At 41.8% G+C, this 144,179-nt stretch overlaps 3 protein-coding genes across 6 annotated transcripts in view; 1 reads left to right on the top strand and 2 right to left on the bottom strand.

The window, feature by feature from the left end:
- The window catches only part of slc2a9l2 (solute carrier family 2 member 9, like 2), a 408,797-nt gene extending 401,674 nt beyond the window's left edge, over positions 1–7,123 (bottom strand). Inside the window, exons 1-2 of the mRNA XM_078213118.1 lie at positions 6,976–7,123; positions 4,272–4,345 (exon numbers count right to left, since the gene is read on the bottom strand). Of these exons, the coding sequence (XP_078069244.1) occupies positions 4,272–4,325 (54 nt within the window). The 5' untranslated portion in view covers positions 4,326–4,345; positions 6,976–7,123. The remainder of the gene's footprint in view (positions 1–4,271; positions 4,346–6,975) is intronic.
- A 26,526-nt stretch (positions 7,124–33,649) lies between these two features.
- LOC144493684 (protein transport protein Sec24B-like) lies at positions 33,650–136,052 on the top strand. 4 transcript variants are annotated; one of them, XM_078213020.1, is made up of 25 exons: positions 33,650–33,731; positions 41,986–42,088; positions 47,854–48,564; positions 55,871–56,041; positions 73,132–73,227; positions 80,863–80,949; positions 85,082–85,242; positions 86,726–86,910; positions 91,432–91,534; positions 94,867–94,993; positions 97,244–97,353; positions 97,553–97,665; positions 98,948–99,066; positions 103,527–103,582; positions 108,582–108,788; positions 113,162–113,285; positions 115,698–115,856; positions 120,483–120,656; positions 124,044–124,154; positions 126,389–126,564; positions 127,126–127,263; positions 128,373–128,477; positions 131,353–131,445; positions 133,146–133,249; positions 134,011–136,052. In XM_078213020.1, exons 3-25 carry the CDS (start codon positions 47,877–47,879, stop codon positions 134,123–134,125), a joined length of 3,522 nt encoding a protein of 1,173 aa, XP_078069146.1. In that variant the 5' UTR covers positions 33,650–33,731; positions 41,986–42,088; positions 47,854–47,876; the 3' UTR covers positions 134,126–136,052. The 4 variants fall into 4 exon arrangements, with proteins under 4 accessions (XP_078069146.1, XP_078069137.1, XP_078069166.1 ...); XM_078213011.1 differs by having other exon boundaries at positions 85,058–85,242; XM_078213040.1 differs by lacking the exon at positions 73,132–73,227.
- Positions 136,053–143,223: 7,171 nt separating this feature from the next.
- On the bottom strand, positions 143,224–143,613 carry LOC144507231 (histone H2A-like). The gene has a single exon (XM_078234233.1). The coding sequence runs from the start codon at positions 143,611–143,613 to the stop codon at positions 143,224–143,226; it is 390 nt and encodes a 129-aa protein (XP_078090359.1).
- Positions 143,614–144,179: the final 566 nt, after the last annotated feature.

The raw sequence follows: 144,179 nt of genomic DNA, 5'->3' as shown, positions 1-144,179 counted from the left end.
ATTTCCAATTTGTGGTCAATAGTTTGTGAACTGCCTATTATATACTGAGCAACTCCATCCCTGATCACAGCCAACATCTCACCCTCGCAGTCTAGCATGGCCATTGGTTTCAACCACAGATTGAACCATCTATAACCATTTCATTATTTCCCTCATCACCTACATATCACCATCACCTTACAAACCCTCTTCATCTCTTGTGGGCATTCTCACCTGCGTCATTTGTAACTACACTTTCAAACTCTTACCGGGCTAGCCTTCGAACTTCCATTAGAAGTTGCTGTTCTGTTCAAGCACCACCTCACCTCTTACTTCATAGAATCATTGAATCCCATCAGTGCAGAAAGAGGCAATTCGGCCCATCAAGCCTGCACCGACTACAATCCCACCCAGCCCCTATCCTCGTAACCCATGTATTTACCCTACTAATCTTCCTGATACTAAGGGGCAATTTAGCTTAGATACCTTTATCTCCAGAAAAATCTTTACCCACTCCCACCATGGTCATTTACTCCTGAGATGGCTTCCATCCTTGCTCCCTCACATCCACAGGGTGAAGACTTGCGTCGCTATAACCACCAATTTACCAACAAGTGTTATTGGAATTTACTGTCCATTTCCAAAGCCACAAATACTATTCCAGGATTATACTGTGATTGACATACAGAGTTAGAAAGTCTTGCAAAAACAAATAGATCAAACTTATTTTTTAACTCAAATGTGGGCAACAGTCTTTAAAGGTGGGATGAGGGCAACTTGCTCCGTCTTCCCCAGAAATCTTGTCACTTCTTGTACCACTTCTCCAAATCCCAATGATGTGCAGGTTAGGTGGACTGGTCATGCTAAGTTGCCCCTTAGTGCCCTAAGATGTGTAGGTCAGTTGGATTAGCCATGGTGAATGTGCGGGGTTACAGAGATAGGGCAGGGGAGAGAGCCTGGGTGAGGTACTCTGTCAAAGAGTCAGTTCAGACTTGATGGGCCAAATGACCTCTTCTGCACTGTAGGGATTCTATGATTCAATGTTCCTCTGCTAACAGGTTATGTTTCCAAGGCTTTTGAAAGACCATTCCTAATTTTCATCCTCCAGTGTGACACTCTTGGTCCAATTCATTTCCTGTAATTTTCCTCTCTCCAACTCCTTTTCCAAGTTTGCAACTGCAAATTTGAATAATTGGGCTAGAATTTCTGTGGTCACACTTGATCTCTCACTGCAGCTTCCTACCTTATCAATTCCTTTCCAAATCCACAAAACAGTAATCAAATCCACACTTAGCATTTTATATTCTAGGGAATGTAATCCCTCCTCATAATATACCTCTTGGAGACCTGTTAATATTCTGGTGATTCTAGACTTTGCTTCTTCTGAGGTCAATGTATCTTTTATGAGGAGCAATGCCCAAAGATTTATACATTGCTCCAGATGTGTTCCAGTCAGCATTTTGTCAAGCTGTGGCAAAACCCATTTTTGCTAGCCTTCTAGTTATGTAGACTAACATTCAATTTGCCTTTCTGATTCATGTTTTATGCCTGGCCATCATTGTTCCCAGTCTTTCACCATTTAAGTAATACTCAGACCTATCTTTTTCTAATCCAAAGCGAATGACCTTAGTCAGCTGTTTTGAAATCCATCTGACACAATGTTGCTCACTCATTTAATCTATCAATGTCTCTTTGTAATATTGTGCTCCCTGCTTACTATGGCGCTAATCTTTGTGCCATCATTGAACTTGGACGTGTGACTTTTGCTGAAAAAAAAGAGATGTCTATCAAAGCTTTTTTTCTTGCACTCACCAGGACAGTTCACAAGAAATTACCAACAGTAATTGGAAGCAACAATTTACACCGCATGGCAAGACAGACAGAAGGAGCATTTCCACACATTGCAACTTTTCCAACTAAACAAAAGTTTGGGGAACGGTCATTCCACAGTTCATTCCTCAGGCAATGCCTTAACCAATCAGAATTGACCTGCCCAGTTTGAATTTGAACAAAGTTGGGCAGTGACTCCACCAATCAGAGTCCACTTGCCAATGAATCAGAACTCTCTTCTCACGCAGTATTGACTGCTATTTGCTTTTATCCTCTTGCGAGTTGTCCTGCTGAGTGTAAGTTTTGATAGTACGTCTCCTTTTTTAAGCAATATATGGCTTTTGATTGTCTTATGTAAATTATTAATAAATAGAGAATAGTTCATGCCCCAGCACAAATTTACAGTGGGACACCACTAGGCATATCCTTGCATTACAAGGATGTACCCAAACTCTGTTTTCTATTGTCTAACTAATCTCCCAAACAGATCAAAAATTTGCCTTTAGTTCCATGGATTTTAATTTTAGCTCGCAATCTCTTATGTTGAAACTTATCAAATGTTTTCTGGAAGCCCATATGAACAAAATCAATAAACATTCCCCTTCCTACTCTTTCTGCAACATCCTTTGTGGATAATCATGGCTCAGTGATACCCTATTAGTACAATGGGGCAAACAGAATAGAAGGTCTGAAGAATGACTTTGCCAGTATAGAGACTGAACTCAGGCTGGTGGCGTGACTAAGCATTCTCTAACCAACTGAGGTAGCTAGCATTCTCCACTTTCTACCACTTTAGTTAATGCCACAAAAAAAATACAATTAGACATGATAGGCAGGAATTTCCAACCTCCCCCACACCCACCTCCTGTGGCATGTTTTGTGGCGATGGAGGCAGCCCACCATTGGACAGCGGTGGGATCTTCCAGTCCTACTGCCGTCAGCAGGGTTTCCATTGTTTGTACCCTTCGCTATCGGGGTACTCATGGCATAGCAAAAATGGCTGGAATTCTCCGGTCTTTCACACTCCACTATCACTGCCAGCGAGAACGCAGAATTTGGTGCTCGGCCAAATCTCTGTTCACTACAGTGGGACAGAAGAATACCAGCTGCGGACGAGATCAGAGAATTCCGGACAATGGCCGAGATTCTCCCATCGAGACCCGCATCTTTTCTGGCGGGTCGTGGTGGGAGATGCGCGTCGCCGGCCATGTTCCGGGATTTGCACATGCGCCGGGAACGCATGCGCATCTCCCAGAGCCGACGAACAGTCGCTGGTCAGACCACGCTGGAAACCGGCGGGAAGGCAGGTAAGTCATTTGAATCTGTTTTAAATGTATTTTAAATATATTTTCAATGTAATTATCAGGAACATACCTGTCCCGATTGAATCTCCCATCCCGCCAGGAGTACTTCATTCCGGCGGTGTTTAGAGCAGCTCCCCATGTTCATGGAAATAGCAGGAGACCCCGCTGGAATGAAAGGGGGGCAATCGGGGCCCCCCCCAGGGGTCAGGCAGCGGGAGTGTGGTGCCTCCTGAGCATGGGCACCCTGGCAGTGCCAGCCTGTGCCTCCTGGCACTGCCCAAGGAGCAAAGTGCCCATGCCCAGGGGCACCTTGGCACGGCCCTTCAGGCATCAGGCAGTGTCGAGGGGACGGGGCCTATTGTGGACGGGACCTAGGGGCAATCAGTGGGGTGGGGGGGGTCCCGCTGCCACTCTACATGGCGGTCGATCTGGGATGGAGGGAGGGCAGTGAGTGGGGTGGCTGGGAGGGGGGGTGGTCTGCCGGGGGGGGCCTGCCTCCAGGGAGGGGTGGGGGGGGGGGTCTGACCCGGGGGGGAGGGGTGGGGGGATTGCCTCTGCTAGGGATTTGGGCTGGTCATTGGGGTGCTCTGGGATGGGGGGGGGGGGGGTTAAGGGCTGGCCCGGGAATTGCTGTGGGGCCGCAACTGGGCCGTGGGGGGGGCTGGAGGGGCAGCACTGCGGGGGTCCCAGGCTGGCCAGCAAACAGGGAGTTTAACAGATCGGGGCCACTGCGCATGCGCAGAGTTCCGGAACTGTCAGACTGTGGCGTGAATAGGCCCCGCCCCTCCCGGGTTTTTAATGAGATTCACGACTGGGACCTCTTCAGTGAACAGAGTGCGGCGATTCGGGTGAGAAGCTGAACTGACAAAACAGTCGGGATTTAGAACAGTTTTCCTGCCAATTCAGCACTTTTGGGAGAATCGCGGCCAATATTTCCAGTTGTAGAAAGTCCAAAAGTAGAGCGCCACAGCGATAAGATAGTCATCCTTGCAATGTCAGCCATGATTCAGTTGGTGGCATTCACACCTCCAATGAAGAAGGTTGTGAGTTCAAGTCCCACTCTCGAGATTTGAGCACTAAAATCTAGGTTGGTGCGTCAGGGCAGAACTGAGGAGCTTTACCAAATTAAAAAACAGAGGGGAAAATAATGAAACTAACTTTTGTTTCCTTATTATCCACGGTCCTTGTTTCAATACCGTCATTGGTTTGCATTGTGCAGGACTGCCGCGTTTCTAGAAAGGAAAGAAAATTAATGATGTTGTATTAATATACAATGAATATCAAACTCACAAAAACAACAGGTGGATTCTTCCCGAAAAAAGCTCTAAAGGGGCAATCTTACTGGCTCGCTGCACTGGTTGATAGGTGCGGCAAGCCGACAAGATTGCATGCGAGGCCAAAACCCCGGTTCACGCTGGGCACAAACCTGTTTCCTGCTGCACGCAATCTGCCGGCAAGAGCAACTCCATGCCTAGAAAGGGTGCAAAGCCGATTTAAATATTAATGTAATGTGTTGCCTTTCCATAACATGCCCCTTCAGAGAGACTGGAAGGGGCATTAGATCAACAGCTCATTGGTCGAAAGAGAGGAGCAGGAGGAGGAATATGCAGACCAGGCTGAAGATCTGAAGGCTTTCAACTCCCAAGGAAGACCCTGTGTGAAACAGTGGTGAGGAAAGATGTCGCAACATGACAAGAAGAAAAGTGAAGAAGACTTGTCCCAGTCCTGTGCTAATTTCAAACTTTTCTCACTTGATGTTTCAACCGAGCAATGACTTTGCAGAGAAGGAGTGACAGCATTACGACACCCTTTGCTTAGGCTTAACTGCCAAATTATGTTGTTCAACAATAAATAACACTAATTCTATATATGTCTGTACAATTATAGCATTATTAGATTCTCATAACTCTTTTAAAAAAGATAAACATATATCTCATACTCGCTATACCAATAGATGCTTCATAATTAGCTTTGATGGGGTAGGATTTTCCAGGCTCACTATCTGCTGAGGTCATCCAGCCCTGTCCAAAGCCAATGGACACTCAATCTCCTGCAGCGGACTCCAGGGTTGGAAAATCCCAGCCATGGGTGCCTCTTATTACCAACAATGGAATCTACTTAGGCTGAGATGGTCATTTCAACTTGTCTGTTGATCCAGAAACTCAGCTAATGTTCTGGGGATCCAGGTTCGAATCCTGCCATGGCAGATGGTGGAATTTGAATTCAATAAAAAATATCTGGAATTAAGAATCTACTGATGATCATGAAACCATTGTCGATTGTCAGAAAAACCCATCTGGTTCACTAATGTCCTTTAGGGAAAGAAATCTGCCATCCTTACCTGGTCTGGCATACATGTGACTCCAGAGCCACAGCAACTGCCCTCAGGCAACTAGCGATGGGCAATAAATGCTGGCCAGCGAGTGACGCCCATGTCCCATGAATGAATTTTTTAAAATTTGAATAGTTTATAAATTTGTTAATTCAAAAGCCAGAGAAGATGACTGAATGCATCATCGGGCTGTATGTTTGTGTTCGTATTGTAACACTTAACTCTTTCCCCAAGACAACCACGTGGAGACAGTAAAATGATAGTCCTCTCAACATTTGTAATGCTTTGGTCTGGATCATGGGGGCTAATTTTAACTCTCATGTGCGTGTGCAGCAAAGCGATCTGATCACGGGCACCGGCGCCCAGTCTCGATCAGTTTTAAAAACTGGGAGCCAGTGGGAAGCAGCCAGCCAGCCAGTAACATCAAGTAGCAGAAGACTCCCAGGAGGGATCTGGGAAACAGTTCACTGGCACTAGGATATAGATAAATGGAGCTGGGAAACTGACGGCAGGGAAAGCTTCCTTGTAGGGTTTGGAGGAGCACACTGTTCTTCCTGACCCACAAGGAGACAAAAAAAACTTCAGGAGGGCGGCACGGTGGCACAGTGGTCAGCAATTCTGCCTCACAGTGCCAGGGGCCTGGGTTTGATTCCCAGCTTGGGTCACTGTCTGTGCGGAGTCTGTACGTTCTCCCTGTGTCTGTATGGGTTTTCTCTGGGTGCTCTGGTTTCCTCCCACAGTCCGAAAAACATGCTGGTTAGGTGCATTGGCCATGCTTAATTCTCCCTCAGTGTATCCGAACAGGCGCCAGAGTGTGGCAACTAGGGGATTTTCACAGTAACTTCATTACAGTGTTAATGTAAGCCTACTTGTGAATAATAAATAAACTTTAAAAACTGAATTACTCCATTGGCTGTACAGTAATTTGGGACATCTGTAGGATGCATTATATAAATGCAAGTTCTTTTTGGTTACAGATTACCCATTCATACCACAGAGTTAGAGGAACCATCTGCAGCAATATTGTGTCATTGCTGTACTGAATAATCTCACATAAACAAATGGGATAAATATCTTAAAACATTTCCTCATTAAGGTATACAATATTTTAAAATGCTGAATGATATTTTGGTCAACAAATGGTTAAAAACCAGTCAGTGTCCCTTGTAAAGTTTAAGGACAGGCATTTCATGATCCTTTTGACATGTTGATCCTGCCCATTGATCTTTGCTCTCCTGCTGTTACCAAATCAACAACGTTAGTTAAGGTCCACGTGAAATATCTGCACATGAACAATCAAACTACAGCAGAAAATTCCCCCATGTTTTCACCTTGAAAAACAGTGCACTTCTTTTTCTTATTCTCACTAAAGGTTTGACATTTCAGAGTTTAATTCGTATTTGGGTTTTGGCTAATCTGTTTTGCCATTAAGGTTCCCTTTGCTCTCAGGAAGTGGATCACTGGCAACTACGAGAGTCACTCGCTAGTACTGACCGCTATTAAGAAATGATTGAAGTTAAGACCACTTACATGCTCAGCCAAAAAGTATTCACTGTTGTGGTTAAAATCCTGGCCACAGAACAATGGGAAATTTCCCTTGTAATCGGAATAAATTAATGCACTGACAAGTTGCTGACAATAGCTCCGTACATTTCACATTGCTGATTAAATATACTCTGTGAGACTTTGGACTTCCAGGATGACAGGTTATATTTGCCTTGTGCTCACAATTTAACCCCTAAGTGGCCTCCTTTATTCACTCCTCAAAACTTTCTTTAAGCAAGCTTTTGGCTATCTTCCCTAATATCTCCTTATTTCGCTCAGGATCTAATCTTGTTAGATGACATGACAGCAAGATACTACAGGTGGCAGAATTCTGAAACCAAAATAGAAACTACTGGAAAAACTGAAAAAGCAGGACCGGCTGCAATTTGAGATGTTTAATTAAACTAAAGATAAAAAATAAATAAGACCTGCTGTTGATTTCCAAATAAAATTTTACTGAGGGAATTGAAAACAAGCATTGTCTTCATGATAACTCCAATCCTCTGCTGCCTGGTTAGTGGGTTGGATTAAACTGTCAAATGGATGATCCATGATTCAAAGATGCCAGACACGCACCCATTGCCAACTTAACAACAATCCTGTGGACAGTGCCGGATTTAGGCATAAGCTAAACAAGCTACAGCTTAGGGACTCATAATCCGCAGGGGCCTCACAAAATTTCAGAAGGTTTACAATGAGGAGGACATTTAAGAGCGGATACCAGAAAAGAAAAAGAAAGCACCAGCTTGAAGAGCAACTCAAAAAATTACCAAAATTACCAAAATCTATGAGAGATCAAGCCAGCCAAATGATAAATATGTAATCAGTAAATGCATTCATTTGAAAATAATTTGTATTTTTCACTTTAAATACCTTGCTATTAAATAATTAAAAGGCATAATTATGTTTTCTATTTTTTTGTGGTGACCCAAGGTCCTGTTTTGGTACGCACCTTTGTGAGACCTTTTGGTGTAACTTTTTAACAAGGGGCCTCCAAGCTTTATATAGCTTAGGGCCTCACCAAGTCTAAATCCGGCACTGCCTGTGGAGTCCGGGTGTCACATGTTCAGGCAGCAAATTGAAAATTGATCTCACATAAAACAAACTATTCCAATCTTTCAAACTCTTTTTCCATGCCATGTTGGGGACTGTATTGTTTGCTTACTGATTACATTCTGTACCCGTAATGATTATGTTTACAACATAATAAATCTGTCAAAATTTACAAAATTATTTTGAGAAAATCACTCAGCGCTACATGTTATGAGCTGGATTTTCCAGGGAGACTCTGTGGAGGGCTGTAAATGGCAGCTGAGACCCAATTCTGGGATTGCTGACTCCATTCCCAGGATTTCTCATTTTCAGGGGTGCTGGTTCAGGTCGTGAGCCCAAACCCTGCACTCCTGACCTGGCCGGCTACATTGTGAGGATAGGTACATCCTAATATTCTACAATTTTCATGAAGTTGGGCCAAGTTTTCAACGAGCCGTGGTTCATGGCACCTCAGAGGTATCATGAACCATAGTCTACATGAGGGAACCCTTGAAAGGCAAGTTCAAAAAGCCCTTCCCATGCCTTCATTTCCAAAATATGCCCTCCACCCACCTCTTATGACTCCTCATGTCCCCATACCAATGTCTGCCCTCCCATTCAATGGGATTGCATTCAGCAGGAATCTCCATTGACAATGGCAGGACAAGAATACCCTGCCACCGGCCAATGATAGGCCTTCTTGTCAGGTTCTGTGGTGAAGCCCATCCTATGTGTGAGTAAAGTCTTTTAAAAAAAGTAACCACTGTGCCACCATGCTGCCCCTTTAACACTGCCATCAACTGGTTGAACCATATGGTCTATTTCTGTATATCTTTACATCCTACGTAAAGAATGTCTGGGCTTTTTCTGAATGTCTATCGTGCTCTGCTGGTTAGGTTTCTTTCCCTGCTACAAATATACAAAGCCGGAATTTGAAAAAAGAATTCTACAACCCCAGTGTAAGATCCCGGCTTCCAGAAATGTACAAATTCCACCGCTTGGTATTCTGCTCACCCAAATACAATCTTGCCTGAAATTTGCACAGTAAGAAGCCTCACAACACCAGGTTAAAGTCCAACAGGTTTATTTGGTACCACGAGCTTTCGGAGCACTGCTCCTTCATCAGGCGAGTGGCAGTTTAAAATTGAATTGAATTGAAAACTGGCCTCAGTATTGATGATCATTAAATTAAAATGAGCTGTTGTAAAAACCCATCTGGTTCACTGATGCTTCAGGGGAGGAAATGTGCCCAGCAAGCCATTCGGTTCAAGGGCAATTAGAGATGGGCAACAAATGCTGCCCTTGCCAGTGATGGCCACACCTCATGAAAGAATACACTAAAAAAATGTACATCCATATAATGGAATGATGGCAACCACAATCTGTATTCATTGAATATCCTTACTGTAAGAACATCCCAGGACGTTTTGTATACAGGTACTTGTGGTGAACCATTGTTGGTTCCCACCAGGTAGTGCTGAGCCATGCTCTGGCCAGTACTATGAGTCTGTAGATATGTTGGGGTTAGGGTTGGGCTGTTCTACCTGTTAATATAGTCCTATGGTACACCCCAGTTGGCTCCGCCTCTTGGGAGAGGTATAAAGGTCACTGCTCTGCCTGGTGACCCTTTAGTCTGTGATCATATACTGTATATAGTAGCTCTGTTATTGTTGGCAATAAAAGCCTTTATTTCCCGAGTACATCCAGCCTCTCGTGTGTTATATCGCGCATCAGTACTTGAACACAGATACCATGCTAGCAAAGGAAGTACGAAATGGGGCAACTACTAGCTCAGTCAAAGATGAAGATGAAGATTTTATGTTTGAGGCATCGGGTGGCGTGCAGATTTCCCGCATCATAGTATATGTGTTCTAAATACAGAGCAGTAGAATTTTCATCAAAGTGGATCTGTGGACAGTGGAGGAGGGAGGCAATTAAGCAATGTTTTGGGGTATTCAAGGCTGGAGTTGATGCAGGCATTTCTGAGGGTTTCAGCAACAGAGAGGCTGAGGTAAGGAAGAAGGCAGGCAACATTGCAAGGTGGATACACCGGAACCTGAAAATACACCAGACCATTCTGTGTTAAGAATTATCATTGTGGAAGTAGTCTACAAATAGTACTTACACTTAAGTACCACCTTTCACATCCCAGGACATCCTAAAGTATTTTACAAGTCAGCGAATCATAGAATCCCTACAGTGCAGGAGGCCATTTGGCAAAAAACTACAAGGGGTTGTGAACTAAGCCTAATCCATCACGCAAACCAGCCTCCCATCCATTGACCCTGTCTACACTTCCCGCTGCCTTGGAAAAGCAGCCAGCATAATTAAGAATCCCACACATCCGGGACAGTCTCTATTCCACCTTCTTCCATCAGGAAAAAGATGCGAAAGTCTGAGAACACGTACGAAAAGCTTCTACCCTGCTGCATTCAGACTTTTGAATGAACCTACCTTGTATTAAATTGATCTTTCTCTACATCCTAACTATGACTCTAACACTATATTCTGCACTCTCTCCTTTCCTTCTCTAGGTACAATATGCTTTGTCTGTATAGCGTGCAAGAAACAATACTTTTCACTGTATACTAATACACGTGACAATAATAAATCAAATCAAATCAAATCATTGAGTCTACACTGAGAACAATCCCACTCAGGCCCTATCCCCGTAACCCCACGTATTTACTCTAACACTAAGGGGCAATTTAGCATGGCCATTCCACATAACCTGCAGTCCTTTGGACTGTGGGAGGATACCGGAGCACCCAGAGGAAACCCATGCAGACACGTGGAGAACGTGCAAACTCCACACAGACAGTGAACCGAGGCCAGAATTGAAACCTGGTCCCTCATGCTGTGAGGCAGCCAAAGAATTACTTTTAAAGTGTCTTTTGTAAGCAAATGCGACAGCCATTTACACATAGCAAGGGCTTATGATCAATAATGAGAAAAGTTAACAGCCGATCTATTTGTTTAGCAGTGTTAGTTGAGAGACAAACGTTGGCCGGGACATCAAGAGACATCCCCTACTCTTCTTGGGCTGGTGCTTTGGCATAATTTACTTTTATCCAAACAAACAAATCCTGGAGTAGGACATAAATTTACAACTTGTGGCTCAAAAGGAAAATTAGTTTCAAAAATAATAAAGCTCTGCAGGGAAGCTATTGAAGAACATAACAACTAAGAAGGAAAACAAAATTATATTCAATTAAAGTTAAATTAAACAGAGCTAATCTGACTAAACCTAGAATAAATAAGTAAATGTTCTCTAAATCACTACAGATGATCTTGAGCCTGCTGTGGCGTAACCTACTGAACCCTTACTCATCCACCCAGGTTTGAGGAGAAAACTAAAATACTTACTGTAATTAAAATGAACTTGCCACTGCAATTCAGAAAATAATTAACTTCGCTGAAAATAAAAGTTTACAGCAACTTATCCGTAACATTGGAGTGACGATGAGCAGTTAAACTTCAGCATCAATTCCACTGTCCATACAGTGCTTATTTGAAAAAGTTAAGGATTGAGCTGAAGAATAGGCATGTGATGTTCACAAGGACTTCGTCAACAATAATTCAGATCACAGGATTTGTTTTAGCGACAGAGATTTCACATGAAATGTTTACGTCTTTATCAGAATGATTTATCCTGATCGTTTCATTCATATAAAAGGCCAGATTGTAACTTTGATAAAGAGATCAAATCAGTTCATTTCCTTCATTAAAGAGTGCAAAGATTTGGGGGAAAATGTTCGTCTTCAGCCTTTCTACCATAGAGATTCGCCCATGCCCAGAGACCATGGGCCTACACTCCATTTTTCATCCAGTAACTTCTATTTAAAATTAAATTTTTAAAAATTTGATCTCCTCTGGTGCTGCTCTCAGTGAGTCAGATTATGTACTATTTTATAGCAATATATCATGTTGGGATTTACAGTGACTGAATAAGTCAAATTTCACTCTTACTGGGTGAAATTCTTGAAATTTTCCTTTGAGGGTGGAGTTCAACAATGATTTCCGTTACTCTTTGAAAATGTGAATTAACTGGCTGTTAGGTTACATTCACACGTGTGTTTAATTTTGATCCCTTTGCAATATGTAAAGTGAAGATATGAGCAAGGTGCAACAACTGAAGGCACCAAGGTATCACTGGGGGCAAGTCCAGCAGATCTACTGGGGTGATGGAGTGGGGATGAGGGGGGTGGGGGGGAGGGGGGGAAGGAAACAGTTGTGGGAGGAGATTGGAATGTGTAATTGTGAGAGGCGATCCTGTTTTTATACCTGCTTCTGTCTTAAACTTCACTCAAAATGTAAAGTAAAATTTATTTATTAGTCACAAGTAGGCTTACATTCACTCTGCAGTGAAGTTACTGTGAAAATCCCCTAGTTGCCACACTCCGGCACCTGTTCGGGTACACTGAGGGAGAATTTAGCATAGCCAATTCACCTAACCTGCACCTTTGGACTGTGGGGGGAAACCGGAGCACCCGGAGGAAACCCACGCAGACACAGGGAGAACGTGCAAACTCAACACAGACAGTGACCCAAGCCGGGAATCAAACCCGGTTCCATGGTGCTGTGAGGTAGCAGTGCTAACCATTGTGCCACCGTGATGAGGGAGGGTGTAAGATAAGTCCTTCCAAGCTGATGTCCATCAATGCAGATTAAACCAAAATGGCATGTTTGATCATAATTCCCATTACTGTGGCCCTAGATCCACCAATCTAATGGTAGGACAGAAAGCAAGGGTAACTTGCTGTGTTAAGAAGTCTCATGCCATCTGCCTTCAATATTCTGTCCACTCCAGGCCTACTTTTTCACAATAACTTGATTGCAGTGATATAACATTCCCCCAGCAGGTTTGCACTCTTTCCCTTGCTTCTTTATCAAACCATGATTTGAAAGTGTGGTGTGCTTGTACTGCTTTAAGAGTAGTTTAACTTGAAGAGCAGCATTTCCATCTTTGACAGAAATTACTCCACCCAACTCCAGTCCCGAGTATGAATTTTCCTGGCCTCTCGGCCTATACCACTCGCTGTTGTTTCACCCAGCAGGTTTTAATTTGCTGACAATGGAATTAGGATAAATTTAGATTTAGGTTTGTTGGGATGGGCAGAAATCTCGTTCTAGTACTTTTATGGTATTCGGTCACAAATGCAGAATCTCAGGGCCCTAGGTCCGGGGCGGGATATGGGATTTAGTTACACTGGGGGTCAGTTTGCAGCTTAGCAATAATGGGACAGTCAGGGTTTTAGAATGACTGGGGAAATGTTCCTGGGTTATAATAGCTCTGAAGAGCATTCCTAGACTGTGATAGGAGTGGAGAATAGTTCTCGGCTGTAATACACTGGAGAATCTCCTGAGGTTGTCCCTCGGGGCTGAGGAAGACTTGCTTCCACTCAGGGTTCAGAGTCCAATGTGTGATCTGCGCGTTCTGCCCACATGTGGGTCAGATGAGTGCTTGAGGGTTGGGAGCTGAGTTATTTGGAAGTTTGTGCAGTCTCTCCAATGCCTCAACTTCTGTACACTCCCAATGAAGTCTCCTGATACGTTTGGTGCTGTCCTGAATGAACCTTCTCCATTTTGGTTGGTCACAAGCCAGGATCTCCATGGGTCGAAGGGCAGGTTTGACCTCCTCAGGAATGCTTTGGGGACATCTCAAAAATGTTTCTGCTGTCCTCCTGTTGCAACTAAGTTCCAAAGAGAGCAGTTGCTTTTGGAGTCTGGTGTCAGGCACAGGGGCAACATATGCACCCAGCGGAGCTGTTTTTGAGTAATTAGCACCATGACGCTGGGCAGGTTAGCACTCTGCTGCTGGACCATCTTTCTTGCCATCGGATTTGGAGGATTTTGCAGAAGGACTGCTGAAGGCTCTTTGAGTGCTTTGAGGTGCTGCCATAGATCTTCCAAAGCATAGAGGAACACAGGGATCACTGCTCCTGGTGAACCATGAGCTTAATCTCGTGTTTGAGATCCTGGTCCTCAAATATTCTTTACCTCAATTGGCAGAAGGCTGAAAGCTGAGCTGATGTCATTGTCTTTGTCTGCCTTCATCGAGAAGAGGCTTCTAAGATACAGGAAATTATCTATATTTTCCAGGATTTCAACGTTGATGTTAATTGACAATGGGGCGGGTTGGGGGGGAGATGGCGGGGAGGTCTTGTGCTGTGGGAGCTGGTTGGAAAAAGACCTTAGATTTCCAGGTACTTAATGGAAGACCCATTTTGTTTAGTGAAAGACCCATTCTCTCATCTGCTGCAGTGAAGGAGTCCACAATGACCTGGAGTTCAGTTTCAGAGTGAGCACACACACACAGACATCATGGGCATGCTGATGCTCAATGACAGAGGTTGGGGTGATTTTGGTTTTGCATTTTGGGCGGTGCAGGTTGAACAATTTCCTGTGTGCTCTGTATATTATCTCCACCCTAGGGGTAATTTGCTGGAGGTGAGGTGCAGTGTTGCAATGAGGAAAATGGAAAAGCCTGCTGGTGCAATACATGGCGTTATTTGACCCCGGTCTTTGCTGAGATAGAGTGTGTGGTGGTTCCCGTGGTGTGATTTGTAACTTGTATCTCATCATGGAGCAAGCACAAGATGATGACAAATTTCTGAGGCCAGCCAAATTTGAGAGTCATCGAATAGAATCCCTACAATACAGAAAGAGACCATTCGGCCCATCGAGTCTGCACCAACCACAATCCTACCCAGGCCCTATTCCCATAACCCCCCTGACATTTATCCTAGCTAGTCCCCCTGACTTTTTAGGGTCAATTTAGCATGGCCAATCCCCCTAACCTGCACATCTTTGAACACTAATGGGCAATTTAACATGGTCAATCCACCTAACCTGCACATCTTTGGACTGTGGGAGGAAACCGGAGCACCCAGAGGAAACCCACGCAGACATGGGGAGAACGTACAGACTCTGCACAGACAGTGACCTGAGTCGGGAATCGAACCCAGGTCCCTGGCACTGTGAAGCAGCAGTGCTAACCACTGTGCCACCATGTTGCCCCCACTTCAGAAGCCTTCACAGTTGATACAGTCAAAGGCTTTGGTGAGGTTGATAAAGGTCACGTACAGCGGTTATACTATGGGATGGCATAGTGGCACAATGGTTAGCACTGCTGTCTCTCGGTGCCAGGGACCCGGGTTCAATTCCGGTCTCGGGTGACTGTGTGGAGTTTTAACATTCTTCCCGTGTCTGTGTGGGTTTCCTCCGGGTGCTCCGATTTCCTCTCAGTCCGAAAGATGTGCTGGTTGGGTACATTGGCCATGCTAAATTCTCCCTCAGTGTACTCGGACAGGCGCCGGAGTGTGGCAACTAGGGGATTTTCACAGTAACTTCAATGCAGAGTTAATGTAAGCCTACTTGTGACAATAATAAATAAATAAACTTAATACACGTTCTTGAGTGAGGAGGATAGGAGTATGAGAGTGAGAACAAGGTGATGAAGCTCTCCAGTGTAGATGTTTGAATGCATTGGACTTCACCGCATGGTTGGCCGTGACACAAGGGTTAAGGCATATATTCTGATAGGTTCTGAGGACTCAGCCACATGCATGTGAGCATATGTCCAAATGTCATCAGGAATGTCTCCAGGTCTCCATCAGGTCTCCATCCAGTTAATACACTTATCTTGTCCACGTATGTCACACTTATGCATCATGGCTTCTCTCAAACTCTTTAATGGAATGTAAATGATGCTAAGTTCAACAGCTATAACATATTGTGATAAGCTCTGCATGAGAAACAATGTGGTCAGGTTTTATTTACACAATGTGGATGAGAAATGTAAGAAATGACCATATTAAAAGCACCCAGGTGACTACTTGGTAACTGCTGTAAAGTTTGCTTAACACCTTTCTGAGTGCTCTGGTGTGGCCTTCTCCCGTCACATGCAGCAGCACTAGAAAGAGGTGTCTGATGTGATATGTCCCTTGCCCTGATGACTTTGAGAGTAGTCCTCTGTACAGCTGATGCCTTGAATGCTCTGCCATGTTGGAAGATTCCTGATTTAGTGCGTCCCTCGCATGAAGTCGGCGCCTTGTATTGTGCCAGTCCACAACACTCAGTCAAGGTCAATTCCTTGCACTGGAAGACCAGTATGTTTGGAGCAGACCAGGTCAAACATTTACCTATGTGGCTTTAGTGGTTGAGGTGGACTGGAGGCTTCAGCATTTTAGGCTGGGGAAGTTGGAAAAGGATCCACTAGAGTTGAAGTCTTAAAGCTGTAAAGGGATTTGTATTATGTTAAAGTTAAGTTAGCTAAGCTAAAATCTCAAAGGATGCTGTGAGTCAAGAGAGCGGGTTGAAGGAACAAAGAAAAGAAGATTTTAAAAGTTCCAATATGCACAGAAAAGAAATACCAACACACATTGAACTTGTGTATCGTGCTATGACTCAAATGATGACATGTTAAGTATCAATTGTTATTGTCCAATAAACCTTGTTAATTTGCATTCTAAAATAGTGATTGTCCTTTTTGTCAATATGATTTTACTCTGGCAAGAACTTTCTTATTCTGGGGTTTAGTATAGACTTCAAATCCCTAGAATAAGCTGGCATTTAACTAGGGTCTGTTCACTTAATATGTTCATTTTTAAGCGTAGTAATCATTATTTTGCAATTTCATAATGTTAATTTGATAGCGATACAGAATTTATCCAAGTGACCTGTTGGACTTTTTCTTACATTACTATCTGGTATTGCGTGCAGTGCATATATCATTTTACAGGGTGTATCAACAACATCCAGTAATTAAATAGTTGCAATATTTTCTTTGGCTGCTCGCACAGCTTCCTGCTCAATTCAAAGTGAAAGTCGGAAAGAAAGTGAAAGTCATGGAGCACATGAAAGTTTATCAGTATTACAGATGCTGGTGGAGCTAAGTTGGCCAGGTCTTTGAATAAGATTAATCAGTTAATATCAGAGTTCCCACCATTAAGTGGAGTTCTTGGTAAAAGTTTAAGTTCAGAGATGTTGCGAGAGCAGAGCCAAGCTCATGGACATAATAATAGGAAGTAGAGAAGATACCCAGACAGAAAGAGAAAGAAACCAGTTAAGTTAACTGAAATCACGTGGGAAGGAAAATGGAAGAAAGAAGAAGCAAGAAGTTAAAAAGGATTTGGAAATTTGAAAGTAGAATCCTACTTCCCATTCAAAGTGAGGTTATTATTATTTTATTTTGTTGAAAAATTGTGCTTTTGTATCACTTGAAGAAGTGCAATGAAGTACAGTTTGTTCAAAAATTATACACACAACACAAGATACATAGATATATATTTCAGGAAATAAGTTATTCTTTTCATTATTCCTTGTCAAATGTTGATACTTTATTAAACATCGGCATTAGAAACATAGAAACATAGAAATTAGATGCAGAAGCAGGCCATTCGGCTCTTCAAGCTTGCACCACCATTCAATATGATCATAGCTGATCAAGCACTTTCAGTATCCCACTCCCGCTTTCTCTCCATACCCCTTGATCCCTATAGCCACAATGGCCACGTCCAGCTCCCTCTTGAACATATCTGACGAACTGGCCCCACAGCTTTCTGTGGTAGAGAATCCCACAGGTTCACAACTCTCTGAGTGAAGAAGTTCTTCTTCATCTCAGTCCTGAATGGCTTACCCCTTATTCTGAGACTGTGACCCCGAGATCTGCACTTCCCCAACATCGGAAACATTCTTCCTGCATCTAGCCTGCTCAGTCCCATCAGGATTTTATATGTTAAGGAAAAAACATTTTTTATATGTAAACTACTCTGGTTATACCAGTCATACTTATATATATATATTAATTGTGATTAAACTAAAAACAAATATGCGACCCAACATGTTAAATTTCAGGTAGGGTTTGTATTGGTTTAGTCTTGGAAGTGCAGCAGAGAGGGAGAGATTCGCGAGAGGAGTGCTGCGGGTAAGCGCTGTTATTTTTAACTTACTTTTTCGCGGGTTTTTTCTTTAAAAATATCTAAACCCGGAAGTGGTCGCGCAGGGAGGTCTGGGAGAGAGAGATTTTTTTTTAAAAAGTTACTCACCTCAGTGAATCGGCCTCATTGCGTCTTGGAAGTGCAGCAGAGAGGGAGAGATTCGCGAGAGGAGTGCTGCGGGTAAGCGCTGTTATTTTTAACTTACTTTTTCGCGGGTTTTTTCTTTAAAAATATCTAAACCCGGAAGTGGTCGCGCAGGGAGGTCTGGGAGAGAGAGATTTTTTTTTTTCCCCAATAAATTGGAACAGAGAGGAATCCCGATACTCTACACTTGTAGAGTATCCCACCCTCCCTCCTCCTCTAACCTAAAAAAAAAGACCCAGTGAGAGCAGGGCTTTGGAGAAAACAGGAGGAGGAAAGGTAAGTTTAAAATTTTCATTCACTTTTTTTTCCCCTGTGTGTTTAAAGGGGCAATTATGAGTGTGAGGCCAGTATGTTGTTCCCAATGTAGGATGTGGGAGGTCCTGGAGGCTCCTAGCCTCCCGGACGACCATATCTGTGCTGGGTGTGTTGAGCTGCGGTTCCTAAGGGACCATGTTAGGGAACTGGAATTGCAGCTCGAGGACCTTCGCCGGGTTAGGGATAGTGAGGAGGTCATTGACAGGAGCTATCAGCAGGTGGTCACACCGGGACCACGGGAGGAGGGTAACTGGGTAACAGTGAGGAAGGAGAAAGCTCAGTTGATGGTGAGCACCCCGGTGGATGTGCCCCTTAATAATAAGTACTCCTGTCTGAGTACTACTGGGGTAGACAGCCCACCTGGGGGAAGCAGCGGTGGCAGTGTCTCTGGAGCTGAGCCTGGCCCAGTAGTGCAAAAGGGTAAGGAAAGGAGGGTAGTGCTAATTGGGGACTCTACGGTGAGGGGGTCAGATAGGCGTTTTTGCGGACACAGACGGGACTCTCGGATGGTGGTTTGTCTCCCTGGTGCAGGGGTCCGGGATGTCTCTGGTCGAGTCCCAGAAATCCTGAAGGGGGAGGGAGAGGAGCCGAAGGTCGTGATGCATATAGGTACTGCTGACATAGGTAGGAAGAGGGAAGGGGTCATGAAAAGAGAATATAGGGAGTTAGGTAGACAGCTGAGAAAGAGGAATGCAAAGGTAGTAATCTCGGGATTGCTGCCTGTGCCGCGGGAGAGTGAGAACAGGAATCGGTGGAGAATGAATGCGTGGCTGAGGGACTGGAGCAAGGGACAAGGATTTGGGTACTTGGATCATTGGGACCTCTTTAGGGGCAGGTGTGACCTGTTTAAAAAAGACGGGTGGCACTTGAATCCCAGGGGGACCAATATCCTGGCGGGAAGGTTGGCTAAGGCTACTGGAGAGACTTTAAACTAGAAAGGTTGGGGGGAGGGAATCGAAATGAGGGGACTGAGAGCGAGGAGGTTAGCTCGCAAATAGATAAGGAATGTAAACAGGGTAAGAGGGAGGTTAGACGAGTGATGGAGAAGGGAAGTGCTCAGGCTGAAGGTCTGAGATGTGTCTATTTTAATGCCAGGAGTGTAGTGAATAAAGTGGATGAGCTTAGAGCGTGGATTGCTGCTTCGAATTGTGATGTGGTGGCCATTACGGAGACTTGGATGTCTCAGGGACAGGACTGGGTGCTTCAGGTGCCGGGTTTTAGATGTTTCAGGAAGGACAGGGAGGGAGGCAAGAGAGGGGGGGGAGTGGCACTGTTGATCAGGGATAGTGTCACGGCTGTAGAGAAGGTGGACGCCATGGAGGGATTGACTACGGAGTCTCTGTGGGTGGAGGTTAGGAACAGGAAGGGGTCGGTAACGTTGCTGGGTGTTTTCTATAGGCCGCCCAATAGTAACAGAGATGTTGAGGAGCAGATGGGGAAACAGATCCTGGAGAGATGTAGGAATAACAGAGTTGTCATGATGGGAGATTTTAATTTCCCAAACATAGATTGGAATATCCCTAGGGCTAGGGGTTTGGATGGAGAGGAGTTTGTTAGGTGTGTCCAGGAGAGTTTCCTGACACAGTATGTGGATAAGCCTACTAGAGGAGAGGCTGTACTTGATCTGGTGCTGGCTAATGAACCTGGACAGGTGGAGGATCTCTCGGTGGGTGAGCATCTTGGGGATAGCGATCATAATTCTATCTCCTTCACGATAGCATTGGAAAGAGATAGGATCAGGCAGGCTAGGAAAGTGTTTCTCTGGAGTAAAGGGAAATACAGTGTCATCAGGGAGGAAATTAGACGGGTAAATTGGAAGGAGGCATTCTTGGGGAAAAGTACCGAAGGAAAGTGGAGGATTTTCAAGGAATGTTTGTCTGGAGCTCTGCATGACAACGTTCCGATGAGACAGGGGGGTGTTGGTAGGGTACGGGAACCGTGGTGCACGAAGGTTGTGATGAACCTGGTGAATAAGAAAAGAGAGGTGTACAGAAGGTTCAGAGAGCTAGGAGGTGTTAAGGATTTAGAGGAGTATACGGGATGTAGGAAGGAGCTTAAGAAGGAAATTAGGAGAGCGAGAAGGGGTCATGAGAAGGCCTTGGCGGGTAAGATTAAGGAGAATCCCAAGGCTTTCTACAAATATGTCAAGAGTAAAAGGATGAGATGTGAAGGCATAGGACCCTTAAAAGGTGAAGGGAGAAAAGTTTGTGCGGAACCGTTAGAAATGGCGGAGCTGCTTAATGAATACTTTACCTCGGTATTCACGGTGGAAAGGGATCTGGGTGGTTGTACTGCTGGTGTGCGGTGGACAGAAAGGATCGAGCATGTGGACATAAAGAAAGAGGATGTGTTGGAACTATTGAATGGCATCAAGGTTGGTAAGTCGCCGGGACCGGATGGGATGTACCCCAGGTTACTGTGGGAGGCGAGGGAGGAGATTGCGGAGCCTTTGGCGATGATCTTTGCATCGTCGATGGAGACGGGAGAGGTTCCGGAGGATTGGAGGATTGCAGATGTGGTCCCTATATTCAAGAAAGGGAACAGGGACAGCCCGGGAAATTACCGACCGGTGAGTCTAACCTCAGTGGTTGGTAAGTTGATGGAGAGGATCCTGAGAGACAGGATTTATGATCATCTAGAGAAGTTTAGTATGATCAAAAGTAGTCAGCACGGCTTTGTCAAGGGCAGGTCGTGCCTTACGAGCCTGGTTGAGTTCTTTGAAAATGTGACCAAACACATTGACGAAGGAAGAGCGGTGGATGTGGTCTATATGGACTTCAGTAAGGCGTTCGATAAGGTCCCCCATGCAAGACTTCTTGAGAAAGTGAGAGGGCATGGGATCCAAGGGGCTGTTGCCTTGTGGATCCAGAACTGGCTTGCCTGCAGAAGGCAGAGAGTGGCTGTGGAGGGGTCTTTCTCTGCATGGAGGTCAGTGACCAGTGGAGTGCCCCAGGGATCTGTTCTGGGACCCTTGCTGTTTGTCATTTTCATAAATGACCTGGATGAGGAAGTGGAGGGATGGGTTGGTAAGTTTGCTGACGACACCAAGGTAGGTGGTGTTGTGGATAGTTTGGAGGGATGTCAGAAGTTGCAGCGAGACATAGATAGAATGCAAGACTGGGCGGAGAAGTGGCAGATGGACTTCAACCCGGATAAGTGTGTGGTGATCCATTTTGGCAGATCCAATGGGATGAAGCAGCAGTATAATATGAAGGGTACCATTCTTAGCAGTGTAGAGGATCAGAAGGACCTTGGGGTCCGGGTCCATAGGACTCTTAAATCGGCCTCGCAGGTGGAGGATGCGGTCAAGAAGGCGTACGGCGTACTGGCCTTCATTAATCGAGGGATTGAGTTTAGGAGTCGGGAGATAATGCTGCAGCTTTATAGGACCCTGGTTAGACCCCACTTGGAGTACTGCGCGCAGTTCTGGTCACCTCATTACAGGAAAGATGTTGAAGCCATTGAAAGGGTGCAGAGGAGATTTACAAGGATGTTGCCTGGATTGGGGGGCATGCCTTATGAGGATAGGTGAGGGAGCTTGGTCTCTTCTCCCTGGAGAGACGAAGGATGAGAGGTGACCTGATAGAGGTTTACAAGATGTTGAGAGGTCTGGATAGGGTAGACTCTCAGAGGCTATTTCCAAGGGCTGAAATGGTTGCTACGAGAGGACACAGGTTTAAGGTGCTGGGGGGTAGGTACAGAGGAGATGTCAGGGGTAAGTTTTTCACTCAGAGGGTGGTGGGTGAGTGGAATCGGCTGACGTCGGTGGTGGTGGAGGCAAACTCGTTGGGGTCTTTTAAGAGACTTCTGGATGAGTACATGGGATTTAATGGGATTGAGGGCTATAGATAGGCCTAGAGGTGGGGATGTGATCGGCGCAACTTGTGGGCCGAAGGGCCTGTTTGTGCTGTGGCTTTCTATGTTCTTATTATATTCTGGGGAATTATGTACATGTACTGGTATACATTCTAATGATGAAACAAGAAAAGCAAATCTTGTGGCATTGGGATGTAATCAACATTTTTTAAAAATAGAGAGTGTATTGTGTAAACTGATCATATTGTGATACTGTCCTCTCTGTTGGGAGGAGTGAATAAAGTGTGCAACAACATGATCGATTAGAGTCTCTTTGTGAGTTATTTCCAAAAGATATATTTGCATGCACCTTCTTGTAGCCCATTATAAACCCACTGTTCTTGTGCATTAACAAGTATTTGTTCCTTGTTGAGTTTCATCCCGAGCAGCTCCATTTGAAGCAGGACCCTGTGCTCCACGGACGGTTCCCAGGGACACACAATGAGACAAACATCAACTGCAGCTGGAGGGTCATCGACTCAGACCAAAAACACAACCACCTGCTAAATGTTCTCTCTCTCTTCCTGTCTGGTGGAAACAAACTCTAACAAAAACTGGCTTTTCCAAAATTATTAAGACTGTACAACCGATTTTCCCAACTAAATGATTCCTCAGCAGATACGTGCTTTTACTTTTCTCTCTCTTAAGGTAGTTACTTTAACTCTGACAACCCTGTCTATACTGGACCCACTAACCTAAAATACTGGATTCTTACGGCAATCCTCAGCCCTGTGACAATTACGTTGTTCATTCACTTAGGTTAATATTGGGCTGTATGACAACTCCTCAGCCCATAACAAATACCCAAAGACTGGCAATCTCTGTTGTAAATGCTAAATTCCTAGCAAGTGCCCTACTCCAAAATCTCTCTTCCATCAAATGGCCTCCCAGCAAGTTTCCTGTGGCAAGTGCTACTAACCCTAGGCAAATGCAAAAACTTCAGTGATGCACCCTGGATTGACTCAGGAAGCCTGACTGGAAAGGAACATATTTTATTTACCGAATGCAAAGTAAAATGACTGCCGTAGTGTAGACACACTAGTCCCTGAGGCTACCATTCAGCAGGCCCAGTGCTGGCATGTGGCTTGGAGGGGAACTGGCAGGTGATACTGTTCCCATGAATCTGCTGTCCTTATCCTTCTAGGTGATAGAGGCTTAAGGACTCTTGATCAGTTACTCAATGAGCCCCACAGTTAGATCAGTCAGTGATTCCTCATGGACCTCATGGCATTATCAAACACGTCTATTTTAATGCCCTTCCTGCAGATATCTTTGCAACATTTAACCCAGGGATGTGCTCCTGGATCAACACAACTAATGCATTCTAACCCAATATAACTTGACCAATGAGAACAATCCTGGTATCTCCACAACAATCTAACCTTAATTTGTTCATCTAACTGAAGGTCCTCAGAACATTCTAAGCCTAATTCCATTCTTCTAGCCGATCAGCTTTGCAGCTTTGGGATTCAATCTAACTGCTAAACTGCATCTTGTTTCTTTGAATAGAGCTCTGCAACATCTGGTCCTCAAGCCAACTTCCTGGCCAATCAGCATTGCAACTTTGGCTCCTCTATTATGAAGCTAGACTTGCTGGAGCCCAAATGTACAAATGTGTCCTAGTTACAATTTCAGTTCCCCCTACCCCCCCCCCCCCCCCCCGCCCCCCCCGCCACCCCCACAAAAGGACCTACACATTCTCAAAGCAACATCACACTATTTGGCACTTAAAGTGATGCCAAGTTTAAGACTTCCTTAATAACACACCCAAAATTCACATATCATCCCAATAATAAGTACAAAGTAAGACTTTCCATTACTAAGCTTCTGGTACAATTACAATACAATTTGATAATGTAATATTTATTAATTACAGAATAATAAGCTTTGATATTTGTTGTCTTATCATGTTTAAACCCATATTTTCTCAGTAACACATATATTGTTTAATCTTTCACAGGATATGGGTGCTGTTCTCTCGGCTAATAGTTTTTACCCATCCCTAATTTCCTTTGACAAGGTGGTGGCAAGTTGCCTTCTTCAATTGCTGCAGTCTATGTGGTGCAGGTACACCCACAATAGTGTTAGGAAGGGAGTTCCAGGATTTTGACCCAGAGACAGTGAAGGAATGGTGATATAGTTCCAAAGTCAAGATGGCATGTAGCTTGGAGGACAGCTGGCAGGTTGTATTCTTCCCATGCATCTGCTGTCCTTATCCTCCGAGGTGGTAGAGGCTTAAGGACTCTTGATGAGGTGCTGCGATGCATCTTGTAGCATGAGTGCCTCATGACTGCCTGGCTCACCCTAACAAGGCATCACCATGTCACTGCTGTGACTGTGCCTCAGTGACAGAGGGAGTGGATACTTAAGTTGGTGGATGGGGTGCCAATCAAACTGGTTGCTTTGCCTTGGGTGAGCATCTTGAGTGTTGTTGAAACTGCACTCATGCAGGCCAGTGGGCAATATTCCATCATGCCCACTCTGCCTTGTAGATGTTGTACAAGCTTTAGGGAGCCAGGAGATGAGTTACTCACCGCACAGAACATTGGTCCTAAAGTGTGGTACCCAGATTTGAACACAAATACTCCAGTTGACACTGCACCAGTGTTTTGTAAAGGTGCACCATAACTTCCTTACCTTTGTACTCTATGCCTTTTATCACTGCCCGCTAACTGCTCCTCCACTGACACTTGATTCAGTTGGCTCATCTCATTCCCAAGAATTGGATCCAGCAGTGGATCATTGGATCTGGGAACATACAGATGTAGAAAATTCTCTTGAACATGTTTTGAAATAAAGCATGCTGCTGTTATTATCCCAGTGTATATTCGGGTAATTAAAGCCCCCCATAATAAGGTGAGAGGGGAGAGATACAAAAGGGTCCAGAGGGGCAATTTGTTCACTCAGAAGGTGGTGAGTGTGAGGAACGAGCTGCCAGAGGCAGTAGTAGAGGTGGGTACAATTATGTCTTTTAAAAAGCATTTAGACAGGTACATGGGTAAGATGGGTGTAGAGGGATATGGGCCAAATGCGGGCAATTGGGACTAGCTTAGTGGTAAAAACTGGGTGGCATGGACGAGTTAGGTCGAAGAGCCTGTTTCCATGCTGTAAACCTCTATGACCTCTAACTACTTTATACTTTTTGCAGCTTTTTGCAGCTCTCTGTAATTTCCTTGCAAATTTACTGCTCTATATCTTTCCTGCTAGTTGGTGGCTTATAGAATACAGCCAGTAGTGTAAGAGTTCCTCTTGCTTCTTAACTCTAACTGAATACGAACATACAAATTAGGAACAGGGCCCTCTGAATCTGCTCCATCATTCAATAAGATCATGGCTGATCTGATTGTAACCTCATCTCCACATCCCCACTTTCCCTGATAGCCTTCCTCCCATTAGCTTATCAAGAATCTATTTACCTCTGCCTTAAAAAAAACTTTCAAAGACTCTGCTTCCTTTTGAAAAAGAGTTCCAAACACTCTGAGAGAATTTTGGGTGGCTCCTTATTTTTAAAAAGTGTTCCCAGTACTAGATTCTCCCACAAGAGGAAACATCCTCTCCACATTGACCCTGTCAAGACCTCTCAGGATCTTATCCACTTCTAGCATGTCACCTCTTACTCTTCTAAACACCAGCAGATACAAGCATAGTCTGTCCAGCCTTTCCTCATAAGACAACCCATCCAATCCAGATATTAGTCTACTAAACCTTTTCTGAACTGCTTCCAATATATTTACATATTTCCTTAAATAAGGAGACCAATACTGTACATCAGACCAGAAACAATACAATACTGCACAAAACCGGACAGAGTCTCGTCAGTGCCCTGTACAACTGAACCTCCCTACTTTTTGATTCAATTCCCTTTGTAACAAACAATACCATTCTATTAGCTTTCCTGATTACTGGCTGTTTCTGGATATGAGCCTATTGTGATTCATGCACTAGGACACCCAGATCTCTCTGCACCTCAGAGCTCTGTAATCTCTTTAGACAACAAGCTTCTTTTCTATGTTTTTGCCAAAATGGACAATTTCTCATCATTATACACCATTTGCCATATCTTTCTACTCTCAACCTGTTTATGTCCCTTTGTAACTTTTTTTTGTCCTTTTCACACCTTATTATCTATCCTACCTATTTTTTGTCGTCAGCAAATTTAACAAACATGCCTCCATCCAGATCATTTATGTAAATTGTAAAAATGTTGAGACCCAAGTACTGATCCCTGTGGCACACCACTCACCACATCCTGTCAACCACAAAGAGACCCATTTATGCCAACTCTCTGTTTCCGGTTAGCTAGCCAGTCATCAATCCATGCCAGTATGTTACCCCTAAACATGAGGTTTTATTTTCTGCAATAACGTTTGATGTGGCATCTTATCAAATGCCTTCTGGAAAACTAAATACTCTCGGGGGGTGATGACCTAGTGGTATTATCGCTAGACTATTAATTCAGAAACTCTGCTAATGTTCTGGGGAGATGGGTTCGAATCCCACCACGGCAGATGTTGGAATTTGAATTCAATAAAAAAATCTGGAATTAAGAATCTATCAATGACCATGAAACCATTGTCGATTCCCGGAAAAAAACCATCTGGTTCACTGGTGTCTTTCAGGGAAGGAAATCTGCCATCCTCACCTGGTTTGGCCTACATGTGACTCCAGAGCCACAGCAATGTGTGGTTGACTCTCAACTGCCCTCTGGGCAAATAGGGATAGGCAATAAATGCTGATACCATCAGCTTTCGGAGCGCTGCTCCTTCGTCAGATGGTGTGGAAATGTACATTTCCACTCCATCTGACGAAGGAGCAGTGCTCCGAAAGCTAATGGTATTTGCTACCAAATAAACCTGTTGGACTTTAACCTGGTGTTGTTAAAACTCTTACTGTGTTCACCCCAGTCCAACGCCGGCATCTCCACATCAATAAATGCTGGCCAGGCAGCAATGCCCATGTCCCACGAATGAATAAAAAAAAGTACCTCCACCTTGTCCACAGCATGTTACTTCTTTTAAGAATTCTAATAATTTAATCATACATGATTCCCTTCCCCCCACCTTCCCTAGCAACCCTATCATTCCTGAACAGTTTGTATCCGGGAATATTTAGCACCCTGCCTATTTTTCAATCAGGTCTTTATCACTATCAGATCGTTCCCTGATTATTTTCTATTCACTCTCCTAGTGCTCACTCTTTGTCTCCTGAGGCTTCTTTTTCACTCCCACTGACTTCCTGCTTCTATCAGTTGGTCTCCATCATCATTTCTCTCAGGCTTTCTCTTTAACTGCCCCTGATTCACCATCACTGCTTTTACCTCTTTCCCCTCGGGTCCCCTGACTGTCTGACAATTCTGCATTCTGCTGGCATTCATTCACAGTTTAGGATACTTTTCACACTTCCTTTTCCAGTTATCATGACAATTTGTCATGAACTTCATTTTTGAAGTTCATTCTTACATACATATTATTGTTAAAAAATGTCTGGTTATTGAAAAAGAGAGAAGCAAAAGCTTATTTCAACTCTTACAGAGCATAAACTCTGGCATTGTTAGGCTGCATGGTCTACTCCTATGTTGCTCTTTAGTACTTTGCAGCAGGATCTGATTAAAACCACAACAACCAGATTTCTACATTCTGTGGACACTGTTGGAGCAAAAGGCAGCAAAACAGTTTAATATCTGTGCTTCATTATAATAAGAAGTTTAACAACACCAGGTTAAAGTCCAACAGGTTTATTTGGTAGCAAAAGCTTTTGCTACCAAATAAACCTGTTGGACTTTAACCCGGTGTTGTTAAACTTCTTACTGTGTTTACCCCAGTCCAACGCCGGCATCTCCACATCTTCATTATAATAGCAGAGTCACATCTGAACATTCTGCTTTCCTATTAATAAAACTGTCCCAGTCGCTTAGCATCTTCAAATTATGGAACTGGAAGTAAGCGTTCTTTGTTATGGTGAGAATATGAAGTTGGGAGATCAGTGCAGCCGAAATTACATTTATTTAGAAATGATAAAATATAGAAAGGTGTTCCAAAACATCTTGTGGAAAAGTAATGAAAAAGGACACTTAGTGAAAGAAGTTGACATAAGGAGACATGACTGGAGGGATCTTAGAGAAGGACAGGCAGGTGGAGAGTTGGAGGGGTTTAAGGAAATCATTTCATGTCCTGAAGCCCACGCAGCTGAAGGCATGCTTGACACCCGGTACAAAGTGTGGTTGAGATGCACAGGAACAATGAAATTGAGAATTGAGCTCAGGCTCTATTGCTGGAAATGATTACAGAGATTGGAAGCAATGATACCAGCAAAGATTCAAACATGAGAATGAGAATTTATGAACCAGGGTAGACCGTGGGAACAGGATTATATGATTATGTGGAAGATAAAACCCAAAGGGTGGAATTTTCCAGCCACGCTCGCCCCAGTACCGGAAAATCCCACTCAAGGTCAACAGACTTTTGCATGGTCCATCCCCTCCCACCGGCTATGATTCCCGTGGCAGAGGAAAATTCCCCCCCAGAGAGTTTTAGATCGGCTGAGGCCTATGGAGGGTCTAGGGTGGGAGGCTGGACTGGGCGCCATTGGTAGAGTTGAGTCTGGAGATGACAAAGTATTGATTAGGGTTTCAGCAGCAAATGGGCTGAGGAAGAGGCAGGTGATATTATGGAGCTGGAAGGCGGTGATCTTTCTTAGGGTGAGGCCATGAAGTTGAGAGATCTGTGCAGGGTAAAGTATGGAGACAAAATGGCAGTTTGGTTGACCATGAGACATTGGCTATAGATTATAAAGGAGTTGATAGCTAAAGTGCAAAGCTTTTTTTTGTGCTGGTGCTGAAGACAATTACTTTGGTCTGAACAATGTTAGGCTGATCTAAGGCTGTAGGTCAGGCTGGTAGCCAGGAGGTGGTGAAGAAGTAGTGCTGTACATTGCGCTGTACATGCAGATACTAACCCTATCTTTTTGGGGTGTCCCTGCCAGTGGGATTTTCCCGTTCTGCTGACAGCAAACAATAGGAAAACCTGTTAAAAGCACCGGGACCAAAAATCCTGCACTGGCCTACGGTGGGCCACCTTCACCACCACAAAATACACCGCTGGGAAGAGGAAAATCCCACCCATTTGCCAGAATTCTACTGTCCAGCCCGCCACAGAATTGGAGCGGGTGAGGGGCAGACAATGGAAATGTCCGTTGACCGCGGGAGGGAATTTCTGGTCTCGCTCGAGCAAGGCCATTGAAATCCCGCCCATAGTGTCTGCGCATGAATTTGCCAAGAGGCAGCAGGTAAGCAAAAGAGGCTAAAGTCAAATCCTTGGGGGATTCCAGAGGTAACGATGCCAGACACTTAGGACAGCCATTGCTGGAGATCCTCTCATCAAGGTCCAATAGATAAGTGTCAACTGTGAAACCAATAAAGAGGCAGTTCCACCAAGCTGGATAAAAGTGGAAAGGCACTGCTACAGCATGATGTGGTTGAATATATCAAAGGTTGACGTGAGGTCAAGGACAATGAGGAAGGATAACACAACACAGTTGTTAAATAATTTCCTTCTCTGGTTTAGGGCACTTTCTGTGCTGAAAGTGCCAGAAACTTATGTGAACTAGGTTTAAGCAGGAAATAAGCAGACGTGAGGACTGGTGGGATTCTTGCCAGGTCTCCAAACTCCTCCATCATTAAACCACTAATCCCCATCGCTCCCCCCACCCCACAACCCCAGATTCTATGATTAAATCCAAGCCCAACTAGGATTGGAGGATTGGGCCTTCTACCTGGGGGGCAGAAATTGGACACCCTCCTTACGGAATCAGAACCCCCAACCTTCCTCCGCTACCCCTGCCCCTCCCAGGGGTCATTGATTGGTTTCCGCCTGGAACTGGGCCAGCTCTCAGGTTTGTGGATCATGTCTAACTGGTCCTGTGGGCAAATGCAGAGTGCTGACCTCCTGACTGGAGTCAAGCCCATCAATCAGGTTCACTTCTGGGGGGAATGATATGCTAATGCCAACATCTTAGGGCCAAAAGAAGCAGGTGGTGGAGGTTTCATTCCCCACCATGCACAAAAACTCAGACTTTGAAGTTTTCCATCTGAAACTTTATACCCACCACCTGTATAAATGGTCCCAATGAATATCATTGAATCATAGAATATCTACAGTGCAGAAAGAAGCCATTCGGCCCCATTGAGTCTGCACTATCAACAATCCCACCCAGGCCTATCCTATCCCCGCAATACCACATATTTACCCTGCTAATCCCTCTCACACTAAGGGGGAATTTAGCATAGCCAATCCACCTAACCCACACATCTTTGGACTGTGGGAGGAAACCGGGGCACCCGGAGAAAACCCACGCAGACACGAGAAGAACGTGCAAACTCCACACAGACAGTGACCGAGGCCAGAATTGAACCTGGGTCCCTGGCGCAGTGAGGCAGCAGTGCTAACCACTGTGGCCTTAGTATCTCAAGCATAACATGCATGCATATATGTACACTGAAAGCAATAACAAACTTAAACCAACATACACTTGTTGAAAATATATTAGTTAAAATGAAAATTCTTTCAATCTCGAAGATGACAGTGAGTTGAACTGTTTTTAGCCCTGTGAACAAAACAGAGGCTGGTGCTAACAATTAAAAAAAACAACATACAAATACTATTTTTCAAAGGAGATTTTTAAGCAAATTAAATGCGGTAACACATCGAACACTCATGTTCAGAAAACATCCATATATTGCACACATACATGCACACATTTCCACAAAGATTCTGGGCGGGATTTTACAGTCTCGCTTGACCCGAAACTGGAAATCCCACCCAAGGTCAATGGGATCTTCCCATTGTCCGCCCCTCACCCACTTCAATTCTCGCGGCGGGTAGGGCGGGTCGAATTCCAGCATCAGTCACTTATTGACACAAGTCCCTTTCTGAATCAGTCAAAAAACCGACTTCTTAATTCCGGCCTTTTTCAACAATTTTGTTTGAGTTTGCCATTGTTAACCATAGAATAGAATCATAGGGCGGAATTATCCCAAAAATATTCTAAGTGTCATAAAAGTCTGAAAACGGGAGTGTTCCACACTTTATTTTTGGCATGTTTGGCACTACAGTCTTCCCACAGTCTGTCAGTTTTTTTGACAGCTGGAAGATTTGTACTGATGGATGGTATCCATCTTCAGCTGCTTCATTAATTACCTTCACTTCATCATAAAGTCAGAAGTGGGGATACTCGCTGATTGCACATGTTCAGTAGCATTGACAACTCTTCAGGTAATGAAGCAGTCCATATCCATATGCAGCAAGGCATGGATAACATTCAAGCTTAGGCTGGTAAGTTGTTAGTAACATTCATGCCACACATGTGCTAGGCATTAGCCAAGGGAGAATCTAACAATCCCCTTGACATTCAACAGCATTAACATCACTGAATCCCTCACCATCAGCACAGGGGTTACCATTGACCAGAAACTGAACTGGCCACGCTATATAAATACTCTGGTTATAAGAGCAGGTGGAGATTGGAAATTCTGTGGTGAGTAACTCGCCTCCTGACTCCCTTAACACTGCCCATCATCAACAATACACAATTCAGGAGTGTGATGGGATATTCTCCACTTGCCTGGACGAGTGCAGCTCCAACAACACTCAAGAAACTTGGCACCATCTAGGACAAAGAAGTTTGCTTGATTGGCACACCATCCACCACACCAAACATTCACTCCCTCCACCACGGCCGCACAGTGGTAGCAGCCTATACCATCTACAAGATGCACTGCAGCAACTCACCAAATCTCCATTGATTGCACTTTCAAAACCCATAGCGTCTACCATCTAGAAGGACAAGTGCAACAGACAAATGGGAACACCTCCGCCTGCAAGTTGCCTTAAGTAACACACCACCCTGACTTGGAACTATGTCACCATTCCTTCACTGTCGTGGGATGAAAATCCTGGAATTCCCTCCGTAACAGTACCACTTGGACTGCAGCAGTCCAAGAAGATGGCTCACCAGCATTTTCAATGGGCCAAATGGCCTCCTTCTGCACTCTAGGAATTCTATGGATTCTATGTTCTCAAGGGGTATTATGGATTGGCAACAATTGTTGACTTTCCAAATTATGCTCATATATAAATAATAATAAAAATCTCATACATGTTCCTTCACTTGCCTAGATTCCCTCTGTGAATCTTCTGAACTGACCAAAATCCCCAAATTCTAGTCTATTAGCATATCCCCGCCCCCAAGAAAGGAACTAACTGGGGAAATCCAGTCATAGGGATGGCATATTAAATGTCCAGGCACAGATACCAAATCACAATGAGATTGTTTCTTCAAATTTAACGGTGGGAAAAGCAGACGGAGTACAGGAAAGAGATATAGAATCTGGTGAAATGGTGCGATGACAATAATCTCTCTTTCTCTCTCTCAATGTCCGTTAAAGGAAGGAGATAGCCTTCGACTTCAGGAAACGTAGTGGAGGACATGCCCCTGTCTACATCAAAAGTGATGAAGTGGTGATGGTCGAGAGCTTCAAGTTTCTAGGTGTTCAGATCACCAACAAACTGTCTTGGCCCCTCCACGCCAATGCTATAGGTAAGAAAGCCTACCAACACCTCTACTTTCTCAGAAGGAAATTCGGCATGTTCACTACGACTCTCACCAATTTCTATAAGTGCACCATAGAAAGCATCCTTTCCAGTTGCATCACAGCTTGGTATGGCTCCTGCTCTGACCAAGACTGCAAGAAACTACAAAGCGTGGTGAACGTAGCCCAGTCCATCACACAAACCAGCCTCCCATCCATTGACTATGTCTATGCTTCTCGTTGCATCGGGAAAGCAGCCAGCATAATCAAGGACCTCATGCAACCTGGACATTCTCTCTTCCACCTTCTTCCATTGAGAAAAAGGTACAACAGTCTGAAAACACATACCAACCAACACAAGAACAGCTTTTTCTCTACTGCCATCAGACTTTTGAATGGTCCTATAACATATTAAGCTGATTTTTCTCTTCACCCTATTGGTAACTGCAACACTATATTCCCTAGCCTTTCCTTCTCCCCTATGTACTCTATGGACAGGATGCTTTGTCTGTAAAGCACGCAAGAAACAATACTTTTCACTGTACCCCGATACAATGACAATAATAAACCAATTCAAACTGTATTTGTCTGCTCAATTGCAACACAAGACTCTCAAATAAGAAACTAAGCGTATTAAATAAATATTAGTGAAACATATCTCTGGATCTGCTTTTTTGGTTACCTTCAATGTCTGAAATAAGCAAAATAAGTTGCTTCAAGGTAAAGAAAGATGCCAAATTGCTGGTTTGCAAAGGTGCAGATATGTGTGCAGCCACTATGTGGTGCTGTTGAGCAGGGTTAGTTAGTGCGTTGCGTGTAGGGAATGGTAACTGCTGCAGGAGTGTAGCCTGGAAATTCTGTGAAAAAAGGTATTTCCTCAGATATACTGCCTCTTGGAAGAATCATCAAATGCATTAGAGGCCTGTGGGTTTATTTTAATTTGTAGGGCAGCTTGTCGCAGGTTCCTGCCCCGCATTAGTGCTCAGGAGCAATTTGCGAAAGTACTTCAGCAGAGAGCTGACTCTGACTGGGCTGCTGCTTAAATGGAGACTCGGTGGACATTTTGAGGCCTTGGGCACAGCAGGAATGAATGTTACCTTTAAACTGAAACTATCCCCCCTCCAAGCCAAGTACTGCTTTTCATAGTATTTCTGGCGTTTTCTCTATCAAATCTGAACTTTGCCTGTTGCACTCTCGGCCTCTGAGGAGAGTATTTTAAAAACCTACTCCAGCCACACTGCATTGTGTCTGGAAGACTCTTTAAATTTAAGCTGGTGGGAAGTGCTGGGCCTATACTGCAACTTACTTTTTTTTTTACATAGATCTAAGTATTGGCGATATTTAAATAATGCCCCCAACTGCTCCTAAAGTTTTTTTATGAACTTGTTTAATTCTATTTTGATTTTAAAATGCAAAAACTAGGCCATGTTGATTTGAAGAGCAGTTTTGATGCAATTCATTCAAAGAACTGTAATTTTGTTTATGTACTGAACTATTGGTGAATTATATACTTTTAAAATTTGTTTAAAACCACATTAAGCTGCTGTGCAGTCATGGCCAACATCTGGTCGGTTTATTAATCAAAGACACAACCTTGTTGAGTTTTTGTGTAGAAGAGTGGGACTAATAGAACAAATATAGACAAGGTTGCATATGTGAGATAGATGCTCAGTGCGAGCTAGAATCTCTTCAAACTTATATTTAACTTTTTTTGTGGTTTAACCACTTTCTGTTTCTGCCTATTATGTTACTAATTATGGTAATGGTTCCAATGTCCTTTAGTCTCTTGGTGTTGTCTTATTTTCTCTCTCGTTGTCATGCCGCAGGTATTTATATCTTTGAATTGTGAAATTAATTTTGGCAACACGAGCAGCGATGTGCAAGGAATACATCAGTGTGTGCTAGGGACAGTGATATTTTCAGACGTGAAATGTAAAATCAGTTTTCGCTGCTCTGAAAGTTACTGAAAGGATTAAAAATAAAAGGTAGAATAAATGATAGAGAACAGCGAAATGCCTTTGTTATTTTAAGCCGATGGGGTACTTTAAGTCCTGAGAGAAATTGAGTATTCTATACAATTAGAATTTCTTTAATTTGATTGTGCTGCTATATATGTACAGAAACACATTCATTTTGAGCACTCAAACTCTTAAGCTATATGAGCTGTTGCCTGCCTTTCCCTATTATTGATTAGCTACTAGTTGGAATATCAGTGCCTGATGCTATTATCATGAAGTACCAAAGAAACTTTGTTTAAAAATTCAGTTTAGTTCAATGGCAAGCTACTGATGTCAGGCCAGCATCTTCAGGATGCACACACACAAGTTTATTCTCCAGTTAATTCGTAATGGAAGAGCGCAGGCATAAATTAAAAGGATTTTTGTTTCGCGAAATCTTGCTCAGAATTTCAACAGGCGTTCTAGGTACTTTTAAAATTGAACCTTGAGGGTGGTTTGACAACTGTGAAAGGTAATTTGCATTTATATAGTGTCTTTCACATCCTTGGGGCATCTCAAAGCACCTTATCAGTGAATTACTTTTCAATGTAGGACTACCAGTGGTGAAGGGGAGGGGAGTTGGAATTGTAGATGAGGCCAGAGTCAGAGGAGCATAGTGTTCAGGGTTGAAGGGTCAGGCTGAAGGTGGTTCCAGAGCTAGGAAGGGGTGAGACAACGAGAGAGAATAAAAAATTTAAACACAAGGATGAGAGTTTTAAATATATAACCTTATATATTTGGGGAACCAAGGAAAGACAGTGGCATAGTGATAATGTCACTGGACTAGTAATCCTTAGGCTTATCTGAAACCAAAAGAGAAAATGCTGGAAAATCTCAGGTCTGTCAGCAACTGTAAAGAGAGAAAAGAGCTGACATTTAGAGTCCAGATGACCCTTTGTCAAAGCGACTGATGTTGCCAGACCTGCTGAGATTTTTCAGCATTTTCTCTTTTGGTTTCAGATTCCAGCATCCGCAGTAATTTGCTTTTATCCTGAGGCTCACCTTGTTCACTAAAGAAATCTGCCATACTTATCTGGTCTGGCCTACATACGATACCAGACCCACAGCAACAACCTTCTGAAATGATGTGGCAAACCACTTGGTTAAGGGCATTTAGGGATGGACAACAAATGTTGGCTCTGCCAGAGATGCCCACATCCCCATGAAATAAATAAAACAGGAACCAGTGTAGGTCAGTAAAGATAGTAAAGTGAAATTTGAGCAAACTTGCATGGTAGAATCTAGGCAACCAAATTTAACATCAGCTGCGGTTTGCAGAGTGCGCAGGATATGAGGTTTATTGGGTAAATATTGTGGAATTTGGAGTTGATAACTGCACCGCGATAAAGGTTTCAGTGGCAGATGGGCTGAGGCATGATGAATCATAGAATTCCTAAGAAGGCAGGTGATGTTATGAAGCTGGCAGTAGGTAGACATCATTGTGATGAGAGTGTATGAGGTAGGAAGTTCAGTTGGGGTTCAATAGGACATCAGAGTTGAGAAGTCTGGTTCAGCCTGGAAAGATAACAGGGAGGAGGATTGAATTGGTGTTTTTTTTCCAATCCAATTCAGTCCAATCAAGTCCAATTCAGAGTCTCAACAAGTGAGACATTCCAGATCCAAGCTGACAAGACAGGGCTCTCACCTCCTGTCTTGGGCTTGATCTACAGGATCCAAGCTGATTGGAGTCGGCATTGCATTTCCTCCAAGGCTTGATCTCATTTGCCTCTTAGCCAAAAGGCCGAGATGCCGCTTTAAAAAATTGCTTCAAATAAAGCTAAAATGTAACCTAATGACTTCAACCAAGTATAGCATGTCGATACTACACGAACGTTTGTGATTGTAATCAAGGATAATGGCCTGGATTTTACAAGTAGCTGTGAAATAATGGTGCTCGTTGCTGACCTTAAAGAAAGTTGCCCACTGGATCTAGCAATGCCTGGTGTGACTTTCATCTTCCCAATATCTTTTTCAATTTGGCACCAAGTATGGAGGGTATGCAGCCAATCACTTTGAAGTATTCTCTCAGCAAGATAAATGATTGACATACATGTGAGGTTAAGATGGAAGATGAAATATCAAACTTTTAATTTAAAAATTAAAAAGCTTGGAGTCCACTTCAGAATAGAAAATTTTGTTGTTACACAAATATGCAATTAGATTTCCAGCCTCAGAGAGATTCTGCAGTAGCGGTTATGACTTAGTTCACACTTGGTACAACAACATACAACTTGTGTAGCACTTCTAATGTAATAAAATGCCCCAAAGTGCTTTACAGGAGTGCTATTAAACAAAATAAGACGCCACGCTCCATAAGGAAATATTAAGTCAAAAGCTTGGTCAAAGAGGTAGGTTTTTAAGGAGTTTCTTAAATGCTCAGGAGATTTGGAATAGTGGAGAACAAATATATTGGAAGGTTCTGTGGCTGGGGGAGATTGAGATAAGGCGGGTGAGGCCATGGAGGGATTTGAAAACAAGGATGAAATTTTAAAATCAGAACGTGTTGCTTGACTGGGAGTCACTGGGTCACTAAGCAGAGGGGTGATGGGGGAAAGGGAGTTGCTGCGATTTAAGACACAGGCAGAGTTTTGGATGCCTTCAAGTTATGGAGGGTGGAATGTGGGAGAGCAGCCAGAAGCGCACTGCAATAGTCCAGTCTAGAGGTAATGAAGGCGTGGATGAGCTGAGACATGATTGAAGTCCAGTTTTGTTACAGAAATAGACAGTTTAATGATATCACAAGTATTAGATCAGATGCTCATCTCGGGATCAAAATGCCACTGAAATTGCAAACAGACTGGTTTAATCCCGAAAGAGGGATAGAGTCAGTAGCTAGAGAACGGAGTTTGGAGCAGGGACTGAAAAACAATGGCTTCAGTCTTTCCAGTATTTAATTGGAGGAAATTTCCGCTCATCATTACAGGATATAGGATAAGAAATCTTGATAGTTTAGAAACAGTGGAGAAGTTGATAGAGTGATGGTGAGATTGGGTATCGTCAGCGTATGTGTGAAAACTAACTTTGTGCCTTTGGATGATGTCACCGAGAGGCAACATGTAGATGAGAAATAAGGGAGGGGTGGTGTGATGATAGACCCTTGGGGGACACTGGATGCAGGAACAGGAAGAGGTCATTGCTGATGATTCTTTGGCTAAGGTTAGATAAGAATGGAACTGGGTGAGTGCAGTCCCACCCGACTGGATGGCAGTGGAAGGGTGTTGGTGGAGGGTGTTGTGGTATAATTGCCCTTTGCCTCAGACATAATGGGTGGCATTTGGAATTTTAAATCGAGCTGTGATGGGCAGAAAACTGATTTTGAGGGATCCGAGCATAGAGTCCTGGGAAAAGGGGGAATTTGGGAGGTGCCAACACATTCAAGGACTTTGGAGAGGAAAAAGAGGTTTGAGGTGGGACAGGAGATTGGAAGGATGGTGGGATGAAGGGTTGGGCTTTTGAAGAGGTGGGTGATGACACTGCATTTACAAGGCATAACCTTTTCAGAAGTTTTTTAAAGAGCGCTATTACAGCATAAAGGGAGAAGTACATGTGTGGATTCCAGATGTTACTGTCAGTACTCCTGCAAATCTCAGCCAGTAGCTTTGGTATTAATATTATTCAGTTTAGGACAATTGCACCCTATCTAAGACTGGATGTCTTAAGAAATATGACAACATGGAGTTAGAGGACAGGTTGAGAGAGGGCTGGAGCTTTCTGTTATGGTCAATCATGTGAAAGCTGACCACATGTCTGGAAATTATGTCACCAGTATGTATCCGAAGAATAAAAGGGAAACAAGAATCCCCTGGGGGATTCTGGAGAAAGCAGTGCTGGGCAGGTAAGAGTTGCAGGATGGAAATACGTTTTCTATGCATGCATAGAAAAGAGTGGAACCGTACAAAGGCAATCCAACAAGCTGAACAGTGAAAGAGTATGTTTACAGGGGCATAGTTAACCGAGTCCAGTTGCAGAGAGGTATTGAATGATGAGGGTTACTAGACCCTGCTCCCTGTTGCAGAGAATGCTACAGCTGTTTTGGCAATGTCCCCTTCCAGACCATTGTCTCTGCCATGTCTTCCTTTTTTCCACCCAAGGATTCCCTTTCACTGTGGTTGACAAGGCCCTCATCCCATTTCTGTCCCATTTCCTGCTCTCATCCTTTGCCCTCCCTCCCAGAATAGAATTCTCCTTAATCTCTCTCACTCCACACTCGACAAATCATCCTCTGCCCTTTCCAATACCTCCAACACAATGCCCTTGCTGCATAAACCTTCCCCTCTCAGCATTCCAAAGGGATCTTTCCCTCCACGTCATTGAAACCCCAACACCCTTCCCACGAAAGCACAGAAGATGCAACATGTACCCTTTCACCTCCTTCCTTCCGCCTGTCAGGGACCTCAAGCACTTGCTCTGAGTGAAACAGTGATTTCATTGTCCTTTCAATTCAGCGTACTGTATTCATTGCTCATGATCTGATTTCCTCAATGTTGAGATTAAACCCAGGTTGGCTGATTGTTCTGCTGAGCAGTATTATTTAGTATGCTGGCTTTTACCCTGAGCTTCTGGCTACCTGTGATTTAATGATTCTGCTGGTGCCATTTACACCTCCTCAAGGCCAGTCTTTGGTTTCTTTAGTTGACCCGTTCCAGTTTGCTTTGCACCATCATCCCTTTTTTCATTTACTCCTGCCTTTCCACCCTTTCATGATCTTCCCTTCCTTTCATCCCCTTTGTCCTCCCTTTTTGCTGCATCGATAGTTGTTTCTCCGAGAATTTAGAAGAATGTGAGGTGACCTCATTGAAACATAAAACGTGAAAGAGATTGACGGAGAAGATGGTGGGAAAATGTTCCCCCCAGGCAGAAAAATCTTGACCTCGGGGTCCCAGTCTCTGGATGAGAGGTCAGCACAGGTAGTGAATCTTTGGGATTTTGTACCTTGGAGTATTGTGGATGCTGAGCTATCGAGTGTAAGTCAGAGATTGATAGGGTTGAATGATCGAATTTTTCTCACCTTGCTTAAGTTCTTATGAACTGTCAAATTTCTCCCTGCACCATTCTGTAAGAAGGTCATCTAGCTAAACTATTAATTTTGTTTCTCTCTCCATACCACAGATGGCCTGACCCTGCTGAGTGTTTCCAACATTTTTGTTTTTATGTCACTTGTGACTTTGGTTGGGACCTTTCTGATTGATTTGAAAGTTTCAAAGAGGGAATTGCAGGACCAGCAATATAAATACTGCAGCTACAAGAGCAGGTCAGAGGCTGGAAATTCAGCAGCGAGTAACTCACCTTCTGACTTCCTAAAGCCTGTCCACCATCTACAGGAGTGTAATGGAATACTCTCCCCCTTGCCTGGATAAGTGCAGCTCCAAAAACACTCAGACACTCGACACTATCCAAGTCAAAGCAGTCTGCATCATCGGCACCCCATCCACAACCATTCACTCACTCTGCAATGCCCTAATTCTGCTACATGTTGTGGGTTTTGGCACAAAAAGGAAAGATGTGGTTTGCACACGTAGATTCAAAATAACAAGAACAATGTTTATGCAGTTGCTTTGAAGAGAGAGAGAGTAGAATTTTAGAAACAGCTGAGCCAGGATTTGCAGTGTGTATCCACACTCCGTTCCATTGCATCTTTTTAATTCCATTTCTTCACACTGCTAATTTCAGAAGCTTCTGCCCTGTTCTATGTGCCATTACCACTCATTGCTTGATCTATAACTGAAGCATATTTGGCGGAAGGGGCACTGTGGCAAATGTTAAAATTAGTGAGTTGGAGCTTCAGTGTTCAATGTTTTATGCGAGCTTTCTCCTGTGTATTCTCTGTGTGCTATTTTCACAATATCTACCCCAGCTTCACATGTAGACACCGAACAGAAGGGGAAAAAAGGGCTGGGGGTGAAAATGAGCTTCTTTTGCACTGGTGCCTCTTCTGGTGTTAAACTGTACACAGCCACCAAGAGGGCTCAGAATCCGTCTCGGCTTCATTTTTTTGGCTGAAGAAGGTGCCAGTGAGATGAGGCTTCATGCGTAAAAGATAAGTGACAAAAAAAATTTCAAGAACTGCAACTCATTGTAATTTTTTTAAAGATAAACCACAGGAAACTATATTTCTGCCCCTTTCAGCGAGCAAGTCTTGCAACTTTAGGAAAAGAAAGAACTTTAAATTATTTGAGGTGTGAATATTTTTACTGCGCAACCTGACCAGTCAGATGTTTCCCACTGTTTGCGTACTTGATTTCTGAAACAATCTACTCCTCTCCCAGTGAAGGCATCCACATCGTACTGGGAGCTCTGTACACCAATGACTGGTTGCTGTTCACTTGTGAGCCGTGGCAGTATATAGGTGGATTGTTTCATAGCCTGTTTCCAATCTCTCATAACATTAAAATAGGGCTGGCACGATAGCACTGTGGTTAGCACTGCTGCCTCACAGCGCCAGGGACCCGGGTTCATTCCCGGCTTCGGTCACTGTCTGTGCGGAGTCTGCACGTTCTCCCCGTGTCTGCGTGGGTTTCCTCCGGGTTCTCCAGTTTCTTCCCACAGTCTGAAAGACATGCTGGTTGGATGCATTGGCCATGTTAAATTCTCCCTCAGTGTACATGAGTGTGGCGACTAGGGGATTTTCACAGTAACTTCATTGCAGTATTAATGTAAGCCTACTTGTGACACTAATAAATAACCTAAAACTAGCAGACAGTATAAATGTTTTTCATTAATTCCACATGAAAAGATATATAAATTGTGGAAGATCTGGCCACTCATTACACATGACAGTGATTGGAATGATAAAATAGAAAAACAAATTATAATCTAGAGTGCGAAAAAAACATTTTCAGTATTTGTTTCTGTTTAAAGATAAACTTGCAAGTATGATTTTTGTGACTCCTTAGAGTATGTGTTTGAATATATGCAGTGTTACACAAACAGCACTTGTTTGATTTTGATATCGCTAAGCTGTGTTTGCCAACTGTTTCCCAGTTCATGCTGCTGAGGAATGCTGAGCAGGGTGCCTGTCATTTCCTAATGTGCACAGCTAGTGAGATGAGCTCTGCATCATCAGTGCAATCTTGGGATGTTACTCCTGTGTCGTATCTTTAACGTGTTCTGTCCTATTTTTGTTCAGGTGACTCCAGTACCAATCCTGAACCCCCTCACACGGGTGGAGAGTTACCTCGTCGCAGACGTGTGCAGAGATATATGACCACTTGAAGGATTCTCATTTGGAAGTGAGTTATTGTTTAGGTCTGACATCTAAACAAGAAGATACACAAATTGTGCCTCAGTAATATAAAGTTTTAAAGTAATCTAAAACATAATCAAAACAATTTAGAGTTTACAATCGTAAGGACTAAATCTCAACAGATTTATAGTTTTTGATTCAAAGCCAACTCGTAGTGATTACTTGATAAATTTATTCTGAAGTCAAACCCATGTTCAGTGCGCGGTATATGCTGATTTGACTGATGCCAACCAGAATAACAGCTCATTGCTACAACTGGTCTCAGCAGCCCAGGGTTAGTGAAGGAAACACTGTCCGGAGTTCATCCACCTGATCAAGGTGAGCAATGAGAGAAATGTATGTGGGTAAATGCAGGCAGGCTGCAGCAGTCCCATGGTTGAATAACCTGCTGACATTCTAAGTCGCGCCTCACCCTTGAATGTGATTATACAAGACAAGTGTACTCAGGCAAGCATCCAGCACTTCAGAAAAGGAGAAAGTTGTTGAGGGAAAGAAAATGGCTGCATCTTGTCACAATATATTGTTCACCACCTTGAATATATGAGCGATGGCCAGGATAATAGAATAAAGTCCCGGCCACCAAATCTGATTTGAGGTTGTACATGCATGTTTTGATTCTTTATCAATGAGCTCAGCTAGTGTTTGTGAGATGACTCACATTGAAATGAGTAGCATCTGCTTCCACTAAACTAACCAAATTATGGTGTGGTTTGTGGCTATAAGATTCAAAATCCTCCACTTAGCATTTACAATATAGGAAATGGACAAATGAGTAATTGGAATCCTGTTTGCTGTTGTAGGCATCATAAATTATTTCAAGATAGCATAATTAAATTGTGCCTTATAGATGGATTTCCAAAGTTAAGATTCTGGCCATGACTTATGACTTGGCTTTTCCTGCCACTGTAAAAGGCAGGGTGACACATAACTGTCATGGCATCCAGATTTGTCCATTTGCTCTGTCTTCCACAGGTTGCAAAGCAGTTTAATAATCACTTTATACCATTTTTGCTCAGTTAAAGCACTTATGCCCCTTAAGTCAGCTGAATTTAAATTTAAGCTCTACTCTATGGCATCGTCCCAGGCTGATTACTTCAGTGCAATACTGAGAGAGTGCTGAATTGTCAGAAGTGCCATCTTTCAATTGGGATGTTAAACAGAAAGCTCTGTTTGCCCATTCAGGTGGATGTAAAGGATCCTTTTTCAATAATTAAAGGAGAACATAGAGTTCTGGTGCCTTCACCGACATCCCTTCTACAACCAGTATCACCAAAAAGGGGGGCTGGATTAACAAGACATGCATCACACTAGTAGTTTGGGGGACCTTATGTGCAAATTGGACTACCACAGTTTTCATACATATCAATAACTGAAAGGCTTTGCTGAGGATGTGATAAATCACCGTGCAAGTCCTTTCACACTGTGGCTCCTCACTGAGTTTAGAAATTGCTGAATGTTAATGCTAAATCTAGCCCCAAGACTAAAGATAAGTTTATTTCAGGATAAAACTTCTCTTGTCAGGCTAGTCTTCAGTGTCTGGGCATTGAATTGGCTGAAATAACTGTTCATTTCCACTCCACTTGAATTTAAAAACTCAGTGTCTTTATACCAGCAATACAGATGGTGAGAACTGGGAAGGAAAAGTAAGAAAAAGATTTTAAATATTTTCCAAGTGTAAAAATCACTTGAAATAACTTAATTTAGACAGGAAAAAACAATACAAAATAGGACAGAAAGAGGCAATGGTAAAGGAGGCATGGAGAGAAATAGGGGTGAAAATCAAGCATAACTAACATGTTTAAACTGGATTTTTCATCCCAATTATGTTTCTAATGTTTTGTTCTCTAAGGTTGATATTATAAACCATTTTAGTATTTTCTTGATGTGTTTCAACTTGAATTCTGGTTCATAAAGTAAAAAAATTGCAAAACTCTCTCCGTAAAGGGAAGATGATCATCTATCTCCCTGGATTAAGGTATAAATAGATTTTACAAACAACCCAAGTACCAGCTGCTGTATATGCTCATATACACTTGGCTTTGTGCATATGCACACACACTGGTTACCGTTCTGTATCTCTTGAAACCAGCTCTTGTGGCTGATGAAATAGTCTTTGACTACGAGTCATCAGACACAGCACAATGAGGCAGGGGGATTGTGGTATACACTTTTGATTTGAAACCTCCCTCTGTGACTATCCAACTAGACTGTGATTTAAAAATATCATTGAGAGCCTGAACTCAAGTCTGGAGCAACGGCAGTCAAGAATACATACAAATGAAGCAAAAAGACCTCTGACCATACTGAAATCCTGAAACAGTTTTTAAAAAATTGCTCAGCATTTATGACAGGAAAAGGCAGGTTCATGTTTTGGATGCAGGTACAACCTATTTTTGAAACTTGCAGCTCTAACAAAGCGAGCTGAGAAATATTAACCTTCCTTTCCTGTCAGTACTGCCTGACCTGCTCTGTAGTTCTAATATTTCTGTTTTAATTTTAGTAAAACATTACATTCAGCTTCCACAGTGCTGTGATATTTTAAGTGACATCTCTTTTTCCTGGTTTCAAACCTGGCTTTTCCTCTCTCCAGCTGAGCTGTCTTCAATGTCCAGTCCGTGGTAGGTGTCGGGGTTGGAATCAGGAATAGAGTTTCTCTCTCGGATGTGATTGGGGGTAACAGATTACTCAAGAATTGGAGTCACAAGCGATTTAGTTTGAAGTGGTTTATTGAGAAGGGACAATTCAGATACAACACATAATCAGAACGGACATAATCAACATGCATCCTGTGAAAGTTGAGAAGGTTTACTGATTCAGATTGGATGTACTGGATGGCCTGGTCTCTGTTGCCCGTCCAAACAATCACTTCCTCAACTTTAGAAGGATCAGGGTGCAGATTTGTCATAAATTTCTGCTTGTTACTTGAACAGATCATGTTTGCTTATTGCAGTATCACAATCTCATGCCACATGTGCCTTGTATTATGAGTCATTCTTGGACTTTCAGGTGATATTGAATGAGTGGGGGGAGGGATGTGTAGACGGGCAGGCAGTGTCTGCCTCAAGATCTTTTTTATCTCCCCTTACATGGTGATGCCTCAGCTAGTGGCTGTTTTTCTTCAGTTCTTAGGTAAAGCATACAAACACCTTCAAGAGAAAATTATCAATTTATTACTCTCATCTATGCCTTCATTTCACTAGAATGTACATTAATATCAGATTGATATATTCCATTGAGCTCCAGTCTGGTGATTTTTTTTTCCAATTCCATTTATTGGTGTGATTTCCTAGTCTCCATATCTTTTATCTTAAGTAGCATCCCATTGATTTGCATTCTGTCTCATTCATAAGCCCTGGAGAATTTTTATTGTACAATATAATATTTTCATAATATCTTTAAAACTAAGATAAACATTCCCACTTGATTCCAGGAATGAATAAGTTTTGCTAGTCTGTTCCCTATTTTAGACATTCTTTTATTTCTCAAAAATAACTGGTTAAATTGTGTCTGATGTTTCATTATTTCAAAATGACCCTAAATTCAAATAGCATTATTCCTGATTTGTCAGCTTTTGCCAATGTCCAATTTTATTTCTGTGCAAAATTTCCTTCCCGACACACAGGACCTACCCAGATTTTGTTTCAATAGTTCCTTTTAAGTTTTTGACAAATTTTCCCTTGGGTGCTTTGAATAGCAACTCATTGATTTATTTTATCGACTCCAATCTCCGAAACGGTGTCCAGGCTTGGTGGTTTTACATTAAATACAAATATGCAGACATTTAGTTTGGAGATAGCTTTCATATCTCCCCTACTTGAACACCTTGTGCCTCAGAAGATAACAAATGGGCTGATTGGGTTAAGGGCAAGTTTTTGAAGTGGAAATCATTACCATGCTGTAACATTTGACATCTGTGGATAAATTCTGAAAATCTTAGTGCAGCAAGAGATCCAGCAGCTTTATCAGTGTTCATCCTGATCTGAAAGTCATTATTGCTTAAAAGAAAAACTAAAAATCCAATATGGTTCGACCCAAGAACCCAATAAATTAATTTGTCCATTCACATTTCTCACTTTTAAAATTTTAATAATGCCTAATATATAAATTTACACTCTGCAAAATAAAAGTTGTTGTGTGGTGAATTAAATAAAATAAAGCAGCTATCAGAGGAAAAGGTTAATTACTCTGCTTGCAGGAAGACAGAGTGGAACATTCTTGGATGCAGGCAATTCTGCTACCTTAAATAATTTTAAATAATTGAAAAATAATCCAATTGTGTTTTCGTTTTTAACAAGTCATTATTTTCCAATTTTTTAAAACTTACAAACCTTCAGAAGCAGACCACACATCTTTAATTTAAATGGTATAAAGCAATAATGGTTTTTTAAACTCTAGTCGAATTAAAACTGTGTTTTGAAAAGTTCAAATTGAATTTCTACCGGACACCCAATATAACACCAAGACTTCAAGGCTGAAGTTTATCTTTTATGAAACAAGCTCTTCAGTGCCTTTCACAATTGCACAAGTAAATTTTTAAAAATCAACTTTTTAACTTAAAATGTAATTTGTTCTTCAGTCCCACTTTTGGATGTACAATCTTATGTTGAAATGAACACACTTGACAATCACGTGCACACTTTCATACTTTCATGAATCTTGTAAACTTCTGCAAATTCTCTCATTTTCACACGAGCTGAAATCCCAGCATACGTTAAGGTTTACTTTCATTCAGTAATTTAAACGTCCCATTTCATTTGGCACACAAGCTGCCAGCATTTTGGATCAAACAGCAGACCTTTTGGCTTCTTCCTGAAACAGATGGGAAGGTCTGTTGACCTCGGGCGGGATTTTGCGGTTTCGGGGCGAGCGAGGCCGTGAAATCTTGCCCCTGATGTTTGTGAACAGCGTCCTGCTTCAAAATGATTCTACAGTGACTCAAACATATGGTATACTCTCAGCTGGATTGACTGGTCCCTGATCAGATACATGGATCTATCACGTGAGAGAGCAAATGTGACCTCAGTCTAACATTTCATCCAAAATGTGATACTTCCGACAGTCCAGTACCACCACAGTTTGCACAAGGACGTCAGCTGAGGTAGATCAGTCAGAAAGTTTTGGATTTGAGTGTGCTATCACTGAGTGATGGCAGACAAATCATAGAAAGCATAGAAATCATAGAAACCTTACAGTACAGAAAGAGGCCATTCGGCCCATCGAGTCTGCACCGACCACAATCCCACCCAGGCCCTACCCCCATATCCCTACATATTTTACCCGCTAATCCCTCTAATCTACACATCCCAGGACACTAAGGGGCAATTTTAGCATGGCCAATCAACCTAACCCGCACATCTTTGGACTGTGGGAGGAAACCGGAGCACCCGGAGGAAACCCACGCAGACACGAGGAGAATGTGCAAACTCCACACAGACAGTGACCCAAGCCGGGAATCGAACCCAGGTCCCTGGAGCTGTGAAGCAGCAGTGCTAACCACTGTGCTACCGTGCCGCCCAAATGACTTCAAACAACTTAAGTTTGTGATATGTGGTTAAAGAATAGGAGTTGTAACTGAAGTTAGAAAGAGAAGTGCCATTTTAAAACTCTCATCACTGGATGTAATGCTGTACAAATATAACACAATTAAAACAGTTTGGAAAGATATATGTGTCTTTGGTTTTTCACAAATAACTATTTGTAACTGATCATTTCATAACTATTTGCTATAGTTATATTTCTTTTTCTTTTCAGGCCCTACACAGAATTAGTTGTCTATGCAGCAACCTCTCTCTACTGGACATGGAGCACCTCTGCAGAACAGCAGTACTGCTCCAGAACGTCACCAGCAAATGCCCAATAAAGCATCACTTGCACCCATGGCTGGACAGTACAACTTTGCCTATTACCAGAACAACTACCAGGCACCCGTCCACAATATCATCAGACCTCCTCTATGTCCTACATCATTGGGTACTCCTCAAGGACCTGGTCAGATGTACACCACACTACCCTTGGGTCCTAATCTGATCTCTGCCAGACCTCAGTTAGATCCTACGTTTGTAAGTGCTCCTCCACAAGGTGGTTATGTTCCAAGTGGTGGACACTATCCAGGTCAAGTTCCCTACAATGTACCTTCTCAAAGTACTACTCAGGGTATTCCCCCTCATTCTTCTTATCCTGGCTTCTCTTATCATCCTGCTATGCCTGCTTTCAACACCCATTACAATGCTCCTTTAACCTCACAGACTGTTCATCCTGCTACCAGTCAGCCTTTAGTTGGTGTCTTACCCAGTCATGTGAAACCATTGCCAGAAACTGTACAGAGACTCTCACAAGCATCTTTTCAACCTTATCCTGCTGGAAATACTGCTGCATCATGGCACCCATTACCTGGAGCATCAATGCCAGCACCAACCAATCCTACAGCTGCTGTTTCCTCTGCAAATAGCCAAACCAGTGCAGGTATGGGATATTTTCTAGGTTTTTCTTTCCAAAGGAGGGAATGAGAAATACATGCTACATTTTTGTTATGACTCTAACAAACAGCCCTATGTGTATACTTCATTTTCAGCCTTTGTTGATGAATCTATCTAATAATCCCTAAAATTTACAGGAATTCTGGAGTTACTCAAGCATTTCCTACCAACAGAAAAGTTTAAAAATGATACGTGTTGCATTCTTCAGACAATTTACATGTTTTTAAAAATTTGTCTCAGTAATTACAGTGATACTGATTTATATCCTGTTAAACCATGGTAGCACAGTGGTTAGCACTGCTGCTTCACAGCTCCAGGGACCTGGGTTCGAATCCCGGCTCGGGTCGCTTTCTGTGTGGAGTTTGCACATTCTCCTCGTGTCTGCGTGGGTTTCCTCCGGGTGCTCCGGTTTCCTCCCACAGTCCAAAGATGTGCGGGTTAGGTTGATTGGCCATGCTAAAAATTGCCCTTAGTGTCCTGAGATGCGTAGGTTAGAGGGATTAGCGGGTAAATATGTAGGGATATGGGGGTAGGGCCTGGGTGGGATTGTGGTCGGTGCAGACTCGATGGGCCGAATGGCCTCTTCCTGCACTGTAGGGATTCTATGATTCTAAACCAGAGCAACTTTGGACTAAGTTGTTAAAAACATTCTAAATTGCATTGCAAAATCTAGGATGATGAACCCCTGTGTAGAATTAATGACAGGACTATCTTCTACTTTGCTGCGCCCTTTTCTTAAAAAAAAAGTTCAGTGCCACATCCAGCCCCTCTGATACAGCCAATGCTACGTGATACTCCTGTGGCTGACAACCTAACCGGAAATGACACCCATCATCAAGGAAGACCAAAAGCAGGAGACTATAGGCCAGTTACATAACAGTACCATCTGTAATTGGGAAAATACTGCAATCCGTTATTAAGGAGGTATCGCAGAATGCGTACAGTGTAGAAGGAGGCCAATCGGTCCATTGAGTCTGTACCAACCCTCCAACAGCACAGCTTACCCAGGCCCTATTCCAATAATCCCACGTATTTACTCCACTGATCCCCTAACCTTCACATCATGGGACACTAACACAATTTAGCAAGGCAAATCCAACTAACCTGCACATTTTTGGACTGTGGGAGGAAACCAGAGGAAACCCACGCAGGTAGAACATACAAACTCCACACAGGCTGGAATTGAACGCAGGTCCCTGGCGCTGTGGGGCAGCAATGCTAACCACCGTGCCAGCCAGGAGTGGGACTTCTAGAAAAACCATAACACAATCAGTTAGAGTCAACTTGGTTTTGTGAAAGGAAAATCATCTTTAATTCATTAGCGTTCTTTGAGGATAAAGCAGGGGAACCAGTAGATTTCCACAAAGCACTTGATAAGGTACTACATAAAAGGTTATTATACATGATAAGAGCTTGTGGTGTTGGGAGTGATATATTAGCAAAGAGGATCGACTAACAGAAAACAGTGTTGGGATTTTCTGGCTGCCAAGGTGTGGACTGCCAAGAGATTCAGTGCTGGGCCTCAACTATATTAAGGACTTGGATGAAGATGCTAATTGTTTTGTAGCCACATTTGCTGAAGATAGGAAGTCAAGTTGCAAGGAGGACACCGCCTGCAAAGAGATACAGATGGGTTAAGTGAAAATTGGTTAAGTAAAAAAAAAGCCAGATGGATTATAAAGTGGGAACTTGTCCTCTTTAGTGGGAAGGGTAGAAAAGCAGAATATTATTTAAATGAAGAGACTGCAGAATGCTGCAGCACAGAGGGATCTGGGTTTCCTTGAACATGAATCAAAAAATGTCAGTGTGCAGGTACAACACGTATTTGGAAAGACAAATGGAATGTTGGCCTTTATTGCAAGAGGGGTGGAATTTAGAGGTAGGGAAGTCTTGGTACACCAGGACAGGTGTGTGGGTACACCGGGAGTACTGCTTTGGTTTTGGTCTCCTTATTTAAAAATAATATACTTGCACTGGAAGCAGTTTGGAGAAAGTGGACTAGTTTGATCCCTGGGATGAAGGGGTTGTGTTATGGGGAAAGGTTGAACAGATTGGGCTGATACTCATTGGAGTTTAGAAGAATGGGAAGATTTTATAGAAACAGGTATGATTCTGAGGGGGCTTAAGGAATGTGGGTAATCTTTTAAAAATGAGGAGTCTCCCATTTAAGACTCAGTGGATGAGGAATCCATCAGAGTCAGCATGGTATATGAAGGATAAATCGTGTTTGATTAATTTCCTGGAGTTCCTCGAAGATGTAACAAGCAAAGTGGATAATGGGGGTCCTGTTGATGTAGTGTATCTGGACTTCCGGAAGATATTTGATAAGATGCCACATGAAAGGTTAATCCCACAAGATTGGGGTAAACTTGGATAGAGGATTGGCTAATCAACAGAAAGCAGAGAGTGGGGATAAATGGATCTTTTTCTGGTTGACACAGGGTTCGGTCCTTGGGCTCCAACTATTTACAATCTATATTAATGACTTGGATGCAGGGATAGAATGTGTTGTAGACAAATTTGCAGTTGACACTAAAATAGATGGGAAAGCAATGAGGAAATATGAAATTTACAGATGGATATGTGCAAGTTAGGTGAGTGGACCAAAATTTAACAGATGGAATTTAATATGGATAAGTGTGAGGTTATCCATTTTGGTCAGAGAAGTAAAAAGGCAACTTATTGGCTAAATGGAGAGAAACTTCAAAATGCTTTGGGTGCGGAAGGATCTGGGTGTCTTTATGTATGAATTGCACCAAGTTAAAATGCACGTGCAGCAGATGATAAGGAAGACAAATGGAATTTTGGCATTTATTGCTAATGGAATGGAGTGTAAAAGTGGGGAAGTGCTGTTGCAGCTGTACAGGGCATTGGTGACACCACATCTGGAGTACAACATACAGTTTTGATCCCCTTACTTGAGGAAGGATGTAAATGCATTTGAGGAATTTCAGAGAAGGTTCATTAGATTGGTTCCAGGATGAAGGACTTGTCTTATGAAGAGAGATTGAAGAGTTTAGGCCTATACTCGCTGGAGTTTCAAAGAATGAGGTATATAGATGCTAAAGTGGATTGACAGAGTAGACATAGAGTGGATGTTTCCCCTTGTTGGACATTGTAGAATGAGAAATGGTAGTTTTAGTCTGAGGTTGCAGATTTAAAACAGAAATGAGAAGGAATTACTTCATTCAAAGGGTCGTGAATCTGTGGAATTCTCTACCCCAGAGTGCAGTGGATGCCGGAACACTGAACAAATTTGAGGAATATTAGGGTTCTGGACCAAAACCTCAAGTTACATTAGGAAGCCTAACTAGACCCCAACAACTTTTTTCTTCTTGGCATAATTGTGAGGATAGGATATCTCTCTCCAGGAGTGATTCCACTGACAAAGTATGGATCTTTTACAGCAAAACAAACTTTATTTAATAACAGTTTAAATGTAACTCAGACAAATGAAGTTGCTTAACCATTAACAATTGAACAATATTTAAAAATGAAAGGAAGCAACTTTACTTTCCAGCTTATCTAGCTCCAGTTCCAAATAAATCCCATTCGTGCAGACTTGTAATAAATTGTGTTAACAGTCTTGAAGCTTTGAGAGTTTTTGTGGAGAGAGAGTTCTCAGGAAAAGCCTACACATACCTCTGACTTTAGCAGACCTCTCACTGCAACTGCTTAGTTTTTACCTGCTACACACCTAGCTTCTCCCATTACTACATCAGCACCTGATGGATAACTCACGACCCTTTCAGTCAAACTAATCGAAAGCTCCAGGGTGAATCTCCATCTATAAACTAAATCCATTAGCGCTATCCTAAATAAACACTACATGGCTAAAATGGGTAATTATCCTGCTCTCCCAACATCTGAGCTGCAAGCCTTCCACACATAGCGACTGCCTGTAGAATAAAGCTGAATTTTTAAATATTTCCCTTAAACATAAATATATATAATTGCACTACTATCATCACAGGAGATATAGTTTTTTGATTAGTAGTGGGACGAGAGGTTATGGAGAGTGGGCAGGAAGGTGGAGATGAGGCTGAGATGATCGTTTTGAATGGCAGAGCAGGCTCAAGGGGCTGAATTGTCACCTACTGAATCTTAGAATAATAGAATCCCTACAGTGCGGAAGGAGGCCATTCAGCTGAACGATCCTGCACCAACAACAATCCCACCCAGGCCCTATCCCTGTAATCCCACGTATTTACCCTGTTAGACCCCCTGACACTAAGGGTCAATTTAGCATGACCAATTCACCTAACCTGCACACCTTTGGACTGTGGGAGGAAACTGGAACACTTGGAGGAAACCCACACAGATGCTGGGAGAACATGCAAACTCCACACAGTCACCCAAGGCTGGAATCTAACCTGGGACCCACTGTGCCACCATGCCACCCCTGCTCCTAGTTCTTGTGTTCTGATGAATTTCTTCTCTCGTTAATCTTTGGAATTTACTTCCGCAGTGAACCTTGGAGGCTGGGTAATTAAATACATTCAAGGCTGAATTAGACAAATTTTTGAACTACAAGGGAGCCAAGGGTTATGGAGGGGCATGTGGGAAAATGGAGTGAAGGTCACAAATCAGATTAGCCAGGGTCTTTTTGAATGGTGGAGCAGGCTCAAAGGGCCAAATGGCCGACTCCTGCTCCTGTTTCTTATCAAGTGGCAAGTGCTATTTCTCCTTGACTTAACACTCTTTGTTTTACTATCACCTGTGTCTACACTCTCCACTGCTAGGTGTCAGATACCAGGGTAGCAGACAACTGAAATGGGTGGGCAACTGAGGATTTAATGTCCTAATAAACCAAAATAATTTCATATTTTTTACTTTGACCACAAGTAGAGTTTAAAGAAAAAAGCATGAAAGGTTGGTGATTCGATATTTTTAAAAATCTGGTACTATTTGCATAGTTTCAACAATTAACGTAACATTAATTGTCTCAAAAATTAAACTTTTTAATAGAGTCATAGAGGTTTACAGCATGGAAACAGGCCCTTCGGCCCAACTTGTCCATGCCGCCCTTTTTTAAAAAACCCCTAAGCTAGTCCCAATTGCCCGCGTTTGGCCCATATCCCTCTATACCCATCTTACCCATACAACTGTCTAAATGCTTTTGAAAAGACAAAATTGTACCTAGCTCTACTACTACCTCTGGCAGCTTGTTCCACCCTCTGTATGAAAAAATTGCCCCTCTGGACACTTTTGTATTTCTCCCCTTTCACCTTAAACCTATGCCCTCTAGTTTTTTACTCCCGTACCTTTGAGAAAATATATTGACTATCTAGCTGATCTGTGCCCCTCATTATTTTATAGACCTCTATAAGATCGCCCCTCAGCCTTCTACACTCCAGAGAAAAATGTCTCAGTCTATCCAGTCTCTCCTTATAACTCAAACCATCAAGTCTCTGTAGCATCCTAGTAAATCTTTTCTGCACTTTTTCTGGTTTAATAATATCCCCTCTATAATAGGGTGACCAGAACTGTAGACAATATTCCAAGTGTGGCCTTACCAATGTCTTGTACAACTTCAACAAGACGTCCCAAGTCCTGTGTTCAATGTTCTGACCAATGAAACCAAGCATGCTGAATGCCTTCTTCACCACACTGTCCACCTGTGACTCCACTTTCAAGGGGCTATGAACCTGTACTCCTAGATCTCTTTGCTCTGTAACTCTTCCTCAATGCCCTACCATTAACTGAGTAAGTCCTGCCTTGGTTCAGTCTATCAAAATGCATCACCTCGCATTCATCTAAATTAAACTCTATCTGCCATTCGTCCGCCCACTGGCCCAATTGATCAAGATCCCATTGCAATCCGACATAACCTTCTTCACTGTCCACTATGCCACCAATCTTGGTGTCATTTGCAAACTTGCAAACCATGCCTCCTATATTCTCATCCAAATCATTAATATAAATGACAAATAACAATGGACCCCACACTGATCCCTGAGGCACACCACTGGTCTCGGGTCTCCAGTTTGAAAAACAACCCTCTTCAACCACCCTCTGTCTTCTGTCATCAAGCCAATTTTGTATCCATTTAGATACCTCACCCTGGATCCCGTGAGATTTAACCTTATGTAATAACCTACTATGCGGTACCTTGTCAATGGCTTTGCTATAGTCCATGTAGACAACATCAACTGCACTGCCCTCACCTACCTTCTTGGTTACACCTTCAAAAAACTCAATCATAGAAATGAACTGCTCTTATAATAATGAAAGGACTACACCGTCTGTGGATTGACTATTGGAATTAGACTGGTTGAGGAGAACCAGTGGACATGCATCAGGAACATAACGTACATAAGAATAGAGCTCGGTCAGATTCAGCAGGAATTTTTGGAAGGGGTCTGGAACAAGACCTGGGCTCATGTGGTTATTGTGGGTTTGCAGTTGTTCAACAATGACTTGGAGGATTCCTCGGCTGAGGCTAATCTCACTGCATCTCGGCGATGTTAGATGATATTCCTCATGCAGCCTGTAGTCTCCTGGACCTAATTTCCATCACCTTCCTAACTTCCCAGAGTTGCCTTTTCCCCTTGAATGAGCTTAGTTTTTAAGTTATTTTCTATTTGCCTCACAGGAGATCACATGGCTGCCAGTAAAGGGGGAGGGGGGCTGCTCTTCTGTTTTGGTATTTTAAATATATTTATACTTTACAGTAATTGAGAGCAATTAGTTAGCTGAGCAATGTCACAGGCTTGAATGACATTTTTAAAAAACACTTGTTTTTAACTTATAGAATCGTAGAATCATAGAATCCCTATAGTGCAGAAGGAGGCTATTCCGCCCATCGAGCCTGCACCAACAGCAATCCTACTCGGGCCCTATCCCCGAAACCCCACATATTTACCTTAATCTCTCTAACATACACACCCCAGGACACTAAGGGGCAATTTAGCATGGCCAATCGACCTAACCTGCACATCTTTGGACTGTGGGAGGAAACCGGAGCACCGGTTCTCCTGGCACTCTTCTCTGCTTCAGCAAGGTGAGAGCAATTTCTGACTGCTCCCTGTCCCGAACCATCCCCACCCAACTCAAAAAACCCACCATTACTATTGAAATGAGGCTGAATCCCACAAGGGCTGCTCGAGTTGAGGGTGTATGGAGAGGAGCAGTGTGCCATATTAGAGGTTGAGGCCATTCTTTGCTTGTTCCTATGATCCATGGTCTGCAGGAATTCTGAAACATGCTATTTAGATATTTATTATCATGTATTTAATATGTACAGTCAAGTCACGCACATTGTTTACAGTCAAGCTTTGTTCTGCCTTTAGGTCCACCTCTTTCAATGCCACATAATATCAACCAAAGTTACCTACCTGACAGAGCGAAAGTAGCAACACTTCCAGTTGTAGGAGCACCTCTTGTAAGACGGCAACCACCATTAGCCGATCCATCAGTATCGACCTCTGCATCACCAGCATCTGCTTCAGGGGCACAGGAAGGTAAATATTGCTCTATCGTGACTTATTTGCATCTCTTCTAGTCTATTCCCCACCCTTCACCTCAAAAACCCGTTAAAGGTGATCAATTTACACGATTTTTAAAGTCCATGATTAAAATAACTAATTTACTAAAATTACTGTAGTTTATTTAAGGTGATCAATCGCCAAGCAAAGAAGACTGTGGTTAGCTGATGCAATGAAGTGGGCAGGTTACCACTTCAGGCATTTGCACAATCCACCTGGTCAGAGACCACGAAATGCATCGGCCATCAGCCTCCAAAGCAAAGAACCGAGAGAGAGAGAAAAAGAGTAATGGGAATCTTAGCTTTGGTGGTCTTAATTTGTTTGAGAGAAATGAAGGGTTTATTGCCTCTTTTTGTTCGATCGAAGAGATGTTTGTTTTGCCACTGGTGGGTCAGCAAGTGTTGCAGTCAAGAATCACCAAAGTGTCTCCTCTTCATTTCTTTTTGACAGCTGTCTTTTAATATTAAGTTTACCATCTTAATCTTTAAACCTGCTGCAAACTGCAGGAAATATCATCCTTTCTTCGGAAAATATTAACTTTAAGATGCTGAAGAGTCAGAAAGTATCAATGATATTACTGATATTTGGGAATAGGTTTATTGGAATATTATGCTGATACCCATATACACTTTGAATTCAATCCTAAACAAAACATTTTCATATTTTTATTCCTGCTCTGACTTCTTAACCATTTGTTTCCTATTTTCTCTCTTTTCTATGTTAATCTGTTACCTTACATTTTCTTTCTTAATATCTAGGTACTAAATTTAACTTTTTCCCTTTCTATTCTGGAACTGGGACACAAGACAATTTTGATCTTGCTGAAAGTTGCTTGTAGTGTCCTTATTTTTTAAAATTCTTTCATGGGATGTGGATGTCATTGGCTCGGCCAACATTTGTTTCCCATCCCTTAATGCTTTTGAGAAAGTGATGGTGTGCCACCTTCTTCAACTGCTGCAGTCCATGTGGTGTAGGTACACCCCTAGTGCTGTTAGGAAGGAGTTCCAGGTTTTTGACCCAGTGAGAGTGAAGAAATTGGGGTGTAATTCCAAGTCAGGGTCATGTGTGGCTTAGAGGGGAACTTGCAGGGGGTGTTCCCTTGTATCTTCTGCCCTTGTCCTTTGTCGTGGGTTTGTGAAAAAAGGTTGGGAAGGGATGATTCTTTACACGGGTGAAGAGTGGCTTTTTTCCAAGCAAGAAGAGGGTCAACGGCTGAATTGAAAAGGAAAGGAACAGTACCTCGAGGAAAATAATTATATCAGGTAGCATTGGAGTCCGGAAAGAAAATTTAGTGAGAATGGAGTCAAACATTGGACAAGACAAATTCAAAGAAAGCATGAGAAGAGATAGGAGAAAGACATGACAAAAATCAAGGGGTGAGGGAATGAAACGGGTAACTGAACAGATGGTTCCAACCTTCATTACAAAGGCTTCATGAATTCCTTATACTTATTGGAGCTGAGGGTGTAGGGGACAGGAGAGGTATAAGGAAATATTTTAATGTAGAGGAAAAAATAGCCAGTGGTTATATTTGCACTCCAGCATTATCCTAGCCTAATGAGCAGTTCTGACAAGGGAGTATAAAGCCTGAAAGTGCTTGACCCAGTCCAGTCGTGTGCCAGTTATGCTCAAGTCTGGTGGAAGTGAAGTTGAAGAGGTGAAACTTCTGCTCCCTGCACCAACAACTTGACTCCTCCTATCAAAGACATGGGTCAGGTTCCATATGTATGCTGGTGACATGCAGCTCCACCTCTCCGGCACCTCTCTTGACCTAATCACACTTGTCCTACCCACAGCGTGAATGTTATTTCCCTGCATCCTGACATCTAGCCCTCGCTGAGCCACATTTTTCTCCAGCTAAATGTTAAGATCGTAACCATCATCTTCGATCCCTGCCAAACCTTGTACCTTTGGTACCAATTGAACCGCTCCTGGTCATTGTCATCGACTGAAATAGCCTTCAGAGTCTGTGTGACACCGACTACTTTTCCAACTGACAAGTCGTCTGTAGTACAAAGCCTACCTGCTTTCACCTCCATAATATTCCTACCTCTGCCCGTCTACTGTTGAAATCCTTAGCCATGCATTTATCATCTGCAGATTCACTATTCCATTGCTCATTCACCCTCTTGAAACTGAACACATCCAAAACTGCAGTCTCTGCATCCTATCTCTAACTTTATCCAGCTCTACATGCTCTCCATTCCTCCTCCGCTGACCTTTTATGGCATCCAACTCTCCTTTTTCCCACCATTAGCAGTCATGAATTTGGCTGTCAGGGCCCTTTTTCATGAATCCCCTCCTACTTTCCACATCCTTCTCTTCCTTTCAGCCCCTCCTTAGAACTCACCTAGTTGACCAAGTGTTTTTTCTGTATTTGGCTTTGATTTTTGTCTCATTATGTCCCTGCTAAATTGCCTCAGAACATTTTACCTGGTTAGAGACAGCATGTAAATACAAGTTGTTGATTTCTGTTGTTGAGTTGAGGAATTAAATTATAAATAACACAAGGAAGGCAATGAGAAGACTCTCATTCTCTAATTTTTAAAAGTAAGTTCTGCCACAAAATTATATAAAGGGCGAAGGCTGGCATGTGGTGTACCCGAATCTACCCACAGACACGCCATTTTGCCAGCTGCAGGAAAGTGGCAGACCAGCTGAGCCACTTAAATGGCCAATAAGAGCCACTTTCCACCTCCTTGGGCATTTTTCCCATATCAGGAGAGCCCATCACTTGGTGTCCTCCCAGAATATTTCAATGTGGGTGGTCCCTCCATTTTAGATGTTCATTGGAGCCCCCCCCCCTCCCCCCCCCCCACCCACCCCGGCAGTGGCTGTTCCTGTGGCAAAGGTGCTGCCAGCTACCCACCTGACTGGCCCTGAATCTTCCAGTTCCCACTTAAATGTCTTGAGGATGCATGCCCATCAATGTGCCCTCATCCTGTAGGTGCATCCCAACAGTGGCCACTGTCACCTGATTAAGCCAGAAGCTTCTAATTGGCGACTGCTGGTAAGCTAAAGCAGATCGGCCTCTTTGCACCCACCCCCTCACATCTGGAGATCTGCAAGTTGTAATCTCCACATCTTTAAACCGCTCCATGATGGAACCAATAGGTGGTGTCCCTCAATAACTCAGCTGAAATCAGAGGAGGCTACAATATTTGAAAAACCTGAGTAGCAGGACAGAACTATAAACCTGAGTAAATATTAATTGAATGTCAATTCTGAAATATTATTAGATATTGTAAACAATATATTTTTCATTTATTTATGGAATGTGCACGTTGCTGGTTAGGCCAGCATTTATAGCCCACCCTTAGTTGCCCTTGAGAAGGTGGTGGTGAGCTTTCTTCCTGAACAACTACAGTCCCTGAGGTGTATCCGCAATGCTGCTAGGGAGGGCATTCCAGGAATTTGACGCACTGACAGTTAAGGAACATTGATTTATTTCTAATTCAGGATGGTGAGTAACTTGCAGGTGGTGGCGTTCCCAGGTATCTGTTGCCCTTGTTCTTCTAGATGGTGGTGGTCATGGTTTTGGAAGGTGCTGCCTAAGAAGCCTTAGTGCATTCCTGCATTGCATCTTGTAGATAGTACACACAGCCACCACTATTAGTTGGTAGTGGAGAGATTGACTGTTTGTGGATGGCATACCAATCAAGCGGGCTACTTTGTCCTGGATGGTACCGAGCTTGTGTTTTGTTGGAGCTGCTCTCAATCAGGCAAGTGAGAGCACTTCATCACTTTTCTGACTTGTGCCTTGTAGATGGTGGACAGGCTTTGGGGTGTCAGGAGGTGAACTACTGCAAGATTCCTAGACTCTGACCTGCTCTTTGTAGCCACACTATTTATATGGCTTGTCCAGTTCTGTTTCTGGTCAATTTTAACCGCCAGGATGTTGATAATGAGGGATTCAGCGATTGTAATGCTATTGAATGTCAAGGGATGATGGTTAGATCCTTTCTTGTTAGAGATGGTCATTGCCTGGCACTTGTATGACGCAAATGTTCCTTAGCATTTGTCAGCCCAAGCCTCGCTATTATTCAGATCTTGCTGCATTTGTACACTGATTGTTTCAGTATCTGAGGAGTCACTAATGGTGCTGAACATTGTGCAAACATCAACGAACATCTCCATTCCCATGATGGAAGAAAGGTCACTAATGTACATGATGACAAAAGTGAGAAAGTGATGAATTTGGCAATGAACTGCATCTGCCACTAAGAAGTTTAGGCAATTTAGATGAATGTTGACTGAATATCTACAAGTGAATAACCTATTTAAATTTGTCTCCCTTTCAAAGCTTCCATTCTTTCTGTTCTTCTTGTGTTTTAATATTTTGTCTTTCCTATGTTGTTCTAATTTAACAAACGACTTGTAAGGTTACTTGGCTCAGCTGGTGCTTACTATAGCAGTTAGTGTGCTGTATACCAGCTGAAAGTAGAATCTACATCTGTGTTACACCCTGAAGTACAGCTCCAAATTAGAGACAACCCAGAATGTATTTGCGTTTTTTTGACGTTGTGTAGAAAATCTGGGGAGGCTTACAAAAAAATGAATGTTATATAAACTGCTTCCTTGCTTTTTCTCTATTCTGATCCTTTGTATGCATTTTCTTTCTCATTGACCTTTTTTCTTTTGATCTTTGCATTCGTATTTCAACTCTTGGTTTATTCTTGCCCATTCATGCATTCCTTTTGGGCCAGTAGAGTAGTTGTTGCTTTCTATTTAACGTTGTCCTTTCCATCCAAATGCACAATTACTTCACAGTACTGCTTCAGCAGGCAGCATCTAAGCAATTCAATGTTCTCTAAAAATTCAATCATACAAGATAATAAAACACATTATCATTTCTGTATTTCACCTTGTGGACATCTCCCATTCTCTCTCTTCAGTATTATTTCTTTTTCCATAACTTCGCTTTTACTGAAAGGACACCATTTTGTTTCAAGAGTACAAGTAAATAGTTTGAGGCACTTTAAATCCAGACCAACTGGTTGGGGAGTGGGCGGGTAATTGGCATTTAATTTTCTTTAAACATGTTGTCACCTACACATACCCTTTCTCCTTGTTGCACTGTAAGGTCATTAATACCATATTTTCTCTTTCAAGACTGCATTTGTTGGCTTTGTTTTTAAGTGCAATTTTTTTTTGTTTTGGATTGGTCCATTGCTTTTTATACACGTCAGGGGAAGGAAAGTGGGAGGGGAGAGGGAATAATTTTCCAGCGCACCCAGGTGATGGTTTATTAATTCATACTTTTAGATGAAACCAGGAAGCAGGTGTGTGAGCGATGGAGAGGTAGGTGTGTACTGTGGGAAGAAAATCAGGATGGGGGCCACCCTGGGGTACAGAGGATCCCACCTGAAGGGCCAGTTTTAAATCAGTGCTGGTAGTCTTGTAAAAATCATGTAGTTCCGAGCTTCACCACTTGTATACTGGTAAGATGTAAACGGATGATTTTTCTAAATTTCTGAAAGGAGTGTGTTGAGCTGCAGTCGTTTTGTGGGAGTGCCTCTGCTGCAGTGTATAGTTCAAATATTAAATGGAGCGTAATTGCATAATTTGGTGAATTAGGTTATCATGATAATTTGTATGCTATACTTATGTCTACATCCCAAAGATGAGCTATAATTCTTTTGAATTGTAGAAGGGAAACCATATTGCATTTGTGTGTTGTGGGTTGCTCAGTAAGAGTAGCGTATAACATCAGTGCAATATCAGTTTTACATTATTGGTAAACCAGCTAGAGTTTTAAATATGGACTGCAAAATCCATTACTTCATAGCTTTCATTTTGGTTGAGAATTTCCATGACCTATATAACCACTGGCAGAACATAGTTAATAAACAACTTTTGGTTTGTTCATGTTCTCAACTGATAGAGAGTCTCAACAGACGCTCTCTTTTCAAGCTATGTGCTTTTTCAGGACCGCTTGTCAGTGTATATGTTTTAAAATTCATTTGCTGAAAAAAAGAACAAACCGAATTCTGTTTTGGGAATTGTTCCAAAATGTATTGGAACAGGGCAGTGGAGAGACAAACCTCCACTGGGAACCAATTATTAGGGAATAGTAGTTAGCCATCCCTTGGTGTTTCTTTTTCACAGCCCCAGGGATTTCATCTGAGTTCTTTTAATTTTAGCCATCACCACTGTAATCAACCCTACGAGGCCAGTTTTCTCAGATTTTCATTTGGTAATGTATTTCATAGCCAAACTTAAAATCTAACATCAGTAAATGCAAACAGATTTACGTTATAAGACAGAATGAAATGTTGATTATTGATTTTGACAGTTTGGTGGCAATGTTCAATATTGGTCCTTTTTTTGGCTTCAAAAATGTCCAATTCATCTAAAGTAGGTTTTGCATATTGATATTCTGTCCTTCATCAAACAAACATTCATAACCACTTTCTGCTTGGAGGATTGGGAACTGTAAATTGCACCTAACTGTTAAAAATGATTTCCCTGCCCTTTTTATGTTTTTTAATACTCTGCTCAAGGGAATTAGAATAAACAAAATGTGAAAATGCCACGAAATGTTGTCAGCTTTCTGCAGAGGACTGAAAAAGAAATCCTCTCGGCTTCACGCAATTAGAAAGTATGTAAGAAATGTATGTTCTTTTTGTTGACCAAGTACAGTTACAGACTGTGCTTGCAAAATTGTGAGATCATTTAATTCCTTTTTCTTCTCCCACCCCAATCCCACCATTAATGGAGATATGCCATATCCATTAGTTCAAGCTAAGCTGTAGTGTTGCCGATATAAGAGAATTGAGAGTGTTTCAGGTGGTCTGATTGGCAGTAGCAAAAATACTCTGACTGTCCCTTGCTTTTGGCCTTGTTGCAGCTTTCAGTGTTAATTTCCATCAGTATATTGTGAACTAGTGTTTGTGTGGAATTTGAAGTTGAGATTTTTTTTCTAGTTTTAAACTTGAAGGAAAATATGGTTGTGAATCGGAGTTTCATGATGCCTTTATCAACTCCAGACTCAGTTTTGTTCATATCTTCTCTGATTCTAACTTCCATAACTCATTCTGAAAGCTTTGGACTCCCTCCTCATCCTTATAGTCCCTTCACTCCAACATTGCCTTCTGCACTAGCAACTTGACTTCGTGATTCATTCCCTTGCCTTAAAATCTCAGCTCGCCTTAAAATCTCAGCTCGCCTTAACTAAGCAGTCTGATCCTGTCTTGCATGTCCACATATACCCTCCACTTCTCCAACTTCCATTTGCTGCTTCTTCATCGTTCCCTGCTTTTCGCAATCAGTGGCCAGATTTAATCTTAACAAAATTACCCATTTGCAGCTCTTTCTTTGCATCTCTCCGCCTTACCACTTCTGCCTTTTGTTTTAAAGTTTATTTATTAGTGTCACAAGTAGGCTTACATTAACACTGCAATGAAGTTACTATGAAAATCCCCTTGTCGTCACACGCCGGCGCCTGTTTGGGTACACTGAGGGAGAATTTAGCATGACCAATGCACCTAAGTAGCATGCCTTTCGGACTGTGGGAGGAAACTGGAGCATCCGGAGGAAACCCATGCCGACACAGGGAAAGCATGCAGACTCCGCACAGACAGTGACTCAAGCCAGGAATCAATCTCACAGGTCCCTCGTGCTGTTAGCCATGTTAACCACTGTGCCACCGTAGGTAAAACCATGTCTGTTTGAATATTATTCCTACAGCCCTCGCTATCAACCCCTCTATTTTTGTTTCCTTTATTCCACCATGGCCCCATCTTTCCATTTGGTCTCCACAGTTTTTCTCTGTCCTTTAAAGCGCTCTGAATTTTATAGCTGTTTGTTTCTCTCTGCAAAAAAAGTAAAGGTTATTTATTTAAAGTTTTTTTTTATTAGTCACAAGTAAGGCTTAACATTAACACTGCAATGAAGTTACTGTGAAATTCTCCTCGTCGCCACAGTCTGGCGCCTGTTCAGGTCAGTGCAGCTAACCAACACGTCTTTCAGAACGTGGGAGGAAACCCACGCAGACACGGGGAGAACGTGCAAACTCCACACAGATAGTGACCCAAGCCAGGAATCGAATCCGGCACTGTGAAGCAGCAGTGCTAACCGCTGTGCTGCTGTGCCACCCTACTGTGCTACCGTACCGTCCTGGTAGAATTCTTGTATGTAGAATACAGGTTGTTTAGATTTCACTTTTTTTACAAGTATGTGTAATTTTCTTTACTGCTATCCATGAGTCATTGCGTTAATTAGCTAATGCTGTACTTGTCAATTAGAACTCTTAGTTTTAGATATTAAAAGGATTTTACAATTCAAATATAAGAAAATAACATTTTTATACAATGATATGGAAATGAAAATATGGATTAAATGTCGTTTAGTTTTGCTTCAAGTTACAATAATGCTGTTTTAGTACAATCTCGGGGCAATCTTAGACATAGAATGACAGAACACAATGGGAGGGACCATTTGGCCCATCTTATGCTGACTCTTGAAAGAACTATCCACTTAATCCCCAAAACCTGCTGTTCCCATACGCCTGTATTTTTTCCCCCTTCAAATATTCATCCAATTCCCATTTGGAAGTTACTATTGAATCTGCTTCCGCCACCCTTCTAGACAGTGCGTTCTAAATTAAAACAAAGTAATTTTTTTTTAAATCCTCATATCGCCTCTAGTTATTTTGCTGGCTATGATGCCATTGGAAACACTTTCTCCTCTATTTACTCATCCAGCAATCTAGAAGGCACTTATCAGAAACTAGCTAAGATCAACAAGATGACAATATGGTGAAATGATTTGATATTTATGCAATCTGAATAAATAACAAATTTATCAGTGCAACGTTTTATCAGACATCAATGTGCAACTACGAAGCCCTACGTTTTTTTTTTGCACCTGCCATGTGTTGCAACCCGTGTTATTGAAATCAAGTCAATGTGACCGAGTGCTGTATGGCCTGTAGGTAACTGTGATTGATATGTGACACCAGGTAGCTTGGAGCTCCCCACCTCTAAACAGTAAGGGAAGTCGAGACTCCATTGATCTCGGCTACTTCCTTCTCTGTGCTTGTCAGCTGCAATATTTTTGGAGGGTCCATTCCATTTATCTTTGGTCGTCTCTTTCAAGGAGGGAAAGAATAGCCCACTGTCTGAACATAATGGCAAGTGTTCATCCAATGGATAGAGGGCGAATGAGGCAGAGGCATGGCATTGCTTTCAGATGAGGGTGAGTGTGAGTAGTGGACGCACAAATGGGGCTGTGAAAGAGTAAGCAGAAAGAGAAGGAGGGGGTGTATCAGGAAGGTAAGCAAGGGTGAGGAGTATTGTGTTAGAGTAGACTTGACAAAACAGAATGAGGAGGTGGGGGTCATGCGGATATATTGACTCTGCATTTTCTGACCTGATTAGGACATTAAAAGAAATTCTGTACTCAATCCAGCAGTGTGTTACCAAACCCCTGCCACGACTGACCACGTCGACTACCTTCAGCCCCACTTTCTTGGTTTCCATTGCAGACTTATTTCTCCCATTTGTAAATGGATAGAGTATATCTTTCCAACTCCTTGCAGCCATCAGGAACACATCCAGGGAGGTGTCACTGAAGTGAGGGATAGCTTTGCACTGGCTCTCTCCATTCTGGTACTTCCTTCTCTCTGGTTCCCAACTTCAAACTCCTTCAAATTGCAGGTATACTGCTGGAGTTGAGGTAATGCCATGTGGGTTTACATTGCACTTGGTGCCACAGACTGAACAAGAAATCGGAGGCAAAATTATAATAAAGTTGCTGAGTTTAAAAAGTAATTGCCAGGTGTGCTGCATTCACTCTGGATTTCCTGAGCACTAATGGACCCCTTACCCCAGTGAGTTGCAGAATTAAAATTGGGGCCGATGTGTCCATTGCCCTTGTATAATTATTAATAAATTGTAAAAGTCGATACTTATTTTCATAATGCATAAAAACATTAGCTCAAGTTAGTGAAATTCAGATTTTTCTTTTTTTTGAGACTGATGGCAGTGAATAATTTGTTTAACAGTGAGTACTTTGGACCTCTTTTGTCGGAGTGTTGTTGAATCAACCAGTAAACATCTGGCAGTGTATCTAGGATGCTGCAGTAATCTATTAGCCCTTTATAATCAGTTCCCGAAGTTACCATGGGTGTTTTTTTAAATATTCAGCTAAACAACAGAATGGATTTAAAAATGAAAATAGGAGCTTATAATCCTAATTCCTTGTTACTCTAAAGGAAAGATCATTGATCCTCACGCGCGCACAATTTCAACTTCCAAAGGATAGAGTCATAGGGGTTTACAGCATGGAAACAGGCCCTTCGGCCCAACTTGTCCATGCCACCCTTTTTTTTTAAAACCCCTAAGCCAATCCCAATTGCCCGCATTTGGCCCATATCCCTCTATACCCATCGTACCCATGTAACTATCTAAATGCTTTTTAAAAGACAAAATTGTATCCACCTCTACTACATCCTCTGGCAGCTTGTTCCAGACACTCACCACCCTTTGTGTGAAAAAATTGCCCCTCTGGACCCTTTTGTATCTCTCCCCCTCTCACCTTAAACCTATCTCCTCTAGTTTTAGACTCCCCTGCCTTTGGGAAAAGATGTTGACTATCTAGCTGACCTGTGCCCCTCATTATTTTATAGACCTCTATAAGATCATCCCTCAGCCTCCTACGCTCCAGAGAAAAAAAGTCCCAGTCTATCCAGCCTCTCTTTATAACTCAATCCATCAAGTCCCGGTAGCATCCTAGTAAATCTTTTCTGCACTCTTTCTACTTTAATAATATTCTTTCTATATTAGGGTGACCAGAATTGCACACAGAATTCCAAGTGTGGCCTTACCAATGTCTTGTACAACTTCAACAAGACATTCCAACTCCTGTATTCAATGTTCTGACTGATGAAACCAAGCATGCCAAATGCCGCCTTCATCACTCTGTCATCTCAGTGGTCCATGTGTTTTGTGACCACTTTCATTTGTACAAATTTGGTTCATTACATACGTTTCCTATGTTTTTGTATTATGAAACTAGTGAACTGCAAATCTGTAGAGTTACCAGACCTCCTTGAGATCAAAAATAAGGACAAAATATTCAAACTGTTAGAAATGCAATTAGTTAAAGGGACATTGTTTAGAAATACCTGATATAAATTACGCCATGATGTGGAGTTGCTGGCGTTGGACTGGGGTAGGCACAGTAAGTAGTCTCACAACACCAGGGTTAAAGTCCAACAGGTTTATTTGGTAACACGAGCTTTCGGAGCGTTGCCCCTCACCTGATGAAGGGGCAACGCTCCGAAAGCTCGTGCTACCAAATAAACCTGTTGGACTTTAACCTGGTGTTGTGAGACTACTTAATATAAATTATGCAGCATGGGGGCAGATTGTGAGTTTGCATCACTTTTAGTAATGAAATTTAAGGAGGTAACACATTCATCATGCAGTAGTTTTTGTATGAGCGATGCATACATTGTTGAAACACTTTTGGAAAGATAATTGTAAACTTCTATATAATGCCACATTGGGTCCAGTGTTGTTATTGTTAATCACTTTGGCTGTATGAAGTCTAATCATAATTACTCATTTCCGTAGAGGGACACCTAGCCTTTAAAATTGGAAATAGAAATATTCTTGATGGTAAATATGTTCTGGTTCCTCTGTTCTCAAATTTTCTTCTATTAAATGCTATTTGAATTTGTGGGCTGGAGGATATTGCGACTGCTTTTCAATGTTGCATACAAATTCTGTTATAAATTTTAGATTTATCGATTCAATACCCTTGATATTGCAGACATCTGCTATAAAATGTGCACACAATTGTTTCCAGTGACAACTGAGGAACAGTTTGTTTACAGATATGGTTGACTTGAAGAGGGTTCTATCCAGTAATGCTAAAGTTCAGTTGCAAATATGGCGTAAAAGCATTAATTCTGCATACATTACCGTAGAGATTCTGCGTGTGGTGAGGACTCCCTGCATGATAAATTAAGTAGAATTGAAATACTAAACAAAAAATACAGTTTTGTAGCGATTCTTCATTGTAGTATATCAACATACTGAATGAGCTTTGGATTATCATGGGGAAAAATTATGAGGACACATGATTTTCGAGCTCGTTTCTTTCAATGTTTCAGACGTTGAAATGGAGGATACCCGTGCAACTTCTAAATGAAGTGCACTTTCCATTTGGTTGTTGATGATTCTTGTGCACGTTGTCAAATAATGTTTGTGGGATTTTCCTTTTTTCTCTCTCGTGGATTATGAGGAATTTAGCAGCAGCTAGGCCACTGCCTTCTACCTTCTATATTGTAAGGCCATTTTGGAGCTTCCATCCTTTACCAGTTATCTTATTTATGAAAATAGTTGTTCTTTGTTCTTGGATTTATTGTAGTTTTAATGGTTTGAGCTTATAGTGTTGAATAAAAATATTACGTTCTGCAGTCAGTTACATTTGCTGAAAAACATGATTGGTGATCTCAGTTTGTGCCAGATATGACGTGAATTGGCAAGCCTTTTGACAGCACAAAATATTCCACAGGTAACATCCTCAAAAGTAGGAGAAGTTAGCTGGTTGTACATTATTACTGGTCACATTGGGCAGGATTGAGAGTTGGATTAGTGAAGGTTAGGTTGTTTGACATTCTACTTAGGTGGTGATCCTTGCGTTGAAAGGCAATGAGTTCTGTTGGTGCTTTACGGGTTGTTACACTACACTGATCCATTGACACCAGTAAGTTTGCAGCTTCATAGTCCTTTGGGGCTGTCCACACACCATTCTTTAGCACTCGTAGTGCAGCAGTGGAAAAGAAGCACATAGTGAATTCTGTTTTCGCACCAGTTGTTTTGCTGCAACAGTAGTGGATATTTGCAGGCTGCTGTGTTACTGATTAAACTATTGGAATGCACATATGTTGGTGCTCTCTGCGAGTGGACAGGTGTTAAAAGTTCTAAAGAGACCTGGATCACATGAGGAGCTATGCAGTACTGATATTACATCTTCACAGAATATCCTCAACTTTGTTTAGCTTGGCTTAAGCTCTGTTACTTTCATAAGCACTGACCCTTCGAGTTTAGAAGAGACCGTTGAGTGGAATAGAGCTCCATAAAGTTAGACATGGAACTAATTGTGAACACATCATCTCATCTTTCCAACCCTATTGACTTGTTAAAATCATAGCTTTTGAGTTATATGCATCCCCTATCCAACTTTCTCCTGATCCAAATTTGTTGAATATTTCTTGACTTTATTCTTATGGATCGCGATGAGGGGAATTCAGCAGAGGCTAAATCAGCAACGTCCACTAACAATCAGGGAATTTGCAGTGTTATTTCTGATGAAAATCTGGAGCTGCAATCCTTGCTGCCTGTTGCCAACTGAGGCCTGTATTTCAGGTGTAGTAAAAAGGTGGCACAGTTTACAGTATCAAACAATTGATGGTGCAGAAGATAGTCATTTGGCCCACTGTGTCCACACTGGTTCTCCGATTGAGCACTCGCCTTGTTCCATTTTCCCGTCTTCTCCCTGTAACCCTGCATGTTCTTCCTTTTCAGATAATTGTCTAATTCCCTTTTAAATGCACATTTCAAATGAACCTGCCCTCACCATACTGTCAGGCAATGCATTCCAAATCCTAACCACTAGCTGCGTGAAAAAGTGTTTCCTCGTATCACTTTTACTTCTTTTAGTAATGACTTCAAATCTTGTTCTCGATCCTTTCACAAGTGGGAACAATTACTCCTCATCTACTCTGTCCAGATCCCTCATGATTTTCATAGAATCCTATAGTGCAGAAGGAGGCCATTCGGCCCATCGAGTCTGCACCGACCACAATCCCAGGCCCTACCCCGACAAACCCATGCATTTACCCTGCTAGTCCCCACAGAATTGTGCTGCCCACAATTTCTAATTCATCGACCAGATCTCCTCTCAGCCTTCTTTTCTCCAAGGAAAACGGTCTTAACTTCTCCAATGTATCATCACAACTGATGTTCCTCATTGCAACATTCCTCTTGTGAATCTTTTCTGCAACCTTTCTAATGCCTTCACATCATCCTAAAATGTGGCACCCAGACTGATTGCAATGCTCTAGCTGAGATTGAACTGGTGAAATACAAGTTCAACATAAAGCTCCGTGCTCTTGTACACAATGCCTCTAGTTATGAAGCCCAGTATAGTGTATGCTTCATTAACCATGCTCTCAGCCTGTCCTGCCACCTTCAATGATTTATGTACATGAACTGATTGCAAACCATTCGCACCCAGAAAAACAGCCCAAATACTAAATTATTTGTTGAACAAACATTTCAGATAATGTCCTAGTTTCGCATCAGCTGGCAGGATTGCCATTTTATGAGTGTGCTACAAGCTATAGAGTTTGCTAAATTTTGATTTGATTTGATTTATTATTGTCACATGTATTAGCATTCAGTGAAAAGTATTGTTTCTTGCGTGCTATACAGACAAAGCATACCGTTCATAGAGAAGGAAACGAGAGAGTGCAGAATGTAGTGTCACAGTCATAGCTGGGGTGTAGAGAAAGATCAACTTAATGCTAGCTAATTCCATTCAAAAGTCTGACAAAAATGGAAAACTTTCCTATCCCTGGATGAAAACAAGTTGACTTCCTTAATGGCACGTTGTAATCAACAACAACAAAGTAAGAGTGATCTAAGTGCTAATACTGTGCTGATCTCTTCATAATACATAGCTTGATGTAGGATCTTGGCATCCTAATATACTCCTGTGCTTGGTAGCATATTATTGGACCTTCCTGTAGTCATCTGTGCTGCTAAGATGTCTGAGTGTAGATGGATATTAGATAAGCAGGTTGTTAGATAAGCATTTTGCTTGTGGCATGCAAAAACTGTTTACAGAACTTGAAGACTAGCCTCGTATTTCTCCAAGAAGCAAACATATCTGTCTATGGACAATGCATAAGGACACAGTATGTTGAACTTGCAGGGGCCCTGGCAGACATATTTAAAATGTCAGTATTCACGGGGAAGGTGCCGGATGATTGGAGGGTGGCTCATGTTCCGTTGTTTAAAAAAGGTTCCAAAAGAAATCCGGGAAATTATAGGCCAGTAAGTTTGACGTCGGTGGTGGGAAAGTTATTGGAAGGTGTGATAAGGGATAGGATCTACAAATATTTGGATAGACAGGGACTTATTAGGGAGAGTCAACATGGCTTTGTGCGTGGTAGGTCATGTTTGACCAATCTATTAGAGTTTTTCGAAGAGGTTACCAGGAAAGTGGATGAAGAGAAGGCGGTGGATGTTGTCTACCTGGATTTCAGCAAGGCCTTTGACAAGGTCCCTCATGGGAGGTTAGTTAGGAAGGTTCAGTCGCAAGGTATACATGGGGAGGTAGTAAATTGGATTAGACACTGGTTCAATGGAAGAAGCCAGAGAGTGGTTGTGGAGGATTGCTTCTCTGAGTGGAGGCCTGTGACTAGTGGTGTGCCGCAGGGATCGGTGTTGGGTCCATTGTTGTTTGTCATCTATATCAATGATCTGGATGATAATGTGGTAAATTGGATCCGCAAGTTTGCTGATGATACAAAGATTGGAGGTGTAGTGGACAGTGAGGAAGGTTTTCAAAGCTTGCAGAGGGATTTGGACCAACTAGAAAAATGGCAAATGGAATTTAATGCAGACAAGTGTGAGATATTGCACTTTGGAAGGACAAACCAAAGAAGAACGTACAGGGTAAATGGTAGGACTCTGAAGAGTGCAGTTGAACAGAGGGATCTGGGAATACAGGTACAGAATTCCCTAAAAGTGACGTCACAGGTGGACAGGGTCGTAAAGAGTGCCTTTGGTACATTGGCCTTTATAAATCGGAGTATCGAGTATAAAAGTTGGAGTGTTATGGTAAGGTTATATAAGGCATTGGTGAGGCCGAATTTGGAGTATTGTGTACAGTTTTGGTCACCTAGTTACAGGAAGGATGTAAATAAGATTGAAAGAGTGCAGAGAAGGTTCACAAGGATGTTGCCGGGACTTGAGAAGCTGAGTTACAGAGAGAGATTAAGTAGGTTGGGACTTTATTCCCTGGAACGTAGAAGATTGAGGGGAGATTTGATAGAGGTGTATAAGATTTTGATGGGTATAGATAGAGTGAATGCAAGCAGGCTTTTTCCGCTGAGGCTAGGGGAGAAAAAAACCAGAGGGCATGGGTTAAGGGTGAAAGGAGAAAAGTTTAAAGGGAATATTAGGGGGGCTTCTTCACGCAGAGAGTGGTGGGAGTGTGGAATGAGCTGCCGGATAAAGTGGTAAATGCGGGGTCACTTTTAACATTTAAGAAAAACTTGGACGGGTTCATGGATGAGAGGGGTGTGGAGGGATATGGTCCAAGTGCAGGTCAGTGGGACTAGGCGAAAAATGGTTTGGCACAGACAAGAAGGGCCAAAAGGCCTGTTTCTGAGCTGTAATGTTCTATGGTTCTATGGTTTGCAGTTTATGGTCTTAAGGAGGCACACAATTTTCAAACATTGAGTTATTAAGACTACATAGGCAAGATTAGAATTGTTCATCAAGGTCACATGATGAATCGGTCAATTTGTCACTTGTGAGGAGCAACCACCTTTCACTCTGGTGTCAGAGATTGCTTTTAATCCTGCTGTTCGGTGTTCACCCTTGTAAAATTCCAGTTGTTAAAGTTGCCATAAATATAGTGTCTTTGTTAATCGTCCTTTTGTAAACTAAGATTACCTCTGCAATACCTTGTGGCTATCGATGAAGCTGATCCTATAAGTGGGTAACTATGCATTTCTTCCACAAAGATGTTTCTTGGGTACAATTGATTGGAAAATAATTACGAACCAAAACTGATACTTTTCTCTTTTCTCCCTTCTCCCTTACCCATTACCCTTTACTCCCTTACATTTGACGGACTGCTTTTATGTTTTGATTGCACTTTTTGTTGGGTTGTGTGAACTGGTCATTCATTAACTACTTGTTTTGTATCCTATTAACTTGCTCATCTGTCTTGTACTTTAATTGAATGATTTGCACTGAGTGATTCTTATTCTTTGCTCTGCTTAATTTTTATCTTGTTTTGTGCTTTCCACTTTACAGGCATGCACTATGGATATGTTGCTAATAATCAAGTTAATTCAGCACCGAGTCCCTTGTCATCAACTTCAGATGATGAGGATGATGATGATGAAGCAGGTGTGCTTTATGTTTTAACAGATGTCCTATATGTTGCACGTGCTGAATTCATTTGCTCTAAATCATTGACTAATTTTAATGCAAAAGCCACATTCTCTTTATGACTAGAGGGAACAAAATTTTCTACATTGAATAAATAATAATGACCAAGTACAGTTTATTAAGGTACAAAATGCATGAGTATCAAAGTGTAGTTCTGAGGGGAGTGGGTTTATCAGGCATTAAATCAAGGCTGCATAATCACTGAGCGGTTTATATAATATGAACTGATTTATTTATCTGATAAATACTGATTTTTCGTGCAAGCTCAATATTTTTTGGAATGAGAATGATTTGTATGGAAGTAATTTTTCCAAGAGCGAACTTGTATTTCTAAAGCACCTTACTGCACCTCAATACATCCCAGAGTGCTTTATGTAAAATTCGTTAGTTTAAAGGACCACTATTACCAAGTAGGTGACATGTGGCAGCCCATTTTGTGCACAACTATGTTCCACAGTAGTGTTAAGTTGAATGAGAAGCTAACCTGTTTTGCTGCTGTTGACTGTTATTACCTAAAATAACAAGAGAACTCTCCTTTGAATAAAGTGATGCGAGCTTTAACATTCATTTGAACAAGGAGGAGTGGCCTTGGGTTAATGTCTCAACTAAAGCATGGCATTACTGCCAATGTGGCATTCCTTAAGTACTGCACTAAAATGCTACATTAGGTTATTTGTTCAGTTACTGAACTGGATCCTGAACCCGCATGGCATGGAGTGACAGGAACCTATGGGTAGGTTAGGAGATTATGCTGTATTTAACAGTGGCTACTTAGGCACAGTTATAGACTGGCTAAGATTTTTTAAAAATGGAGAAATAAAAACCAGGACTGGCCACCACACAAGTTAGTTAAAGATAGAGAGCAATGAGGCAGATTCTGTTCTGGGGAAAAAGAACTTGTGCGATAAGTGTCTTGAGCTAGGGTAATGAAAGTAATCCAAATTAAATCCTAAACCATTGACAGTCAAACCATGAGCAATTATAGACCAACATTTTCTTTTGGACATGAATGCCTAATTTACTGTACTTGTCATATATATTTATCCACTCTGAATCAATTAAATTCAAAATCCGCAATGTTTTTTATAAACTGATCCTCAGTTGGTGGCCACAACTTGCAGTCTCTCCAGATTTAACTTTACTGTAAATGATTTATAGCGTCATTATTGAATCTCCAGTTCCATATTAGTAAACTCCTTTACTTTTTATCTTGCATTCTTTATTTCGCATGTTACAGTAATGTTGTTACCCATGGGGACAACTGGAAAAGCATTTTCACTGTTCAGTTGGACTTGATGCCCAGTGAATACAGCAGTAAAAAAGTGACTTTACAATCATTATGTTCACTAAGCGATAAAAATAAAGGGAGTTTACACCATCACTACTGCCATGCCTTGTTGCGATCGTAGACTGAGTGACTGGAGCCACGCTGATGCTGTCCTCAGTGCAGAGCTTTGCAATCCTGCTTTGAACACAGTCTTGATCAGTTACAATTTGTGATGCTTTTACATCACAACTTAAAATAAAAATCAAAATTAGCTACAATTTTTTTAAAAAGTAGACCTCAAGTGAAATGAACTGCTGCGTAAAATGTTAAATTTGATTTGTGTCTGTTCAAGTATTTTTGATTTCTGTGTGATGGGTGAGAAAGCAGTTTTATCGCTGGAACTGATCCTTGTCGATATCTTGATTTCTGCTCGCTATATTTAACATTATGACCAGAGTAGTCTATGACCTGAAGAAATCAAATAAGATTTTATGCTTGTTTGCATTTTCTTAAATGAAAGCCTTCTTTCCTTCTCTTTTCCTTCGCCAATAGTATCCTGTGCCCTGCTGGAGACAGTGACTCATGCTGAGCCTGATGGTATTTCACCCAAGAGGGCCAGGCGTTTTCTGTGACAATGAATTTCCCCAGACAATGAATCTCGAGGGCAATTTGATATCTGTGCGTGCTCAGCTTTAAATAGAGTCCATTACATAACGATGGAAGCCCATCTGATTTTTTTTCTCTACTTCGTTATGGAAGACTAAGAACTATTATAGTTCTCCCATATGATATTTGCTGTAATTGCCAAACAGCATTACTTGTCAGGGATTGAACCTGGTTATTTCCTGGACTGTATTGCCTGTTATGAAAGGATGCCAAGTCAGATAGGCTTATTTCTTCTCATTTTCCAGCTGTTTCCCAAGGTGTAAAAAAACTTAGACTGGTATCTATTAAGTTTTAAGATGGTCAGTAGTTTGAAAGGCCATTAAACCAAAGGCTATATTCAATGAGGCTGTATTTCTGGAGCCCCATCTTGCTAGATGGAAATGTGGATTGGAAAATTGAGCTGCAGTTTCTCAACAACCCATTTTTGTCTTAAAGTCTTGTTTCCAGAGCACAACCTCACTTAACTTGTCCATGTATTGTACCAGCTGTCCACAAGACCGTCAGGTTTTCTTTGTTATGTTTGTCTGTATATGTTGGCAATAGGAGCATCTTGAAAATTGGAGATGTTGCTGAGCGTTAAAGTTTACGTTCACTTGAGCCACTTAGACAGGTGGTCAAAGTCACTGGTTCCAACTGAATCCAAGTGATTAATGATTAAATTTTGCTTACACTGATAGTCCTTCCGTACAGAAAGAAAATATCAGGAAGGAGGTAGTATCTTTTGCTGGTGATAACGTAGGTAGAAGTATTATCTAATATACTGTGAAGACTGAATTCAACAAACACATTTTTCCCACTCTTTGTTGGAACTTGCAAAATTAACCTATCTCAAATAATATCTAGCAGACCATTTAGCAGTTGGTTACACGGCCAACATGTGATTCAGAATAATAGCAGTAGTGCAGGTTCAATTCCTGTTCTAGCTGAGGTAGATTTGCTTCCTCATCCTGCCCCTGAGAGTGGAAGGCAATGGCAAACCACCACTGACCAAAACTGCCAAGAGAATAACTCAGGATGAAGTATCATAAGACATTGAACCAAGGGCAGAAAATGCTGAAGAATCTCAGCAGGTCTGACAACATCTGTGGAGAGAGAACAGAGTTAATGTTTTTAGTATGGATGACTCTTCATCAAAGCTGAAGACAATTGAAAGTAGGATGAAATTTATAGTGTGTGTGTGCGCGTGTGTGTTTGTGTGTTCGTCATGGCTAAACAGGGTGCTGATAGTGGCACATAGTGGGGTGGGGGAAGGGGAGACAGTGGTAAGGGAAAAAAATATGGAAAGCGGGCTAAAGGAAGATGGAAATAGAAAAAATGAAGCAATTGAAGTAATATAAATGCATAAATAGTACATTTTAAAATATGAAATAAATTAAATTGCTCCCCCCCCACCCCCCTGCTTTTAATCCCACATTCCATGTCTTTTCCCTTATCATTGTCGCCTCTTCCAACCCACTATGGCCATCCGTTATCTACTTCAGGTTGTCTTTTGACACACTGCTTGCCTTTGGTCTGCCATTAACACATTCTGATCTCTTAATGTGCCACCATCCGCACCCTTCTTAGCCATGATCACCACCATTTACATTCCCTTTGTCTTTTCATCCTCGACACCATTGTCAATCTCTCCCTTGCCTCCACCTACTGCTGGCTTTCTATCCAGCCCTCACAGCAACTCACCTTACCACAACAGTATAAATCTCATCCTATTTTCAACCGTCTTCAGCTCTGACGAAGAGTCATTGAGATTCGAAATGTTGGCTCTATTCTCTCTCTACAGATGCTGTCAAACCTGCTGAGATTTTCCAACATTTTCTGTTTTTGTTTCAGATTCCAGCATCCACAGTAATTTTTTAAAATCTGTGAATCAGGGGCCCACCTTTGGGCAGAGTAAGCATGACGTGATGAAATAATATGTATATAGATTTCAATCACTACTGATTGCAAATGTTCTTGCATTGCTATTGCACTGGTAATAGAACATAGAATCTTACAGTGCAGAAGGAGGCCATTTGGCCCATAGAGTCTGCACCGACCACAATCCCACCCAGGCCCAATCCACATAACCCCATGCATTTACCCTAGCTAGTCCCCCTGACACTAAGGGGAAATTTAGCATGGCCAATCCACCTAACTCGCACTCTTTGGACTGTGGGAGGGAACCAGAGCACCCGGAGGAAACCCACACAGACACGGGGAGAATGTGCAGACTTCACACAGACAGGGAATTGAACCCGGGTCCGTGGTGCTGTGAGGCAGCAGTGCTAACCATTGTGCCACCATGACATAGCTGTGTCTTCAATTTAGTTTCTGTCCCGGCAATGCTATTGACCAAAGATCTGTGTGTAATTTACCAAAGACTATGCTATAACCTTATGCAACAGAAATAACTCATTTTGCTGAACACAGCAGTGCAGATGGATAAGCCCCCCCCCCCCCGGTGGTGTGGTACTGAATCATTCAGACCTGCACGCTCTCAGATGTGTGATCTCTAATTTGAACTAATTTAGCCAATCGCAGTCAATCCGGGAGTGGGGGGGGGGGGGGGGGGGCTACAATCTAAACAATTCAGCTAAGTTTTTGTGTCCATTTTCAGAATTATTTTTGAGTGGAAATTTTTTCGACCATTATCTACTGTTTTACCTACTCTGCCTTAGGAGGTGAAAGGTTTTTGACTTTTCACTCTTGATTGCTCTCCATGGACTCTTGCTGGGGAGTTCACATGTATGAGGCTCAGCTGTGTTACCCCCCATGGTGGACACTGTGTTGAATGCCACATGACAAAATGTGCCAGGGCTGCTGATGCCCAGGATACCAGACTGCAGCACCAATTCTTAACTTTAAAGAAAATTGTGCAGTGTTGGTCTGAGGAATTAGATGATCTCCTATGGGATTGCTTAGAGTCAGTAGACTGGTTAGTATTTAAAAACTGCAATCAGCCTGAATGAATACGTCACTACAGTAACTGACTTCATTTGTAAGCGTGTAGAAGACTGTGTGCCAAAGAAGCAAATCCACGTGTTTCCCAACCGGAAACCATGTATGAGCAGCGATATCCACTGTTTGCTGAAATCCAGGTCTGAGGCGTTCAAGTCAAGCAACCCTGACCTATACAAGAAAGCCAGATATGATCCAAGGAGATCCATCAAAGATGCCAAAAGACAATACCGGACCAAGCTAGAGTCCTAGGCTAGCCACACTGACCCCCGCTGACCATGGCACGGCCTGCAAGACATAATAGGCTACAAGATGAAGGCATGTAAAATCGCCAGCACCAACACACCCCTCCCTGATGAGCTCCAATCATTCTATGCCTGTTTTGAGCAAGAGGTCAGCGAGAGCATGCCCTCCACCCCAGAAACCTCAGACGAACCTGTATCTGAGGTCACCATTGCAGATGTCAGAGCAGCTTTCTTGAAGGTCAGCCCACGGAAAGCGACTGGCCCGGATGGGGTACCTGGGCGAGCAAACAGATCCTGTGTGGACCAGCTGGCAGGGGTATTCGCAGACATCTTCAACCTCTACAGCAATCTAAGGTCTCTATCTGCTGCAAGAAGACAACCATCATCCCGGTACCAAAGAAAGGCCAAGCAGTGTGCCTGAATGACTATCGTCCAGTGGCTCTGACATCCCATCATTATGAAGTACTTTGGAAGGTTAGTCATGGCATGAATCAATTCTGGCCTCCCAGATTGCCTGGATCCACTACAGTTTGCCTCCTGCTGCAACAGGTCCATGGCAGACACCATTTCCCTGGCCCTGCACTCATCCCTGGAACACCTAGGTAACAAGGACACCTATGTCAGACTCATATTTATCGAATACAGCTCAGCCTTAAACACCATTATTCTTACAAAACTCATCTCCAAACTCTGGGACTCGGCTCCTCCATCTGCGACTGGATCCTGAACTTCCTCACCCACAGACCGCAATCAGTAAGGATAGGCAACAACAGCACCTCCATGATCACCCTCAACACCGGTGCCCCACAAGGCTGTGTTCTCAGCCCCTTACTATACTCCTTATACATCTATGACTTTGTGGCCAAATTCCCCTCCATCTTGATTTTCAAGTTTGCTGATGACACCATCTTAGTGGTTCGGATCTCAAATAATGATGAGACAGAGTACAGGAAAGAGATAGAGAATCTGGTGAACTGGTGTGAGGACAATAATCTCTTCCTCAATGTCAACAAAACAAAGAAGTCATCGACTTCAGGAAGCGCAGTGGAGGACATGCCCCTGTCTACATCAGTGGGGATGAAGTAGAAATGGTCAAGAGCTTCAAGTTTTTAGGTGTTCAGATCATCACCAACAACCTGTCCTGGTCCCTCCATGCCGACACTATTGTTAAGAAAGCCCATCAAAGTCTCTACTTTCACACAAGACTAAGGAAATTTGGCATGTCCATGGCGACTCTCACCAACTTTTATAGATGCACCATAGAAAGCATGTTCTTTCTGGTTGTATCACGACTTGGTATGGCTCCTGCTCTGTCTAAGACCGTAAGAAACTACAAAGGGTCGTGAACGAAATCCAGTCCGTCACTCAAACTAGCCTCCCACCCATTGACACTGTCTACACTTCCCACTGCCTCAGAAAAGCAGCCAGCATAATCAAAGACCCCACACACCCCAGATGTACTCTCTTCCACCACCTTCCGTCGGGAAAAGAATACAAAAGTCTGAGGATACGTACAACTGACTCAAGAACAGCTTCTTCCCTGCTGCCATCAGACTTTTGAATGGACCTACCTCGCAATAAGTTGATCTTTCTCTACATCCTAGCTATGACTGTAACACTACATTCTGCACTCTCTCCTTTCCTTCTCTATGTACGGTATGCTTTGTCTATATATTGCACAAGAAACAATACTTTTCACTGTATACCAATACATGTGACAATAAATCAAAGGTGAAAGAGAAGCAGTGGGCTGGGGGTGAAGAAGGTGACCTTGATAGAAATAATGCATGTAATTGATGACCTTGGGTGCCTAAAATAACCTCCTCCGAGTTAGATTATTAGCTGTAATATGCAAAATATTATCATTAACCCAAAAATGACTTTTAGCAATTGAGGTTATAAGAATCTAACTAGGTAAATGATTATAACAATTTCTATATTTTTGTAATTTTGAAAGAGAAGATCAATTCCACATTTTGCCTTTTAGTCCAGTAGACCAATACTTATTCCTGTGAATTGCATTCAAATGACATTTCCTGAGATGAGTAGTCAATTCAACAAAATGGACAATTAGATTTTTGTATAACGTTTTCAATTTCTCGTAAATATGAATGTTTACAATGGCGTATTTAACTTGTACTGTTGTTCTTTAAAATGTTCAGAGACTGCTTTAGTTATCTTGCACTTGCTGTACAAAGTATTGTGAAGACCTGATAACATGGGCAAAAGTACTGTGTAAGTCAGTTATTTCCTTAGTAAGATTGTTTTCAATGCTGCACGCATTTTATTAACTGAAAATGAAATTTGATTTGTTCTGCTGAGCAAATGGTGAGATGTTTCTTTGTGAAAGCAAAGGTTCTGGATAAAGTTCCATTTATATTTTATACATCCATTTTAATTGCAGCCCTACATGGGTTTTTTTTGTGAATGTGTGACTTTCTGTGAACGTGTAACATGTTTTGATTATTATTTTTCTAGGTGTGGACTCTTCCTCTTCCTCCTCATCATCCACTAACACTTCACTTCCCAACAACTATGATGCTTTGGAAGGTGGAAGCTACCAAGGTAACTGCTTATTTTGGATGAAAAGGGTGATATATGTATGAGTTTCGGAGACGTGTGCTGTTTCCTAGACCTAATCTTTTTACACCTTCCTTCTAAAGCATTCATTGCATGTGATTAACTGTCTTTGTTTTTTTAAAAAACTTTTTTTCAACTTTTTATGTCGAGTAAATAACTCAAAACTAATTATATTAGTGCTGGACACTTGCCAATTTTGAACCTTCAGATGAGGTTCGTATATGATTAAGTGCAGAACACAGCTCCAATCTCAGGAGTGACCTCTAATGCAGAATATGACAATTTTCCACCACAGCCAGGTGGTCTTCTTGAACAGGCTGCCAGTTCAGAACAAGTATGTGACAGTTCTGTACCATTAGAGCCCGAACTCTCAGTGGAAGCTTTGAGACTGCGAGAACTCATTTCATGAAAGCACTTCTGTCATTTTTTTCATGTTGAGTGTTGAATTGGATGTTTAATTTGTAAATAAATAAATTTTTGCACAGTGGCTATGAAGCTCATTTTCAGATACCTAATCTGTAGTTTCCATAACTGTTTGATTTTGTAGCAAATCAAAAATGTTTTCAAATCGCTGGCTCATTGTTCTAATTTAGACAGAAATTCTACTTGAGTTTTTTGGGTATGAAGCTGACCTTTTTAGAACTGCTGGTAAATGTAATAATTGTGACTCTAAATAGAAAATAAAGAATCCAAAGAAATCATTCAAATGCAGAACATGATGAGAATCGGTCAGCGTTTAAAAATATGGCAATAATCTTGTTCATGTTTGAATTAAATACAGCAATATGTTAATGTACTTGCAAGGTGTTGCACAAAACTTAGCTGAGTTATGTTTCTGCTGAGTGTGTTCCACAGTTTTACTGAAGTGAACTTGAGAGAAAAACTTCACAAGATTAATAAGCCCGTCAGTATCTTTATCACATGGCAACTTTAAAAGGAGGAACTTGTTCACTCTAGCAGGGGCAGAGGAGTATTTGTTAAATTTCAAATACCCTGTCCATTTGGGAAGTATTTTTAATTTTACTGTTGATCTTGATCCCAGGAAGGACATGTTATTTTGTGTCTTTCAGTGCATTGTATTGAGGGCATTCATCTTCTCCCACTGTATTTTTTCTGTAAACACATTATTTCATATTGTTCATTCAAGACTTGGTTGTGGGAGGCTGAGACTAACTGAAATGTCATTCATTGAGCAAGTGGAAACAGCACAGTGGTTAGCATTGCTGCCTCACAACGCCAGGGTTGATTCCGGCCTTAGCTAACTGTCTATGTGGGGTTTGCACATTCTCCTCCAGGTGCTCCGGTTTCCTTCCACAGTCCAAAGATATGCAGGTTAGGTGGATTAGCCTTGGTAAATGTGTGGGGTTAAGGGAATGGGGTGAGCTTGGGTGAGATGCTCTTCAGTGCAGACTTGCTGAGTTAAATGGCCTCTTTCTGCACTGTAGGAATTCTATGGAGTTGGAGACTTGTCAGTATGTTCGGTTTCTCAGCTTATCATAACATGGATGCTGATGGTGGGCAAATAGAATACTTTTTATTTTAAGTCTCTAGGCTCCAGATTAAGACCTAGCCGCGTAATAGTACAACTGGTTACAAAGTTAAGTAACTTCTACTCTGCTTCAGTGATGTTACATCTAACCTTAGAAAGTATTCGTGTTGCATTTTAACATCCTTTAACCTTTCTACCCCAAATGAGAGTACCAAATTTCCATCAATCAGTAATGAATTGGGCCATTTGGAGCATGGTTTTATGGAAATCCCATACATGTAACAAAGAGATTGAGCTTCATCAACACCTTGGGCTGGATTTGACCATAACTTCAGAGTTGTGACCACTCAGTTTCTCTCAGCAAGGTTTAATGTTAAAGGGTGTATAGTGTTACAACAGTAAGTTAGTTGATAATATCATTGATAAAATATCAAATCAAATGTCATTGCCCGATATAATATTTACACACAGACCAGAATGTTCAAGTTTGACTTTCACCCTGTGATCAATTGGAATGCTGCAAAATAAACAGGACCCCCTTGACAAGAACACCTGCATGGAAATTGGAGGAGATTGGGATTTAGTTGTGTTGCATTTTTTGGCACACTGCTTACAAGAGAATAATTGCTACTTGATCAAGAAATAGAAGACTGAGGCAGCTAGGAACCCATTCCCCAGCATGGGTGGGTGATTGACATCCCCATCCACCACCTTCAACATTCACTTCCTCCAACACCAATGCAAAGTGGCAGCAGTGTGTACCATCTATGAAATGCTTTTCAGCAAATTGCTATGGCTGCTTTGGCTGCATCTTCCAAACCTTTAACCTCTACCATGTAGAAGGACAAGGATAAGCAATTCACGGAACACCACCAACGGCAAGTTTCCCTCAAATCCACTCACCATTCCTTCATTGTTGCCGGGTCAAACTCCTGGAACTCACTTCCTAACACCACTGTGGGTGTGCCTGCACCTCATGGACTGCAGCAGTTCAAGAAGGTGGCTTACCACTGCCATCTCAGGCAATTAGGGATGAGCAGCAAATGTGGCCTAGCCAGCAATGCCCACATCCTGAGAACAAATAAGAAAAAAAATAACAGCTTGCTTGTCGCTGCTAAGTTTGGGTTCTGCCAGGGCCGCTCAGCTCCTGATTACATTACAGCTTTGGCCCAAACGTGGGCAAAAGAGTTGAATTTCAGCGTTATGGGGAGATTGCTTGTCCTTGGAATCGAGGCAGCATTTGAATGAACATGGCATTAAAATTAAAGTAGTTGGGAATCAGGGATTAAAAGCTCCACTGGTTAGAGTCATACTGATTACAAAGGAAAATGCTTATGATTGTTGGAGGCCAATCATTTTAATCCTTGGACATCACTATGAGTTCATCAGAGTCATGTCTTAGGCCAAACATCTTTAGCCGCTTCATTGATGACCTTCCCTCTTTCATGAGGTCAGAAAGTGAAATGTTGGCTAATGTTGCACAGAGTTCAGTACCATTAATAATCCCACAGATAAGCAGCCTGTATCTGTGCCGCAGGTCCTGCACAACATTCAAGCTTGGGCTAAAAAGTGGCAAGTAACACTTGTGCCATACAAATAACCGGCTGTGGCCATTTCCAACAAGAGAGAACCTAACTATTTCCCCGAAGGCATTCAATGGCATATCATCACAGAATCCCTGATTGTCAGCATCCTGAAGTTTGTCATTGACTAGAAACTTAAATTAGCCAGTCGTATAAATACTGTGACTATGAGAGCAGGTCAGAGTCTGTAACAAATCATTTACTGACTCTCTAAAGCGTGTCCAGCACCTACAGGGCACAAGTCAGGAGGGTGTTGAAATTGTTTACACTTGCCTATATGAGTGCAGTTCAAAGATTGACAATGTCCAGGACAAGGAGCCCACTTGATCGGTACCCCATCCACCATCTTAAACGTTCACTGCCTCCGTTATCGATGCACAGCGATGGCAGTGTATACCATTATCAATGCACTGCCACAACTCGCCTAGCCGCCTTCAATACTATCTTTCAAACACACGACCTCTGCCAAGAAGAACAAAGGTACCTGAAGCATGGGTGCACCACCGCTTGCAAGTTTCCTTCCAAGTCACAGACCATTCTGATTTGGAACTATATCACCAATCCTTCTGTCGCTGGGACAAAGTCCTCAATTCCCTCCCAAACAGCATCGTGGATATGGACTGCAGTGTTTCAAAAACTACCACTTTGAGGGCATTTGGGGGAATAAATGCTGGTGTTGTTGTCAACGCTCCCCATATTCTAAAAATAAGTAGAAAAAAGTTATTGCAGATTTAGGAATGGTAACTTTCCAAATAAAATTCTGAATATAAGAACTGTTACCTGGTCATTTTTAATGCCCTGGTTCTCTCAAATGCGACTAAAACTAGATTATCTTGTCATTAGCTCTTTGCTGTTTGTTGCACCATGCCATACACAAATCGGCTGCCATGTTTTGCTGCATTACAACTGTGGCTATGCTTCATTGAGTTGAAGTGTTTTAGGTTGTGCTGACTGTATAAAGACGCATTCTATCTTTCTTTGAATATTATTGTAGTTGTATTTTCATGATTAATTTTTGCAGATTCAACACCTTCAATTACCACAGCTCCTGCTCCTTCTGATCCACATCCATTGAAGAGTACTAAACCATTTGGTTACGCATATCCAACTCTCCAACCAGCCTACCAGAACGTAGTTTCTCCTTCGCAATCTGTGTGTCCACCCACTGGCCCAGGATATTCTCCAGGACCTCAGCAGTTTGCTCAGGTAGAACTTCTGTGGAATTTTCCCATCCTGCCTACCACAAGAATCGCAGCGGGCGGGACACGGACCATCCAAAGGTCTGTTGACCTTGGGCAGGATTTTCTGGTTTTGGGGTGAGCGGGGTCGGAAAATCCCGCCCCTTGTATTTGTCTGAAGATGATCTCAATGTAATCTCCTCTTAACCTTCCTCACTTGCTACTCCCCCAAAAAGGATATGCTGGGGAGGTGGGAGAAAAGTTGGGGAATCTTTGGTATTTTGTGTCAATGTGGGCAATATTTTTGTGTGAATATCTTGCTTTACCCCTGTGGAATTGTTCTTTTCATATTCAAAAGTTGTGACTAGTCATTTACCCCCAGTTGTTGCATATGCCTATTCCTTCCTCTCCAGCGTTTGTAAGTTAATGGATCCAGCAGGAATATGTGTTATTGCTGCATGTAACATAGGCAAGTACATGGGGGAGAAAGGGATAGAAGGATCCATTGATAGGGTGAAGTAAAGTAGGAAGAAACATGAACATTGACACAGCCCTTTTGGGCTGAATGACCTATTTCTGTGTTGAAGTTTGAAGATTCTTTGAGGATGAGAAACCTCTGCACTTTGTGATGCTTCAGAAAAGGGGTTTTGGTTATTGACTTGGATAAATTTCTCAACTTCTGGTAGATAGTGGGGCAGGGAACGGGGCAATCATTGGAACTATCCAAAGTTATGCAAGTGTAAAATATTTTATATCTATACATAATGGGTATTTTCACTGCAGATGGGGAAGTGGGAACATTGTAGTACAATTTTTTAAATTTGCATTAACTCATTCTTCCATTAAACAGCTTAAGGACACACACAGTTGGTCTATTTCTTTGTTGGAGAATTTGGTTTGAAAATGGTCCTGTTTGTGGAGATGCGTCAGATTAGCACTGTAACAAAGTCTCTCCTCCTGAAAAAAGAAGCTTGATATTGTGCACATGTTTTTGTCACATCTAGACTGGAAATGCATCTTCACATTGCACTGGATTTGGATGGTATAAATTAATTTGCTTGCTAGTAAAACCTTTGAAAATCAAGACCAAATTTAAAGTGATCTGCTTGCTGCCTTCCATCAGAAGAACAAATCTGACATGGCAAATTGTTCTATCAAAATTAAATCTTACATCAACATTTGGCTAAGTGAAATATTCTGTGTCTAATTTTAGTGCCCTGAATTTATTTTGAAAATTTCTTGGAAAATCAGAATTTCTTGCAGATATACATTAAGTTTGATTTTAGTAAATTTGCTGTGTGGTTTTCGATTGTAACTGCGGCACCCCTTTCAAACTGACAATCTGTTTAGACATTCCAACAGGGTTTCGGTGTTTCAATATTTCAATAATAATAAAATTAATTAATATTAAAAAGTTTGTTTTTTTTACATTTTATTTTAGTTTATGTAAGAAAATGGATGCTGAAGTTAAAACGTAAAACCAGATAAAAGTACCTTTTCTTTAATTGCAGCCTTTTTCCAGTGTTAATCAGTTGTCGTCGACCATGGAGGGGCTGACCTTTCGGAATAACCGCAAGGCCGAAGCCCTGCGTCAAGTCAGTCTGCTTCAAGAACGGAATATTCTTCCACCTGTTCCAATGCTGAGCCCTCAATCCAATTTAAGTCCAGAACTGAAAAAGCTTAACTGCAGCCCAGAGTAAGTCAACAAGAGCCTTATTTACTATAGCGCGTACAGCATGTTTGTTGTTCCTCAGTTTTGATCCGCACATCCCTGCGTATGCCCTAATCCCACCGGCAGGACAGTCCCAGCAGAGGTGATGGCACAGTGGTATACACTTGGGAGGGAATTGCCTTGGGAGTCTTCAGCACCTTCTCCTGATCCCATGAAGTCTCATGACATCAGGTCAAACGTGGACTAGGTATCCTCCTGCTGATTACTATCTATTGCCCTCCCCTCAGCTGGTGAACCTATACTCCTCCATGTTCGACATCACTTGGAGGAAACACTGAGGGTGGAAAGGGCGCAGAATGTAATCTGAATGGGAGACTTCAATGTCCATCACCAAGAGGGCTCAGTAGCACTACCGCTGACCGAGTTGGTCAAGCCCTAATAACTGCCAGGATGGTCTGTGGCAGGTGGTGAGGGAACCAACAAGAGGGAAAAGTCCGCTTTACCTCATCCTCACCAATCTGCCCACTGCAAATGCATCTGTCCATGACAGTATCGGTAAGAGTGACCACTGCACAGTCTTTGTGGAGACCAAGCCTGTCTTCACATTGAGGATACCTTCCATCATGTTAAATCATTACCACTGTGCTAAATGATTTCATGATGTGGAGATGCCGGCGTTGGACTGGGGTGAACACAGTAAGAGTTTTAACAACACCAGGTTAAAGTCCCAACGGGTTTATTTGGTAGCAAATACCATAAGCTTTCGGAGCGCTGTTCCTTCGTCAGATGAGTGGAAATGATTTCAAACAGAGCTAGTATCTCAAAACAGGGCATCCATGAGTAGCTGTGGGCCAGGGCTGCTTAGCAATAACTTGCTCACTGACGCTCAGTTTGGGATCTGCCAGGGTCACTCAGCTCTGGACTTCTTTACAGCCTTGGTTCAAACATGGACTAAAGAGCTGAACTCCAGAGTTGAAGTGAGCGTGATTGCCCTTGACATCAAGGCAGCATTTGACTGAGTGTGGCATCAAGGAGCCCAAACCATCTTGTGCTGCTTCATCGGTGACCTTCCCTCCATCATAAGATCAGATGCTGGGGTGTTGGATGATGTTTGCACAACGTTCAGCACCATTTGTAACTCCTCAGATACTGAAGCAGTCCATGTCCAAATGTAGCAAGACCTGGACAATATCCAAGCTTGGGCTGACAAGTGGCAGGTAACATTTGTGCCAGGTAAGTGGCAATGAGCATCTCCAACAAGAAAATCTATTCATAGCCCCTTCACATTCAATGGCATTACCATTGCTGAATCTCCGCTATCAATATTCTGCGGGGGGGTTACCATTGAGCAGAAACTGAAATGGAGTAACCAGATAAATACTATGACTTTTTTTAAAATTCCTTTCACGCAATGTAGGCTTCACTGACTGGGCCAACATTTATTGCCTATCCCTAGCTGCCCTTGAGAACATGGTAGTGAGCTGCTTTCTTGAACTGTTGCAGTCCCTGAGGTGTAGGTACACCCACAGTGCTGCTGGGAAAGGAATTCCAAGATTTTGACCCAGCAACAGTGAAGGAATGGTAATATATTTGCAAGTCAGGATGGCGAGTGGCTTGGGGGGCAACTTGCATCTGGTGTTCTCATGTTGCTGCTGTTCTTGTCATTCTAGATGGTAATGGTTCTGGGTTTGGAAAGTGCTGCTGAAGGAACCTTGGTGAATTCCTGCAGTGCGTCTAATAGATGATGCACATCACTGCCACTGTTCGTCACTGATGAAGGGAGTGAATGTTTGTGGAAGGGATAGCAATCAAGCGGGCTGCTTTATTCTCGACTATAAGAACAGGTCAGAGGCTAGGAATTCTGAGGTGAGCAACTCCCCTCCTGACTCCCCAAAGCTTGTCCACCATCTACAAGGAACAAGTCAGGAGTGGAATGGAATATTCTCCACTTGCCTGGATGAGTGCCGCTCCAACAACACTCAAGAACCTTGACACCCATCCAGGAGAAAGCAGCTCACTTGATTGGCAACCCATCCACAAACATTCATTCTCTCCACCAATGACACACAGTGACACACTATCTACAAAATGCACTGCGGGAACTTGCCAAGACTTCTTGGCACCTTTCAAACCCACGAATGCTACCGTCTAGAAGGACGAGGGCAGCAAACATGTGAACACCACCACCTAGAAGTTCCCCTCCAAGCCAATCACCAGCCTGACTTTGAAATATAACGCTGTTCCTTCACTGTCGCTGGGTGAAAACCCTGGAACACCCTCCCTGATAATACTGTGGCTGCATCTGCACCACGTGGACTTCAGCGGTTAAAGAAGGCAGCTTACAACCACCTTCTCCAGGACAATTAGGGATGAGCAGTAAATGCTGGTCTAGCCAGTGAAGCACACGACCCATGCACAGGCTTGGGTGATCCAAGAGAAATATTTGCAACCTGTAGACTTTTAGAAGAATTTCAAATGCTGAATTAAGAGCAACATTAGCACAAGCCAATCTGTGATAATCAGATTGAAACTAATTTAAAAAATATTCTCTGGAAGGTGCTGTATCTGAATTGCATTAAGATTGTGCATTTTATGTTATTCCCTATGCTAAAATTGACATTTTCTGGCCCTGTAAAATCCAGTGCATATGCAAGATGGGGCGGCACAGTAGCACTGCTGCTTCACAGCGCCAGGGACTTGGGTTCGATTGCCAGCTTGGGTCACGGTCTCTGCGGAGTTTGCATGTTCTCCCCATGTCTGCGTGGGTTTCCTCCGGGTGCTCTGGTTTCCTCCCACATTCTGAAAGACATGCTGGTTAGGCGCATTGACCCGAATAGGCGCCGGACTGTGGCAACTCGGGGAATTTCACAGTAACTTCATTGCAGTCTTAATGTAAGTCTTACTTGTGACTAATAAGATACAGCAGATACTGGATATCCGAAAAAGAAGCAGAAAATGCTGAAAATACTAAGCAGGTCTGGCAGCATCTGCAGTGAGAGAAACAAGAGTTTATATTTCAGGTTGATGATCTTTGTCGGAACTGAAATTCCAGTGTATTGGTTATAGCCAGCTGCAGCTAGAAAATTATAATTGCGCTATTGATCAAGTTTCATTTCCAGGTTTGCAAACCATAAAACCTTTATTCACTTGTGACAAATAACAATTTATCACGTGGTTATATTTTTATTCAAAGTTTTCTAATACTAGCTGTGCATGTTTATATTTGTAAGTAAGTTAAGTGTGGCCTCTGATTCTATCCATCCTTTGCAAAGCTTAGAATAATGCAGAAGGTTTGAGACAAAAGGAGCAGGTTGTAAATGGTGAAATGGTTTTGAGATTGTAGTATTTGCTATTGTTCATTCCACTGTCTGACTAAACTGAAGGTGCAGAACTGTCAAATCCTTTGATGACAACCAATATTTTTGCGATGCTCCACATTCTGAAAAAAGGTTGTGAAATAAAGTGCAACCCAAAATATTTACAGGGGCTTGAGATCAAATGATTCCCACAAATGAATGGATTGCTTAGGATTTCTGAGTTCTGCAAAGATCTTTGGACAAATCTCAAGATCATCGAGTTATAAAAACTCTCAGTCAAAGCAATAAATTTTAAAATGTTATTTTGCTTTGAAAAGTGAACATCTTTATTCTTTCAACCTCCATGTTCAAACAGGATAATGCTGCAATCACGTGAAAGATCACATTTTTGCCATGTGTGTACACATGCATTCACAGTATTTTAGGTTATGGTCTATATTAATAGTTCTTTCTGTCCCATAATTGGTAACCAGACCTCCTAAATTTTCCAGTTAGTGTTTAGTTTTTTTTTGGATTGGAGGCATCACATCAGTCTCCTGATCAATTCTGGGTGTCATGTGCTGAACTGTTCGTTTCTTGGTAGGAGTTTGACCATCAGTTTGGGACCTAGGTTTGAATCAAGTCTGGACTGACGGATTATATTTTTTAAAATATTTGCTGACTTTTTAAAGACTCTTGAAGAATTAAGACTGGGCAGCCTCAATATAGCTATTCGAGGCATCACAACATAAAACTTCACTTAATTAACAACCATATTCAAGAAAAGCACCAGAAGGTCACTAAAATGAATGAAAAATGTTGCGCTGGTGTGCTCAGGAATGTGTTTTTGAGATTGCAACAAAAGGATCTTTCTTGTATCTAATTGTACTAAAGCTAGCACTAGAAACTCACTGAAAAGTGTTCCGTTCTCCTGCACTAACTTTCCTCCCCTTGAACACACAGAAAGTATAGGTGAAATTTGAAGCTTTCGCTGATGCTGAATCTTCAAGTACAGGCAATGAGGAATGGCTGATGTAACTTGTCAAAGGTGTACTTACCCATAGCCACTTCTATCCTACAGGCGCATGGAGTCACCCTATTTCATCTCGCATATGCAATGCTAAAAACAAAAGTCATCACTAGAAGCAGCATATTGAGTAGAAAAACCAAATAGAATATTTTCCCTGAGGATTTATTCTATATTTGGAGTATTGCCTGATTTAATTATTTTGATCCTCTTTTATCTCAGCCTATTCCGGTGCACTTTGATGAATATCCCGCAGACTCAGGCTTTGCTGAACAAAGCAAAACTTCCTCTTGGATTATTACTTCATCCCTTCAGAGACTTGACGGTAATTAACTTTTTTTTATTTGGTGTGTCTAATGGCTTTCACCCAGACTATCTTTCATAGTGCAACTGTATGACGGTGTGGTACTCAAAATCTTCAATACAGAACTGCTGCTGGTTGTTCAACGCATGTTGCCTCTTAGTGTGGTCAGTGCTGTCAGTAGGCCAGACTGACTGTTGTTCCATAACATGCAAGAATGTTAGAAAGTAGAGGGATAGCCATTATGAAAAATGGTTGTAAGGACAGTATCAGTATCTGCCTAAATATTTGCATGAAAAGCAATTTTATAAGCCCACAATGTTGTTCAGTCTTTTTTTCAAACCTTATATAATAAAGGGGATCAGTGAACTACTGCTACCAGGTTAGTCAAAAGGTAAAGATGACTTCTTTCCTTAGTGTCCCTACCACTGGAAGTAACATTGGCAAGAAACCCCCTTTCTCCTACACATGAATAATACTTCTTGAATTTCTACAGCTGCGATAATTGTGGGAAGCACTACTTTAATGAGAACAGGAACTCATTGTGCAAGGCTGAAACCTAATGCTGCCAACTCATTATATAATTGCATATTGTACATCTATCACTAGTTTTATATTTAATCTGCAGTTTAATTGTTAATTGTTCTCAACGTGACTGAAATTCAAATTTGACTTAACATTTTAAAAAAGTTTTCCCTTGGATTTTCCCTGTCCTTTTTAATCCTCCACTCAGCATTAGAGGAGGTGAAGTTTTGCAATCCCTCTTAGTGTAAGTGTAACCCTTTAACTGTTTGTGTTGCTTTTCTTTGTCTTGAGATAGATAGAGTGCAGTTCTGCCTTCTGTAACACTAAGCTAAAATTTCCTTACTTGGAGAGCTAGAATATAGTAGAAACATAGAAAATAGGAGCAAGAGTAGACCATTCGGCCCTTTGAGCCTGCTCCACCATTCACTATGATGATGGCTGATCATCCAACTCAATAACCTAACTCTTGCCCCCCATATCCTTTGATTCCTTTAGCCCTAATATCTATATCTAACTCATTCTTGACACCATACAATATTTTGGCCTCAACTGCTCTCTGTGGTAGAGAATTCCACAGGCTCACCACTCTCTGGGTGAAGAAATCTCTCCTCATCTCAGTCCTAAATGATATCCTCAGAATGTGACCCTGGTTCTGGACTTCCCTTCCATCCATCCTGCATCTACCCTGTCTTGTTCTGTTAGAATTGTACAGGTTTCTATGAGATCCTCCTCATTCATCTAAACTCCAGTGAATATAATTGACTGACTCAATCCGCCATCCAGGAATCAGTCTGGTAAATTTTCACTGCACTCCCTCAAAGAATGTCCTTTTTTAGAAAAGGAGACCAAAACTGCACACACTATTCCAGGTGTGGCTTCATCAAGGCCCTGTATAACTACAGCAAGACATCCCTGCTCCTGTACTCAAATCCTCTCTCTATGAAGGCCAACATACAATTTGCCTTTTTTGCTGCCTTGCATGTTTACTTTTAGTGGCTTGTGTACAAGGACAACCAGATCTCGTTGCACATTCCCTCTCCTCAATCTATAGCCATTTCAGATGATCGGCTTTCCTCTTTGTTACCGAAGCAGATAACCTCACATTTCATTAAAGCCATAGAGGTTTACAGCATGGAAACAGGCTCTTTGGCCCAACTTGTCCATGCCGTCCTTTTTTTAAAATCCCGAAGCTAGTCCCAATTGCCCGCATTTGGCCCATATCCCTCTATACCCATCTTACCCATGCAAGTGTCTAAATGCTTTTTAAAAGACAAAATTGTACCGCCTCTACTACTACCTCTGGCAGCTTGTTCCAGACACACACTACCCTCTGTGTGAAGAAATTGCCCCTCTGGACACTTTTGTATCTCTCCCCTCTCACCTTAAACCTATGCCCTCCAGTTTTAGACTTCCCTACCTTTGGGAAAAGATATTGACTATCTAGCCCCTCATTATTTTATAGACCTCTACACGATCACCCCTCAGCCTTCTACACTCCAGAAAAAAATGTCCCAGTCTATCTAACCTCTCCTTATAACTCAAAACCATCAAGTCCCAGTAGCATCCTAGTAAATCTTTTCTGCACTCTTTCTAGTTTAATAATATCCTTTCTGTAATAGGGTGACCAGAACTATACCCAGTATGGCCTTACCAATGTCTTGTACAACTTCAACAAGACATCCCAACTGTTCTATGCAATGTTCTGACCAATGAAACCAAGCATGCTGAATACCTTCTTCACCACTCTGTCCATCTGTGACTCCACTTTCAAGGAGCTATGAACATGTACCCCTTTTTTAAACAAAGGCACAACATTTGCCATTTGCCACCCTCCAATCTTCAGGTACCTCACCTGTGACCATCGATGATTCAAATATCTCTGCTAGGGGACCCGCAATTTCCTCCCTAGCCTCCCACAATGTCCTGGGATACACTTCTTCATGTCCCGGGGATTTATCTATCTTGATGCGCTTTATGACTTCCAGCACCACCTCCTCTGTAATATGTGCACTCCTCAAGACATGACTATTTATTTCCCCAAGTTCCCTAACATCCATGCTTTCCTCAACAGTAAATACTGATGAGAAATATTCTTATTTCTCCACGTTATACTGCATCTGCCATGCATTTGCCCACTCATTCAGCCTGTCCAAATCACACTGAAGCATCTCTGCATCCTCCTCACAGTTCACCCTCCCACTCAGCATTGTGTTATCTACAAATTTGGCAATATTGCATTTAATTCCTTCATCTAAATCATTGATGTAGAAAGAAATCTTAAAACAAAAGTTCAAGCAGCCATTTTACAAGTTCGTAAAAAATGCTTTTCAGGATAAACATTTTATAAATAATCTGGAACATGCAGCCTCCCGACCAGACAGACTTGCAAGTTCTTTGAAGAAATTTAACCACTGCTTCTAAGTATTCAGGTAATAAGTAAGGCAAACAGTCACTACATGTTTGAAGTACGTTCAGTATAAACATTATAATTTTGTATTGATTTACTTCTGCTGAAGGGATTAATTAGGGCTTCACCATAAGTTGATTAACCAGAATTAAAATTGCTGGTGAAACCACTGCCATCCACTGAGAGGGATATTGTGCCTCATGGGTTCCACAGACAAGTGAGCAACCAAACCTGCTTGTGCATGAATTTCTTCTCATAGAATTCCTCTGGAGGTACTGTTAACAATACTTTATTAGCCTTGCCTAGTGTGTGGAGCTGCCTTTTACTGTTTCTATTTCAGTTGTTACCAAACTTTGCTTTTTTTTGGATAAAAACAGCTAGAATTTCTGCTTAATACTAATGATTGGTTTCATTGATAATTTAGCATTTGCCTGTGATTACGTCCAGCACCATTGTCAGATGCCGAACCTGCAGAACGTACATTAACCCATTTGTATCCTTCCTTGATCAAAGGAGGTGGAAGTGTAATCTTTGTTATCGAGTCAATGATGGTAAGTGAGCAAATGTTCCTCAGCTTGGTTTGGCATCATTCAGGGTTATCTTAACATATAAAAGATATAAGTTGTTCAAGTGTAAATAAAGTTCAGTTTTACAATTATGAATTTTAGGATTGTTAAAATTCCAAAACCTCCACAAAAGGGGTAAGCCTAACATGTCTTACTGTGATTAAAAGGAGTCCATTTGTCTCTCAGTTTCAGTTTGCTCTGTGATCCTTTCCTTCCAATCATGGTATACAAATTTTACTATAAAAAGCAACAAGAGTTCATGTTTTTGACAAAATATTGCCAGTGTGTTTATCTGAGCATGTAAATTAGGAACAGGAGTAGGCCACTTGGCCCTTCGAGCCTGCTCCACCATTCAATAAGATCATGTCTGATCTGATTGTAATCTCAACTCCATATTCCCACCTACTCCTGATAACCTTTCACCCCCTTGCTTATCAATAATCTATCTAGTTTTGCCTTAAAAGATATTTGGACACTGGTCCCACTGCCTTTTGACAAAGAGAGCCCCAAAGAGACTCAACTGTCCGAGAGAAAATATTTCTCTTTATCTCTTCTTAAATGGGTGACTCTCTACCCTAGCCAGAGGTCCTGCTAAGGGTGTTGTAGGAACTAAAAAGCAGACCCACTTGGGTAGTAATCTCTAAATAACAAAAAACATGCTAATTCATGTAGGAAGAAGCAGATAAGGGAAGTAAATGCAAAGCTGAAAGAGTGGTGTGGAAAAGAGGAATTTTTTTTCTTGGGCGCTGGCACCAGTACTGGTACAGGAAGGAGTTGGACCACTGAGACTGGCTCCACCTGAATCTGAGTGGGAGTCTGAGTCCTAGATTATTAATTGGTACAAATATGGTATCCCGGAAATATTATTTCAAAGTAACCAAGAAGACAGGATTGAGGAGTATATCTTCATGAAATTTCCCAAAACTGATATGAGGAGAAATATCCCCTTTAAAAGTTAGCTGTTGTGCGTAGCCAGTTTTCTTTCTGTGTGCAGTCCCATTTTTTAGTTCCCATGCCTCTGTGTAATTATCTTGGTCTTTATTTGCCAAGACTTGTGTGGTACCTTCCAGATTGCTGCATGGCCGAGAACCTGTGTTCTTCTCAGGAACATTGAAGTTTAAAGTTTATTTATTAGTGTCACAAGTAGGCTTACATAACACTGCAATGAAGTTACTGTGAAAATCCCCTAGTCGCCACACTCAGGCGCCTGGTCGGGTACACTGAGGGAGAATTTAGCATGGCCATTGCACCTAACCAGCACATCTTTGGACTGTGGGAGGAAACCAGAGCACCCGGAGCAAACCCACACGGACACGGGGAGAACGTGCAGATTCTGCACAGTGACCCAAGCCTGGAATCGAACCCAGGTCCCTGGCACTGTGAGGCAGCAGTGCCACCATGCCACCCCATTGAGTGATTGGGTGTAGCAATTTTATAAAATAAAAAAAAAGTTTAGAACAATCTGCCAGGTGGGCAATAAAATCACAACATTAAAGATATTCAGAGAGAGGCTAAGTGAAGCCCCTAAGTTAATCGAAATCAAGGTTCACTTTCTTTTTGACAGTCATGCTTTATCTAGCTTAGTTTGTTTGGAGCCGCACTCGACATGACTGCTACGTTCTACTTGACTGAAATGAGCCGCAGTAACTGTTCTGGGTTTAATGTTAATACACACACACTGCCTGAGAGTATGGTGGAAGCACATTCAGTTATGGCTTTCATAAGAGAAGGGGATCACTATCTCGAGCAAAATTTGCAGGGCTATGGGGAAAGGGTAGGGAGTGGGATCAGGTGAATTGTTCTTGAGCAGAGCTAGCATGGGCACAATGAGCCGAATGGCTTCGTTCTGTGCTGTAACTATTCTATGATTTCATGCAAGAATGGGGGAGTTAGGGTATTAAATGTATGAGCTTTAATGAAGAAAACAGCCTTTTCCTTGTCTTCTGTTTTGTTTCTTGCGCCTACCCCTTCAATGGTTTGAATAACTCAATCAGGCCATTTCCCTGAAACAGGGGGAGTTTAGGTGCTCCAGATCTTGGAATGGTGTTTACTACCCTTTGTGTTTTGGTTTGGTGTCATTCTTAGATTTCAAGTCGCCCAGTATGTGTGCAGAGTAAAGTCTTGTTTGCTGAAGAGATCATTCGTATTTTGAAGTGGCTTGCATATATTAGAATAGCTAGGTATATTGTAATTTTGCAAATTAAACAAAATATTTCACTTTGCTTCAAATTTCAGTACCTGAAGAATTTATGTATAATCCTTTGACGCGTTCCTATGGTGAGCCGCACAAACGACCAGAGGTTCAAACTGCAACTGTGGAGTTCATTGCCTCTTCAGATTATATGGTAAAATGCTGTGTTTTAAAGAACCAAATTAACAGATAATGTTGTCTGTTTTATTTAAAGTGTTGCTGTCCATAATACTGCATTGCAATCAAGTTGAAAAGATTTGAAATGAAAATGAAATGTTTCAGCATTTCATGTAGCCTAAGGTTCTGATTGTTTGCAGAAAACATCTTTCGATGTCCAAAATGTTTTTTTGCAGTTGCGACCTCCTCAACCTGCTGTCTACCTCTTTGTTTTTGATGTTTCCCATAATGCGGTGGAGTCAGGATACCTGAACATTTGTTGTCAGTCACTGTTAGAAAACTTCGACAAGTAAGAGTGTCTTTTTGAATACATTGTGTAGGTGTGATAAGTGGCACATGTAAACAGCAAAACATTTCACAATTTGTTCCCAGGTGAACATAATTATGAAATCCAAAATTAAATTGTGTGAAGGTGTCTTGTATAATTATAATTCAAATCGCTTTAGTTTACAATTATAAAATGGAGAAAATTTGCAACACAGAAGAACATCATTTGGCCCATGTACTGGCCAATAATGAGCTTTCCAACCTATCCCAATTTCTAACTCTTAGTCTGTAATCCTGCAGGTTATGGGACCCTACGTAAAGATCCAATCATTTTTTAGATGTAATAAGGATTTCTGCTTTTACCACCCTCTGGGTGGATGAGTTGCTCTAATCCTTCCACCAATTACTTTAAATCTATGCCCCTTGGTTATTGGGGCAGGTCTTTTCTTTCTGGTCTGTCTAACCTCCTTATAATGTGGAGTTGCCGGCATTGGACTGGGATAGGCACAGTAAGTAGTCTCCCAACACCAGGTTAAAGTCCAACAGGTTTATTTGGTAACACGAGCTTTCGGAGCACTGCCCCTTCATGCTCCAAAAGCTCGTGCTACCAAATAAACCTGTTGGACTTTAACCTGGTGATGTGAAACTACTTACTGTAATCTCCGTATAGTTTTATACTCCAATTGACACCGTTCTTCAAAACCCCATGGCATGTGTTCCTGTCTGTTTGCCTTAAAATGCATTTTGAAGCTTTTTTGTAATGGAATCTAATTTCAAATACAGTAATTTAATTATTGTCTAGTATTTAAATATCCCATAATGGGTTTGAATACAAGCCCAAAAAGAGATCTGATAATATGTTACTATATTTTATATTTGGGTGGCACAGTGGTTAGCACCGCTGCCTCACAGTGCCATGGTCCAGGTTCAATTCTGGCCTCGGGTCACAGTCTGTGCGGAGTCTGCATGTTCTCCCCATGTCTGCGTGGGTTTCCTCCAGGTGCCCCGGTTTCCTCCCACAGTCCAAAGATGTGCTGGTTAAGTTGATTGGCCATGCTAAAATGCCCCTTAGTTCCCCCTGACACTAGTAGGGTAAATATGTGGAGTTATGGGGGTAGGACCTGGGTGGGATTGTTGTCGGTACAGGCTCAATGAGCTAAATGGCCTATTTCTACACTGTATGGATTCTATGATTCCATGAATCTATTCTTAGTAATTTGTGACTCACTGATATTACAGATTTTTCAAAGATTATGGCCAATGTTGCATGTGCTAATACATGTATATAAATATATCTTTTTAAGGTTACCAGGGGATTCGAGGACCAGGATAGGATTTATTACATTTGACAGCACAGTTCACTTCTTCAACCTGCAGGAAGGGTTGTCACAGCCTCAAATGTTGATTGTGTCAGATATTGAAGGTACAGCTGAAAACGCTTCTTGCAATTATAATCAAAGTTCGGTTCATTTATAGTGCTGTGGGAGTAAGCTGTTCAGAAGTAAATATTAAGTTTAGTTAAATCCATTTAGTAATTGAACTTCTTACTAATGTGCATCTAGAGCAAAATTTGATTTCTAGCACACAAACTTTAGTGCATTTTTGTTGATTCAGCTAGTTCAGAAAAGATAGTGTGTTTTCACTAAAATCAAAGCCATCTTAGTCTGTATCCTACAATTATTTTGGCTTCCATTGTCCATATTTCTCAGTAAAAAAATATTATTTGCACAAGTTTTCAAACTGCATCTGTTGAAAACGTACTTCATAAAATAATGTTGGTTTCAGAATACCTGCTAGTGCTTGATACTGTTTAGTATTCTACTGCTCCATGTTCAAGTGCCGGTTTTGCCAGTAAGTGTATTCAGTAGAACTGCTCTATTAGGGGATATCTCTGGATTGACAGGTACTTAACTGATATAACTAATGCTAAGGTTTCAGTAAAATACTGAATTTGTACATTAAGAAAACTACTGTATGAAAACATAGCTTTAGACAGATTAGCGCCCAACCTTTTCAAAGAAACAACACTTGTGAAAACAAAACCCACCGAATTAATGAACCCAGCACCTAAAGGGGATGTAGAATGATGTTGGAATCATGATTGGTGTGGGAGGAATGATCCATCCCACATAATAGACCTTGCATCAAGATGGAAAGTGCTATGTTCAGCAAATGAGATTCTCTGAAGTAGAGGACATTGGCAGACTCCAGAATAAGAGACTACCAGAACTCTCCTCCAAATTTCAGCACTCAATTGTGAGAGCCCTTCACCAATTGTTTGTCAATTCCCAGGCAAGGGCAGTTACTGTTTCTCTAGTTCCTATCATAGAACAGATCATTCCTTTGATTGTTGTGGAGAGGAACGAATCATTCTCGTGATCTTGTATTGACCAGGAAGTTGTGGTTCTTGGACATTCAGACTCTACTGGGGTAGTACAGTGGTTCGCACTGCTGCCATACAGCTTTAGGGTCCCAGGTTTGATTCCTGGCTTGGGTCACTGTCTGTGTGGAGTTTGCACATTCTCCCCATGTCTGCGTGGGTTTCCTCCGGGTGCTCCGGTTTCCTCCCACTGTCCAAAGACTTGCTGGTTAGATGGATTGGCCATGCTCAATTCTCCCTCCGTGTACCCGAACAGGCGCCGGAGTGTGGCGACTAGGGGATTTTCACAATAACCTCATTGCAGTGTTAATGTAAGCCTACTTGTGACTAATAAATTTACTTACTTACCCTCCAGTTAAACCCATCCAAACCTTCTATATTGAAAAGTGCCTAACCTTGATGCACAGGCACATTTGGCATAAGAATTGTGGATGCTCAGTCATTGAGTATGTTCAAGACAAGAAAGAGGTCAATAGATTTTTAGAACTAAGGGAATTAAGAGATATGGGGTTAGTTCAGCCATGACCTTCATGAATAGTGGTGCAGTTTCTATGTTGTGTGTCCTTATGATAAATAGCTCTTGGAAGGGATGATTAAAAGAAGTTGTTTGGCGATGTGACCCTAACTCAATAAGAGGAAGAGAGAGAATTTATGTCAATAAATACATTTTTAAATTGTCGACTTATTCTTCAGCATGTTCCCTGGGAGTGCATGACAGACCAACAAATTCAGGATGGTGCTCAGTTGCAACAATTCTTTATCGAGGAAAATGATTCAGGAGGCTGGGTCACCACCTGCAGCCTCATTATAATGAGTCTGTGTTGCTGGGCTGATGACAAAGCTCCAGGAAATCCAGGAATAATGACCTTACTTAACCCCTGCCCCTAAACTATTGCCTCTCTTTCCATGGCAAAGTCCTTGAATGTATTGTCGCCAACATTTCCTACCCCCTGCCCCCACACCACCACCACCCGCATCTGTTTGTATCTTCTCTGTAACTCCTTGTTTGAATAGTTTCTCTCCCTCTGCACGAGGAAATCAACATTAATAGAGAAATGGTTTGGGGGAAATTGATGGGACTGAAGGTGGATAAATATCCAGGTCCTGATAATCTTCATCCCAGTGCTTAAGGAAGTGAGTCTGGAAATAGTCGATCCATTGATGGTATTTTCCAAAATTCTTTGGACTCTGAAATAGTTCCTACAGATTGGAGGGTAGCTAATGTAAGCCCGCTATTCAAAAAGGGAGGTAGAGAGGAAATAGGGAACTGTAGACCAGTGAGCCTAATGTCAGTACTGGGGATGTTGCTAGAGTCCATTATCAAGGATTTCATAACTCAGCATTTGGAAAGCAGTGGTATAATAGACAAAGTCAGCATGGATTTACAAAAGAGAAATCATGCTTGACAAATCTATTGGAATTTTTTGACGACATAACTAGTAGAATTGAGCGAGGAGAACCAGTGGATGTGGTTTATTTAGATTTTCAGAAGGCTTTCAACAAGGTCTTACATAACAGACAACGATGTAAAGTTAAAGCACATGGGATTGCAGGTAATGTATTGAGATGAATAGAAAGCTGGTTAGCAGATAGGAAGCAAAGAGTTGGCATAAATGGGTCTTTTTCTGATTGGCAGTCAGTGACTAGTGGGGTTCCGCAGGGATCTGTGCTAGGACCCCAACTGTTCACTTTATATATTGATGATTTGGAAGAGGGAACAGAATGTATTATCTCCAAATTTGCAGATGATATAAAGTTGGGTGGGAGGATGAGCTGTGAGGAGGATGCAGAGATCCTTCAGTCTGATTTGGACAGGCTGAGTGTGTGGGCATCTACATGGCAGATGCAGTATAATGTGGATAAATGTGAGGTTATCCACTTTGGTAGCAATAATAGGAAAACAGATTATTACTTAAATAGGTGTAAATTGCGAGAGGTGTGTACTCAACGAGACCTTGGAGTCCTTGTGCATCAGTCGCTGAAAGTAAGCGTGCAGGTACACCAGGCAGTAAAGAAGACTAATGGTATGTTAGCCTTCATAATGAAAGGATTTGAGTATAGGGATAGCCACAGGGATGTATAGGGCATTAGTGAGGCCACACCTGGAGTATTGTGTGCAGTTTTGGTGTCCGTAAATGAGGAAGGATGTCCTCCTATAGAGGGAGCACAGCGATGGTTTACCAGGCTGATTCCTGGGATGGCAGGTGTGTCATATCGGGAGAGACTAAGTCAGTTAGAATTATATTCACTGGGCTTTAGAAGAGTGAGAGGGAATCTCATAGAAACTTATAAAATTCTAACAGTGTTAGACAGGGTAGATCCAGAAAGAATGTTCCCAATGGTGGGGGAGTCCAGAACTAGGGGTCATAGTTTGAAGATAAAGGATAAAGCTTTTAGAACTGAGGTGAGGAGAAATTTCTTCAGCCAGAGGGTGGTGAATGTGTGGAATTCACTACCACAGATTGTAGTTGAGGCCAAAACATTGTGTGATTTCAAGAAGAAATTAGATACAGCTCTTGGGGCTAAAGGGATCAAGGGATAGGGGGGGGAAGGAGGGATCAGGATATTGAATTCGATGACCAGCCACGATCAAAATGAATGGCGGAGCAGGCTCGCAGGGCTGAATGGCCCACTTCTCTTCTAGTTGCTATGTCTCTATGTACATAGAGAAGGAAAGGAGAGGGTGCAGAATGTAGTGTTACAGTCATAGCTAGGGTGTTGAGAAAGATCAACTTAACAGGTAGGTCCATGCAAAGGTCTGATGGCAGCAGGGAAGAAGGTGCCCTCGAGTCGGTTGGTACGTGACCTCAGACTTCTGTACCTTTTACGGAAAAAGGTGGAAGAGAGAATGTCTGGGGTGCATGGAATCCTTGATTATGCTGGCTGCTTTTCCAAGGCAGCGGGAAGTATAGACAGTGTTAATGGATGGGAGGCAGTTCCCGAGATTCTATTCGGCCTCCCTCTCTCTCATCCAAATACTATCCCTTGGTGACATTGTTTGCAGATATGGAGTCAGTTTCCACATGTATGATGACAGCTCCGAGCTTACCCCTCCACCACTTCTCTGACAGCCACTCTGTCCTTTTTGATTGAGTTGAATTTCTGACCTCATATCCTGTTTCATTATAAAGGCCACCATCTTGCACCTCTGTATCATTGTCCACGTTCGTCCCTACCTCAGCCCATCTTCTGAAACATTTATTCCTAGTCTGATTATTCAAATGCTCTCCTAGCCAGCCTCCTATCCTTCCTTCAGTTGGTTTCAAGAAACACTTCTCTAATTTTGCTAACAATCGGACTGTTGAAGCTCGCAATACGGGACTGCTGCATCACGTGTCATGTCTGCTACCATGGGCCCAGGTGGCAAAAATCAGGAATAGGTTATAAGGCAGGCAGAAATAAGTTGTTAAAGTATCATTATTTATTGGCCCTATCTAGTTAGTTACTTGCAGGTTAAAATTTGTATTTTCCTCACAAAAATTGATGAAGGCTTTCTTCTGCAGATATCTTCATACCTACTCCGGACAGCTTGATGGTAAACCTACATGAAAGCAAGGAGGTAGGCAAAAGGGGAAGAGAATTTGTGATTAAAATTTAACATTCTTCCAGTTGTAAAAAAAATGAATGCTGTGGTAGTGTTTTTAAGAATTTGTAGCCAATTTCAATGAATGCAAGTCTATTGTTTTACTGAAACCTACTTTCCACCATGGGCAAAGATTAATAAAGCAGGTAGATATGCCCGCTTGCATCAATTAATTAGAGTTTTTACCTCTGTGTGTTGTAAATTGAAATCCAACGCCAGGACTTGAATTCATTGCACTTGGCTGGCACTTTAGTGGTTACTGCAAGGAACAAAATCCTGCATCACAGTGCTTTAGGTGAGCCATATGCTTCTCAGTTCCAGTTGGAAGGTGAGTGGAAAAGATCCCTTGACACAAATCAGAAGAAAGTTCTCCCCAAATCCTGAGCAGTACTCTCCCCTCATCTAAAAACAGATTTACTGGCCATTTATCTGATAGCTGTTTGTGGTGTTTTTAATGTTGCAGAGTGGCTGTAGACTTGCTTACATTCAGCACTCTGTAAAAGTAGCTCATTGCATGTGAGCTTTGAGATGTTTAGCTAAAATAATAGTGCTATCTAAATCAAAATATTTAATTTCCTTCAACTATATAATAAATTAATGAGTAAGATCTTTAGAAACTGGTAAGCTTTTGTCTTTTGTCATTACTTATTTTTGAAAGTTAAACCACAATTTTTTAATACTTTGTTAAAAACCTGAAAGGCAATCGAAAGGGTTGTTGTTTTTCTTCAGGTGAGATTGATTTGAGTGGAATTGATTATTCACAAATTTGAGAGTTTGTTTTCTTGAGGAAAGACACTGTTTCAGTGTAACACTGACAGATGCGACATTTGCAATGGACCTTTCAGCCTCCCAGAATGGTGCAGCAGCCTTTGTTTCTTACATGGTGTGGGACACTCCAGACAGGGCTTTCTGGGAACAAAGGATACAGGAAGTGCGTGGCTTGTGCAAACTAACCCAGGCAGGATACCTATCTTTTCATCTTTCCTCAAGTTTTATTCTCTTGGGCTCTTCCTGACACCTGTAGTTAATATTTTAGGAGTTGTAATCAGTACATTAAGGAGATAAATGAAGCACTGTTTTGCCATACACCCACCTACAAACACTTCAGAGAGAAAGCTGGTTTCCCCCAGGTACAAGACATTATTCACTGTGTATTTGACTATGCCAAATCAATGGCATGCTGAAATAGGATGGTATATTGTTCCATTCATGTTCAAATAAAACGTTACCCTGCTAGAAATTATACATCTTAATGATCTCGTCCCAGGAATTGCATAAGCTGCTTTATTCTAAAAAAAAAATTGAGTGGTAACACCACAGGTCGTTAGGAAGGCAGAATGGTTTGAAGGTCGCCTCCTCAAAATAGCCTGTGTGGTTCAACCATGTCTGATGATAGCTCTCTGAAATCCCAGTACTTTCCAAGAGATGAGATACAATGACTTTGATATTTACTAACAGACTCAGAAGGATGGTGACCATGGGAGTGTCAGCAGATTGTGGAGGTAGGGGTTTGGCCAAATTGCTGAGGGAAAGGACTAGAAGTAGTGTTCGGGAGTGCAGGATTAGCTTAATTGTCCTGGGGAAAACACTTCTGCTCCTCTTGGCTCACGGGAGGTGTTGTAAAGGCACTTCCGTGATGGATCCAGTCCTCATTGCCTCTTTTTACCTACCAGGTTTCCCATGCTGTTTTCCCAAAACCTGGCTCACAGCCATTAGAAATATAAAACTTGTTGAATTGGAGGTATATTTCTTTAAATGGAGTTGATCCAGCTCTTGAGAGCAAGTTGGTTGCCTGATCCTGATCCCACCTTCATTAAAACTGGAAGGAGGCTAGTTGGGTTTGGATTTGAAATTTTTAATGATTTAACTTCCCACCCATCTCAAAACAACAAGTCTTTGGGGGTCAAAATTATCCCCAATGATACAAACGTTTCAAATAGGACCCTCGCTAAGCATTCTTTTAGATGGCTTTGAATACTTGAACCAATCTTTGGATGGGGTAAGTAGGCTTGCCTTGACCACCCTTTTTGCAAAAAGGGAAGGAAGGAGCCAGTTAACCTGCAGGAGCCGCTGCTGCCAGGGAGACCAGAGCTTCTAGCACTGATATCTGCTGTAACATTCTAACAGCTGGCTTACATATTTTGCTGTGCTTCCAAATTACACATTTAGTATGCACCTCCTGACAGGGACAACAAAATGATAGAAATATGTAATATTAGTGAAATCATTTTATTTAATGAACAAGTACATATGTGAGATATTCAAGTTAGATTTTCTAGGTGTTAAACTTCTATGTAGAGCTTTTTATACAGCTTAATCCTATGTTCCCTTGCGGTTGAGGGTGTAACAATAGTGCCTGACTGATCAGATAAGTGGGGTGCTGCTTAGGATTCAGAAAGCCCAACTGTCTGCATCTGTGCCTAACTGTTACAGTGCCAGGTGTGTTGTAGTTGCTTGGAGCCACCAGTTAAAATGGATTTGCTAATAAGTGGTACTTGTCTCTGGTCCTTGCTCATACTTGACACCTTTTTGCTGTAAATGTTATTATCTGTATTCTTTTCAAGTAAGAGAAATATGTTCATATTTAAAGTGACAAGGGGTCATAGTGGCGAAGGCAGCCTGGAAAACCAGAATTCAGAGAGATAAGGCCTTGCAGTCTTTACTGAAAGCTGTCATGGAAACAGAGAGCTGCTTTCAGTGCTACTATCTACTTTGTAAATCGCACAGAAATCCACAGTATGGGGTGTTTGGGGTGGAGGCATAGATTCCTCAGTTGAGAGGGAATGGCCTAGAAGACTAAAATAAATCATAGCCTATTTTGATAGTATTTCAAACAATTTGCTATTTTCTAGTCATAATTGCTTGTCAGACTGGTTTATAACGTTTTTTATGTTCCTGGCTGCATGGTGGCACAGCGATTAGCCCTGCTGCCTCACAGCGCCAAGAACCCAGGTTCAATTCTAGCCTCAGGTGATTGTCTGTGTGGAGTTTGCACATTCTCCCTGTGTCTGTGTGAGTTTCCTCCGGGTGCTCCGATTTCCTCCCACAGTTCAAAGATGCGCAGGTTAGTTGGATTAGCCATGCTAAATTGTCCCTTAGTGTTCAGAGATGTGTAGGTTAGGTGGAATAACCCTGGTAAATGTGTGGTAAATGTTGCTACCAAATAAACCTGTTGGACTTTAACCTGGTGTTGTTAAAACTCTTACTGTGTTCACCCCAGTCCAACGCCGGCATCTGCACAAAATGTGTGGGATTACAGGGATCAGGGTCTGAATAAGATGCTCTTTGGAAGAGTTTATGCAGACTCGATGGGCCATATGGCTACCGCCTGTACTATAGGAACATAATGTTCATTTTAAAACTGATATCCAATGCATGTTAATACTTTGTTAATAGAATAAACTATTATGTATTGATGTGTTAGTGATACAGTCTGTAAAATTTTAGCACAACCAAGAAATGGGTTGTGTAAGTTATACTTTTATTTTTTTGATCAATTTTCTCTGCATATTTTATTGAGGTCACATACAAGCATTTGATCATTAGATGAACATTCCAAAGAAAAATGTGCAACAAAATGACGAAACTTAAATTTTTTAATGCTTAAACAAGCAAATTGATTGCAGAATATTAATTTATAATGGGAATGGTTTAAAAATTAAAATCTGGATAGGAATTCCCAGTGTGAACAAAATATAAGCAGCTAGGTTTTCTTCAGTATATGTTTTTTTAAAAATCATTTCCACCTTTTCTGCCCCTTGCATACTTTGTGTGGGCTCCTTTCAGTACCCAACTCAAGTACTTGTTCATGTGTGGCTGACAATAACAGTGGCAACATCCACTTTTGATCCTGTCCTCGTCTATTCTTCATGCAGGCTCATCTCCAACACAGGCCGCTGAATAGTATTTGGGAACTGAATGCCTGACTCTTCCATTTTCTCTCTACTTCATTTGATTTGATTTATTATTGTCACATTTATTAATATACCGTGAAACGTACTGTTTCTTGCGTGCTACACAGACAAAGCATAACGTACATAGGGAAGAAAAGGAGAGAGTGCAGAAAGTAATATTACAGCCTAAGCTAGGGTGTAGCGTACGGGCACCTTTGTGCTACACAGCTGAGATCAGCCAGCTTGATCTGTACGGTTCAGTTGTTCACTGGTTAAACTTGCTGGCCTACCAAGGGAGCACTTAATGCATTTCTAACAATCTGAGTTTATACGAAAGAAAATATACCCATTGCGCGTAAACAAAACCTGGTTCGCACAAATGCTCACTGGGATTTTTGGATACATAAACAAAATAATTATGTACATTTTTTTTAAGTGTCAAAGTTGTCTTCCCTACTGACAAAAGCACTGATGCAGTAAATTCTGTGAAAACATTGAAGAGAGGATCTCAATACTGAAGGGGTTTTACACAGAAAAGAAAATCATTCTTTTGAAGGAACAAAAAACAAATATAAAAAAATGCAGTTTTTATTTCCCCTGTGTGTAATTACCAGAGGAGGCAGCTGCTTTATTGGTTCCGTATCTGTGTGCTCATCTTTGATGACTTCTTGTTGTGATGTGGGCATCATCTGGTGTATCCAAAACTCATTGCTTTTCTCTTGCCTCCTGTCCAATAGCATAATGACACAGCAAGGTATTCTCTCCTTGTTTTTAGTTACATGAAGCAATCTGACCTGTCTTTACTGCTGAGGGAATTCATATTGTACTCCACTGGTTCTCCACAGTGTATAATAACCCGCAAAATTATCCTGAGGTGATATAATTGAAATATGTAGAAAAGTCACTGGTACATTGTCAGGCTTCTTATAGATTGATTGATTATAGAATTGCCATTAATGTTTAAGGTGGATGTTACTGAGGGAAAAATAATTACTGTAGATTTTTATTAAACATTTGCCAGTCGCTACATATGATCTGTTTTACCCTGAGAAATATGAAATGTATTTTTGTTTTATTTATAGCTTATTAAAGATTTATTGAAAGTATTACCAACAATGTTCACCAGCACAAGAGAGACCCACAGTGCGTTGGGCCCTGCTCTGCAGGCTGCATTTAAACTTATGTCTGCAACAGGGGGGCGCATATCTGTGTTTCAGACACAGCTACCATCTGTAGGTGTGGGTCATCTTCTATCAAGAGAAGATCCTAACCAGAGATCCACCACAAAGGTAATTGGTCTTTCGTGCCAAATAGGAAAGTGGCTTTAAGGAATATTACAGGTGACTATGCATCACTGCACACACCAATTTTGGGGCCTAGCAACTCTGAATAACCTGAAGGACTCCCTGCAGCTTTCAGACAATGGTTAAAAAGGGCATGTGGTAGGGTGGGTGACAGAACACTTCGGCAAGAGTTATCCATTGTGAACAGGGCTTCTAATTCCAGTTGGGATTGTTCCTGTTGAGTCATCACGTGACATTTGTAATCTGAAATGTTAATGTGAATGGTGCCACATTTTGGGAATGCTTCATAGATTAAACTTGAGTGAATGGACACATGTAAACTTGTAGCACATGTGCTACATTTACGCATGAGCGCACTCAATCTTATATGATCCACGGGTGTGTAATCTGTTCCATCATTTTTGAGTGAAATGCAGAGCTCCTTGGTGGCGCAGTTATCTCTCAAATCACTGACAGAATGTCCAATCAGTCTGCCTGGCATTGGAGTAAAGAGCCTCTGCTTTATGGTTCAAGCCAGCATGTTTGCAACACTGCCTGTCATCAGATGATTTGCTGCTGGAGCATCCATTATGGCAGGTGCTGTGCCCATGTTTGCTGGCGAGGCAGTTTGCTGCACTCTAGAGAGTTATGACACTAAAGTAGCATCAATCATGAGGGAATTTGCTAAGCCTGTCTTGCTTGTTTTGTTGCCGCAGGCATTCGGGGCCATAATTTTACATGCGTGAACATGACAATTGATGAATGTGACTGATAAACTATAGCATGTGTAACTTTACCATATAAAACAGAATGGGCAAAAATTGCTGAGGGAATTTGAGGATTTTTAATACTCTATAATTCCTCAATTCTCTCTTTATCTTTAGTCCCGTACTAATGAGTTATTTTTGCATATAGAATCAGTAGAGCAGGTTTTGCCTGTTGACCGTGATAAATCTTTTCATAATTTTGAACACCACCATCAAAATTTGCAGATATTCTCTGTTCTCCTCAAATTAACCTAGTTCTTCTAGTCTTTCATGGCTCGAACATCTGAACCTGGGTCTCATTTTAGAGATATTTGAATCATCGACAGCCACAGGTGAGGTGCCTGTAGATTGGAGGGTGGCAAATGTGCCTTTGTTTAAAAAGGGCTGCAGGGAAAAGCCTGAAAACTACAGGCCAGTGAGCCTCACATCTGTGGTGGGTAAGTTGTGAGAAGGTATTCTGAGAGACAGGATCTACAGGCATTTAGAGAGGAAAGGACTGATAGGGACAGTCAGCATGGCTTTGTGAGTGGAAAATTTGACTGAGTTTTTTGAAGGGGTAACCAAGAAGGTAGATGAGGGCAGTGCAGTTGATGTTGTCTACATGGACTTTAGCAAGGCCTTTGACAAGATACCGTATGGTAGGTTGTGGCATAAGATTAAATCTCACGGGATCCAGGGTGAAGTAGCCAAATGGATACAAAATTGGCTTGGTGACAGAAGACGGGGTGGTTGTAGAGGGTTGTCTTTCAAACTGGAGGCCTGTGACCAGCTGTGTGGCTCAGGGATCGGTGTTGGGTCCACTGTTATTTGACATTTACATTCATGATTTGGATGAGAATTTAGGAGGCACGGTTAGTAAGTTTGCAGATGACATCAAGACTGGTGGCATATTGGACAGTGAAGAAGGTTATCTCGGATTACAACGGGATCTTGATCAATTGGCCAGTGGGCTGACGAATGGCAGATGGAGTTTAATTTAGATAAATGCGAGGTGATGCATTTTGGTAGATCGAACCAGGGCAGGACTTACTCAGTTAATGGTAGGGCATTGGAGAGAGTTATAAAACAGAGATCTAGGGGTACAGGTTCATACCTCAATGAAAGTGAAGTCACAGGTGGACGGTGGTGAAGAAGGCATTCGGCATGTTTGGTTTCATTGGTCAGTGCAGTGAATACAGGAGTTAGGACATCTTGTTGAAGTTGTACAAAACTTTGGTAAGGCCACACTTGGAATACTGTGTACAGTTTTGGTCACCCTATTATAGAAAGGATATTATTAAACTAGAAAGAGTGCAGAAAAGATGTACTGTAATGCTACCGGGACTTGATGGTTTGAGTTGTAAGGAGAGGCTGGATAGACTGGGACTTTTTTTTTCTGGAGCGTAGGAGGCTTAAGGATGATCTTATAGAGATCTATAAAATAATGAGGGGCATAGATCAGCTAGATAGTCAATATCTTTTACCAAAGGTAGGGGAGTCTAAAACTAGAGGGCATAGGTTTAAGGTGAGAGGAGAGAGATACAAAAGTATCCAGAGGGGCAATTTTTTCACACAGGGTGGTGAGTGTCTGGAACAAGCTGCCAGAGGTAGTAGTAGAACCGGGTACAATTTTGTCTTTTAAAAAGCGTTTAGACAGTTACATGAATAAGATGGCTCTCGAGGGATATGGGCCAAATGCGGGCAATTGGGATTAGCTTAGTTATTAAAAAATGGCATGGACAAGGTGGGCCGAAAGGGCCTGTTTCCATGCTGTGAAGCTCTATGACTCGATGAATCATTTTTAACTTTGACTGAGTCCAAACCCTGAAAATCTTCTGTATAAGCAAAATGCCCACTCTCTTCCTCTTGAATCTATCCAACTCATCCAGCAACAGAGCAGATTTGATTTGATTTATTATTGTCACATGTAGGGCGGCACGGTAGCACAGTGGTTAGCACTGCTGCTTCACAGCTCCAGGGTCCCGGGTTCGATTCCCAGCTCGGGTCACTGTCTGTGTGGAGTTTGCACATTCTCCTCGTGTCTGCGTGGGTTTACTCCGGGTGCTCCGGTTTCCTCCCACAGTCCAAAGATGAGCGGGTTAGGTTGGTTGGCCAGGTTAAAAATTGCCCCTTAGAGTCCTGGGATGTGTAGGTTAGAGGGATTAGTGGGTAAATATGTGGGGGTAGGGCTGGGTGGGATTGTGGTCGGTGCAGACTTGATGGGCCGAATGGCCTCCTTCTGCACTGTAGGGTTTCTATGATTCTATGTATTAACATAGTGAAAAGTATTGTTTCTTGTGCGCTATACAGACAAAACATACTGTTCATAGAGAAGGAAATGAGAGAGTGCAAAATGTAGTGTTACAGTCATAGCTAGGGTGTAGAGAAAGATCAACTTAATGCAAGCTAAGTCCATTCAAAAGCCTGACAGCAGCAGTGAAGAAGCTGTTCTTGAGTTGGTTGGTACGTGACCTCAGACATTTGTATCTTTTTCCTGAAGGAAGAAGGTGGAAGAGAGAATGTCTGGGGTGCGTGGGGTCCTTAATTATGCTGGCTGTTTTGCCGAGGCAGCGGGAAGTGTAGACCGAGTCAATGAATGGGAGGCTAGTTTGCAATATGGATTGGGCTACATTCATGACCTTTTGTAGTTCCTTGCGGTTTTGGGCAGAGCAGGAACCATACCAAACTGTGATACAACCAGAAAGAATGCTTTCTATGGTGCATCTATAAAAGTTGGTGAGAGTCGTAGCTGACATGTCAAATTTCCTTAGTCTTCTGAGAAAATAGAGGCGTTGGCTGTTTTTGCCTGTTGACCTTGATAAATCTTTTCATAATTTTGAACACCAATAATTTGAGATATTCTCTGTTCTCCTCAAATTACCCTAGTTCTTCTAGTCTTTCATGGTTCGAGCATCTGAACCTGGGTCTCATTTTAGATATTTTGCTTTAGTAAACAACTGAAGACTAAAACTGGAAAATTGCTTTTGACTAAACCATGATAATAGAACAAGAGCACAGGTTCAACTGATATAAGGCAAATTTTGAACAAAGTTCAGCAAGGTGTTGTTCAGACAGTGATGAACATCTGGAATAATAGAGCTGAAACCTTAAGAATTATCCAAGAAGCAATAGGATGCCATGATGGATGCATGTAGGGGGAGAAATAGACAAAGGGAAGCCTGCGGGATCTTTCTGGTTGAATGAACCCCGATGGACTAACTGGTTGTCGTCTTCAATATTTCTTTTGTGACTGATATGTCATCACAGCTGTCTGGACCAAAAGCACCTGGGGGTAACCACAAGCCATTGACTAATAAAGTAAGACTTTGGAATTTGTAACTGGCCATGCTGTTATCAAGAAGTTCTGCATGGGGGAGCACACCACAATTGTTTTTTAAATCAATAAAAGAGAAAGAATTCACAAATAAATAGTGATCGAACAGTGGTGGGATTGGAGACTGGATCATGTCGAAGCAAGAGCCTTTAATGAAACAATCCGATTGTTTTTTGCCATTTTAGCGACTAATACTCAAAAGTATGACTTTAAAATAGAACATGCACAGGCAGGTAATGTCTTTTCAAACGCTACTTTACAGTTTAATGTGAAACACTAACTATTTAATTTCAATTAAGGGTGTGCAACACCTCGCTCCAGCCACAGACTTTTATAAGAAGTTTGCTTTGGACTGCTCAGGCCAGCAGGTGGCAGTGGATCTGTTTTTACTGAGTGGACAATATACTGACATGGCGTCGCTTGGTAAGAGAACATTTTTCATTGTCATTAAATAATTCATGTAATATAGCAATATATATTATACAAATGAAGAAAGAAATGCCTTCCTTTTAAACCAATAGGGATCAACCAAATTATGTTTTTATAAGTTCTCAGGCCCATAATACTTAAACCAGGGACTGGACTGTATATTGCAGCTATCAAAAGTTAGTGACATATAGCTAATCAAAAACCCAAATGCACCAACTGACGATAAAAAAGTTGCTAGAGAACTTAATGTATTTAAGAAGTCACAAGACTTCAGGTTGAAACTTGATGATTCGCCTAAGGTCACCAAATTTATGTTACAAGGTAAAACTTCATTCATAGAAAATATATTATTGTACCATTACATAGCTGTCAGTAACAGGTTTACAACTCAGTAAAAGCACACATGAAGGTTTGAAATCCTATTTGAACAACAGTCTGCCGCTTGTCAAAGTATGTAAGTTGTGTCCCCAGTTTTCGATCTCCAGAGTAGCGGTTGTTTTTAACTATAAAGGCATTGACTAATTAAATTCCAGTGGCGTTCTAGCTCATTTTTATCAGGGTTAGTGTTCTCCTCAGTTTAGGATACACCCACCACTCCAGCCAAATTTTCTAGGATTGGACTGTTCAGCAGTATTGGGGCAGTTACTGTCCTGGTCTGCTGGGGTACCTGCAGGAACGTGTGCTGGCTGATAACCTCTTTGGCAGGCGAAAAGGGTGTTTTTTGCCTCCAAATTTCGAAGTGCAGAATTGAAAAGTTGATCTTGTATTCAGTGCAACTCAATACATAGGATTTAAAGTGTAACTCTGCCCCCTGCCAGTCAAAGCAGTTTTGACACTGGAATGCATGCTGTACCATATGTGCTGTGTTGATAAGGTGCCAATGAAGGAAATACATTGTGATGCATTCTTTTTATTTGTGTCTAATTATAATTTACCTGTCCATATTTGAACAGACATATTATACACCTGTTATCACTTTGGGAAGCTGGTGTAACTCATGTAAAATCTTGCCCAGAATGTTAATTACGTAATGCAGGCTTTACTGCATTTATATAATCAAATACTTTTCTAAGATGTATTGTGTGCCGTTTTCATTTTGTTAGTGAACAAAGGGATTGAAAGATACAGGAACGAGTTGTGAAATGAAGTTATAAAATAAAATTGCTTTTCAATAAAGCGTGCAAAATCCTATTGTTCTTCTGTTAACTTGTCATTCGTTATGTTCTTGGCTTAAAATAGATTGTGTTACAGTAAGTCTGCACCCTGAGTAAGTTAATTTGATTTAATAGAATATTGTTGAACAATCTGGTTGCAAGATATGTTAGAATTGGGAGGTATTAGTATTTGGTGTAGGGCTTGGTTTGATTGATTTACATCCAGTAAGGAATTCCTCTGCTGTTTTGAGTGTAATATCTCAGAAATTACTTTCTTCATTTGTAGCAGCACTCAACATGTTCCTCGACTGGTTTTCTATGGTTTATGAGAAGGATTTGTAGTGATCTGATTGCTCTGCTAATCTACAGCTCCCAGTAAAACCATTATATTTTGTAGGTCATGGCTCATAAATGTCACATTTGCTGCAAAGTTAAATCCTCTGTATACCATTCATAATGGGGAGTCAGTGGCATAGTGATAATGTTATTGGACTAGTAACAGGGCTAATGCTCTCGGGACTCTGGTTCAAATCCTATCTTGGCAGCTGGTGGAATTTAAATTCACTTGATAAATCTGGAATATAAAACTAGTCAGCATATTCGTGACCATGTCATCGATTGTTCTAAAAACCTGTCTGGCTCACTAATGTCCTTCAGGGAAGGAAATTTGTGATCCTTGACCTACATTTTTCTCCAGGCCCTCAGCAATGTGATTGACTTCTAACTGCCCTCTGAAATGGCCTCGCAAGCCACTTACTTCAAAGGCAACTGGGGATGGGCAACAAATGCCAACATGGCTGGTGGTGCCCTCAATCCATAAAAGAATAAAGAAAAAAATTCAAAAGCAAAGTCCTGAATTAAAATTTGAAAAGAGAAACCAATGAGAAACAGACAAGAGTAAAAAGAAAATAAACACAAATAGTAACTTGAGGAAATTAGAAAAATTTTGCTGGAGAAATAAAGACAGGAAATAAGCCAATCAAACGAATGAAAAGTAAAAAGTGCAAAAAATAATATTTGCCCAGCCGAAGAATGTTAGGGCGTATCTTCTAATTATTGGTTATTTTGATTTTGTCATGTCTTTTAGAAACCTCTCTGCTTTGTTCTATGCACTGATTATTCTCAACACTTCAATTACAACAATTGATTTCTTACTAAATGTTTGTACTTGCGAAAGGCTTTGCATAATCACTACCAGTGAGTAATAGCAAATTTTAAACTTATTTAATTGCAAATGTGATTTTTTTCACAGCTTGCATGTCAAAATATTCTGCTGGATCCGTCTTCTATTATCCATCATTCCATCATATTCACAATCCTGCCCAAGTTGAGAAGTTTCAGAAAGACCTCAAACGATATCTCATTAGAAAAATTGGTTTTGAGGCAGTTATGAGGATACGCTGTACGAAAGGTAATATTTTATTCTGTAAATGTACTTGTGATCATTATGTGGACCGCATATATTCTTGTTACTATTCAGTGTTACATAATTTGTTACAAGAATATTTCTCATTGCATTGTAAAAGAAAAAAGTAAGACTTCAATATATGTAATGCCTTTCACAGAATGTATCAAAGCACTTTGCAATCGATGGAAGTACTTTGGAAGTGTAATCACTATTGTAATATAAGAAAGACGGTAACCATTTTGTGCACAATACAATTTTCCCACAAGAAAAAATGGAGTAATGACCAGATAATCTATATTTTCAATGTTGGTGGAAGGGCAAATATTGTGCAGGAGTTCTGTCTGAATGTTGTGGAGCTGGCTTCAAGAAGAACATTAGCATTTGTTCAGCTGTACTCCCATTGAATCTGGAGAATAGAGCTGAAGCGTTGCTGATGGAATGAGCATGTCCACCATTTACAAACAAGTGAGGAGTGTGACATGGATGAGTGCAGCTCCAACAATTGTTGCAAAACCCCAACATCCAGGAGAAATAAGCCCGCTTGTTAGGGGTCCCAACCACCTCCTTCAACATTCACTCCCACCACCATTGACACAATGACAGCAGTGTGTACAATCTACAAGGTGCGTTGCAGCAACTCACCAAATCTCCTTCAACAGCACCTTCCAAGCCACACACCATCTAGACTTAGATGTATATCGCTGTTCTTTCACTGTCTCTGGCTCAAAATCCTGGAACTCCACTCCTAACAACATGGACTGCAAGGGTCCAAGAAGGCGGTTCATCACCACCTTTTCAAGAGCGATAGGGATGAGCAATAAATGCTGCTTTAGCCAGTGACGCCTGCATCCCATGGATGAATAATTTTTTTTTAAATCCTCTAACGTTCTTATGTGTCACTGATGCACAGTCCAAGTCTCACTGCAGTATGGTGATTGCAACTGCTCTGTATACGAGGACTTATGTTGACTTGTGGAGGTCTTTGTTGTCAAATACTTGCTGCCATAGCTTGTAGAAAACTAAGCTGGCGCAGTTGATCTGGTGTTGCTAGAGTGGTTGCAGAGTAGGCAATGACGCAGCAGTCATCTGCAAAATGTAGATATGGATGTCAATGGTGGTCAGTTTAGCTTTAGCACAGAGGAGACTGAGATTGGAGTTTTCCATCTCAGTGGTATTTAATACTCGCACCAGAAGGCTATTGATCTTTGAAGACACAGTCAGGGTAGATTGTAAATTGTATGGAAGCTGTCACACAGCCTTGCTTGACATCGGTTTGAATTTTGAAGGAGACTAGTTCAGATCTCCCACTCAAGTCAGTTGCAGTCATTGTGAAGCAATTGCTGGATTGTGATAAAGTTTCTTGCACATCCAAATCTTTGGTGCACAATCCATAGAGCGTCTCAATTTATTGAGTCAAATGCTTTGGATAGGTCAATTAATGCAATATTGTTCTCAACATTCTTCTTGGATTTTTCTGGCCACAAAAACTATGTTGGAGGTTCCTCTGGAAGATCTAAAGCCACACTGTGTCCCTGGAAAAAAATTCCTCAGCCATAGGTAGTAGACAATTCAGGAGAAATTTCCCTGCTAGGGACCAGGGGGAAATACCTCATTAGTTTCCGCAGCATGATTTATCTCCCTTCTTGGAGATATGCAACAATTGTAGCTTTCTGAAGTCAGGGGTGGCGGAAGTTCTTTTACCTCCCAAATCCATGTGCATGGAGTTCATGGAGTCTTGATCTGAAGGAAAGCCCACCAGCTTTGAAGATCTCAGTTGGAATACCATTGGAGTCACAGGCAATGTTTTTCATCTGTTTGATTGCTTGTTGCAACTCTGCCATTGATGGTAGTTCATCCATGGATTCTATCGCAGGATGTGGGGGGTGGACTGGAGAAAGATACAGAATGCCACTGTAGATTCACAGTTGAGAAGTTGTTGAAAATGTTTTTTCTAGCACTGAAGGATGGCATTGTAACTCTTAAGAAGAGCGACACCATTCTGTGAGCGAAGGGAGTTTGTCCTTTTGATCTTGATCCAAAGATGGCCCTGGTAGCTTCAAAGAGACTTCACATGTCACGACAGTCAGCATATTGATGGATCTCTTGGGCTTTTTCTTTTCCCCCCTTTATTTTTCAGTTTGTCTTTGGGTGCCAGCTGTGAGCTGCTGGGATAGTGCCACCTTGGCTTGGTGTCTGGATACAGGAGTCTACTGCAGCTGATTTTATTTGATGTCACTGTTCTGAAATTGACTTGAACGTATGAGGACTTTCCAGATTAATTGTCAGCTGCACTGGGAATTCCTCTCTTTGGTCGGGCTGCTTTAAGGCTGAAACATTGATGATTCTCCTTTTTGTACTTTTGGCTCTTGCAATGTCTTGGTGCTAGTTGAATGTTCATCATCGACTGAGCAAATCAATAATGTGTTCAGCAGACATCCGCCCCCTGCATAGATCAAGTGATGCAGACATTACTTAGATATTTCAATTGAACATTAACATAATCCAGGAGGTGCCAGTGCTTTGATCTAGAATGCTTTCATGTGGCTTTGTGAATAAATGTACCCAAAGTGTGTCATCTCATTCAATAGACAGAATTTCTGACGGTGCAGTACTCAGTATTGTCCAGATACTTTCGTGCTCAAATCTCTGGAGGGGGTCTTGAACCCACAACTTTCAGAAACAGGCAAGAGTGCTACCAATTGAGATAACCTCTTGGCCCCAGATTTCAGTGGAATGAGGATCACCAACTGGAGTTTCCCCAACACCAGGCGGTGGTGAGGATGCTGAGCCACGGGAAGAGGGGAAAATAATTCTGAGCTCAAGTCTGTCCAGTGGACAATTACAGAGCAATGTCATAAAAGGCCTTTATAACAGATTTTTCCTTTTAATCTGAAATTCATTAGCAGACCTTTAGGGCTAAAATCCAGGTGATGGATTCTTAATGCTGAATAGTTTCATGACCAATGTTATTAAATGTATCAACTTATCTCATTTGCTCACTGTTTGATTCTGAACAGAAGATTGATTACCCATTCAAGCCTCATTTAAGCAAGGCTGATATGATAGTGTAATACTAGGGAAATGTCACACTGTCAGAGATTTTGCTTATGGGGATAAAGTGCTAAATGGAGGCTGCATCTGTTTCACTCTTTGACAAAGAGCAGGAAATTCTTTCAATGTTCTGGCCAAAGTTGCTTCTTCAAGCAGTGCCACCAAAAATAAATTAAGTAATCAGTCATTTCATTGCTACTTGTGGGATCTTATTGTGGTTAAATTGGCAACTGCCTTTCTCTACACAATAACCACTGCGCTTTTAAAGCATTTGTACTTTGAAGCTTTTCCAAGAGGTGTAATAGGTGCTTTACAATTAGAATGTTCAAGATCGACTGAGCAAGTCTTTAATGTGTTCAGCAAGCATCAGTCCCCTGCATAGATCAAGTGATGCAGATGTTACTTAGATATTTGACTTGAACAATAACATAATCCAGGAGGTGCCAGTGCTTTGTGACATCTCATTCAATAGACAGAATTTCTGACAGTGCAGTACTCAGTACTGTCCGGATATTTTCGTGCTCAAATCTCTGGAGTGGGTCTTGAACCCACAACCTTCAGACACAGGCAAGAGTGCTACCAATTGAGATAACCTCTTGGCCCCAGATTTCAATCGAATGAGGATCACCAACTGGAGTTTCCCCAACACCAGGTGGTGGTGAGGATGCTGAGCCACAGGAAGAGGGGAAAATAATTCTGAGCTCAAGTCTGTCCAGTGGACAATTACTTTTAGGCGGTATTCTGACTTAGAGGCCTTCAGTCATAATCGCACAGGTGTTGGCTTTGCATCATTGGCTTCTCAGCTAAGCACATACACCAAATGTCTGAACCTGCGGTTCCTCTCGTACTGAACAGGATTACTATTGCAACAACACTTTGTATCATCAGTCGTGTAAAACTAACCTTCTCACGACGGTCTAAACCCAGTTCACGTTCCCTATTAGTGGGTGAACAATCCAATGCTTGGTGAATTCTGCTTCACAATGATAGGAAGAGCCAACATCGAAGGATCAAAAAGCGACGTCGCTATGAACGCTTGGCCGCCACAAGCCCTGTGGTAACTTTTCTGACACCACCTGCTTAAAACCCAAAAGGTCAGAAGCTTTGAAGCTTTTCCAAGAGGTGTAATAGGTGCTTTACAATTAGAAACTTTTCTTCACTTGGTAGTATCAACAATTCACTTTTGATCCCCAGAGACCTGGAGGGTATAAAGAGTGTGAGAAATAATGGAGAAGAGGGATAAATGATTTTACAAAAATAAACATCTACTTAGCAGAATGGAAAGCTAGTCAATATTCAAGCAATTATTTAAGGCTAACAGTGATTGTGTTTATCTGTTTGTTAACATATTAAATCAGTGTACTAAAAAGACATTAATAGTGCGAACAACCTTTAAGATACTTCAGTGCCTTATTCAAGTATAGTACAATGACAGTTAATACAAATTCCTATATACAGGAAATTCCATGATAATGCATTTGAAAGAAGCTAAAGTTATTTTTTAAAAAGACTTTTTTTGCGACACATCAAGTATGGAAGCATAACAGTTCCCAGAAAGTAATGGTTTCTCATTTGCAGGTCTTTCCATTCATACTTTCCATGGAAACTTCTTTGTGCGTTCCACTGATCTGTTATCGCTTGCTAATATAAACCCTGATTCCGGATTCACGGTGCAAATGTCTATTGAGGAAAATCTGGTCGATACATCCATTGTATGTTTTCAAGCTGCTTTGCTTTACACTTCAAGCAAAGGTAGGTCAACATCTGTTTTGAAGCGTATACGTTCAAAATAGTTGATATAGCTCAAGAAAACTAAACCAGAGTTTTTATTTCCACATATTAGTTGTTTCATTCTAAAGCTTTTCCATTAATGAAACGTGTAAAAGACTTGGTGAAAAGTGTGTAATGTCTAACTAAAATTATAGATATTTGCCTAAGTAAATATATTCAATTAACGACACCTACCTAAATACCAAAGATTATCTGCTACTAAAGAAATACTTTCTGCACATGAAGATTTTGTCACTATGTGTCACCCCGTGTTGAACCCTTAGTGTCAGGCTAATGGTCTCCTTTCCCATTACAAATTCTGGTGGTGTAATGGTTGTTACTGCGCTAGTCATTCAGGGAACTAGGAGTTCGGAACACTGACTCCAGTCCCCAGAAAGTCTCTTGGTTCCCAATAAAGTGGGCAAGGAAACGTCCTTCTGATCTACAAGAAGTAGTCTCACAACACCAGGTTAAAGTCCAACAGGTTTATTTGGTAGCACGAGCTTTCGGAGCACTGCCCCATCATCAGGTAAATGGCACTCACCTGATGAAGAGGCAGTGCTCCGAAAGCTCATGTGACCAAATAAACCTGTTGGACTTTAACCTGGTGTTGTGAGACTTCTTACTGTGCCCCACCCCAGTCCAACGCCGGCATCTCTACATCATGATCTACAAGATGCACTGCAGGAAATCACCAAGGCTCCTTAGGCAACACCTTTGAAACCCATGACTGCTACCATCTAGAAAGGCAAGGGCAGGAGACACATAGGAATAGCACCACCTGATAGTTCCCCTCCAAACCCCTCACCATCCTGACTTGGAAATATATTGCCATTCCATTACTGTTGTTGGGTCAAAACCCTGGAATTTCCTCCCCAGCAGCAGCATAGGTGCGTCCATTGCTGTGGTTCATGAAGGCAACTCACCTCAACTTTCTCAAGGGCATTTGGGGATTGACAATAAATGCTGGTCTAGCCAGTGATGTCCACACCCCATGAATGAATTTTTGCAACCTTGGCACAAAGAAGACAATTCCAAAAGTGACGTGTCCTTAACATGAAGGCAGCATTTCATTGGATGTAACACCTAGAAACCCTGGAAGACAATGTGAATTAACACAATCAACATTGTTCTGAAACTTTGCCTACAAGATAATTCATAAAATGGTGAAGTCTGGCAAAATTTCATGAAGAAAATGTTGCAAATATTTTATTGTTCTATTATGTTATGTAGATTTATATATTTGTTATTAAGTGAGGCAATGGCCTAGTGGTATTATCACTAGACTATTGATCCAGAAACTCGGCTAATGTTCTGGGGACCTAGGTTCGCATCCCGCCATGGGAAATGGTGGAATTTGAATTCAATCAAAAATATCTGGAATTAAGTATCTTCTGATGACCATGAAACCATTGTCGATTGTCGGTAAAAATCCATCTGGTTCACTAATGTTCTTTAGGAAAGGAAATCTGCCGTCCTTACCTGGTCTGGCCTACATGTGACTCCAGATCCACAGCAATGTGGTTGACTCTCAATTGTCCTCTGAACAAGGGCAACTAGGGATGGGCAATAAAATGCTGGCAGGCCAGCGACAGCCATGTCCCACAAATGAATAAATAAAAATGTCCAAAATTATTAGCGAACTGCTGAAGCACTTGAATCTTGACTTAAGTATTTGTTCACATTAATATTGTTCGAATTTTTATTGGTGGCTAATAGTGGCAGTCTCCAGGAAATTGTCTTTGTAAATGTTGCAAATATTCTCTGATCTATTAATACTTTAATTAGGCATGGCCTTTGTAATATATTCAATTTCTGTTACCAGTGAAGCTGTCACCTTAAAAACATGTTTTTGTGGTATCTTGGTAGTAATTGGATTTGATCCTCCCTCACTTATTTTCTGACTTTTTCTGTCAAAGTTGATGTAAATAAAAAATAACTTGTCCATCCAGCCAGCCCCATTAAACACTGCTTGAAGTATATTGTGAGTTGCTACTTGTTACTGAATAAGACAGAAAACGTAAACAGCCATGAGAACTAAACTGGGATCCTGGCTTTCAAGTTTCCCTCTTTGTAAGTACTGAAGTTGAATGGCAAGTGTGGAATAAAGCTATTAAGGTGAAACAAATGGGAGATCTGAAAAAGGAACAAAAAAAAACGTTAGGAGTAATAGCTATAAAGAGAAAGGACAGATTAAAGTTTTGGGTGTGGCCTATCATTTTGACAGTTAAACTTTAGAGATAAAATATGCACTGTCAGAGGATGGTATGGCTGTAGAGAAAGATCAACTTAATGTGAGTTAGGTCCATTCAAAAGTCTGATGGCAGCAGGGAAGAAGCTGTTCTTAAGTCGGTTGGTACGTGAACTCAGACTTTTGTATCTTTTTCCCGACGGAAGAAGGTGGAAGAGAGAATGTCCGGGATGCGTGGGGTCCTTGATTATGCTGGCTGCTTTTCTGAGGCAGTGGGAAGGATAGACAGAGTCAATGGATGGGAGGCTGGTTTGAGCGATGGACTGTGCTTCATTCATGGCCCTTTGTAGTTTGTTGCGGTCTTGGACAGAGCACCAGCTATGGCTATAACACTACATTCTCCACTCTCCTTTCCTTCTCTATGTACGGTATGCTTTGTCCGTTTGGTGTGCAAGAAAGAATACTTTTCACTGTATACTAAAACATGTGACAATAAATCCAATCAAAAATTAAACCAAAAAAGGGTTCTTCAGAGTTCTCTGCAGATGGTTAATACAATTTCAGTTTTTAAATTATGACACCTAATTGTGTTTGAACTCAGTTTAACAGTGCTGTAGTTTTGTAGAGAATTTTTTTTCTCAGACCTAAAAATCCATCTTTAGTATTCATAATCAAAATGCGGCACAGTGGTTAGCACTGCTGCCTCATAGCACCAGGGACTCGGGTTCAATTCTGGCTTTGAGTGTCTGTGTGGAATTTACACGTTCTCCCCGTGTCTGTTTGATTTCCACCGGGTGCTCCGGTTTCCTCCGGAGTCCAAAGATGGGCAGGTTAGGTTGATTGGCCGTGCTAAATTGTCCCTCAGTGTCAGGGGGACTAGCAGGGTCAATACGGGAATAGGGTCTGGGTGGAATTGTTGTTGGTGTAGGCTCAATGGGCCGAATGGCCTATTTCTCCACTGAAGGGATTCTATGAAATGTAGACTTTGTATGCTTTGTTCTGTTATAAAGTACAGGATCCCTCGTGTTTGGTTTGACATTATCGGTAAATCCAAGATACCTGGATACGAATCAAACTTCTGCCTTCCATTTCCTAAACTATATATTGTTCTCTGAAACTTGATTGTGAAAAGTGAGTTTTCAAAATTAGCGACTTTAATTTTTGTTTTTTTTTTGTAGGTGAACGTCGGATTCGAGTGCATACTTTGTGTTTACCTGTTGTGAATTCTGTAGCTGATGTTTATGCAGGGGCAGATGTGCAGGCTATTACTTGTCTTCTAGCTACTATGGGTAAGTGGCTGTTCTATTGTAATAATACAATGTGATGGGGAAAGCCCAGGAGATGAATGAAGAGACCAGAACACAAGGTGCCAGATCATTTCTTTATAAAATGTGAACATGGTTGCTTTGGAGCATTTCATTGACCACAGAGGTTTACCCTGTTAATCATTGGCGAACTGAGTTTATCAATATTGATTTGTTGATCCTGTGTGGAGGATTCTGTGTTGGCAATTCGAAATGGAAGGATGGGCATCTTTCAAAGAATAAGACCATGTACTAGTTTGGAAGTCTGACATTCTTCCACGTTGTTTCACTCTCCAGTGGGACAATCCTATAAAAGTCAACGTTGACTGTGAAGTTCTGATGACTTTCATCTTCAGGTCAGATTGCGCTCCAGTAATGTCAAAGTGCCTCTTCACCTGATTATTCAGGAAACTGCACATCATTGAGCTATTTACTATGTTGTTGTCTCAGCAAAATCCTGAAACTTTTCCCACACTGTCTGATTCCTCATAACCTCATTTGCTGCAGATTTGACTGCCTCCAAATAGGAGAGCTATACACAAAGCTGGACTCTATTTCTGTTGGGAGCATCTACCACTTCCTGATCTGTGTAATATTATTCAACAATATCTGCTGGGGAGCATGTTCTACCCTGCTTGTTAATGTAACGTTACAAAGTGGTGACTTAGTCCACTTTTGACAGCCAAATTTTGCGCCATCCTTTACATTGGGCTATTAACATTGCTTTAAACTCAGGTCTGTGATGCCCTAAGCATTGTAAGGCTTTCTCCACTAGATTCAAGCTTCTTCAAGTTAGAATGCGTTCCATCACAAAGGGTGCCTATTTCCAGCAACGTAACATGGTCTGAATTTTCCTCTGTCTCGACTCATTTGCTGCTGAAATCCTCATCTATGCCTTTGCTACTCTAGACTTGAATGCACTCCTGGCTCGTCTCCCACATTTTGCACTCTGTAAATTGAGGTCATCCAAAACTCCACTTCCTGGGTCTTAACTCACACCAAGCCCCATTCCCCAATCACCCTATATTGGCTCTAAATCAAGCAGCATCTTGATTTTGAAACTCTCATCTTTGTTTTCATGGCCTCACCTATTCTTGTGATTGATTGGGAATCTTGGTTGTGCAATGCTGTACTTTGCTAAATTACTTCCTCTTGGAAAGTGCTAATAGTAGTGAGTTTTCGAGTCCACTGTCACAAAGCTACCACCAGGGATGGGTACTTCAGAAAAATGCAGAATACTGAATTCAGGCAGAATGACAGCATTGTAGCTTGACAGTGAGGGCTTAAAGTTGATTTTAAATCTGAATACATCCTGTGGGAAACCTGAATGGCCACATGTATCATTGAGGCATATATTGATGACAGCAATATGCATTTAACTGGCACTTTTAGCACAGTAAAACATCTCAAGGTGCTTCACGGAAACATTATCCAAAAAATTTGCCTCTAAACCATGTAAGATATTAAGACTGGTGACCAAAAGAGATAGGCTTTAAGAAGTGTCTTAAAGGAGGAGAAAAGGGTAGAGAGAGAGATGAGGTTTGGGGAGGGAATTCCAGAGCTTAGGGCCTAGTCATCTGAGGCATAGCTGCCAGCGATGGAGTGAAAAAAGTCAGGGAACTGAAGAGATCAGAAATAGAGAATTCAGGACACCTCAGAAGATTGTGGGGCTGGAGGAAAATACAGAGGTAGGATAGGACAAGGTCATTGAGGGATTTGAAAACAAGGATTAGAATTTTAAAATTAAGGTATTGCTGGACCAGGAGCCAATGCAGGGAGTGAGTACAGGGCGATGGGTGAACAGGTCTTAGGGCAACAGAATTTTGGATGAGCTCAAGTCTTCGGATCCACAGTTGCCCAGCAGAGATTTGGATTAAGTCCTGAGGTAACAGAGGTATGGATGAGCCATTTAACAGCAAATGAGCTGAGGCATGTATACATTTTCACTAATAATGTGAATTCAATGACCTTCCTTCAAAGTATTCCAAGATGCAACAAGATTCAAGCTCATTTCTGAGCAAATTATTTCCATCTCTTAAAAAAATTCTAAAAGCAGTCCTTGCCACTTGTACAGTGTGATCAACGTGCTGACAACGTGGAGACTTTTATTACGTCTCATGTACTTTTCACAGTGACATCATTGATTTTGGATGCCATTGATAATTATGTAGCTTCAGTAATTTTTTGTCTTAATCTGTAAATTATTATTTGTCCCTCAGCTGTTGATCGATCTGTTTCCTCAAGTCTATCTGATGCCAGAGATGCCTTGGTAAATGCTGTGGTGGATTCCTTGTCTGCGTATCGTTCTACTGTTTCTAACCTCCAGCGGTCTGTGTTAGTGGCTCCAAACTCTCTCAGGCTGTTTGCTCTTTATATTCTGGCTCTTCTGAGACAGGTATTATTAAAGAAGTAATGACCATTGCTCCTTCCATAATGACTAATGTATTTATAAAACAGGGACATACCCAATATGCTTGGATGACTAATACAATGTTTCCATCTAACAGGAGGACTGGTATGGGTTAATGTTAGAAACCATTATAGTGCACTATGGTTTTATTAACAATTGTAAGCTTAAAAATGTATAACTTGGTGGTTTGTTCAAAATGCTTGCAGGACATCAAGTCACTAATAATGATTTTAAATATTATAATATGCTAAGGGGTGTTTATCATTTTCATGTTACATCATGACCCTAGCATCCTCTATTTAAAAAAAAAGTTTAACATAGGATCTCTTTGGGGATCTGCCCTCCTGTGCTACTGCTCCCCAGCTCCCATGTTGGGTGCCAGGTTCAGTGTATCGCGCTAACTCGGCACTGGCCAACAATAAGGAACCTGTGAACTGTTTGCATACTATCACTTTACAAGATTGCAATTTTTTTATAAGTTAGAATTCATGCTAATTATTAATTTGCACAATACAATTAATATCTTGTTCAATCCTTGCTTTACAGCAAGCATTCAGAACTGGCACCAGCACTCGATTGGATGAACGAGTGTTTGCCATGTGTGAGATGAAGACACAGCCGTTAGTTCATCTGATGCTTACGATTCATCCCAACCTGTACAGAATAGACAATCTGCCTGATGAGGTTAGCAATATAGCATTACTAAATATTTTCACCTTAAAGTTAATTGTTGTCTTAAGGAAATTAAAAAATAGTTAAGATTATTTGAAGTACAAAAGCAAAATGAAAGACCACAGGCCTGAAAAGTTAACTCTCTTTCTCTTCCCACAGATGCCACCAGACATGTTGAGTAGTTCCAGCATTTTCTGTTTTTATTATGTCATATATACATTCTCAGATGTTTGGAGACCTTGGCCGGAACTTTATCAGTCCTTTGCTGTTTGGTTGGGTTGAGCTGGCAAGATGGCACAGGAAGGTGTCAGGAATGAGGGTTGTCTGTTTACTTCCCACTGCTGGTGGCAGGAAAGATAGCAGTTTGGCCAGGAGTCCAACTGAGCCATCCACTCCCCACCTTATGCCCAGTAGACTCAAATTAGAAGGGACTTTTCAGGGCACCCCCATGGTCTAGCGCTTTTCTCCTGTTTCTCTTCATGCCCTCATCTTGTCTCTGAGACCTAGCTCCTCCCTGAACTCTGCCGCACTAAACTGCTGACCACCTGACTCTCCTTACTGGCTCCCAGATTACATGTCAGCTGATATTGTTAATAGTGTCCTCTCCTTCAAATTTGCTGTCATCATCCCTGACCCTAAAAACTAATCTATGACCACTTTCCCTCCATCTGCCATCCTTGCAAACTGTTGCTCCATCTCCAACCTCTCCTCCAAAACCTTGAAAGATACTTGGGCATTGCGAGCAGGTCCACATTTTATTTTTGAATTGGTGGCTTGTATCTGAAAGAGCATTTGTACTTGCACAGGATTTGATGGTTATAAAGAATCATTTTGTGAGACACAGCGTGAAGCATGTACTTGACATGTCCTGTTTGCTGCACCTTTGACGTATGCAGCTTTATACCAACACTGCAGTGAATTTGAAAGCTCCGCAATCCCATGTAAGCCTGAACACCAAGCTGTTTTCATGCTTTCTGTGGCAGGGTTCAGTTATCTAGGCTTGGAGCTCGCTGGCTCAGATTTGATGGAAATACAAGGACTGTAACATGTTTTACCCTTTGTTTAATTGTTTTGTTCATGAGTAATAGATTCCATAATATTTCCTTCTCTGTTTCTGGTAGGGCTCCATCACTGTCGGCGACAAAGCTATTCCTCAGCCTCCAATTATGCAACTTTCTGCAGAAAAATTGTCGAAGGAAGGTGCTTTCTTGATGGATTGTGGTTCTGTAAGTAGTTTTTATTGAAAATGGTAAACCAGAGTATGATTCTCATGTGGTTGACTGTATTTTCTTGTGAAAAACTACTGAAGAATTCTGTACTTAGTATTCTGAGGGAATTTGCGTGTGAAATGTGGAGAGTCTTGCTCTTTCTGCATATTCTAGCATTTTATAGAAATTGGCCATATATATATAGCTAGGTCTGTGTTCAAAGCTGAATTATTTTGCCATTGGCGATTGATCAGTCTGTGCAGGTCACCACAGATACTGACCGTCATTGGACGTTAGATACATTTCCTTTCTCCCCACCCATGTGGTTACATTCACATTACTCCTGAGGGGGTGAGAGCGCATTTTTGTCACTGGTTTTTTTTCTTCATTTGTTCATGGGCTGTGGGAGTTGCTGGATAGGCCAGCATTTGTTACCCACCCTTCATTGCCCTCGACAAGATGGTGGTGAGTCGTCAAGTTGAATCGCTGCTGTCCATGTGGTGTAGGTGTACCCACAGTGTTGTTAAGAAGGGGGTTCCAGGATTTTGACCCAGTGACAGCGAACAAACAACAATATATTTCCAAGTCAGGATGGTGTATGGCTTGGAGGGGAACTTTCAGGTGGTAGTGTTCCATGCATCTGCTGCCCTGGTTCTTCTAGATGATAAAGGCCTTGGGTTGGAAGATGCTGTTGAAGGAGGTTTAGCAAGTTGCTATAGCATCTTGTAGATAGTACACACTGATGTCATTACGCACCAGTGTTGGAGGGAGTAGATGTTTAAGGTGGTGGTTGGTGCAAGTCAAATGGACTGCTTTGTCCGGGATGGTATTGAATTAGAGCTGCACTCACTCAGGCATGTGGAGAATATTCCATTATATTTCTGACTGGCGCCTGGTAGGTAGTGGACAGGCTTTGGGGAGTCGAGAGGTGAGTTACCTGTCACAGAAATTCCAGCCTCTGACCTAGTCTTATGGTCATAGTATTTATAGGACTGGTCCATGTCACTTTCTGGTCAGTGGTAATCCCTAGGATGTTGATGAACAAAGAACAATACAGCACAGGAACAGGCCCTTCGGCCCTCCAAGCCCCCGCCGCTCCCCGGTCCAGGATTGAATCCTGAATTGTGGGGGAGTCACTGGTAATGCCATTGAATACCAAGAGGAGATGGTTAGCTTCTGTCATGTCGGAGATGGTCATTGCCTGGCACCTGTGTGGCACAAATGCCACTTGCCATTAATCCGTCCAAGCCTGAATGTTGTCCAGGTCTTGATACACGCAGATAGGGATTGTTTCAGTATTTGTGAAGTTGCAAATGGTCATTGATGAACAAGCTGTAGATGATTGGACCTGGGACACTGAGGAACTCCTGTAGTAATGTCCTGGAATTTGCATCCAGCAGCTTGATTAAAACTGAGTGACTGTCTATATTTCCAATTAAGTCTAAGGATGTTTTTATCTTTATCCTTTCATGAGATGTGGGATTGCTAGCAAGGCCGGAATTTGTTGCTTATCCCCAATTGCACTTGAACTGAGTGGCAGGTAAGAGTAGCCACATTGCTCTGGGCCTGAAGTCACATGTAGGCCAAACCAGGTAAGGACAGCAGATTTCCATCCTTAAAGGCGTTAGTGAACCAGATGGGTTTTTATGACAATCAGCAATTGTTTCATGATCATCATTAGACTCTTAATTCCAGATTTTTATTGAATTCACATTTCACCATCTGTGATGGTGGGATTCAAACACCAGTTCCCAGAGCATTATCCTGAGTGTCTGGATTACTAGCTTAGTGAGAATACCATGACTCCACCACCTTCCCTAAATTCATGGAGAGAACATTCAGCTTTGATTTCCTGTGTCTACATGGAGGGGGTTGTTCCTCCAGTTAGGCACCAATTGGGCTACAAGGAACACTAGTTTGGTGCTACTGACTATGCGGCAATAAATTTGCCGTCAACCTAGGTTAGCTCCTACTATTTGGAATTTGTCTGTTCCGTGTGATACTACTGAATTTTTTGTACAGTTGGGTGCATTCATTGCAGCAAATAGAATCTAACCAAATACCCAAAAAGCAATCCTCATTCTCAGACGAGAGGGTCAAAGAGGGGCAAAGGTTACGGATTAATCTCAACCCTTTGGCACAATTTGGGACTCTAATCACTTACCTTGCAACAGGATTGAGGCTGTATCCTGATTTTCCATCCTGGATTCATTGTGGTTTCGGGTTTTCATCTTTTCCACCCCTCTTGCTCCTCTAATATCACCCTTATCAGTGCTTAAGTTTGGATGAATTTGTCAGTTTGTCTGGTCTCACAACACCTTGGAGCCTTTCACAAACACTGCCACGACTTTCCTGATTTAAACATGGTATGTCTTCCAAACAACAAAAGTCCCTGTTTTGTGCGAAGCAGAGTCAAGAGGTTAAATGGCAGCAGTGAATGTCTTTATTTCCAAATGTTTTTGGGTCTGAGAAATTTGAGAGACTTTTATCTGTAGCTTACAGGAATGGAGATCAAGGTCCTTGGCAGGATCGGAATTGTGCTTCAGGAAGTAAGAATACAAATAATTTGGGTAATCATGAGGTCTTCAAAAGGTTGGCAGAAACTTGGAGGCTGAATAAATAAAGAATAACAAAGTTGTCCTTAATCCTTGGATATATTTTAACATCACAGATGTTCCTCACAAGTCTTTATGACTTAGCTGCTTGTAGCAGATGGTTCGTAAAGACATAGCTGAAACTGACTTCAAAGGTGGCATAAAATGGGTAATGACTATTTGTTAGCCCCTTTCACTCTGCAAATAATTTTCTTTTCTAGTATTTTATATTTAGATTGTGTGGTAGTATTGAGAGGAATACCTTCTCCAATAAATGAACTGTTTCTTTCCCCTTTTAGGTGATGTACCTCTGGATTGGCAAAAACTGCAGCAGCAACTTTATTAGTGAAGTGCTTGGGTTTCCTAATCATGCTTCTATACCACAAAATATGGTAAGTTGGGAGTCTAGGTAAGAAATTTAGTGCATTGCTCTGTGTTTATTACTGTGTATTTCCTGCACTTGAATGCTGGAAAATATCAATGAATTGTTTTAAAATGTAACAAAAAATGCAGCTCTCATTTGCGTTAGATTTTTAAAATTTATCTTCACCTTATCAGTAAGTTTATTTTTTTCCCGACCAGAATGGCTGAACCCGTGAGCTTCTGCCAATGTCATTCCAGAGCTGGCCACTGGGTGGTGTGATTGTGTTGTATCAGTAACATCGTCTCCCCTCCACCTGCTCTTCGTGTCACACCCATAGTAGCCTCATTGTCCAGGATTCTGGTCACAGATTCTTGAATGTTAACTTTTCAAAAACAATTTTTTTTGTTTCTCTAATAATTGGTCAATGAGGTAAAGCTGACAAGTGATCCAGCTTGTTAACGTTGTGATTGGAGACAAAAAGACAAAAATGCACACTTTGAGTGAAGCTTTGAATGTGCTCATGAACATACATCGGTTCTGAAAATTTGCAGAGATGGTCTTCTGCCTGCCACAACTCTGAGTTGCATTAATAAAATTAATATGGTGTTTCCTTGCTCTGAAACTCTAAACCAGAACCATTCTCATTCCACACTTGGAATTGACCCAAGTAGGTGCCAATTGTGGCTCAGTAGATGTGTTCCTGCCTATTAATCAAAAGGTCATGAATTCAAGCCCAATGCCGGAGACTTGAACACATAAAGCGAGAGGATTTGAGTATAGGGATAGGGATGTTTTACTGCAATTGTATAGGGCGTTGGTGAGGCCACACCTGGAGTATTGTGTGCAGTTTTGGTGTCCTTATCTGAGGAAGGATGTCCTTGCTATAGAGGGAGTACAGTGAAGGTTTCCCAGGCCGATTCCTGGGATGGCAGGTCTGTCATATGAGGAGAGACTAAGCTGGTTATGATTGTATTCATTGGAGTTCAGAAAAGTGAGAGGGGATCTCATAGAAGCTTATAAAATTCTAACAGGATTTGACAGGGAAGATTCAAAGAATATTCCGAGTGGTGGGGGAGTCCAGAACTATGGGTCATAGTTTGAAGATAAGGGGTAATTTTTTTAAGCACTGAGGTAAGGAGAAATTTCTTCACCCACAGGGTGGTGAATGTGTGGAATTCACTACCACAGAATGTACTTGAGGCCAAAACATTGTGTGATTTCAAGAAGAAAGCAGCTATAGCTCGTGGAGCTAAAGAGATATGGAGGGGAAGGAGGGATCAGGATATCGAATGTAGTGGTCAGCCATGATCAAAAGAAATGGCAGAGAAGGTTTGAAGGGCCGAATGACCTACTCCTGTTTCTATGTTAGTGTAGGCTGACACTGTAGTGCAATATTGAGCAAATGCTACAATGTTGAAGGGACCATCTTTCAGATTAAACAATGGCCCCATCTGTCCTCTCAGGTGGACATTAAAGAAGAGCAGAGGAATTCTAGTGTCCTGGCCAGCATTTATCAATCAATACCCAAAGCAGATTTTATTGTCACTTATTTCATTACTGTTGGGACCTTGTAGTCTTCAAATTAGCTGCTGTGTTTTCTATATTACATTACAATACTGTCTATTCTTTAGAAGTGATTCATTGTCTGTAAAGTGCCACTGATCCATTTCTTTCTTATCATCTTTCTCCTATGTCCACAATACTGTTCATTTTATATCTGGAATGAAGACTCAGCTCCCAGAATTGAATACAGTTTTATCTCAAAGAACAAGTAGTTTTGTTTCCTGGCTTCGAGACAGCAGACCTTTCTTATCGATTCTTTACATTATGAAGTAAGTATTTGCTTTTCTATTACTTTAACCTTCTATATAGCTGTGCAGGGGTAAGAAAACCAATAGTTCACAAGATATATTCTGATGAACAAAGCCCTATTTTCTGTCATAATTGCAAAATGACATTACCATTTCTGCATTACGGCTGTAGGCTGTTTTTGAAATAAATCCAGTGTCCTAGATTTATCCATACTTTGCAAAAGCTAACATTCCCTGGTTGTTTTAAATTTTCCTCCTCAGCAAACTTTATCCAAACTAAGAAAGTACACAATTTAAATTTTTGTTTGCCATTAATCAGCTCAAATCGCAACCAGTTGAAATCTCTCCACAAGGGTTTGGCTGCGTCCTGTTAAGCCACAATTCTCCCTACTTTTGTGCCATTTGTGCATTTGATTATGTTGCATTGAAACTTTAATTCCAGCTCATTTTACACATTAATGAGTTAAGTTAATTAGTATCACAAGTAACAACAATGAAGTTGCCGTACTCCAGCATCTGTTTGGGTACACTGAGGGAGAATTTAGCATGACCAATGCACCTAACCAGCACATCTTTCAGACATGCCAGGACTAAAGTTATATTTCTTGCCATTGAAAGCGTTACCCGTAGTTATTTAGATGAAAAGGCATTACTTAGAAAATACAACTGCAACATTGGTCTGAAACTGTTGTAAACTTGCAACTGTAAAATCTTGTTTGCTACACAAATTGTGATGATTGTATGTCAAATGTTTGTCACGTGGTGTTATTAAATATCAACAGGGATGACAGTCCTATGAGAGCAAACTTTTTCCAGAGGTTAGTGGAGGACAGAAGCGAATCTGCGTTGTCATATTACGAATTCCTTCTTCACATTCAGCAGCAAATCTCCAAGTAACAGAGTTATAGTTTGTGAGTTGGAACTGATCATTCTTGGGGGAAGGGTTGGGACAGCACTGTCATCTGAAGCAAACATGCATTTAACTTGGAGGATGGATTTTGTGTTGAAGTACAATGTGAGGTGGATATCTACAACATTGTTTCAGTCTTCATGAAAGTTTTTACACTGGTAGGAATATGAAAAGCTGGTCAATAAAATTTGCAACCTTGCGGAATAAGTTCTTGAAGTTACTACGCTGTAATGTGTATTTCTGCTCTACAATACAGTGAGATGGAAATGCCATTGTACTGATAGAATTCTAATAATGGCGTTAAAGAATGGGCTTGATTGTTTTATTCTAGATAGAGCAGGAACATAGAGGCCTTGTTACTGAGTACAAGTAGAATAGACTTATTTATTACCATGTATAAGCCCCGTTCATTCACAATTTTGTTCAAAATTTTGATTTCATTAATTTTACTGTCTGTTAATTTTCCTGTGTGTAATGTATCTGTATACATGTTGATTTTTCACTGGTATCGGGTAGAGGTGATGACTGTATATGCTTATGCAGGTAGGATTTTTTTTTATTGGATTGCTAGCAAATACAGTCTGCATTAAAGTACAAGCCAAGATCACTTGCAGGGCTGTTGAATGTGGTTTAGAGATGCACATTATAAAATTCAATGTGTACATAGAGAATTTAACTAACTTTGTAAAGTAATGTACAAAAAAAGTATCAATCTAACTTACGGTTCTATTAAAAGTGAAAGAGTAAACTGTATACAGCAGTGTTTGTCTTGTGATCAAACTCCTGCCTCCCTCAGGCCATTTGAGGTGAGAGAGGAACTGAATTTGGGTATTCTGTGCCATCTTCCAGTTCAACTGGCAAAGACTCTTTTTTTAAATTCAAATTATTTCTCATTGTAATTCTGTTTTGCATCTTTTTCTCACAATTAATTTCTTGCCAGCTATTGATCAAAACAGCTCTGCCGGATTTTTATTTTCTTTTTATTGGTGGTGCATTTGTATAAACTTATTTATGTTTCAACTAAACTTGTTTGACTGGGGCTGCTGTAATGGATAGGCCATTTTAAATGTACGTCCTTATAAATCTCATGTCTATGGTTGGCTAAAATCTCGAGAAAACAAAAAGCCTGAATGTGTGCAATGGCGCTAGCTGAATAAATGTACAGGATACCAAGGGAGGTGTAGCCCACAGGCAGACTGATAAATAAATACCCGAACCTCAGCAAACTGTAACTTCTGCTTTCTACTACCTAAAACACTCAAGTACAGCATTCATCCAGTACATAATGTTTAGGACTGGATTATAAAAACTAACAAAGTGCAAGATTAAAATAGAATTCCAGCGGTTCCAATTCCATGACTGAAATAAACAAGTGGCTATCGTCTGAGGCACAAGTCTAAAAGGAAAAGGACTTAATGATGACTGAAACCCCAAACTCCAGTGGTCAAGCTGAGTCCAGCTTAAGCTGTCTACAAATAGGGAGAATCTTGGTGCAAAATGAAAATAGAAAATTAAAAGAGGAGGTGTAAATTCAAGGGCTTAAATATTTAGTTGATTTATTTTTTTCCCTGGAAGATATATGTTGATTGAGCAGGGTAGGTGTCCATTAAGGGAGCTTCAGTTGTCCATGATTGAACTGCAGAGGGAGATGAAGTACACCATAGCAGTCAGGATAAAGACCTGTGAGTGATCATGGAAATAAATTCAACCCATGGCTTGTATTTGGTCAAAATAAAGTCTGTAAACATTGACTAAATATTTATTTGTATTATTTTTACCCTGTACCACCTCCTTTTGTATGAAAATACTTGTGTCCTTTTGTTCCTCTCAAATGGCATTCTGGTGCAGCTTATTTTAGGAGCTCAGTGTTCCCAGATATTTCCCGACAATTAAATTATTTCAAAGACGTTTGGAATCGGATGTTATGGCTTCAAGTATGTCTCTGAGCTGGGTTGAACACTGTTTGGTGATGCCCAAGAAAAGGCTCCATTCTGACACTTGCTATAGACAGAGTGAGAGACAGCTGCTGTACTCCTTGTCCCCTTTTCCTACTTCTGTAAATAGTAAACTTTGGAGAGGCAAATGTTTGTGTTTCTCTTAACCCCTGAGGCACATGGACAATTTGATTTACTAGCAGCAAGCTTTGTGTGGGTTAAAGTAAGGGAAGATTGTTTATTTAAGCACTCACCCAGAAATCCAATGCTGCAACCACACAAGCATACACAAAAACACACTCAAGGAACATGCAGTTGAAGCGAATAGTGCACTTTTATGAGCTATAAACAGAAGGAACAGTTCATTATTCATGTGCTTGTTTTGTTCTGAAAAACATGCGTTACAAGCTTCATGAAAAGACATCTGTTCGGATGATGCTACCTTTGAAAATGGTGCTTCCAACATGTCTGTCTTTTTCCTTAATTGAGGTTTCTCTCTGCTCCCAGAGGTTGACAGGATACTCAACCAGGTTCGACCCATTTCCCACACCTCTTCCCTCACACCTTTCCCTCCCTCCCAGAACCAGGAGAGGGTCCCCCTTGTCCTCACTTTTCACCACACCAGCTTTCACAGTCAAAGCATCATCCTCCACCATTTCTGCCAACTCCAGCCTGATGCCACCATGAAACACATCTTCCCCTCACCCTGTGCAGCATTCTGCAGGGACTGCTCATTCCATGACATCTTGGTCCACTCCTCCATCACGTCCAACTCCCCATCCCCTTCCCACACAATCGCAGAAGGTGCTACACCTGCCCTCCCTCCCTCCTCACCATTCAAGGCCCAAAATATATCAGCTGAAGCAGCATTTCATTTGCATCTCCTTCAATTTGGTCTACTGAATTTGCTGCTCCCACTGCAGTCTCCTCTACATTGGGAGAATAAATGCAGACTAGGTGACTACTTTGCAGAACAGCTTCACTCAGCCCAGAAGCATGAACCCAACCTTCTTTTTCCTTGCCATTTTAACTCAGCTCTTCGCTCTCATGTCCACATGTCCATCCTGCTGCAAAGCTCCAGTAAAGCCCTGAAGCCCAACTCAAGCTGGAGGAGCAACATCTCGTCTTCTGATTAGGCATGTTACAGCTCGCAGGACTCAACATTGAGTTCAACAACATTAGACTGTGACCTTTTTACTCCATCTTAACCCTTTTTTAATATCCCATACACACACTGTCTCAATGTAAAAACCCTCCGTTCCCCTACCTCCCACACTGGGCCATCTGTCTCTTGTTCTTAAGTTTGTTACATCTTTATTGTAATCTCTCCCAGTTACGGTATAATATCCAACACACTTTCCTTCTCTCTAAATTCCGATGAAGAGTCAAACAGACTCGAAATGTTAACTCTGTTTTCTCTCCCTACAGATACTGCCATTCCTGCTGAGTTATTCCAGCATTTCTGTTGTTGATGAAAAGACATCTTCATTTTAAGTGAACTTAGCAGCCGAAGTCTTATGCCGTAGGGTTCTCTCAGGGATGGCCATTCTGCAGGTCGCAAAGCTTTTAGCCTCGGTAGGAGGTCAGTTTTCTGTTCTGGCCAACCTGAAAAGGAACAGGCTTGGAGACCCTACAATGTTACACCCTCAGTTTTGAAGGCATAAATGTATTGCTCTGTCGGCTTTGTCTCTTTTGTAGACAACATTTAAAGATTAAAGGGAACAAACACAGCTGCCTCACTATTTGACCCTTCACACTGTGGCCCCTTTGCAAAATATGGTGGTGGTCTTGGATTGAAGAGCCATATCCTGGTTTACTGTTTTAAAGCATTCAACCTAAGGGGGTAAACATAATCAACTTTGTTGCAAAAAAAAGACCCATTCAATTCAGGAATATTTTCTGATGGTCTCTCGGTATATGTGAAGTTGACACACTTTCAATGCAATAAAAGAGATGTCACTCTCGTCTTTTAGACAGCGAGTCAGGTTTTGAATACACAAACCAGGTCAACTGACCTTTATCCACCATCTTTGCAGCAGCACATTGTTCATTTTCTAAAGAAAAGGTTGCTTTCAGAGCCTACATTGAATAAATTCTGCACCTTAAAAGTTATGAATATGAAATAACTTCACTGGGCATGACACACTGGAGACCAATAAACTTAAAAGAACTAAACGTGCCAAACAGCGTGCAATTTGCTGATATACTGACACACTGAACCACAGGCCTCCACCAAACTCAATACATTTAAATTGTACATATTTGAATGCCTGCTACCATCTTCCTGAATGAGGTTCACAAATCTTGTGTTCTAACTCCTGCTGCTACCACCTTCTAATGCTGTCAAGGTGATTCAGTGTGTCACGTTTTTGCTCACATTGGGCAGGAAAATAATTACTTTCCAGCATGGGGATGCGGTCTAATTGCTCTGTGAATGAGCAAATCACTGATCAGAGAAACATAGAAGGCTTATTCCCAAGAAAAGGTAAGTAGGGAAGCATTGCATCTTATCTATGTGAAATGGGTTTGCGGGTGAGTTTACAGTCTGAGGAGCCGGCCTACATAAATAGGTTATCAATTAGCATTACTTAGAATCTACAATAGTTGCATTCATTTTGACAGGGACTTGGCGGAAGGCACTTTGCTATGTAATTATCCATAATTGATTCATTCCATGGACCTGTTCACCCTCAATAGAAGAGGGTATGAGAATGGTTTTATAGTTGTCAAAAGATTGACCCCAAAAGCCTAAATTGATTAGAAAGAAAAGTATTAGAGCCTACAACTCTGTCATCATGGTTTTATCTCGGGATTCATTAGCTTCTTATTCCAGATGAGGTCTTGCTGGAGAGAATGTTATTTTGTTGAAAATCCATTTGCTTTTACACACAAACTATTCACAAAAGTTAAGTAAGACCAAGACATAGCGAGCACCTTTCACTTAACATGCTTCTCAATCATCATCTCTCGATGAGTGACATCACTGACGTAGCTCCTTATATACATCCTCAGTAGCTAACATTAGTGTTAAACCTTTACATCTCCCTGAGTCTTCATCCGCATACTATTATATACACATTCCCCCACCCCTGCCACCAAAGTCTCTTCTCTGAAAGGAAAAGTCTCTTTGCTGGTTTCACCAGACTTCCTGAATGGTTGGGAAGCTCCTTCCATGGTAAATGGGAATGTTTTGCTCTGAGGTCAGTTTGTGGGGTTGTCAGACCTGGTTTCCCTCATTTGTGGTTCAGTAGGTATGACGTTCTCTTGGGGTTCTGGTACTCTGCCATTCTGTTAATTGTATTCTGTCCCTTGAGATCTGTTCCTTCAAATTACGTCTGACCATTTTAACTCTGCTCTTTGCTCTCATGCCCACATGTCCATCCTAGGCCTGCTGCAAAGCTCCAGTGAAGCCCGACCCATAAGACCATAAGACCATAAGACATAGGAGCGGAAGTAAGGCCATTCGGCCCATCGAGTCCACTCCACCATTCAATCATGGTTGATTTCAACTCCATTTACCCGCTCTCTCCCCATAGCCCTTAATTCCTCGAGAAATCAAGAATTTATCAATTTCTGTCTTGAAGACGCTCAACGTCTCGGCCTCCACAGCCCTCTGTGGCAATGAATTCCACAGACCCACCACTCTCTGGCTGAAGAAATTTCTCCTCATCTCTGTTCTAAAGTGACTCCCTTTTATTCTAAGGCTGTGCCCCCGCGTCCTAGTCTCCCCTGTTAATGGAAACAACTTCCCTACGTCCATCCTATCTAAGCCGTTCATTATCTTGTAAGTTTCTATCAGATCTCCCCTCAACCTCCTAAACTCCAATGAATATAATCCCACGATCCTCAGACGTTCATCGTATGTCAGGCCTACCATTCCTGGGATCATCCGTGTGAATCTCCGCTGGACCCGCTCCAGTGCCAGTATGTCCTTCCTGAGGTGTGGGGCCCAAAATTGCTCACAGTACTCCAAATGGGGCCTAACCAGTGCTTTATAAAGCCTCAGAAGTACATCCCTGCTTTTGTATTCCAAGCCTCTTGAGATAAATGACAACATTACATTTGCTTTCTTAATTACGGACTCAACCTGCAAGTTTACCTTTAGAGAATCCTGGACTAGGACTCCCAAGTCCCTTTGCACTTTAGCATTATGAATTTTGTCACCGTTTAGAAAATAGTCCATGCCTCTATTCTTTTTTCCAAAGTGTACGACCTCGCACTTGCCCACGTTGAATTTCATCAGCCACTTCTTGGACCACTCTCCTAAACTGTCTAAATCTTTCTGCAGCCTCCCCACCTCCTCAATACTACCTGCCCCTCCACCTATCTTTGTATCATCGGCAAACTTGGCCAGAATGCTCCCAGTCCCGTCATCTAGATCGTTAATATATAAAGAGAACAGCTGTGGCCCCAACACTGAACCCTGCGGGACACCACTTGTCACCGGTTGCCATTCTGAGAAAGAACCTTTTATCCCAACTCTCTGCCTTCTGTCTGAAGCTAGAGGAGCCACATCTCGTCTTCCGATTAGGCATATTACAGCTCGCAGGACTCAACATTGAGTTCAACAACCTTAGACTGTGACCTTTTTCCTCCATTTTAGCCCTTTTTTAATATCCCATACGCATATTGTCTCAAAATAAAAACCCTCCATTCCCCTACCTCCCACACTGGGCCATTGTCTCTTGTTATAAGTTTGCTACATCTTTGTTGCAATCTCTCCCAGCTACGATATAATATCCAACACACTTTCCCCCTCTCTGAATTCCATTGAAGAGTCAAACAGACTCAAAACGTTAACTCAGGTATGATCTCTGTTGCTGTAGTTTTTCAATTATTGTTCCAGCAAGGTTCTGGTCTCTGATCCATACCCTCTCTGCCCTTCCAAGAATCAAAGGTCTTGAGTCCTATGCCTCTGTTTAAACACAATTTTGACTCACGTGGTAGGCTACTTATTCCTAGCTTGGTGATGGTCTTCCACCATGACATTTGGTCGTAAGGTGTGGGGAGGGAAGAAATTGGGTCTTCAGCCTGCAGCCCATCAAGCAAACCCATTATGTAATTGTGTTGAATGACAGCTAAGCAGAGCAAGCTCAAAGTCACCATTCTTCTGCAAAACATCTTTGACAGTGGACACTCCGTGCTCAGCTTCTCTGTTAGACTGGGTATTTTGGGGAGCTTGTATGTGCAAATCCATACAACTTTGCGAAGGATTGAAATCACTCATTGGCGAATTGTCCGATATTAGAGAAGACAGGGATGTCATGTGTAGCAAACATTTTCTTCAAGAAGGGAATAACAGCTTTAGAGGTGAAGCCAAGTAGCTTTTACGCTTCTATCCAGCAGGAATAATAGTTACCACTAAAGAATATTTTCCCTTTGGAGTCAAAGCCTTCCAAGTCCTTGATGGGAAGGAAGCGGGCAGAATGGCTCTGCTCGTGGATGGTGCAGGTGATGCAGCTGGAGACCATGTGTTCAATGGAGTGTAAAGTCCCTGGCCACCATACAGACTGCTGTGCTCTGGTTTGACACTTGCTAATGCCAAGATGTTCTTGGTGGGTCTTTTGTAGGACTTCTAGGTGGTGAGCACCGCAACTCTTGCAATGTACACCAGGAGGTTATCTATGATACTGAAGTGGTGCCACTGTTCACAATATTGCTTCAAGATAGGGTTGCTTGTGGCCATCGTACTGGCAATATGTGCAGATCTGGGTGCACTCTTCATCTTGTCTGAATCTTATGAAATTCACGCAACTTCTAGTCTATTGCCTGTAAGTATTTGGTATTTCAAGACTGTAAAAGCTTCAATTTCCAAAGTAAAGGTTTAGTCTTCCTGTACTGGGTAAGTGGCAGGTATCTTCAACAGTGCATCAGTCGTAGTCTAGTGTTAACCCTGTATGTACTCCATACAAGTGTTATATCACAGGAATCTAATGTCAAAATCATTGAATCCTGGGTGGCAGCTTTGCAAGTTCCTTTGTGTTCAGCAACATTACGAGTGGCCTGTAATCGGTCTCAATTTTAAAGTACAGGCCCAGTATATAATCAGAAAATAATTCACATGCTCAAGTCACTGAGGGCTTCCTTTTCAATCACAGCATCGAACTGTTCAGTCTCAGTTAATGACCTGGGTGCATAGTAATCAGGTCTCCTTTGGACCTGGGATAACACTGCCCTCGGTCCCGTTGTCACAATTGTGGGAAGTTCAGGATCTTAGTGGGATAGGACCACTGAGGATGTTGGCGTAAGTATGACTTTTTTCAAATGAATGCTGCTGATGCTCTGTCCAGTACCACACCTGCTCCTGGTGTAAAAGATGTCTGAGGGGTCCGTTTAAGTGAGGCAGGAATTTGCCTAATTAGCTTTGTTTAAAATATTGATTGTTTGTGTCCATCTTTATTTTTATCTCACTATGTTCGCAGGCAGCGATAAGGTACATCAGAAAGCCTTACTGAGTGTGCAGGACCAGACACTTTCCGACATAATGGCTGCAATACGACTGGTATCCAAAACAGCCGAACAAACGCTTGTTCATTAGAAACTTTGGGGGGGAAACCTTAAAACGTCTCATCCATTAATATGTTAATGACCTATCCAAATGTTTTATCCCTTAATTCATGTTGCTTTAAAAATCCCTCATTTAAAAGCAATTTTTAAAAGAAATTCTTTCTGTGGAAAATTGTCAAAATTCCCAGATGTTACTTTTTTTGTCATGACTCTGGTGTAAGAATACCTTCTTCAAATCTATCCATTATGGTTTTGTTTCACTCGTTAATCATTTCAAGCATTTAAAAGAAATGATTTCTTCTCATTAGTCCAAACCTACATTGATCCTTCTAATTTTGTCCCCCAACTGGGCATAACTAGTTCAAACATTACAATATATTATGTACGATTTTTGATACAAGCTGCTATTAATATGTGTTTCTCCTCTGGGCTGTTTTGATTTGCCAATTTAAGGGATGCCTCTACTGGGGGGGTTTATTTGGCAGAGAGTGCCAGATAAAAGATAACACTGAATAGATGCAAATCTATTTTTTGTCTTTAGGGAGAATCAGTAGCAAAACAGGAAAGTTTAGATAATTCCTAAGGACCTATGCAGGATTTTAAAAAATCTCTTTTTCTCTCACATCTGGTCCCTCCACCCTCCTTCAGACATACGCCGTGCTGGGATATCCAGTTTTCTTGGGCAGCAACACAGTCTGGATGTTGGGCAGGACACTGGCCTGGGCGATGATGACCCCTCCCAGCAGTTTGTTGAGCTCCTCATTGTCGTGGATGTTAAGCTGTAGGTGGTGGGGGATGACGTGGGTGGTCTTGTTGTCCTGGGCTGCATTGCCAGCCAGCTTGAGGATATCGGTGGTCAGGTACTTGAGCATGGTGGCCAGATAGACGGGCACTCCGGCGCCCACCCATTTGGCGTAGTGGCCCTTGCGCAGCAGCTGGTGGATGTGGCCCACCGGGAACTGGAGACTGACTCTGGAGGAATGGGTCTTGGCCTTGGTGCGCTCTTTGCTTCCAGTTTTACCACGACCTGACATGTTGCTACTACGCCTGGTGCTCTGATCCAAACCCTTCAATTGGTGGAGCAAGTAAAACCTGAGATAAAGTTTATTTATTAGTGTCACAAGTAGGCTGACATTAACACTGCAATGAAGTTACTGTGAAAATCCCCTAGTCGCCACACTCTGGCGCCTGTTCGGGTACACTGAGGGAGAGTTTAACATGGCCAATGCACCTAACCAGCAGGGCGGCACGGTAGCACAGTGGTTAGCACTGCTGCTTCACAGCTCCAGGGTCCCGGGTTCGATTCCCGGCTCGGGTCACTGTCTGTGTGGAGTTTGCACATTCTCCTCGTGTCTGCATGGGTTTCCTCCGGGTGCTCCGGTTTCCTCCCACAGTCCAAAGATGTGCGGGTTAGGTTGATTGGCCAGGTTAAAAAATTGCCCCTTAGAGTCCTGGGATGTGTAGGTTAGCGGGTAAAATATGTGGGGGTAGGGCCTGGGTGGAATTGTGGTCGGTGCAGACTCGATGGGCCGAATGGCCTCCTTCTGCACTGTAGGGTTTCTATTTCTATGAAAAGTCTTTCGGACAGTGGGAGGAAACT

Source organism: Mustelus asterias, chromosome 1 (assembly GCF_964213995.1).
Source record: "Mustelus asterias chromosome 1, sMusAst1.hap1.1, whole genome shotgun sequence".
Lineage (NCBI taxonomy): Eukaryota > Metazoa > Chordata > Chondrichthyes > Carcharhiniformes > Triakidae > Mustelus > Mustelus asterias.
Note: the sequence above shows the minus strand (reverse complement) of the source record. Positions and strands in the feature narration are given on the sequence as shown.

Bases quoted from the DNA above. Each gene is read 5' to 3' on its own strand.
- LOC144493684 (XM_078213011.1), top strand. From the start codon at position 47,877: ATGCAGCAACCTCTCTCTACTGGACATGGAGCACCTCTGCAGAACAGC. The intron at 56,042-73,131 runs GTAAATATTGCT...TCCACTTTACAG, and splicing joins TGCTTCAGGGGCACAGGAAG to GCATGCACTATGGATATGTT. The intron at 85,243-86,725 runs GTAGAACTTCTG...CTTTAATTGCAG, and splicing joins GACCTCAGCAGTTTGCTCAG to CCTTTTTCCAGTGTTAATCA.
- LOC144507231 (XM_078234233.1), bottom strand. From the start codon at position 143,613: ATGTCAGGTCGTGGTAAAACTGGAAGCAAAGAGCGCACCAAGGCCAAG.